Below are 130,832 nucleotides of genomic sequence, written 5' to 3' on the forward strand. Positions count from 1 at the left end.
TAATTCCGGGTTTGTTTATATATGCTAAACTCGCCGCTACACCATTTATTTATGTGTCGATTATTGATAGGAGCACTTTGTGCGACGTTCTTAACATGTTTTTACCTCCATTTGTACTTTACTAGCCCTTATTATTGTAGTATTGAGTCATTGAGTCGAATTAGGAGTCTAGGGTGGCGTTAGTTTTATTTTGGTACTAAAACGGGTGTATAATGCAGAAATTGTCGAGAGTACATAGAGTAGTATTCCTTATCAAACTAGGAAACCTAGTTGGGTTAGGATTTTTATTATTCGACATTTCTGTAACATTTGTGATTTATATTTATTATTTTCTTTCTTTATTTCAGAATTAAATGAGAGATAATGGCTTGGAAATTAAGGAAAGAAAGATGAGAAGAAGGAAACAAAAGGAGAAAAAGGAAAGAAGAAATTTAGTTTCTGAATGGGATGAAACTATTTGGTTTTATGTTTTGATTGTATAAACTCAGACTTATTTGGTTTTATATATGAAGAGCATAAATTCAGACTTATTTGGTTTTATGTTTTGATTGTATAAACTCATGAAAGATGTATGAATCCGTGTATAATAGCTATGGGCAGTAGTATTTTTGAAATTAATTTAGGTTTTATTTTGATTAATTCCTTGAACTTGTGCATCTAAATCAATCTTTGAGGAAGCCACGGGCATGGCTCTTCTTGGGTTGCGATTTCATTCACCAAAGTAGTATTTGATCGAGTTATGCGCTTCGTGTCTCAATTATTGCTACTTATATAGGGCTGTGATAGTTCTAGGAATTTGCATGTTTAAACATGATGAGTGACGCCATGCATGTTTATATGTCTCCAATTCGACTTAATGTGTTTATGTGCTTCTTTGTGTTTAACTAATACGCTTCGTGAAGTTAGACTCTTTTTAGCATATGTTTAGGATTGAACGCTTCGTTGATTCTAAATAATTATGAAGTCTTAACGATTAGATGAACCGCTTCGGGCTCTAATTAGAATTGGAATTAAGATGAACTTGGATTGATTCGAAATATACTTGCTGCTCTTAGTTGTTTTGTGCGTGTCTTACATGTTCATGAGTAGATTTCGTGTTTGGTAATGTGATGAGTGGTAGATCAATTGTATATAAGTAATTTAAGATTTATTTTAAGTATTAGTTTTATAATCAATTTCAAAACCCCCAATAACATGATAAGTTTTGAGGCCCTTTTAATTCCCCGGACTGAACGATCCCTGCTTATTCTATACTAACGATGATATTTTACAGGGTATTTTATAGACGTTCTAAACGAACGCTCTATCATTTTGGCGCCGTTGCCTGGGAATTGATTAATTCTCAATGCTTTGAAGTGTTTATTTTGTGCTATATTGTGAATTGTATAATTGTATTTTAGTTATTATGTATATGTGAACAGTAATCGTAAATAGTATGTCTGTGAATAGTAACCCGAAAATATTAAAAAAAATTGAATTCGTAAATCTTGTATTTGTGATAGAGTTTGTGTTTGTTAAGAAGTTGTTATTTGTTTCCTTGTTGTAGTAGTATGCATATAGGATACTTGTTATACTTAGTTAAATTTTTATGGAAGCTAAATATTTATTTATGTTTAGTTTATTGTAAGGTATAAAGCAAACGGAATAGGTAAAGTCTATTTTGTTAATATTAGTTTTAACCCTCCATTTGTACCTTGCTAAGGTCACTTGAGGTTGAAGGCGGCTTTTATTAACACTTTGCGAGCAGTCTAACACACAAATTTATTCTGAGCTGAGTAAGGGGCATGCTATTTTCATTATCCTGGTTCAAGGTTTACAAAATTGGATCTCAGAGGCCCATAGACTGACATACATCTCGGTGATGGAGTCGATAGAGAGCTTGCTCTCCGTGGTTACCAACAAATGAGTCATGCCTTGTAACTATCTTTGAATCTAGCTATCCAGCCTTCTGAAACAAAGGAATGAGTTTGCGTCTAGACGATATACTTAGGCCGCACGTCCACCTTGCTTTATAACTTAGAAAATAACTTTGTATAAATAAGTATATAACTTCAAAAGAAAATGATACCCTAATTTTTAAGGTATATCGGATAAAGCAAGACCCTACTTGGGATTGTTTCAATCCATTGCACAGTTAGCTCCTCTGCTCCACGTACCTTAAATATTAGGATGTTGTGAATAAAAACAATTAGATTTTAGGATATTCATACACATTTGTTGTAAAACAAAAATTGTCCTTAACGTTTATATTTGTATTTCATTTATACAATTATTAACATGTCTTTTATTTCGTTTTATATATACTTGATCACTAACATTTTTTGTGTGTCTTTATATAGCTTAGTTGTTAATTATGGATCTTAAGAAAGAGTTGAAGAATTCAATTGTTAACAATTGATTGAAGCTCTCAATGACTTGGGAAGGACGACAAGTGTTGCAAGAAGCGGAGTTCTACCACACTCTAACTTTTGATTCATGATTTGCAATTAATTCAACTCATACTAACTTTAGCTTAATCATTAACACTTTACTAACTTATTCTTTGAGATCTCATCTCCACTTTTCTAATTATCTTTCTCTTGATGCGATGTAGTTTAATAGTGGATGAACATGCAGCGAGTTTTGATAGTCATAGCAAAGAGGCACGAATTTGGAGGTGTACAACTCCAAGTAGTGTCGCCTGCAACTTGAAAAGAAGTGAAGAGTCTAAGCCAAAGGACTATAAACTCAAGCGCTGCATGGGAGGCAACCCATTTCAATCGTAGCTGTGGAGGAGTCGTCTACGAGAGTTTGCATTTTCTTATCCCTTCACTCTTATGGTTGACTTGTATATGTGTTGATGTGTGATCTTATTCTATACTTATGAATTACATTCTGATTATTGAGTTTACATTGAGGACAATGTAATTTTCTAAGTGTGGGGTAGGGTTGCATGATCATTGTTTACTGATTTTTGTTTTGATTTCATGATATAAACGAAAAAGAAAGAAAAAAATCGAAAAAATGTTTGAAAAATCGAAACAAATGTGTGTTGTTTTGAGTCTTAGGTGCCCCTAAAGTCTAGGATGATTATATCTCTAAAATGCATAGATGATGGTTTTGCATTTCATGAGAATTGAATTGTAAGTTTCATTGATAATGTGAAATTGGTATGAACATGTGAGATTTTGATTGAATGTAATATGACATACATGTTTGGTTAGTTTAAGTCCATAACAACCTGTGAGTTTTTGAGCCTATATATGCTTTCTTCTTGAGTGATAAGATGAAATTTTGTGGTTGTCATATGAACCTCATTATTCTTTCCATATTCAATGACTATGTGCCATAGCTTTTAATGGACTCTAGAATTTACTAGAACTCATCTTTTGTGATTATTGAAACTTTTAAGTCATAAAATGCTCTGATTTTAAAAGGGATTTATAGATCATTTCTAGGAATACCACCACTTTAGCTAAACAGCCATGTATCCCTATATGTGCCATGTTTGGGACCCCTTAGTTGAACCTCATTTGAGCATACATTGAGCCTTTCTTCATCACCTATGTTATCTCCATGCTTAGTGTAGTACCTTTACATTGTCCTATAGACTTGGCAGAAGTATTTTTGAGATGATGTTGTGATGATGCACGAAATAAGTGTGGGGTGGAAGACATGAAAAAAAATGAGAATAAGCTTTTAAGCAAATGCCGAAAGAAAAAAAAATAATTGAAAAAGGAAAAAAATGCGTGTATAGAATTCGCAATACAAGAAAAAGGAAAGAAAAGATGTTGTCTTCCATTTGTGATTTGGAGTTGAGTTGTAATTGAAGGTCTAAAAATGTGTATTTGACCTTTCTCCATGTTCACTTTGTGGCAGAAATGATAATTGGGCCCAACTTGTTATATTTGGCCCTTGATGGTGTGTGGTGTCATAAGGATGGTGATTATTCTGCTAAGTCTACATAATTACCTTTGTGATTCCTTGATATTCCATGCCTTTAGCTAAGTCTAAACATTCACATTGTACAATGATCCTAATGATTCTTAAAATGAGCAAATCTTGGTTTGTGGAGATGATCACAAGAGTTGAGCATATGGTTTTGGTCCATTTGTGCACTTAGTTTTTAAATGAGGTTTTCCTAATGTTTTCACACAGTGCTTTCATTTGTTGAAATATGCAAGCTATTTGATCATTTATTATCATTTCTCTTGCATATACTTGTGTGTGAATCATAACCATGAATCTGAGGGAAAATAAGAGAGTATGCCTTGTGAGGAGGATTGAATTGCCTAAACATGTTATGTGCTTATTGTCTCACTTCTGACTTATTCATACTATGAAGCATGTTTATGAAACTTGGAATCTATATGTTTACATTCAAATGCTAAAACTTGAAAGCTATGTATTTTGAGATTCAGAGATAATCACTCAGGGACAATAGTGTTTTGTGTACTTTTGTTTTGTTTTGCTAAGGGTCTAGCAAAACCCAAGTGTGGGGTAATTGATAGGAGCACTTTGTGCGACGTTCTTAACATGTTTTTACCTCCATTTGTACTTTACAAGCCCTTATTATTGTAGTATTGAGTCATTGAGTCGAATTAGGAGTCTAGGGTGGCGTTACTTGCATTTTGGTGCTAAAACGAGTGTAAAATGCAGAAATTATCGAGAGTACATAGAGTAGTATTCCTTATCAAACTAGGAAACCTAGTTGGGTTAGGATTTTTATTATTCGACATTTCTGTAACATTTATGATTTATATTTATTATTTTCTTTCTTTATTTCAAAATTAAATGAGAGATAATGGCTTGGAAATTAAGGAAAGAAAGATGAGAAGAAGGAAACAAAAGGAGAAAAAGGAAAGAAGAAATTTAGTTTCTGAATGGGATGAAAAGGAAGAAGTATGCAGCCTCAAATGAGGGAATGTTCATCCGGCAATTAAAAGGAAAGACGAAGAAAAGAAGGAAAAAAAAGAAAAAAAAAAGAAATAGAGGATCAGCCCATCAAAAACCCTAGCAGCCCCTCTCTTCTCATTCCTTTATAAAAGGCACAGCCTCCCTCACAATTCACCATCACCATTCTCTCATAAACACAGCCGAATTGCTGCCCAAAAATACCCAGAAAATTCGAGCCAAAATCTTCATCCATCTCCATCTTTGCCGTGTCATCCTCTTGTCTCTTCCACCACCGAATTCATCTTCCTCCATCCTTCAGGTTTCTAATGTGTAATTCATCCATGGCTTGTAATTTTTATTTAGGTTTTCTGCAATTTTCGAATTTATTGTATGAATTCTTGAATGTTATTTTCGGTTTTATATATGAAGAGCATAAATTCAGACTTATTTGGTTTTATGTTTTGATTGTATAAACTCATGAAAGATGTATGAATCCGTGTATAATAGCTATGGGCAGTAGTATTTTTGAAATTAATTTAGGTTTTATTTTGATTAATTCCTTGAACTTGTGCATCTAAATCAATGCTTGAGGAAGCCACGGGCATGGCTCTTCTTGGGTTGCGATTTCATTCACCAAAGTAGTATTTGATCGAGTTATGCGCTTCGTGTCTCAATTATTGCTACTTATATAGGGCTGTGATAGTTCTAGGAATTTGCATGTTTAAACATGATGAGTGACGCCATGCATGTTTATATGTCTCCAATTCGACTTAATGTGTTTATGTGCTTCTTTGTGTTTAACTAATACGCTTCTTGAAGTTAGACTCTTTTTAGCATATGTTTAGGATTGAACGCTTCGTTGATTCTAAATAATTATGAAGTCTTAACGATTAGATGAACGGCTTCGGGCTCTAATTAGAATTGGAATTAAGATGAACTTGGATTGATTCGAAATATACTTGCTGCCTCTTAGTTGTTTTGTACGTGTCTTACATGTTCATGAGTAGATTTCGTGTTTGGTAATGTGATGAGTGGTAGATCAATTGTATATAAGTAATTTAAGATTTATTTTAAGTATTAGTTTTATAATCAATTTCAAAACCCCCAATAACATGATAAGTTTTGAGACCCTTTTGATTCCCCGGACTGAACGATCCCTGCTTATTCTATACTAACGATGATGTTTTACAGGGTATTTTATTGACGTTCTAACCGAACGCTCTATCAATTATTTTCTGTTCATAGAGCTTATTATCATGTTTTGTTTTCTTCGAGATGTAGGCCTGATGTTGAGGACGGGGAGAAGTTGTTCAGGAGACGGCAGAGTCAGTCTAATTGTGCGTATCAATCTTTGCTTTTGAATTACGCGAAATAATGTTGTGATAAAAGCTTCCCAAGTTGGTGACAAGCCCATGTTTTCAATGGAAGAGTCTGATAAGCATAAACGAGTTGGTGGCGATGGGTTTTTACGTGTTTTGTTTTGGCGATTTCACAATTTCCGCATGCTACTTGGAAGTGACTTGCTTCTGTTCAGTAATGAAAAATATGTTGTTGTTAGCCTGCATCTAGGGGACGTTTCACGAGAGGTGAAAGTGGACTACTCATTACTTTTTTTTTCTCCTATAACTTGGCAGACTGACTTAGTTTTGGTTTCTTTGTTTATGTACATCTTGTGACAGGTTAAACCTATAACTTGGCTGGAAGCCTGGCTAGACAATGTCATGGCTAGTGTGCCGAAGATGGCCATCTGTTATCATGAAAACGGTGTGGTCCATAGTTACGAACTTCTGAAAACAGATAATATATTTCTACTGAAAGGAATATCTGATGATGGCACTCCTGCTTTTCATCCTTATGTGGTACAGCAAAATGGCCTTGCTGTTTTAAGGTTCCTTCAAGAAAATTGCAAGCAAGATCCTGGAGCTTATTGGGTAAGGATGTGATCTAATCTCTCTGACATTGGTATTTGCTTATTGGTTCATTTTCATGACATCATATATCCTTTCTGTAATTTTTCAGCTGTATAAAAGTGCTGGGGAAAATGACATTCAACTTTTCGATCTTTCTGATATTCCAAAGAACCATTCTTCTAATGATTGTGATGATAGCTCATGCTCTATGCCTGCTCTAATGCATAGACAGAGAAGTGATTCCTTGTAGTCATTGGGGACTCTCTTGTATCGAAGTGCTCATAGGCTTTCACTTTCAATGGTGCAAAAGGCATGTTTATTGTATTTGCTACATACCTCAGAGTATTGCTGAACCTATATCCACTAAACTTGCCGCAATACACCATGTTTCTGAAGCTAGCTATTAAATCTCGGATGATGCGGTAACTTCATAATATCGCTGAACCAAATTTGACGGGCCAGGATGGTGAAACTCAAGTTGAAAGTAGTAGGGCAGCTTCTTCTGATCTTTCTGTTTGTGCATGTGGTGATGCCGACTGTTCAGTGTTACATGTAGGTGTTATAATCGAGTTGAATAATGTTGGCTCAGTGTAACGTTAAGGGGTCTTAGCCTTGGAAAATCACTAAATATAAGACTCATATTAGACCCAAGTCTTATTAAACCAAAATCAAAACCCCGTATAATAAATTGTTGGAGATGGAAAGTCCTATCTTAGGACCAAAACCAAAATTCAATACCATTGTTGGAGTTGTCCTTGCAAGAGCTCAAACTTTAAAAGCAACATTTAGACAATAATACTTTTGAATTTTTGATATAACTAAAATTAGAGTTTTTTTTAAGACTAGGAGTCTTTTAATGCCTAAAGCGTGAATTGTCTCAATCAAACTTATGGAATTTTTTTTGATGTACGTGCTAGTGCGGCTGCTTTCAAACCTTCATTAATAAAACCGTTGAATACAAGGGGAGATGTGATGCCTATAACCTTAATTGCAAAGATCTGAAATAATATAAAAGTCCCTACAAATAAGTACCCAACAAATTGTTGTTTTGTGATCTTGAGGAACTTATTGTAACCACTTGTTTTCATCATTTTTCACAAAGGTCTAAGATAGAGTGATCACTGAAAGTGTCTCTCCTTCACCCAAAACTACATACTTTAAGTGTTGTAGTAGTGCTTTTCCCACTAGTTTTTGTGTTTGTTGAATGAAAGGCACAAGTTTATCTCTGCGCAGAAGTAAATTCCCAAATTGGTACTGATAGGAGCACTTTGTGCGACTTCTTAACATGTTTTTACCTCCATTTTGTACTTTACTTAGTCCTTATTATTGTAGTGTTGAGTCATTGAGTCGAGTTAGGAGTCTTTGGTGGCGTTAGTTGCTTTTGGTGCTAAAACGGGTGTAAAATGCAGAAATTGTCGAGAGTACATAGAGTAGTATTCCTTACCAAACTAGGAAACCTAGTTGGGTTATGATTTTTATTATTCGACATTTCTGTAACATTTGTGATTTATATTTATTATTTTCTTTCTTTATTTCAGAATTAAATGAGAGATAATGGCTTGGAAACTAAGGAAAGAAAGAGGAGAAAAAGGAAACAAAAGGAGAAAAAGGAAAGAAGTAATTTAGTTTATGAATGGGATGAAAAGGAAGAAGTATGCAGCCTCAAAGGAGGGAAGGTTCATCCGGCAATTAAAAGGAAAGAAGAAGAAAAGAAGGAAACAAAAGAAAAAAATAATAGAGGATCAGCCCATCAAAAACCCTAGCAGCCCCTCCTCTCCTCCTTCCTCTATAAAAGGCACAGCCTCCCTCACAATTCATCATCTCCATTCTCTCACAAACAAAGCCGAATTACTGCTCAAAAATATCCAGAAAATTCAAGCCAAAAACATTCATCCATCATCACCAAGCCGTGCTCATCTTCCTCCTCCACCAATTCGAATTCATCCTTGCTTCATCCTAGAAGGCTTCTAATGTGTGATTCATCCATGACTTTTAATCTTTCTTTTTATTTTCTGTAAATTTCAAATTCATTGTATGGGATCATTGGATGTTATTTTCGGTTTCATATATGAAGAACATAAATTCAGACTTATTTGGTTTTATGTTTTGACTGTATAAACTCATGAAAGATGTATGAATCCGTGTATAGCATCTAGGGACAGTAGGATTTTCGAAATTAATTTAGGTTTTATTTTGATTAATTCCTTGAACTTGTGCATCTAAATCAAGCTTGAGGAAGCCATGGCCATGGCTCTTCTTGGGTTGCGATTTCATTCACCAAAGTAGTATTTGATCGAGTTATGCGCTTCGTGTCTCAACTATTGCTACTTATATAGGGCTGTGATAGTTCTAGGAATTTGCATGTTTAAACATGATGAGTGACGCCATGCATGTTTATATGTCTCTAATTTGACTTAATGTGTTTATGTGCTTCTTTGTGTTTAACTAATACGCTTCGTGAAGTTAGACTCTTTTTAGCATATGTTTAGGATTGAACGCTTCGTTGATTCTAAATAATTATGAAGGCTTAACGATTAGATGAACCGCTTCAGGCTCTAATTAGAATTGGAACTAAGATGAACTTGGATTGATTCGAAATATACTTGCTGCCTCTTAGTTGTTTTGTGCGTGTCTTACATGTTCATGAGTAGAATTCGTGTTTTGGTTATGTGATGAATGGTTGATCAATTGTATATAAGTAATTTAGGATTTATTTTAAGTTGTAGTTTTAGAATCCAAATCAAATCCCTCAATAACATGATAAGTGTTGAGGCCCTTTTGATTCCCCGGACTGAACGATCCCTGCTTATTCTATACTAACGATGATGTTTTTCAGGGTATTTTATAAATGTTCTAACAAAACGCTCTATCAGGTACCACTTTCTTTGTTCCAAAACTTATGCAACATTAAGAATTTTCTCCAACTTTGGCGGCAAAATCTATTCCATATTGTGTCAAGCACACTTCAGAGACGTCCTTGATTGAATTTAAACAAATTTCTTACAAGTATTAAGTGTAAGACTAAAACTAGAGAATCACTTAGTTATCCTTAAGTAACTAGAAATCATCCAATGCCGAGTCAATTACAACATGGATCAGGACAAGTGTCTTCCTAGATGTTTAATACAAAAGTGTATTTACTATTGAATTTGGAATCCATTGTTATAATAATAAGAATGTCCAAACCTCTAATGCATTAGGAATAATTATTACAATTCTAATTCGATGACGAATAGCCGTTATGGGTGGTATCTTTATAACTAAAACTAGTATAAATAGAGGTTTGGGGTCCCTGCTATCACCATAATTCAAAAGCAATTACTCTGCCCATTCAAAAGCTTAAGTTTGGTGATTAGCAAAAGACAACAACCTCGATTCATTATCAACAACAATGTCAATATCAATGGATGTCAATGGTATGATTCTGCAACTCTGGTAATCTATATAAAGAGCATGACATATGTATTTTTTGTTTACACTAGGAGAAATTAATCAACCATAAAACATTTACCATCATGGATCATAAGAACGTCGATTAGCTTCAAAGATCTTGTACTGCACTGACATATCAACAACTTTCATTGATAAACTTTCATCTTTCACTCTAATCATTGTACCAATAAAAATCATAAAACCACGTCTTAAAATAATAGGCACCTCATCACTTCAAAAAGCATTTGGCTCAGTTTTTAAAATAAAAAGTTTTACAGGCAATATGAATTATGAGCTTTCCCTATTACATCTTCCACAATTCCATTTGGTCGCTTGACTAAATTGATTGCAAATCACCAAACCTTAATTGCAAAAACAAGTAGTACATCATCAAATTGACGCTAGGTTTCATGTCCTTTAACAAAACCTCAAAGTACTGATCACCAATAGCGCTAAGGTATTGTGAATCTTTCAGAGTCCTTTATCTTGGAGAAAGTCCCCTTTCAAATATGGCACTAACATCTTCCAACAACAAGACCTTTAGTGGTTTTTAAATTTTCTCTTATTAGTGCATAACTTCGTCAAAAACTTTGCATAAGCTGAAATTTGTTTAATTACATCCAGCAAGGCCAGTGTTTAATTTATTATTGATTCAATTCATCACAGTAGCATATGTTTTTTCTTGAATCACAGTAATATTAAACCAAATGTTATATAAAAAAAAACCTAAAACTGCCTAACTTTCCTCCGATCCCTTCTTTCTTTGCACCTCCCTCAATCCCTCTTAATTCTTCTTTTCAATTTTTACTCTCAAACTGTCATACTCTCTCTCTCAATCTCTCTCCTCGCCATAATCGCCAATTCGACTGTCATCTCTCTCCCTTTTTCATTTCCTCTCAAGCACAACCTTATTCTTATATTCTAAGGTATGTTTTCAGGTTATTATACCTCCTCATTGTTCATCACTTCATCGATATTGTAGTTATAGAACATAACAGGTTCAAACATGGGATGAAAAACCTGAAAAACTAATATTTATCATAGTAGAATTTTGTGGCTAAGTTAAATTTGGATCCAAACTAAGTTGGTAGGGTCTGAGCAGCTCTTGAGTCTTGACTGCTTGAAGAACCTTAACCAGCTAGAACCGAAAGTTTTAAGCTCAGATTATTTCACTAAAATTTTGATCTGGACAAAATGGAGCCCAACCCCATTTAGTAGAGGTAGAAACTAGAAATATAGGAATGTAAATTATTCTAAAATGGTCTCGGACCACTCTGGTCCAATCCTGTCGGCGACAGGTGTCAGCAAGTCATTAGTCCTAACCATAATGGACGCAAGTTTGCTTAAACGGCTGGCAATGGGAGATGCTTGGTCGCAGCTAGGGTTGACGGTGATCAAGCTACAATCCTTGCCTAGGGTTTCACAAGATAGGTTTTGGGCTTGGGATTTGGAGCACGGATCTAAACCCAATATTATTTTCGTTTAGTTTAGTAGGCCGCCTATTACTATGCTTGTATCAATCATACAATAGACATTTTTTTTCTTCGATTTGAGCTTATTACCAAAGAATAGTCATCTATTGCATGCTAGTGTTGAGTTTCGACTCGTACATCTTGTCTGATGCTTTGACATAGTGAAGAATATGCACTGGCTATTCAGGCCACAAAAATATCTATAAAACCTATTGGTTTCTCATCAAAACCACGTGTAGTAAGATCTATTAGGTAATTAATAGTTGTACTCATTTGAAAATTGGGTAATTGGTCTCAAATATATGTCGTACGGTTTAATTTTTCACTCTCTTAGTCGGAATTTATTGTCCACACTTTAATAAGTGGCCAACCGTAACCCGCGTGTAGCTACGTCCTTGGTCATATTAGTTTTTATAAATTAGAAAAAAGTAAATATTTTTATATATTCTTCGAAAAAGATGGAAAATAGCATAACATGTCTAATAATACTCAAGGCCACTTATTATATACCTCAATAGATTCAAGCTCTTATATCAATTTTTGTAAACGTATAATATATATCGTCTTTAGAATTTAAGAAATTGAGATAATAACTATAGTTTTTTTTAATAATGGGCTAGCTGGCACGATTAACCTTAAGCATTCATTAATGAAAATGTCAAATAGAATGAGGGACGTGAAGCCAATATCCCTAATTACTAAGGCCTGATATAATATCAGAAATTCCTACAAACAACTACTCGAGCAAATAGTACTACTCTAATGACTATCTATTTGCATTTTCACAATGGTAACACAATGGAAAGATCAGTAGATGTGTACACAAAATATATAATACATATTCTAATGTCCAATAATGCGCGCAGTATGAACTATAGTTAGATGGGCATGAATTTTCATTACTCAACTTATTCCCTTTTCAAACAAAAATGAGCCTAATGAACTATGTTTATAGCAAACTTAAAGATATAAGAATAAACCAAACTAAAATAACATTGAGCAATAGATTTGAAACACTTATATTAAATAAGATTAGAACAAACGAACGCAAGGACATTAACATAAATTAAAAGGGACCAACATGCCCCATTAGCAACTAAAACAAACAAGAACATAAAGCATAATATGACAAAATTAAAATTAAATAACTTGGTAATCTCATAGAGATCATCCACAACAGACATCATGTTTAAAATGGCCGATAAAAGGAGAAACATGAAGCAACATAAGAATTGACCACACCAAGGCTAAATAAACTCCCTTGAGGAAAAGACTCATTAAGAGCTGCATCCAGCGGTAAAAAAATGTTTAATTGCACTTGTAGCCTCCATTGCAGCGTTGTGCTGCATCACCTCAACTTTCCTTTGATGTAGCACATGAGACTGGTGAGCCACAATGCCACGAAGCATTTTCAAGTCTTTCTCAAAAGATTTGAGTTGTTCCTCGTTCATCATTTCTAAGGCTTTTTGGTATTGCTCCCTAGCATGGTTGATCATTTCACTCTTGTGAAGCATCTCAGCACGCGACCTGCAGTTCAAAAGCTCTTCATCTACAGTAGTATACTCTGCATTCAGATCCTCAAGTTTCATGTTCTGAAAAGTCTCCAAATATTGCTCTGTGACGTATGTGTTAGCAGGGGCGTCACGATTCCTTGAAAGATATCGGTTTGCAATGGTCTCCACAAAAGGGTGTCCAAAAGAGAATATCTTATTTCCGGGCGATGTTATGAGTACAACCATCTCAACACGTGTGAGTGTGCAAAGCTCACTTGACTTTTTAAAAATTCCAAATTTTCTTTTGGAGAAAGTAACTTGCCGGTTACTTTCATTTTGAATTCTTACCAATTGAACCTTCTGGCGACCTCTATTGACTCTAGCTGCCATTGCAACAACTAAATGAAAGAGCAAGATGAAAGAGTAAGATGTATCGAACAAATGCTTTTTTGTTATGTTGTTTGTTTGGTTTAGGTGAGGTATTTATAGTGTAAGGTTGGAATAAAAATATAATATTGTGGATGTTCTTAAACTAGTTCATAAAAACTAAGCATTTCTAATATACATTGTATAAAGAATTAATATGACAATTTTCATTCATAGCCATATATTATGATTTCTTAGGAAATTTCCAAGAAGCTGTAAGATGTACATGTCCTAATTTACTCATATTATTTTTTGACAATATTGAATATTTTTCCAAATAATGCAAAATAGTATCAAGTATGAGAACAAAGATAAATTTGAAAAATTTTAATTTTTTAAAACACATTTGTAACTGATTAACATATTTAATATTTAAATATTATCTAATTAAATGATAATTATAATTACAACTTGGGCTGCTTATATGACATCACATGTATAATTAATATGGTAGTGAATGAATTATTTGGATATTGAATGTAAACATTATCCTTTAGACAATTTGTTTCCCACCCAAAAGATTTGACTTGCTTCTTTAGGTAGTAATCTCGGTCCTCCCATTTAACCTTGTTGCAATATGTAATTAAAGTATTTAAAATCTAATATCTATTTGAATTAAATTTTGATTGAGGTATGGTAGTTTCACAAGTGGAAACTTATAAGTAGCTTAGACTTTAAAGTAATATTTGGACAATAACACTTTTGGTACAATACAAATTAGGGTTCTCGTTTTTTTGTTCCTTTTGAGATTGGCGCTCATACAATGTCAAAGCATATTCTCTATTAGTGACATATGAAAGTTTTTATTATTAATAGTATTTAGTTGATTTAAATGATTCACATACCACCGCTTATTCTTGCCCATTTTTCTCATCTATAAATACAATCTTACTTATAATGATTAAAACAACAGAAGTACGAAAAATTAAATATCATTTCAAGACCACGTGTGGTGAGACCTATTATGTAATCAGTTTTTCGAGTCTATAATCATGTCATGTATAGGTTCATGACAAGTTAAAGATCACCTGGTACAATGCAATCTATGGCAAGTAACTCTCATTATAGAATGAGCACAAATAAACCTACAACTACTCGAGGATAAAACAAGCATTCCAATAAAACCCCTATAGAAGATATTACACATCGCCTTGACACCTTAATTGGTGTACGTCACATAATATCTAGAGTAACACAGAATCATTTATCAGTTGAACATATAGTTGTGGTTGGAGAAAAGCTATACAACCGTCCATTTGCTTGTAGTCCGTAGAGCACTAGAATGGATGCAAAATCGTAGATTGGGTTAAAAAAAACCCTTAACTTGGGTGAAAACCCCCTAAATCTGAAAATAGCTATAGAAGATAAGGCCAAACGCCTTAACCCACTGATGGCCCAGCCAACTTGACAAAGGGTGGCCCACCTAGGCCTAACAAGGCCTCATAACTAAATCTGGTACCCCACCGGAGTTCGACGTCGCCGCACCTCCGCCTCTTCCTTCCATCGTCGGTCGACCACAACTACTCCATCAAGTTCTAACATTGTGATCAGCCTACCAAAAGAAGCACACGCAATTGCCGCCACAATCTTGCTAACCCTCCACGACTGATATCCCACTCCGATGCACTACCAAATACTACTGTCACTCCACCTTGCTAGAACCCATATACTAGCTAATCACCCAAACCTAGACTTGTCGGGAAGTTCATCGACATCCCGTTCAGCTAGCCACCCAAACCTAGATTGTCCGGGCAGTTCATCAACATCCTGTTCGGCAGCCCGACTCAGACGGTTTCGTCGAGTTCGGATAACCCATCTAGACCAAGAGCCGCTGCCGGACGAGAAGATTTGTAGTGAACCGCATCGGAAGGTGAGGTTGAGAGGGTAGAGTTTTTTTTCCTCATATTTGCTTAGTTATTTCAAACATTTCATGTTTAACTACAACATGTTTTCATGTTATAAAAGAAGCAACAAAACTTCTGCCATCCCATATAATATGACTTGAAGAGTAATCAATGTTCAAACTTAACGTTGCTGAGCTTTACCAAGCTTTAACATCAAGTTTTGTTGGAGGTAGTTGTACTTTTATTTATAACTTAACCCTTATTAATTATGATAAAACTTAAAGCATGTGAAAGCCTCTCTATATATATGTTGCTTCAAAACAGCACAATCACATAATCTAATGCATCACACATTAATTCAAATAGTTAGTTACAATCCAAGGACTATATGATAAGATATGAAGTTAGGAGTGACTTGAGCTAATTAATACCTTGATCAAAACACGCTTCATAAAAATAAATTACTTTTTTTTAACGCAAAAGTCATATATTAAGAATCGTAAAATGTACGAAACAACATAAACACATTCCGTCATCGTTCTACGATAGAATTTGACATATACGAAATAACTAAGACTCTAGACAAACTAGAACCTAACTAAATCTATGATGAATCTCTTAGGACACCCACAGACCATCGTCACTACTCTCTGAGCCCCACCTTCTCTTTGATGTTCGCTGGAAACAAGCAGTTTCTTGGCCTGACTAGCACGACCACTGCCGTCGTAAAACCCACAAATCTCCCTTAACCCAACTATTGAAGCAAAGTAGAGAGCCATTTTGGTTGCATCACTTAAGTATGATTATGTGTATTTGTGTGTGAAACTATCTATTTCCAAGTATAGGAGGTCAAGTTTTAGTAAGGGAAAATGTAGAGTATCATACCCAAGGGATTTGGGGAAACTCAACTCTAACTAGATTTCCGTAAGAAAAACAAGAAAAACATGCATTCTAACTTTTTACAAGTTCAAAACCTTAGCCATTTGGAAGCTAAGAGCCATCGAGATAGTATTAACAAGTGGTAGTGAATCGGCTAGGTTGATTTTAGAATTAAGCTAAGCAAACTAATTTTTGCACAAAAATAACAAAGGAATGAAAATGTAGAGATATAATCAAAAGAGTAGACTTAGGCATTGTACCTAGCCTTACTCATGTACAAATGTAACTCATCATTAATGCATAAAAATGTTTGACAAACTTCCCCCTAGTGCTTTGGTGAAGCTACCAAGAAACCAACTAATCATGCAATTTAACAAAGTCTTTTGGAGCCAAATTAAATCACACAACCTTAGTCCCAATTACATTACCTTATAATACAAGTGGGTTATGTACCACAAACATAACACCCCCTTAGAGTAATTACACTCATGGCACAAGCATTAAGTTCAAGGTAAAAAATTCAAGCAACTTAATATTTCCCGTAAGAAACACTAAGCCACCACCTAAAAGCTACATATGCTCATGGATTCAAGAAGTTGTCAAGTTCAAGTTCCAATTCATTAATTACCTAAATATGTTTCTAGGTGATAAAACTAGCAACACATTTAGTAAGCATTTTAAGTGTAGAAGCCTATAGATTCAACATGCATCAACATCAATTAAGAGTAAAATGAATTCATTAGCACATGAGTTTGATTAGGGCTAGCCTAGTCTCAAATCCAACCACTAACTCAAAGTATGGTATTAATGGGTCTAACAACGGAAGAACTCCATGAACACCATACTTTATCCACACAATCTAGGAACAAAGAACAAGGGTTGAGGATGATTATGAGTAGATGATGAAGAGAGTGAAGTGAGTATGGCTTTGGTAAAACCCCCACACTATCACAACTCTTTACTTCAACCCAAATCTATGAAACAAGTTTGTGATTGATCAAAGCTATAAAGGATCTTTGGGTTTTGGTGAAAACTCAAGACACTTTACACTTCTCTCTACGCAACTTGATATCTATGACTTAGGCCTAAGAAAACTATGTTAAAACTATGAAAAATATGAAGTTTTAATGGAGTTTTAGTGTGGTAAAAGAAGTTGCACGAATTTAGGAAGAATGAAGGTATTTAAAGGCCTTAGAGTCACAAATCAAGGGTGAAGATGTAAGGGGATGAAAGGCTAGATATGGTGAACAAATGTGGAAGCACAAATTGTGGATGTTGTTCTTAAAATGGTCCAATTCATTTATCTTCTTCTATTTTGAATTTAAATTTAAATTTAAATCCCCAATTCATGGAGCACAAATTGTGGATCTTGTTCTTGAAATTATCCCCTTCATTTGTCTTCTTCTATTTTGAATTTGAATTAAAAATCCACAATTCATGATTCACCAATGCTCCATTGACTTATTGACTTCAGCCACCACCATTTCTAGCAACCATCTTCTCACACTTAGACTTTGTTTGTCCTCAAGCAAATAAAAACTAAAGTAACACAACCAAACTAAATGGGTCACTTTCTTCCATCTTGAATTCAACTAATTTCCTTTAAAGAACCATGATATCAATTGAGCATGATGAGAAACTAAAATTTTGAAATGTGAGGCTAATAAATGGATTTGGAAGGTCATGCTCAAGAAAGTATATATATGCATATGTCATGTGTGTCACCTTAAAATTATTCATATACGATTAACTTGGACTAAATTTGCCTAACCATCAAACTCACATGGATACACTTATTTTCACTCAAGTGTTTTTGGTTAGTGTTTACACTAAAAAATAATTCAATGGACACGCTTTCCATAGGCTTGCTCTTCAATCTTTTATCCACAAGATCATTACATGAGTTCTCTCGGATAACAAGGTCTTTTATTTTGGCTATAATAGGGCTTAAGATGGGAGCTTAAGAAATAAAAGGAAAGATATCACGAATTCTAAGCCTCCTAATAAGCAATTCTCTTGTTGAGATATCATAATACACTCTCACAACTCTATGTGTTTTGTAACTTCCTCATTCCACAAACTCAACTTCAACTACACTACTAAATTATTCTCCTCACTCTTTTTTGGATTTTCCTTTTCTTTTTTTCTCATTTTTTTCAAACTCTATTTTTTTTACAACAATGTTTTTTTCACTAGCACTAATTTTCAGTGACTCTAGTCCATATTTGATTTTGAGTGATTCTTTTGATATTGTGAACATGTTTCTAGAGTCACCATTTTTCTTTTTCTTGGCTACACACAAGACTAATCTACCCCACCTCACACTTATTCTTTTGAAATACCTTAAACTCATTTACAAGCACCAAACTAACAATAGGACTCACATTGCTTACCACTTGGCTTAGAGAGGATAGAGAAAAGTGTTGAAGTTTAAAAATGGTAGACATTTATGGTGGTAAAGAAATGAAAAGGCTAACACAAAACTACATAGGCTCAAATTGGCTTACTAATGGATTTTTTTTTTGAAAGGATAAAAGCTATTTGGCCTTAGTGGATACTTAATGCCTTGATTTTCCCCAATAACAACTCATGCCTTGATAAAAAAAATTCTCGAAAGATTTAAAGCAAGTTCTAGATTGCAAGCACAATGAATTGATCACACAATGAAACAACTAGTGCATTTTAAAAACTTTTATGCACTCTCATCGGCTCAAAATCTCACATAGGCATAGATCGTGTCAACATATATAGTCATCATTTTTCACACATGAATGCACTTAAAATGATACAGGTAATATGACTCTAAACACATGTGAGCACAAAATGTCAAATCCTCCTATTAACAAAACATTGATTTTTAATCGCTAAACATGCTCAAAATCAATCTATCCAAATATGATGATTGTTTTGTTATTGGCACCAAACAAGTAAACCACAAACAAACTTGTTTTTGCATTTTTCAAAATATCTCAATTTTTATAGAATTTTGTTATTCTATAAAGTAAACATAAAAAAATCATAAGGAATGAAATTACTTAGCCTTACACCTCACACTTAATTTACACATTGTCCTCAATGTGCCGTGAACAATAGTGAAACAAATATAAGGTATAAACTATGTTTATTAACTACCACATGCTAGTCAACACAAGCTAATCAACACAATTGTCTAGCAAGCACATCACACTTAAAACATCATATAGTCTTTAATGTGGTATGAAGTTATTAAGATCCTATCAATGTTTTAGGGAGCATGCATCAGTAGGGACACAACTAGCATTCAAAACAACTAACTAATAAAGCAAGAGAGAGAAGGTAGTCACCTCACACTTAAACTTTGGATAATTCTTTCAATAAAAGCTAAATCTTTTGTGTTTTATCCATTGGTCAAGGATGAAATGACTATCGAAACTCTCAATGCCATAATTTATTAACATGGAAACACAAACACAACTAATCATGCTTAGAAAAATGAGAGTGAAAGATAAGAAAATGTAAACTCTTTGAAGATCACATGTAACTCCATAGTGTAAATTGTTGATTGTGAAAACCCACAAAGCCCCGTTGGGCCTTGCCATCCCTTAGCTCCATCTTATTGTGCTAACCCTTGGAGTCCGCCAAAACGGGTTTAAGTTTAAGGATATTAACAAGGTCCATAATGCTTCCTCAAATGGTGAGAGGGTGCTCGAAGTACTTCACCTCCGCATAAGCATTTTTTGGTGCACCCTTTAGGTAAGGCTTTACTCGATGACCATTAACCTTAAAGGTAGATCCATCTATTAAGTTCTTCAATGTGACCGCCACATGACTAAATACTTCAACAAGCTCAAATGGCCCAATCCACTTTGATCTTAGCTTGCCGGGAAACAACTTTAATTTGGAGTTGAAAAGAAGTACAAGTTTCCCAACCTCCAAGTGCTTGGTCTTGATCCTTTGGTCATGGAATGCTTTAGTTTCTCTTTATAAATCTTTGAATTCTCGTAGGAATCCATCCGAAGCTTCTCTAGCTCACAAATCTCTAATTTTCGCTCATCACTACACTTTTCTATGTCAAAATTGAGGGTCTTCAATACCCAATAAGCCTTATGCTCCAACTCAACCAGCAAATGACAAATCTTTCTATAAACAAGGCGATATGAAGACATTATGATAGGTGTTTTGAATGCGGTTCAGTAAGCCCATAGAGCATCATCAAGCTTCATTGCCCAATTTTTTTCTAGTTATAGACACCACCTTTTCAAGGATGCTTTTTATCTCCCGGTTAGATATTTCAACTTGGCCACTTGTTTGGGGGTGGTATGGTGTCGCGACTTTGTGCTTAACCCCATACTTCTTCAATAAGGCCGCAAATGACTTGTTCATAAAATGGGAGCCTCCATCACTAATTATTGCTCTAGGTGTACCAAATCTTGTGAAGATGTGCTCTTTAAGGAACTTGAGCACAACCTTATGGTCATTTGCCTTGGTGGCCACGGCCTCAACCCATTTGCTTACATAAACAACTCCCATAAGGATATAGAGATAACCATATGAACTTGGGAAGGGTCCCATAAAGTCTATGCCCAATACATCAAATATCTCCACTTCAAGCATATAGTTCAAAGACATTTGGTCTCTTGAAGAAATATTGCATACCCTTTGACAACAATCACAAGAGCTCACATAAAAATGGGCATCTTTAAATAATGAAGGCCACCAAAACCCATAATTAAGTACTTTTTGGGTCGTTTTCTTTCCTCCATGATGAGCGCCACATGCTTGATCATGGCAAAAAGATAAGACACTTTGTATCTCTTCCTCCGGAATAGACCTCCTCACCAATTGATCCTTGCATTACTTGAATAAGTATGGATCATCCCAAAACTAGTGTATTTATTCTTTAATGAGTCTCCTCCTTGCATGGAAATTAAAGGTCTTAGGAAAATATTTTTCTCCACTTGCCAAGAAGTTAACCAAATGTGCGAACCATGGTAGCTTCTTCTCAACAATGGAAAACAACCTCTCATCCGGTAATTATTCATTCAAAGGCACCCCATTATCTTCACTTTGATGAGTAAGTCGAGAGAGATGATCCACTACCAAGTAAACCTTGAAGAAGTAAGATCCACCTCAAAAGTCTTGGCTTAGTATCACTCTTAGACAATACATACTTGAGTTCGGAATGATCCGTGTGGATAATGACTTTAAACCCCAATAGATAGCTTCAGAACTTTTCTAAGGCAAATACCACCGCCAATAACTCTTTCTCGGTGGTAGTATAGTTTACTTGGACATCATTCAAGTTCTTGCTTGCATAGTAGATGGCATGCAAGAGTTTCTCCTTACGTTGTTCCAACACTGCTCCCAAGGCGTAATCATTTGCATCACACATAATTTCAAATGAGAAAGTACAATCCGGTGAGCAAATAATAGGAGCATTGGTAAGCAACTCATTTATCCTCTCAAATGTCTTCAAACATGCTTCATCAGATAGAAATGGATTCTCCTTGGCCAATAGATCACAAAGAGGCTTCACTATCTTGGAGAAATCTTCTATAAACCTTCGGTAAAAACCGGCATGCCTAAGAAAGCTTCTTACACCTTTTACATTCACGGGAGGGGGCCACTTCTCAATGATTTCAACATTTGCTTTATCTACTTCAATCCCTTTAGATGATATTTTGTGGCCAAGAACAATCCCTTCTTGCACCATGAGGTCACATTTCTCCCAATTAAGCACTAGATTTGTCTCTTCACACCTCTTAAGGACAAGGGAGAGATGATCAAGACATTTTTCAAATGAGTTCCCATACACAGAAAAGTCATCTATGAAGACTTCTACAAACTCAAGCAACTCGGCAAGAATGAACATGACACATCATTGGAAGGTAGACACACCGTTGGAAAGTGGCGGGTGCATTATATAATCCGAAAGGCATTCTCCGGTAAGCAAAAGTTTCATATGTGCATGTGAAAGTTGTTTTCTCTTGATCTTCGGGGGCAATTGGGACTTGATTATATCAACTATAAACATCAAGGAAACAATAGAATGCTTGTCCCGCAAGCCTTTCCAACATTTGATCAATGAAAAGGAGTGGAAGTGATCCTTCCTTGTTGCAGCATTCAACTTGCGGTAGTCGACACAAACCCTCCATGTGTTTGCAATTCTTTTTGGAACCATCTCACCTTTGTCATTCTTCACCACCGTCATTCCTCCCTTCTTAGGCACCACTTGTATTGGAGACACCCATTTTGAATTGGAGATAGAATATATGATTGCATTATCAAGGAGCTTAATAATCTCATTCTTCACCACCTCTAACATGTTGTGGTTCAATCTTCTTTGAGCTTCCCTTCTTGGTTTTGCTTCATCCTCCATGTAAATATGGTGCATGCAAAGAGTGCGACTCAACCCCTTGATATCACTAATCTTCCATCCAAAAGCACCCTTATGCCTCTTAAGAACATCAAGAAGTAAGGTATCTTCCTCATGTGACAAGCTTGAAGAGATAATGAGGGGCAAAGTGCGGGGCAAAGTGCGGGAATCATCAATATAATTGATAGTGGCATGCACCTCACAAGCCTCATATCTTGAATAGTAACCATCATCTTTTGTGGGCAAAGGCAAAAGCAAACCAAGTGTCAAGGTGATCCCCGGCTTCCAAAGTTTCATCCTCACAAAAATCCATCCCAAAGTGTGCTAGTGGCGACTCAAATGCATCATTTGATGAATTCTCATGAAAAGTGTGCTCCACCAAGTCATCAATCTTGTCCTCCACTTCAATAGAATAAACTTTTTGCAACCTCATGGGCTTCTTTAATTCATCAAAGATCTTGAACCCAATTGTGGTGTCATACACGGTCATGGTGAGCAAACACAATTTCACATCAATCTTTGTCCCCGCTGTGGTCATAAAAGCTCTACCAAAGATAATATGGAGATCATCTTGGTAAACATCCTCCATGTCAAGAATAACGAAATTGGCCGGTATGATCAACTCGTCAACTTGCACTAACACATCTTCCACAACTCCTCTTGGATACCTCACACTTCCATCGGCTAGTTGGAGAGAAATTTGTATAGGTTTGATGTCGCTCAACCCAAGATCTTTGTAGACACCATAGGGCATTAAATTTATGCTAGCCCCCAAATCTATGAGTGCCTTCTCAAATGGTCTCTCACCAATATTACAAGAAATAGTAAAGGAACCCGGATCTTTGAGCTTGGGCGGTAACCTCCTTTGAAGTACGGCACTAATTCTCTCATTCAAACACACCTTGTCATAATTCTTTAATGTACTCTTATACCACTTATGAGTGCATAAGTTCTAGAGAAATTTAGCATAAGTAGCAATGGTCTTGATTGCATCAAGAAGAGGAATATTGACCTCCACCTTCTTGAACACTAAACACTCTATGAACTTCTTCTCTTTCTTACTTAAAGTCTTCTCTTGGTATACCGCTTGTGGAAGTGAAAGTGACACATCTTCTTGCATTTCTTCCACACTAGACTTAGACCCACTTGCTCCCATATTGTCACTTTTGGTCTTCGACTTGCCTTGGCTCTTCAAATACTCATCACTGTACTTTTGGTGCATCCACTTCCTCATCATCATCATTAAGAGAAACCTTGTTGTCATATACCTTTCCCCTTCTCAAAGTTGTTATGGCATTGGCTTGGTTGATTCGTGGATTCTTCTCGGTCATGGAAGGAAATTCTCATTGGTTCCTTTCTCTCATCTCATTAGCCAATTGCCTCATTTTCACTTCAAGCTTATGCAATCCTTGAGTAGTGGAGGCCACATCATTTCGAACACTTTGAATAAGCTCATTTTGATTTGCCAAAACTTTGGCAAACATCTCTTAAGGGTTGATTTAGGAGCATCCACTTGTGGAAGAGGCGACACTTGAGTATTAGAAGCTTGAAAATGAGGTCTTGCTTGATAAGGTGGCTTAAAATAAGTATTTCCACCATAACTTCCATTAGTCCCACCCTTGTTTCCTTGGAAGCCTTGGCTCTCACTAGCACCTCCATAGTTGCCACTCCCTTGATTGTTGGTTCCTACCACATGAGAAATTAGGATAGTTTTTCTAGCCGGGATTGTAAGTGTTGGAGTAAGGGTCATTCTTCGGTCTTAAATATGTCATTTGCTTACATTCTTCAATGATCTCGGGAAAACAATCTCCATCAGGGCAAGATAGAGTGTCATGATTCACTTCTTTACAAATTAAACACACTCGTGGCCCTTGAACCTCATTAACTTACTCACGGCCTCCTTGCTTGCCTTGCTTCAAAAGCATATCAAACTTCTTGTTAAGACTTTCTTCCAACCTCTTAAACTCTTGATGCACATCCAAGCTTGATGCCTTCATTTCATACATGCCACCGGTTTTCGGTTGAGTTGCTTCCCTTAGAGATAAAGGTGAAGAAGAAGGCTTGCGACCTTGCGGGTTATTATCCCACAATTGAGACCACTCTACAAGCTCCTCTAATACTCGATGGGCTTCATTCGCCATGAAGTCCATGAAATCACCATTGCTTGCATTATCAACCTTCCTTCGAGTCTCCGATGTCAAGCTTTTATAAAATAGGCTCATAAGCATATCTTGAGATTGGCCATGATTAGGGCAACCAAGATCAAGATCCTTAAACTTCTCACATGTCTCATGAAATAGCTCATCTTGCTCCTCCTTAAAGGTCATCAACTCGGTTCTTCTTGCATTAGCCTTTTGAGGAGGGAAGTACTTCATAATAAACTTTTTTGCATGTCTTCCCAAGAACAAATGCTATTGGAGGATAACTTGTTCAACCACATCTTCGTATTTTCCTTCAAGGAGCAAGGAAACAACCGGAGCTTGAGCGCTTCTTTCGTCATGCCATTGAGTTTGATATTTGCGCATGCATCCTCAAACTCACTTAAGTGGTGATAGGGATCAGTATTCAGCAACCCACAGAATGTTGGTAGGGTTTGAAGAAAACTAGGATTGATCTCAAAAGATGATGCACATGAAGGAAGTACTATGCATCTTGAGTGTGTAGAAATTGTAGGCAAGACACAATATCATATATGCATTTGCTCTCTCAACTCATCACTTGATTCACCATTCGCCATGACTATCTTGTATATTCTCGGACCAAGATTAAGATTCAATTTTCGTGCCTCTTTGTCAAGATTGAACAACTTCTCAAAGGTAGGTAGGTCATTAACTACTAATTCCGGACATTCCAAATTCTCGCTTGAATCACTTGTGTCTTCCCCAAACAAACTAGTAGATGAAGAAGTCTTGAACTTTTGTGCAATCCCAATGGGAGTCTCTTGATCGTTGGGCTCTAGAACCGTTTGTAAACCCTTTTCAAACTTAGGAGATAAGGACATGAACACCTAAGGAACAAATTAAAGATCAAGTAAGTAAATAACAATAAAAAAATGAAAGATATATACAAGAATTTAAAATTGCAACAATAATTGTTTAGATTTTTTCTGTTTTTTTTTTAAGAATTTACCAAGGTACTTGTAAACAATTTCTAGAAAATTAGAAACCAATCAAAACTTGTAGTGAGATAAGCAAAAAGGATAAGGATTTTCCAGGTTGGTGTAATTCCAACTCAAGTGTAACGAAATTAGCGTAATTCCAATCTAAGTTTGGCGTAGTTCCAAACAAAGTGCATTTTGACGTAGTTCCAAAATAGTTTGGCGTAGTTCTAAACAATGCACTAATTAGCTTAACACTCTTCTTTTCTGTAACTATTTTCGAATTATGACCAGATAAGCGTAGGCGCCACTTTGGTAGGCGAGGCCACTTAGTACACGGCACACTGACCGAGATAAAATCCCTATCCACTTACCTAGACATCATAATCCTACTTAGGTGCGCCTATTTGGAAGAGCGATAAACAAAAACGTTACAAATCCGAATCTGATTCACTTAGTAAAATGGAAGAGAAATTTCATCCTTAGGTGTTGTTTACCACTCAACTTTTCGATGAAGAGTAATTAAACTCAACGGTACAAGGATAAAGCCCCTAATCCAATTTACTTTGAAATTTACAAGTTTCAATCAACTTCTAATTCTAAAAAAAAAAAAAGTGAGTACCTTATATTTAAAGTTTCAAATTTTAACCAACTACAATGTGAGCTTGCACAAGTAATAAGTAAATAATAATTAGGCAAGATTATTTTTCCATTTTAAACATGCTTGCAATTTATCTTCTTCTGACCACAATTACCATTCCACTTATCCAAAGTACGTGTGTCAACATCAAAAATAAAGTAAATATTTACACAAATTAAACACACAAAAAAAAGTAAACTAAAAACAAAATTGGTTCTCTAGTCCCACAGTGTTACAACCTTAGAGCCTGATAGGCTGGGCATGGCATGAGCATTGGGCCGTGCCTCAGAATGTAATTAAACACTTGTGTTGTGTGTGTGTGTGGCTTGTATGCTCATTGTCGCTTGTTAGATAGTTTCCGCTGTGCAATAGACAATAGAGTGAGAGAAGTGGGTAGGCTGGTTAGGTAGTGTAGGCTGCTTGACGCCATCACATAGGGAAAAAGTTTTGGTATCAACTGTGCCCGTGTGACAATTTGGTATCAGAGCCAGGTTGACAAAACTTGTGCTCTATACTCTCCACAATGGCCGGAGGAAATACCTTGACGGATCGTGTGGTGAAACTCGAAGATCTCATTGGTGACTCACAAGTAGAAGGTGCAGCGTCCCTTTACGATGCACAAATATGGAACAGACCATGCAAAAGATGGATGCGGATTTCAAGCGGTTCATCACAGAGGTGGACGGCAAGCTATCTTCTCTTTTGGAGGATGTAGCAAACCTTGCGGATGGAGTGAAGGACGTGACGGAGTTACAAAACGAAATTTCAGTCCTTAAAAAGGCCCTCAGCAATGAAAGCCTTACTGTCCCGAAGGTGAAGGTGCCGGAACCGAAAGCTTTCCATGGAGTTCGTAATGCCAAGGAGTTGGAGAACTTCCTATGGGACATGGAGCAGTACTTTATTGCTGCCCATATCCCCATCCATGAGCAGGTTTCCATTACTAGCATGTATCTTGCCGGAGATGCCAAACTATGGTGGAGGACTCGAACGCAAGATGATATGAATGTGGGCAGACCAAGAATCGAAGAGTGGAATAACTTGAAGAAGGAGTTGAAGGTTCAGTTCCTTCCTTGCAATGCCGCATGGATTGCAAGAGAATCTCTCAAGAAGCTAAGACACACAAGCTCGGTTCATGAGTATGTCAAGGAGTTCAGTTCCTTGATGTTGGACATCTCCAACATGTCAGAAGAAGACAATCTGTTCAATTTCATGTCGGGATTGCAACCTTGGGCGCAAACGGAGTTGCGAAGACAAGGGGTAAAAGACTTACCAAGTGCAATGGCAGCGGCGGACAGCTTGGTGGATCTAAACTTAGATCATCATCCTGCAACAAACAATGGCAAGGATGCCACTTCGAAAGGATCGAAGAAGTTTGAAGCAAAGGAGAAGGGTAAAGCTAATAGTTCAAAGAATCAGTCCCAAGACAGAAACAAGTGGAGTTCGGGTTGCTTTATATGTGCCGGTCCTCATTTAGCACGACATTGTCCTAAGAATGAGCAGTTGAATGCATTGGTTGCCGAAGAATCAAGCAGCGATGCAGCGGAGAAAGCTCTCCTTAGTCCTATGCAATTGTTAAACGCTTTGACAATTGTGGAGTCAAAGAAGGAATCAATGTACATGCCAATCAAAGTTGATGGTGAAGAGGTGCTAGGAACGTTGGACAGTGGAGCAACAATTAACTTTGTCGATGTCGAAGTAGCTAGAGAGCTGGGATTAGAGATGAGTCAGAACTCAAGCATGGTAAAGGCTGTGGACTCGGAGGCCAAATCAGTCGAAGGTACCACGACGGTATGCATGAAGATTGCAGTTTGGGAGGGCGAGTACAGTTTGCTTGCAGCAGCTTTAGATGATTATGATTTGATCCTTAATATGGAGTTCTTCCGAATGGCGAAAGTAGGGACGGTTTCTTACTTGGGTGGGATTTTCTTTGTGAATGAGAAGTTCCCATGCTTTGTAGAAGCAAAAGATGCGGATCAACTGCTGTACCGCATGGAAAATCAACTTGTTCGGGATGCTCGTCAGTCAAAAGCAAGAGTGAAGAAAGGGGAAACAAGGCCGGATGCAACCTTGATGGAGATCAAGCCGGAGAAGATTCTTATAGTACCCGAGAATGTGGTGCTTCCTCTTAGCTATGTGAAAGACTACAAGATGAAGTTGGAAGCTAGTGCAAGAAGACCTCATGCACAAGCATTTCATGGAGCGGTGCCATTGGAGAAAGCGAAGCAGCGGAGACACTATGGTGTGTTGCAAGAAGCAGGTCCGAGGAGACTTTCCAAAGTTCGCTATGGCGCTGAGTTGTTGCAAATGAAGCAACAAGGTTTGAGTGATCATGACAATTAGCCATCGTCGAAGATGATACTCAAGATGTTCTTGAATGATAGAGAGCATAGACTCTTTGAAGGAATCAAGGAGCGGACCAACACTGAAGATCTCATCACATATGACAAGCAGTTCGTTGGAGACGGCATAGTGAAGGGATGTTGGCGAAATGACTGGTTGCACGGAGCAAAGAGCAGCAAGTTGTACATTCCTAAGGACAAGGGATGTTTAGAAGGAAAAGATTATCCTTCATTGGCGAAGCATTGTATAGCAAAGCGGGTGTTAGCCAAGGATGCAAGTTCGAGCAAAGGGCTTAGCATTGATCAAGAGCCGGAGTTCTTGAAGTTAGAGGCAGATGTGTTGCAATCTTTGCCTAGTATGGAGAAAGAAGTTGGTGGCATAGAGTCATCGATTGAAAGCTATGTTGTGTGTAGAGGCTTGGTTCTACAAGATCAGAGTTTGGGGGAGGTCAAAATAGATTTCTTGATGGAGCACAAGGGAAGCAACAAAGCAAAGGTCGGAAGGTTGATGGACAAGCACTTGGAGGTCCTACCGACGACGAGGACGTCGTCAATCTTTGGTGGGGGAGGTTTGTTACAACCTTAGAGCCTGATAGGCTGGGCATGGCATGAGCCTTGGGCCGTGCCTCAGCGAGGCTCACGCATGTAAGGAATGCATGCAAGAAGCAAGGCAGATCAGTAGCGGATGTATTAGCCTCGCTAGCACAGTGATTGGCTGCGTATTAGCCTCACTAGCAGGAGCCTTACAAGCACGGAGTCAAATGCCAAGCAATGCAAAGGATGCGGAGTTATTAGCCTCGACAGATGCAGGCATATTAGCCTCTCCAGCATGCAAGGTAGATGCGGAGACAAGTGCAAGGGCTGGGCTGGAGATTAGCCTCGCTAGCAGATGCGGGCAGATTAGCCTCGCTAGAAGACCTGTAGGCTGGATATTAGCCTCGCCAGCAAGGAAGTGGGCAGATCTGACAAGGCAGGGAGATTAGCCTCGCCAGCAGACCTCGGCAAGCACTGGGCAGGTAGTTGGCTGGATGTTAGCCTCGCTAGCACGGAGCAGGCAGACCTATAGGCTAGAGATTAGCCTCGCTAGGACTGATCAAGGTGAGGATGCAAGACAGCAGCACGCAGGAAAGGGTATGGTGGCAGGCAGGCACAGGCAGCAAGCAAGCAAGCATGCGCGCGCGCAGCGTGCATGCAGGTCGACTGCAGAGGCTGCGACACTTGGCGTGCAAGGGCATGCATGATTCATACACGGCAGTAACTGAGCAGTTCCCAGGCAGTGGCAGTTACCAAGCATGCAGTGGGCAGTTATCAAGCAGCCATGGAAGTTACCAAGTAGTGGGCAGTTATCCAAGGCAGTTACCAAAGCAGTGGGCAGTTATCCAAGTTAGTGGGTGGTTACTCATGCAAGGTGGTGACTCAAGCTTGAAGATAGGACAGCAGTTACTCATGCAAGGTAGGGGAAATCAGTGGGCTGTGTCAAGGGAGTTACAAGGCTTGCTTGGCAAGCATGCAGGCTGCCACATCACCCTAGAGCGGTTAGGGGTGTCAACCGCCATGCACAAATGCAGTGCAACATAACCTAGGCCAATGGGGTAGTCATTGGTAGACCGAGAAGGTGAATCACAATCGAGAGACTGTGAGAACACAAGCAAGGAGAGAACAATTGTAAGGGTGAGGGAAACACAATAGAGAGCTAGGCAGATAAGGCATGTCGGAATTGTGAAGGCTGTAAGCCTCATTGTATCCTCATTGTACCCTTAGGTTGAGTGATTAGTGTAGGCGCAGTTAGTGAGTTGCTAGGCAGATTGGGTTTGGGTAGACTAAGGCTGAAAGCACTCTTTGTACTCGTTGTAATCTTCTTGATCCTTGAATGAGTTAAAGGTTGGGAGCGGACTCCCTAAACACTTGTGTTGTGTGTGTGCGTGTGGCTTGTATGCTCATTGTCGCTTGTTAGATAGTTTCCGCTGTGCAATAGACAATAGAGTGAGAAGTGGGTAGGCTGGTTAGGTAATGTAGGCTGCTTAACGCCATCACATAGGGAAAAAGTTTAGGTATCGACTGTGCCGGTGTGACACACGGCAACTTAATAGGAATTAAGTTTTATCTCAATCCCCGGCAACAAAAACTTGTTGGTTGCATCACTTAAGTATGATTATGTGTATTTGTGTGTGAGAAGCTACATACTCCCAAGTATATGACGTCAAGTTTTAGTAAGGGAAAGTGTAGAGTATCGTACCCAAGGGATTGGGGGGAAACTCAACTCTAACTAGATTTCCGCAAGAAAAACTAGAAAAACATGCATTCTAACTTTTTACAAGTTCACAACTTTAGCCATTTGGAAGCTAAGAGTCATGGAGATGGTATCAACAAGTGGTAGTGAATCAGCTTGGTTGATTTTAGAATTAAGCTAAGCAAACTAATTCTTTCACAAAAACAACTAAGGAATGGAAATGTAGAGATATAATCAAAAGAGTAGAGACTTAGGCATTGTACCTAGCCTTACTCATGCATAATGTAACTCAAGATTAATGCATAAAAATGTTTGACAAACTTCCCCCTAGTGCTTTGGTGAAGTTACCAAGAAACCAACTAATCATGCAATTTAACAAAGTCTTTTGGAGCCAAATTAAATCACACAACCTTAGTCTCAATTATATTACTTTATATATTCAACCTGCATCAACATCAATTAAGAGTAAAATGAATTCATTAGCACATGAGTTTGACTAGGGCTAGTCTAGCCTCAAATCCAACTACTCACAACCCATTAAATACACAAAACCCTTGAAAATGAAATACATCAAAAGAAAAGTAGAGTAAAGAGAGAAGAGATTACCAAGGGTTTGGTACAAATGATATTAACCGTACCTCTAAAGGTTCACTACCCATAAAGATGTAATGAGAAATAAAGTGCTTCTAAGTATGATATTAATGGGTTCTAACAAAGGAAGAACTCCATGAACACCATAATTTATCCACACAATCTAGGAACAAAGAATAAGGGTGAGGATGATTATGAGTAGAAGATGAAGAGAGTGAAGTGAGTATGGCTTTGGTAAAATCCTCACACTATCACAACTCTTTACTCCAACTCAAATATATGAAACAAGTTTGTGATTGATCAAAGGTGTAAAGGATCTTTGGTTTTTGGTGAAAACTCAAAATACTTTACACTTCTCTCGACACAACTTGATATCTATGACTTAGGCATAAGAAAACTATGTTAAAGCTATGGAAAAGATGAAGTTTTCATGGAATTTTAGTGTGGTACATGAGGTTGCACAAATTTGGGAACAATGAGGGTATTTAAAAGCATTAGGGTCACAAATAAAGGCGGAGATGTAAGGGGATGAAAGGCTAGATATGGTGGACAAATGTGGAAGCACAAATTGAGGATCTTTTTCTTGAAATGGTCCCCTTAATTTGTGTTCTTCTATATTGAATTTCAATTTAAATTTAAATCCCTAATTCATGGAGCACAAATTATGGATCTTGTTCTTGAAATGGTTCCCTTCATTTGTCTTCTTCTATTTTGAATTTGAATTGTAAATTAAAATCCAAAAGTCATGATTCACCAATGCTCCATTGACTTATTGACTTTAGCCACCACCATTTTTGGCAACCACCTTCTCATCGCCGGAGTAACCAGCATTTTCCGGCGTTCACTATTGTTTTCTTATGAAATCTCCACATTTGCTCTTTTTAGCTTGAAACTTTCACCCGAATCCAGAATGTGCGCTAAATCCACTCCTTTTGACGTGTTTCTGATCATTTGCACATTTTCCTAGCCTGAGTAGGAAATATGATAAGAAATAGTTAAATATACAAAAAATAAAGCATAAGAATAAGAATAAGACAAACATTACTAGATTAATATTAACCTAACAAGCCACTACTTGTACCATCCGCACATGGCGCAGCACAATCACCACCAGTGAGAAATTAAGTTGAGTTATCAGAATCTGCATCCCATATATGTATCGTTCCACAAAACTCCACCCACGAAAAAGGATCGCTTAAGAACAATCCCAGGATGGACAAGCCATTAGAAATCCAAAAAAGCTTTGTGCCCACACCAGCAAAGGAAGAGAGCGACCTCGACTTGGGCGAAAGGTAGGCAACACGATAGGAAGGAATCTTAATGGAAGCTTGGGTGCTCGGCAGGCCAAACCCTAGATCTACTGATCTAGGGTTTGTCGCTGCAAAAAGAAAGAGCAGAGAGCGGCTCTCATCTCTCACCTTCCTCGTTCATATGGTTTAATAATTAGTTGAGAATTGGATTTATTACTAATAAATTACTCAGACATCATGTAAGCTTGCTAAAATCCTTCATGAAATACTAATAAAACACAACATGACCAAGGAAAGAACGCACCCACCCCTTTTACTGTTGTTGGTGGAGGAAGATTGGTTGGCCATTTTATCTTCCTTTTATTTCTTTTAACTCTCTCTCTCTCTCTCTCTCTCTCTCTCTCTCTCTCTCTCTCTCTCTCTCTCTCTCTCTCTTTTCATTTTCTTCTTCTCTGTTCGACAACACAGTGAAAGAGAGAACACCTTCGTCTTTTCCACCGAACACCACCATCTCCCTTCTCAGCCTCTCTCCGCCGACGTCCGGCCATGGATCCAACATGCAAACCCACCACTATATTCACCTTTCTTTCCTCTTCAATTCTATAACCATCAATCCTCCTCACAGTTCAATTCCTAATCAAATTGAGAATTGAACAGTAGCCGAGCTTCCATGAAATCTGGTCTGAAAATTGGAGCTCCAACAAGCTTCTCCGACTTATGTTGTAAGCTTGAATTATGTCTTTGGAAACCCAACTTGGTTTTCTATTCCAATTTCTAAGAATCCAGACTAATCTTTTCTTCCTCTTTTCTGTTACATCGCCACCACGTCGCCGCTGACCTTCATCGTCGTCGTTCTTCCTCTTTGGCGAGATCGAGCTGCTCCAACAACCTATTCCTTTATCCTTCGTAATAAATCCTTATATGTTTGATTCCCAAAGTTAGTTCTTCTTTGATTTTGTTGAAATCAAATCCTAATTCATTATTCCCTATTCACCTCTTCTTTGAAACCCTTGTGCCGATGGCATCTCCTTGCTTTCCAGTCAACGAAATGATGATGGAGAGATTTTTGGTGAACTTCTGGGAAATTGTCTGAGCTTTGGGAGAAGATTGAATCAAGTTGCTCGATAGCGTACTCGGTGGAGCACGTTCCCAGCTCTTATGCGTTTCTACAAATCAATTAAGATAACAAATGTTAAACAGCGACAAGCGTGGCCCGTGGACCAACTGTACCGATACTGTCTTAACTTAGCCACCCCACATGTGTTAGGTTTTGATCACAAAAGACCTTGGTACAATTAGATATTATCCACTCACTTATAATCTCTATTTTATTTGTCACTTTTTAGATGTGAGATCTCTCCTCTCCAACACGCCCCCTCACGTGCAACCTAATTTTTAGGTCTACACGTGACCGATTAACATCCCACATACTGGGACGAAATAAACTAAGGTCCATTAACCAACGACACTTGGTGACCATCCAATCGGAAACCCTCGGATGACGTGATGATGACACTCATCTTGGGCCCATGACAAAGTGACACCTAACTCGGGCGCAAGACAGATTAGAGGCGCAACTGGAGAGGGACCCGCTCTGATACCATGTTAAACAGTGACAAACGTGGCCCGTGGACCAACTGTACCGATAATGTCCCAACTTAGCCATCTCACATGTGTTAGGTTTTAATCACAAAATGCCTCGATACAATTGGGTATTATCCACCCACTTATAATCTCTATTATATTTGTCACTTCTTAGATATGAGATCTCTCCTCATAAACAACAAACTCAGTTCCTTAGCTTCTGTGTTGTTGAATATGACTTGTTATATCAATTCTCTACTTGTGGATGCATTGCTTTTTGATTTGGAATCAATTTGAGTTGAGTTTTTGCGACAGGAAACATGTCGGAGTTGAAAGGGTGAAAACCTCGGTGTTTTACTTTTACAATGTTACTCTTTGACCCTGAAAGAGTTGAGAGTTACCTTTTTTACTATTTTACTTTTACTGTTTAACCATAAGTTATATTTTACTAGGTTTTTACGATCTTACTTTCAACTAAGGTAACTTAGTGAAAACGTTATTTTAACTTGGCGACGAGTTATGATTTCCGTCCAGTTCAGAAATCGAGAACTCTTATAACGTAGATATGTGTCAGCAATCAAATAAATCGTCAATATAGTCCTATGCATCTTTAATAACCTTAAAGCACGCTTAGTATCGTTCAATAAATAAAGTTAGACTATTTTCGGGTTACCCGACACCACAAAAAATAATTCACTTAGCCACGCCAAATTACCACGGCGCGGATTTGTCGTCACCGTTGGTCTGATTTTTGCGACGGCATCGACCCCATCGCTAATTTTTCGACGGAATGCCAAGTCGATGCAAAAAATTGTGAAACTAGCGACGGTAATATTTTGAGGTGGTACACTTAATAATATCTTGGTCAACTGAATTTATAATCAAACTTTTATAAGAGTGAACCCTATCTACGAGTTATTTAAGCGCTTACGAATTGAGAAAATAAAATATGAGGAATGAGATATTAGCACTTTAGAGATTAGGGATCTTAGTTTCTTAAGTTGACCATCTCGATCGAGACCAATACGATAATGAAAACGAGTCGATTTTCTACCATAGTCATATTTTCATATAATGATAACATCTAACGGTTGAATTTTAAAAATTATGTTTCAAATATGTTGTTCATTTAGAGAGGTACTATATGCATCAAACAATTTATAGAACACTAGTAGATGTATCACAATTTGGTTTGATCAAAATTTTGAAAATAGATAATTGATAAATTTGATATTACACATGGATTTAGTATGTATTAGTAAGTGACGTCAAGAAAAATGAACTCAAGTAGACTTTCTCTTTATCTCGGTCAAAGGAAAATTAGGTTGTAGTTGTATAAGGAGAACTCTATTACAAGAACATCAATGTTATGAAGTTTTTACACTCTTTCATAAACCTCATCTCTTTAAGCGTATGTGAATTTTTAGCAAATTATTCGGTATTCCGAGCTCATTATTATGAATTTTGGAAGTTTGTATGATATAAATTAATAAATGAATTTTGGAAGTTTTTATATAATTAGTTAGCGACGTCAATTCCTTTCCATCGCTAATTTCTCTAAAATTTAAACGAGCGCCATTATTTAATTTCAATCTCCACTGCTATAACGGCGTTATTTTGGTGTAAATAGTTTCACCCAAAAATTAAAATTCTGAAAATACCCCTTATTAAAGACAAAATAGCAATATATTGACAAGTGTTAATCACGTAAATAACAAAACAATTTGGAATAAAGAAATATGAATAGTATAGAGGCGTGCAAGGAGTGTTTCACTCCCTCAATGCTACCCACGTTCAATTAACTACCCATTGCAGTTTGAGTGGGATTGTTCTACAAAAAGGCAATCCATTGTTAATAACCAACCAGCCACAACAAGAGGGGGTTTTACTCCTTCATCTCTTTCACTTTAGGAAAATCTTTCTCCATCGATGCCGAATGTGTATGAATCCATCGCCTCTATTTCTCTCTCAGAGATGGAAGTAGTTTTGCATTAGAGAAAGCTACGGTGGAGATATGAGGCATATGACTACTGGAAGATCAAGCTTGCCCTTTAACAATTCCTTCATGCCTTTGTGGCTTAATGAATCTCTTAAAAAAAATTTACCAATAAAGGTAATGTTATTGTTTTTGCATGTGTAGAAATATTGCTTAGTTATTCAACGTCTTTAGAATTAATTAATATATGTCTTCAAGATTTGAAAAAATAATGCACACACGAAGGATTAATTGAGAAAGTTAGCACTCTGTCAGCGAATTTCTCTCGCCTACACTTGAAAAAAAAAATTAAAGTCCATGTTGGAACAGAAACCTTATCCTCAAACTTGAATTTCTCTCTATCGTTCTCTGGTTCTTTGGTTATAGAAAATCCCAAACACTAAATCCCTACTCCAACTCTCTTCGAGTTTGATGAGGAAGGAGTTCGACGAGGTGAATTCCCTCTCTATCTCTGTCTCTCACATTTGCTTTCAAATATTTTCACTTAGAAATCGATTGGGTTTTCAATTGGGTTTCTACTCCAGAATGAGGTTGTTTTTGTAGTCTGCTGATAGATCCAAGGAAGACCTAGTTAGCCCGCCATCACATGAAGGCCGTCTCCCGCCGCCTCCGTCACTACGGTTCGTTCTTCACTCAAAACCATACGTGTCTTTGAACTGTTTTCTTTGATTTTTGGGCTGGGGCACGACGATATGCACTACGATTTTGATATCAAGGAGGCTCTGAATCGGCTACCCAGGTAGATTTCGACGCCCACAACCAGCGTCTCAAGCATGCCATGGACCTCTTCATGAAACACGAGTACCTCCCTGAAGATCTTTAGGTATTCATTACGGTTTCATGCTCATTTGAATTTTTGAATCCATAAAGCTGTGAAATTTGATATGGATTATGATTGTGTGATTCGAATGATTGAAAGATTGTGCTTTTGTAATTATATAGTGCGAGTTGAATGTGAGTTAGAATGGTTTAATTATGAAATAAAGTTTTTATAAATTGGAGGTTGAAGGGTTCGTGGTTCTAATGCTTATTAGAGCAGTTGTGGTAGATTACACTAGGGTGCTAACTGTTGCATGTTGTTAATCGGAGTGTATCATTTGGAAGCCTAAGGGTCTGTGTTTATAATGCTTAATAGTGTGTAAGATAAGTGGTAGGATACTCGGTTAGGGGGTGAAGTATAACGTTCAGCACAATTGGCCTTATTTTGAATCCATGTTCTTGTCTTTGAGGAATACATGGGATTTTGAAAAGGCACACGCCTACTTTCCTTTAGCCACAACCAAGTCTTCCTACATACATAACACATTATAAAGATAGGCTTGTTGGCCTTTTATTTGGTAGGGATAAAATAAGTTAAAATGATGGGACTTCTAAATATATATATCCACATGTATTGCATGAGCTCTTATATATGTATGAATACATATCTATATATGTGTTACAATAGCTTGTTATGATTTCACAATATAGATAGGAAGTTAATAAATTCAAAAGGTGGACATGAATCTTTGGTTATTAATTGTTGTATGACCTGCTGGATTGTATTGTGCAATATGTGATATGTAAATGTTTCTCTATATATTCAAAGATGTTGACTGTTTTTTTGGATAACTGGAATCTACTTATTTAAAAGCTTTAGAATGCTCATCTTCTGCCACAAAGGTGTTGCTTAGCATTATCTTCATATATATGAACTTATTTTGCTTCTGCTTGTACTATTGAACCTTTTAGACTTATTACTTACATTTGGCTGAGCAAAAAACTCTTGTTTTCAAATAACGCATCAAAAAACGACCTCGTTAGGTAAGAACCATGATTCTGCTTTGAGATACAGAATCTGATAAATTGATAAGGAATGTTATCGATATTTTTCCTGCGTATTAGGTACTGAATTTGATTAAGAGGGTGAACTGCAACTAAGGAAATTTATCCCCGGTCGAAAGAGAAAATTTGGTAAGGACCTTTTGTAGTTCTTATAATGTGTTTTAGTTCAATGTTTTCTTTTATGTGTTCTGTTTTTTTTTTCTCTTTTGCTAAATTTCGATATTGGGTTTTTGGTATAGGATTGATCGATCTTTATGTGCACAATTATCCGGTGAAGAAGAACATCCACTTCACTGCTGCGATTTTCAGGAGAGAGACTGATGTGTAGTCTGAGACTCCTGTGGGTTAGTGTTTTCGACCTAATGAGTTGATTTGGACTAGTACTCTTGGTCATTTCCTTGTTTTGAGACTATAGTCGGTTGTGACTTGTGACACGGTGTGTTCCATATGTTTTGAGTTCAGGAAAGGAGAGAGATTGAACAACTGCCACATCAACAACGTCAACATCCAAGCGCCTGAAGATCTACCAAGAGTGCCTACTGCAGTACCATTACCAATTACATCTGGATCAAGAAGAATAGCGAAAACTAGCCTAGTGTAAAAGAACTTTTATTACAGTACAACAGAATGGCATTTACAATAAACATCCAAGTGTAGTTCATGAATCCTGACTAAAATTATTTTGTTTTTTTTTTGTCAAACTATTATCCAAAATAAAAAACAAATGGCATTTATTATTTGTGTAATTTTTTTATTCTAATTAATAATTTAGCGATAACAATTTTACCGTTGCCAGCCAGGTTTTCTATTTATTTTATAAATAAAATTTAGCAATGACAAGTCTAATGTGGCACATTGCCATTGCAAATTCTTGCGACGGTAAGGCTTTTTCATTAGTAGATCTTTTAGCGACGGTGAAAAACCATGGCGTTGAGCAATTGCATCGCCAATTTTAGGGACGGACGATTTGTTGACGCAACGCCGACGCCATTGATCTTTTGCGACGACAAATTGACTTTTGGTGACAAGCGGTCGCCGTGGCGAGCTTAATTATTTTTTGTAGTGCGAGAATTAGTCGATAAAAGGTCAAACATGGTCAACTTTTGACTTTCTTGGTCAAACTATAAAGAAAGATCGAGTCTACTTATGCACATTATCAGAATTCATGTTTGACTCTTCATTATACATGGATTAAGAGATTAAAGAGCAATGATCATTCAACAATTGGAGCAGCAACATTATTTTGGAGCTAGAGCTTCCCGTTTTGGATTTGGGAATTCTGCACTTCTTTCCAAGTAGGGGAGCTAACCATCCTATGTGTATTTGACCGAGCATTGTTTGTAGTTCAATTTGCCTTACCCTACATTTGAAGCTCCACAAACTATTTTAGCATGATTATTCCTAAAACAATATGCCTCAACATAATACCTTATTTGACCATATATGAAATGGCTTTTCTCCTAGTTAAGCATAAGGTTAGTTTCTTAATATCTTTTGAGCACTTGAAAAATAATGAAGCAAACAATCATTAAATAACAAACAAAAAAGAGAAAAAATATATATACTTGAATACCATCGCTCCACCATGTCAGAAAAAAGACTCACCAAGCACTATTAGAAGGGATGGTGCATTACACAACCAAAAAAGCATTTGGTGGTATGAAAAAGTACTAAAATGACTTGTAGATGTAGTCCTCTCTAGGCCATCAAGATTAATTAGAATTTGGTCGTATATTGAGTAGAAATCAAAGAAACAGTATTAGCTATGACCTGCCAAATACTCAAGTATTTGATCTCTATAAGGTAATGGGAAGTGATCTTTGCGTGTAGGTGCTAACTCATCTTCATCAATTTTCATAACAGCTTTTCCTGACTTCTTAGGTAACACCTGAATTAAACTTACTCATTCACTATCAGAAACTCGATAAAGCTTCAAATTTAAGCACACATAACTTCTTTCATGTGTGGATTCAAACACCTTTGTGCATTAGATGTTGGTTTCACATTGTCATTAAGAGGAATTTGGTGCATACACAATGTTTGACTTATAACTTTAATATCTACAACGGTCCATCGAATTGTTGTTATGTGACCTTCAGGAACTTGTAACCACTTATTTTCATCTTTTTTCAAAAAGTCTAAAATAGTGATCACTGAAAGTGTCTCTCATTCACCCAAAACTACATACTTTAAGTGTTGTAGTAGTGCTTTGCCCACTAGTTTTTGTGTTTGTTGAATGGAAGGCACAAATTTATCTCTGCACATAAGTAAATGCCCAAATTGGTACCACTTTCTTTATTCCAAAACTGATGCAACATTAAGAATTTTCTCCAACTCATCAACCTCCTTTTTGGCGGCAAAATCCATTCCAGATTGTGTATGTCAAGCACACTTCAAAGACGTCCTTGATTGAATTTAAACAGATTTCTTACAAGTACTAAGTGTAAGATTAAAACAAGACAATCTCATAGTTATCCTTGAGTAACTAGAAATCATCCAATCACCACTTCTAGACTCACATGCTGGTGAAATCTTTTAGGCACATGGCATATAAGACTTCTCAATTTAAAACCCTATCGATTGTAGTAAGAATAAGTATGGATCGTTCTAGTCGGGGATTGAGGGTAGAATCTATATTAGCTAAGCATAAAGAATACATATATACAAGTAATTACAATTTACAAGGATTTAGAGATTGTGAACTAACAAACTACTCTTAAACTAACATATATACAATAGATCGATCAAACTAGAACCCAAGATAGATAATAGGATGAATGAAAGAGATGTAGAGATGACGTTAACTACTACTAACATGTCTAATCCTACCTATTCCAATTAGATATCATGTTTGTGATACATATGCATAACATCCTATTCATTCAAGACGAAAGTGCACACTCAATTAAGGGACACTCAACTCTTTTAAGTCACTTCCTTATATAAAGAAACATATCCTCTAATGACCACATTCTTCTATCAATCATGCATAGACCAGATGAATCGCGACTTTACTAACCTAAACATAACCAATACATAAAGAATTTTGAAGTTAGACCGAATACAACAGAACTCAAAATATATCTAGTCACATAACACTGTTTTACATAATGTTTCTTAAAAAAAAAAAAAGACGGGTAGAAATCGGCTTGGTGTGGTTTGTCAGGAAGAGAGAGAGAGAGAGAGAAGAGAGAGATAGGAGAGACCGAGAGAGAGAGAGAGTTAACGGTACAATGCAAGAATGGCTCAGTACAGACAGTCAGGGATGGAGAGGTTCTCGCAACGTGGCAACGGCGTCGCTGAAGCACCACCAGATCACGTCTCTGTAGGGATCCGAACTCCTCTTCACAAACCGGGTCGGACTCGCCGATCGGGTCGATCCCAAATTAGAATCTCCACCTGTGCTCCTCTCCTCCTCCTCCTCTCCTTACTCCTCCTCCTTACTCTTCTCGCTTACTTCTACCTCTCCTTCTCCACCACAACAGGTACTCTCTCTCTCTCTCTCTCTCTCTAGCTTTACTGCATTACAGTTTTCCAACTTAGAATCCAGAAAATTTGGACTTGTCTGATCTGCCGTAGGTATATAGTGATCGCAGTGATTAGACAACAGTAAACTGATCCGGCTCCGAGTTTTCGCTGTTCTAATTTCCTTTTTCGATTTCGCTCTATGTTTCAGAATCAGATGTTGTTACTTAATTTGATAGTTAGTTAGTTTCTGCTCAAGGAAGAGGAATCTTGTTTTCGGCATCAAGTGTTTGGTGTTTTTGTGTCTATGCAGGTGAAGAAATAAATGCTAGTGGTGCTCAGGAAGATGATTCGAGAAATGATTCGGACTTTCTCACAAACGTGACACGCACCGAGACTTCTAAGATCCTTAGGTTCGGGAAGGGTTCGGTAATGCACGGTCGGGATTCGAGGGATTGGGATAAGGATGATAGGAGGAGGGATGATGACTATAATGAGGATGATACCGTAGGTCGGAATGCTGAATCATCTACTCATAAGACTGATGTTCCCGTCCAAGTTAAGAACAGTGACAAGAAGTCGGGGAATGGTGAGTTTGGTAGGAGTTCCAAGAAGAAAGCTGGACTGTACAATGAAGCCGGGCGCAACGAGTTGAAAATTTATGAAGCAGAGTATGAGGCGTCTTTGAAGAGCAAACAGCAATCTAATGATGAATATTTGGAAAAGGGACGTGATGTAATTGATGCCGATGATGAGTATGATGATGGGATTGATTCTCAAGAAACTCAGATGGAAGAGGATGATGATACTACACATCAAAACAGTGACCATTTTGGTGAAGAAAATTTGAATGATCAAGGTAGTAGAGACTCCATTGATCTTCCTGATTCTGGAATCAATTATAAAAATGTTTCTAAGAAGGTTGAGAAAGTCCCCAATAATTACTCTGCCCAGTTCTCTCGGAACCTTGATGAAGTTGAAACAAATTCTAAACATGCTGGCAGTCGTACTTCCAAAAGGTCGCGCTCAGATTCAAAAAAGAAAGCAAAACGCCGCAAGTTTTCTGGTAAGATATCCTTTATCCATTAGATTGGTGTAAATGTGCGTAAACCATCTGTTGACTGTCTCTATTTTTCTCTATCTTCCCATTCATCTGTCTTTGACTTAGTTTGCAAAAGTGAAATTTAGCTTCACTTCTGTTTCAAGATCTTTAGATCCTTTTGAAATACTGTCTGTTTCTGTTTGCAAGTCATTTTCTACACACAAGAAATATTAAAGGATAGAATATAAAGGCTACAACAGACAAAGGTGATTCATTTTGCAAGTTTGTAAACACTGTCGTTTCTGTATATCCGTAATATTTGGTGAGTGAACCCTCAGCAGTCCCATTCTTTCCCTACTTTTTAGTTCTATTACTTGGGGAAAAGATTAAACAAAAAATTAAAAGGACGAAGGCTCTGAATACCCCTCTACTTTTGATACTTCCATGTTCTTGAAGAGTTCCCAACCAGTCATGACCATAGGGATGAACAACTTAATTAATTTTAAAGGACCTTATGTGATGAATTACTAAAAAAAAAGCCTTTCTAAGTATGCCTGATTAAAGAACTACAACTTAGTGCCAAAAATCAACATACACTAGGAAACAACGGGAAGATCCAAATATGGCTCAGCAATGAGTGAATGCGTGCTAGAATGTTGCCTATGTATATTGAGGACTTCTGTTGTAATGTCATAGTATTTTAGGTGATGGTGATATCCGTTTCAGCATCTCTTCTGAAGGAACAAACTTTAGGTGTGGTGTTTGCAGCTTAAATTACATGTATAAATCTTAGAGATAGTCTGCAAAAGTAAATGATTTTTAGTAGACCATCACTGGCTGGAGAAATTTATTTAATTGTCTGGTCTGGCTTGGGTTTGAATGATATTCACTTTGAAAATCTGCAGGTTCTTGTGTGATGAAGCTCTTAAATTCTACTGCACAGATAATAGAGCCTTTAGAAAGTAGAAAGTTTGCAAGATTTTCCCTGCAGTATACTGATATAGAAGCCAAGCCTGAAGGACAAGAGAAATGGGAACCTAGATTTGCGGGGCATCAAAATTTGCAAGAACAGGAAGATTCGTTTTTGGCACGCGATCAAAAAATTAATTGTGGCTTTGTCAAAGGTCCTAAAGGATCTCCAAGCACTGGATTTGACTTGGCAGAAGATGATGCAAATTATATGAGCAGTTGCCACATTGCTGTTATCTCATGTATCTTTGGGAATTCAGATCGCTTGAGAATGCCTTATGGTAAAATGGTAAGGAAATCTTCTTTCACGTGAAAAAGCATATTGAAATATTATTTGAACCATTTTATGTTTCTTATTAGATAAAAGTTGTTTTGATTGTCAAGTTTCAAACATCTGTTTACACTGGTGATACCATTCTATCATGTTTGGATGGGTCATTGATGTAGGATAAGTAGAGGAAAACCTGAAGAACAAAATTGTCTCGTACATTCCAGGGTTGCATGAGCAACTTACAAGAGGAGAAAATTAAAATAAAATACATAAAAACATGACTTATGCATTTGTTAAGAATTATCCAACCATTGGACTTACTTTTTGGCTTATAAAATTCAAGTTAATTTAACGCCCAAAGTCCATCAATATATGTTTTTTTTTTCTGAAGTACAACATATACTTTTATATTTACAGAAATGGCTCTTTTGTCCTGCAAAGGTCTGGAGCTTTTAACATTATGAAACTACTGGTGAATAATCATTGTGATATGGGAATGAAAGGCTGTAGGGTCTTTTAGCTACTCAACTGCCACTTTTGCTAACATGTGGGAAGTAAGACAAGTATATTTTTGCATGAATTTTGGGTACCTCTTAGTTACCGTTTTTGTAATTACTTTTGGAACAGGACAGAAGTTGAATCACAATTGTTTTATAGGTGCTTTACTTGATCATGTTGATTTTTGTTAATTAGAACACCTAAGCTAAAACTAATAGGTTAGGGTTGGGGATGCCTAAGATCTTATTGGGAAAATCAGAAAATGCATATTAGACCACAATTTCTATTACCACCTTAAAACCATATGAGGTGCATTTACACATTGGTCTAGATTATGTGGTCCCTCTAGCATCTCCAATATTTTTTTTCAAATCAACGCCCACATCATTATTCTCAAATACTACTAGAATATTGATGGGGACATCACATCAAACCTTTTAATTGTGAACAGAGAAATAATTGGAAAGAGAGAGCACCTAATCATTACCTCCCCATGGGGCTTGATTAAATTCTTTGGAAGGGAAAGCTGAGGCTGATTCTAATAGTCTCTAACCTTTGTGTCCTATCAAGTTTCTGCGTCGTGTCTTTTCTAATTGCTGTTTCAGTTTAGGAGTTTGAAGTTTTCCTTAATTAGGTCTTCCTGTTTCAGTTTCAGAATTTTAAGAGTCCCAATGGGTCTTTACTTCAAGTTTGAGTGCAAGTGCCGAATGGCTGGTCATGTTTCATTGAATAAAAATGATCAGATTTTCTAGGAAGTCCCAAAAAATTGTATACTGCTGAGGAAGGCTACTACTTGTCTATGTCAGGTAGCCCAAAAAATAAATTAAATGGTGATTAAATTGATGTTTACGTAATTTCAGGTTTCTCGTTTATCAAGGAAGAATGTGTGCTTTGTTATGTTCATCGATGAGCTTACTCTGCGCACCCTTTCTTCAGAAGGGCAAACACTAGATACAATAGGTTTTATTGGTTTGTGGAAGATTGTTGTGGTGAAGAACCTACCATATACCGATATGCGGAGAGTGGGAAAGATACCAAAGCTTTTGCCTCATAGGCTTTTTCCTTCTGCAAGGTGAGAATAAGAACAGTAACAAGTACTGATTGTGGCTTTCTAGGTAGCATAGTCTAGAGTCTGAAGGAATGCTTACTTTGCATGAATTTTTTTTTCAATTGATTTCTATATATTATGTATGCTAAAAATGTTATCTGCATACATTTTATGCATTTGTATTTATGTGCCTATATACAAGAGCATTGTGAAGGATATTTGGGGTTCAGTTTGAATGACTGTTTTGGTTGGAAGGTTTATAATTGCAAAGCTAGTGTACAAATTTAGAGAACATGGTAGAGAGTTCAAGAAAAATGTCATTACTCACCGTATTCAGATTTTGTTATTGAGTATAACTTCTTGTAGTAGGATATATGTGGGTTCTTACCATGATAGCTTTTTAAAGAAGGAGAGAACTTACAGATGACCTGGACAATTAAGCTACCAAACCTTAAAGTTTCTCTAGAGCTACACCCACATAATTTTTAAATTTTTCTTACATAACTTTCACTGTACTCCAAATTCTGCTCAAGCAAAGTGGCTCAAGCACTTAGAATCCTCCATCCCTTTGTATACTGCTCATTACAGATACAAAGTGAAGTACAGAGTTTGAATACTTGAGCTTAATTCATTATGTCAAACGTGAGTTCTGTAGCTGACTATGGAATAACAAAAGGAATCTCGAAATTAAGTTTGAGTTGCTGTACAATGGTGGTAAGTAGCAACTAAAGGCTAAAGCAGATCGCAGATTAATAGAATTCGAGTTAACAACAGTTGCTTAGGTAGTTGGTAGATATGGATTATTTATAATGTAAGAACATTTACTTCGTCTTGATCTTATTGTTTTATCCCTGTTTAATCTTATAGAGTACCAGCTAGATGCATTTATGAGTTATAGTGCCATGGTTTGTTTGAATCACAGTTTTTGTGTTCTCCACAGAAGTATATTAATATAATAGGACTTGTCTATTTGTTTGATTGATTTCCTAAATTACTGCTTGATACTTCAGGTATTCAATATGGTTGGACAGCAAGCTGCGTCTTCAACTTGACCCCTTACTCATATTGGAATACTTTTTGTGGCGAAAAGGTCATGAGTATGCAATTTCGAATCACTATGATCGGCACTGTGTATGGGAAGAGGTTGCGCAGAATAAAAAATTGAACAAGTATAATCATACCATCATAGATGAACAGTTTGCATTCTACCAGGCTGATGGCCTCACAAGATTTAATGCATTGGATCCAAATAAGCTTCTCCCCAGCAGTATGAACTCTTTTTTGGACAAAGCAGTAGGAATATTTTCAATATATATTGTGGATGCAATGCACTTTTACCATTCTGATGTATATTTTTTCTCACATCTGCAGATGTACCAGAAGGTTCTTTTATCATCCGGGCACACACTCCAATGTCAAATCTGTTTTCCTGTCTTTGGTTTAATGAGGTTGAGCGGTTTACTCCTCGGGATCAGCTAAGTTTTGCCTATACATACCAGAAATTAAGAAGGATGAACCCTGAAAAACCATTTCGTCTCAATATGTTCAAGGTGAGGATCTCTGTAGAATCATTCTCACAGAAAAATGAATGGGAACTACGTGAATAAATCAGACTCAAGTAAAAACTGACTGTAGCAATTTTCGCTCCTCAACAAAAAATAAAAAAATGGTTGGTTCCTTATGGATAAGGACATTTAATCTTCACAGGCTGCTGTGGTGATTGATTAAACGTTATGAAAAAAGTTGTGTAGACTTGACGCGGTTTGTAACATAGAATGTTTCTTTATGCATAATGATCCCAGATACATATATGAATACTGTTTTGAAACAAGAATATATTATAGACCGAAATTCAATATGTTTTCTTTGATTCCCAATGTTGCAGGACTGTGAGAGAAGAGCCATAGCTAAGTTGTTTCGACACAGGTCAGAAGAGAAGAAGGTTACTAAGCAAAGTGCCACGGTGTAGAATGTCTTCAAGATTTTCCTTTTCGGTGAGATCTATTCTATGGCTGCTGTTTGGCCAGTGTAGCAGATTGCTGACCTTCTATGTGCCACACATGAGGATTTTGTAGTCATAAGTCTGTTACTGGGGTAGAAGTAAACCATTGCTGCAATTGCTTCGACCACTGAGCCCTACATACGTAGAGGAGATCCTTAACGCTGTTGTATTCATCCCATTTTTTCATTCATTGCCCTTCAGGATGCAAGTGAAGTAGCTGATACACCTTAGGACAACGACCACTATATCTCAATCATAGTTTTATTTTGCCTTTTGTTCAAAATTGGTCCTTATTTTCTTTTTCCCTTCTCGTACACTGGAAAAGGATATTGGAGTTATGTTGTTTTTGTAACTGAGTCATTCTAGGATGTACTATATATTCAGACAAAGGGGAAAAAGCATGTACTGTATAAAAATTCTCAGTAACTGGTATTGTACAATTTTAGCTGATACCATATGATCATTGTTTTCTCCATTTTTACATTCGCTTACTTGGCTGCATTACTTATTCTGAAACAGAAAATATAGTATGTGTGTCAAACGATATGCAAATATACAACTTATGATGACAGGGTGAGGCAGATGTGATCACTGTCTTGCAGGTTTCTTGAGGTTGTGATGATGAGAATTATGGAGGAAGAACAGCCTTTTCAGTACTTTGACCATCAGAACCACACCTGGGCTTGTAATGGTGCTACTAGTTGCGGCAGCATTAGATCTGGGGAAATTTAAAGCACCAAGACCTACACAGCCCAACTGCAGCATGTCGCCGGAGATATTGTAATCCGATGAAGTTGACCTTACCGGATACAATTCCTCGTTGAAATCCTCCCATAGCATGTCCATTTTCTCCTCCTGGTCTTGAACACGAGTACCAACTATTATCTGATCATCATCAGCCCCCACGATGCATGCATGGCTCTGCCTCTGCCTCTGCTTACAATTCTTCGCCGGAGTAGAGTGATCATCTTCATCATCAGGGCGATAATCTGTGCAGGGAGATGGTCTCCAGAAAGGAGGGAAATCAATGCTTCTAGTACTACTGCTTTTGTGCACTGTGGGGAAGCTGAAATCTTCTGTGGCCATGAAAACAAGAACACTGAAATAACACACACAAAGATTAACTAGTTATGAAGACAAGGATTAATACATATATATGGAAGTGGAGTTGGCTTGGGTTTTATTGGGTGGTACCGGTTGTTGACTCACAAGGTTGTTCCTCAAGTTTTAGTTCAACTGCTTCTGCAGGTGACTTGTTAATTTTTTGTTATATTTTCTTTCATTTAGGCTTGACAAGACTCAGGTTACGTAATCATGGTTGAATTTTCAAAGTACCACTAGTGGACCTTATTCACTTGATCTAGTATGATTATTTTCTGATCCAATCGTTTTTGATGACTTGGCAGTTTTCACTCTGTTTCTTGTGTACCGGAAGATGTTGTGTACGGGAAATGATTGTTGGGCTCAATATTCTTTGATGGCCGATCTCAATATTAGGTGTTATGTAATATGTTGGTATTCATATTTTTATAATTAATAAATACCAACGGTTATACGATTAAATCAGAGATAGATGAGAAGTTAATGGAATAATTTGTGTCTACCTACTTCTTTCTATTTACTATTTTATCTTTATATTATATTTATAAAAATACCCTTTCAATATTTAAGACAATTTTAAACTAACTTAAAAATTACTCAGTAGTATAGACAACATTTGAATTACCTAAAAACTCACTTTTCATATTTCTTATATAAATTATGACATAAGCCCAAGTCCAAAAAAATAAGTTGACAAAGCGGATTAAGTAATTCATGTGAAAATGTCTAAAATATTCTTAATTTCGTGAAAATTATTAACTGCCGCTCTCAGATTTAACAAGTTTCTCTCTCCTCTTTTGTAGTTTAGTCTGGTAAATTTAAGTTTTTCTGTCAAACCACTGGTAATTTGGAGGTGAGCTAATATATAAACTTGTTTCTTATGTCATGAGCTTTTATTTAAGTACCATATTGCATATGTTTTGGTTCTTATTTGTTCTATCAAATTAAGTAGTAAGTTATTTGTAAACTAAATTGTTGTCCGGTATTTTTGAGTAGTTTGTTATAAACTAATATATGGTATAAGGATCGTTATGTAATTTCACGTCTGTTTTAGTTGAAAAATGTGTTTAAATTATTAATAGTATAAATTATGATTTGGCAAGATATATTATGCAGAAGTAAACACAAGAAATACAGCGATTACTATAGGAATTTTTCTTTTCTTATACCTTTCTCCTTTGCAGTGTGGTGCTTGTTTCCAATGGCTGCTCATTTTACTTCCATTTCGTTTTGTCTTTAAGCTTTCTCTAAGCCCTCACGACGAACCGGTGAATTTAGGTGACCTCAAAAAAAAAAACCGTTGAATTTTTTTTTCTTTTGATCATTTTGAAGTTTTGTTTGTCAAATTATTTGAAATTATTCTTAGAAGAAAATATTTTATGTAATTTTGTTTAATATGAAGTGTGAGATGGACATAATTCTCTCTGTGTACATTTATTTATGAGGATAACATAAGAAAGGTGGCGTCTGTTATTGATTTGGAGAATTTTAACCCTTCACTTTATAATAGCAGAGATCGTGTGGAATATGTTGTGCGAGATCCGGCAAGTCAAAGACATGGATCAACTAACTCGTTAAACAGAAAGGAAGGCCCTTAGCACAATGGAGCAAAAGACTTGGACAGATTGGTGGTTATTGTTCTAGTTCGATCAAGTATGGCACTAAAATTATCATAGATTATTTTCCTCTATTCTTTTTTTTTATATTGTGTTTACTTGGGAGTAGTGGCGTAGCCAGAAATTTTATTAAGAGAGGGTCAAACTTATATATATAGTAACGATTTTGCAAATTAAATGACCCAACTGCATGTGTAGCCCAGTAGCCATGTAGGTACACATTAGTTGTTATTGCCGAAATATTAGTAAAAAATAAGATATTAAAAAGAATAGGAAATACACTATAGTATGTATGAGATAAACCAAATAAAGGAGAGAACGACAATGATGAGAAAATTCTATAGACATTGATTTGCTTCAATCTTATAATCTAGTCGAAAGTGAATAAATTTATAATCACATTAGAGGAGGCAAAATGAATCAAATGGTTTATATTGCTCTTAGATCAAAGTAAAAATCCAAGGCATAACATAATTGTCAAGCTAGTGAAGAGGGTCAATTGACCCCTATGGTGTCCTGTAGCTACGCCTATGTTTGGGAGGTTCTATTTGCACACTTAAATTGTTATATAAACCTCCTAATTTTTGATAATTTTAAAAATCCTAATTTACCCTTTATAATTTTAAAAAAATGAAAATGACTAGATGATAAATCCTTTAATGAAAATATTCACACAAAGAGAGTGGCAAACAGATAGATTAAAATTATGGTAAGGGGTCTTTCAAAAACATGGATCGTACGAGAAACAGATCGATCTATAAAAGCATAATACAAAAGTTGCAAGCTTGATCTAATCATGGCTGGAATCCTATGAAAGTTTCAAAATTTTGGTTTCAATGATTTGTGAACCATTGCAATTGGTAATGTAATTTTAATTTATAACTTATTATTAATTTGATTTTTAAAGCATTTACCTTCTCATATACTTTTAATAATTCTATAAACGACGATGATAACAATATAACGACAAAAGGAAAAATATAAGATGTAGATAGTGATGATAATGAATAAAACTTGAAGTTTTATAAAAAAATTCATAAAAGTATATTTAGCAATAAAAGAGGTACGACTAGAAGCCGCATTTCCTGTAAAACAAAAGACACCGGTTCAATTTGATATATATCAGAAACACAGCACTGGTCCTACACAATTTCATTTTTATTGACCCAATCATTTTGGTATTACTTGATTAATCGATGAATCTCTAATGGAAGTTGCAGTTTGGACTTTGGACGTGGTTGTGTCAAGTCTTTCCGTCATGGAGTAACACCATACGCGTTTCTCTAATGTTTTAGTCAAGCATGGGTTCCACTCTGAAAATGAAATTTGAAAGAAAGAAAATGCAGAGCAAGCACCACTCTGGTTTTAGTCTAATCTTTGTCCTCAGTCTCCCCCAGTACAGCAGTCCCAGTCAACTCCCCTCCTCATACGCCCAAACTCTTCTTCTTCTCTGCCACAAATTTCCACCACCTTCTCTTCTTCTCTTTCTTCTATGCCTCCTAGACTCTTACTACTGCACCAACCTGAAAACACATAACATAACCAATGTTTCATTCTCATTCACAGCTCACAATGGCAAGGTACTCTTGTTTCTTCCACTTCTTGTTGTTTTGTTATTCTCTTATTATTCCTGTGGCCTTGTCTGAACTATCCTCAACCCAAAAAACCACCATGATCAATATCTCCAAGAGTCTAAACAGTTCAGGTAGCAGTGTTCCATGGAACATCAACACTGAGCCAAACCCATGTCTATGGAAAGGAGTCGAGTGCGATCCACCCACCAACTCATCCGTAATCCATATTACCCTGTCCAAGTTTTCTCTTTCTTCCTCAGATTTCCTCCCAGTTCTATGCCAGCTTGGGTCTTTGCAGATTGTTGATGTGTCGGAAAACCGTCTGAGCACAATCCCATCTGGGTTTCTCACAGCTTGTGGGAACATAGATGGACTGAAGCTACTCAATTTCAGTTTCAACAATCTGGCCGGTTCTTTACCTGACTTTACTGGTTTTGTTGGGTTGGAGTCGTTGGATCTTTCTCATAATAAGATGAGTGGAGCCATTGAATCAGACTTGGGTGGATTGGTTAGGCTTAGAAGCTTTAACCTTGGCTTCAACCATTTCAGTGGGACTATCCCTACTCAACTTGGGAAATCCATGCTCTTGGAGGAGCTTGTGCTTTCTGCCAATACATTTCAAGGGAGAATTCCAAGTGAAATTCTGGGCTACGGTAATTTGACTCGGATTGATTTCAGCGCAAATAATCTTTCTGGTTCAGTTCCTGAGAATTTTGGAGTGCTGTCCAAGTTAGAGTTTCTGATACTATCTTCCAATAGCTTGAGTGGCAAAATCCCACAAAGCCTTTCTAATATTACAAGCCTCAGGCGGTTTGCAGCGAATTCTAACAAGTTTGGAGGAGCAGTTCCTGGTGGGATTACAAAACATCTCCAGAATTTGGACCTGAGCTACAACAGCTTAAGTGGGATGCTTCCATCAGACCTTTTGTCTCCATCGAATTTAAATTTAGAGACCGTGGATTTGTCTAATAACTTGTTGCAGGGATCAATACCCACGCCTCTGTCTCCGAATCTGGTTCGGTTGAGATTGGGAAACAATTCACTTGTTGGGATGATACCTTCTGCAACACTCCAGAACTTGGTATACTTGGAACTGGAAAACAACAAGCTGAATGGACCCATACCTCCTGAACTGGGTTCTTGCAGAAAATTGGCACTGTTGAACTTGGCTCAGAATGGACTAATTGGGGCTTTGCCGCCGCAGTTGGGGAACCTCACTGAGCTACAAGTGTTGAAGCTTCAATCTAACAATCTTGGTGGAGAAATCCCAACTCAGATTACTAGACTACCGAACCTATCTGTTCTGAATATTAGCTGGAATGCTCTGAGTGGTTCAATACCAACAGAAGTTTCAAAGTTGCAGAAGCTTATCAACATGAACTTACAAGGCAACAATCTCAGTGGTTCCATCCCAAACACTATTGCCACCATGAGTTATCTGTTGGAACTCCAACTTGGTCACAATTTCTTGAGTGGTGACATTCCGAGGATGCCAACATCTTTGCAGATTACTCTGAATCTCAGCAGCAACCGTTTTGAAGGACCAATTCCTACCCATCTTTCCAGTCTAACTGGATTAGAAATTTTGGATCTATCTAACAACAAGTTCTCAGGTCAGATACCCTCATTTTTTACTAATCAATTGGCAGCATTGACACAGTTGATACTATCTAACAATCAGCTTTCTGGAGTTATTCCAAGCTTCAATTCTCGGGTCATAGTCAACACAACTGGAAATTCGGGTTTGATCAATGCAACAACACCCTCAATAGCAAAGAAACGAAATTCAAAGGCATTGCCAATTGCTCTTGCAGTTGTAGCTGCTGTTGTTGCTATTGTAGCCATTGCCATACTTGCTATATCACTATCACGGCACAGTTACAGGGTTAATGATGAACAAGTCGACTCAGGGGAAGATCTTCCTCGTCCTGAGGTCCTCCAAGATAGTCTCTTAACTGCCAACGCAATTCACAGATCAAGTATCGATTTCACTACAGCCATGGAAGTAGTATCTGACCCCTCAAACATTGAGCTGAAAACTAGGTTTTCAACTTACTACAAAGCCACCATGCCGTCCGGATCAAGTTATTTTGTCAAGAAACTGAACTGGACTGACAAGATATTCCAACTGGGAAGCCACGACAGATTCGAGAACGATTTACAGATATTTGGAAAACTGACCAACTCCAATGTCATGACTCCTCTGGCCTATGTTACAACTGCTGACAGTGCTTATCTGCTCTATGAGTTTGCTCCAAAAGGCACCCTTTTTTATGCTCTTCATTGTAGCTCAGACAATGCCATGGATTGGGCAAGTAGATACAGTTCTGCAGTTGGAATAGCTCAGGGTCTTGCTTTTCTTCATGGATGCACCTCAGGTCCAATACTCCTCCTAGACCTGTCAAGCCGAAGCATTTTTCTCAAGTCACTCAAAGAGCCTCTTATTGGAGATGCCGAGCTCTGCAAAGTGATTGACCCCTCAAAGAGCACTGGAAGCGTTTCTACTGTTGCTGGTTCTGTTGGTTATATTCCTCCAGGTTAGTATCTTTATTGCAAGTGATAAATTTCATTTCTCATTCATTTCCCAGTGAAACTTTATTTTATTCGTATATTTCTTTAGTTTGGTGGATTTAGGGAATGGTTTTTTTATCGTCTTTGAACTTATCTTGGGTTTTGGTGGCAGAGTATGCATACACTATGAGGGTAACTGTGGCCGGCAACATCTACAGCTTTGGGGTAATTCTGCTTGAATTGCTGACAGGAAAGCCTGCAGTTAGTGAAGGGATTGAGTTGGCCAATTGGGTACTGCGTAACTCAGGGCAGCATGATAAGCTTCTTGATTCTACAATCAGCAGAACCTCAAGTGCCATCAGAAGCCAGATGCTAACTGTACTGAAAGTTGCTCTAGGTTGTGTTACTGCATCACCAGAAGCAAGGCCAAGAATGAAGAGCGTTCTTAGGATGCTTCTGAATGCAAGATAAAGTATCAAGGCACAACTTGAAGTACATATATTAAGTAGTTTTACGTATACAAATAAAATTAAGGGTTTTGTGTGTTCCTCCAGGTAGTAAGTAGTAGGGTGTGAGTGATTCTTCTGAAGGATGTAGAAGCTATAGGAAGTGATGTATATTTAATAACCTAAAAAACCTATGTGCTAAATATTAATGAACTCCATCAAATGAAAAGCAAAAAACACTGCTACAGAGGTATTGATATACTGGAATGGGTGTGGTTCCACTGAAAAGTTTTAAGCGCAGATGTTAAAATACTTCACTTACAAATTTCATTTAGTCTTCTCAATTACTGATACATGTTGCGAAATCAACAACTAATCTCATGCTATAGCGAACTATGAAGAAAATTTGTTTGAAATTGTATGCAACAACCTTGTGGAGAACTAAATCTAACACTCAACAAGCTTTTATCCTCATACTATCACTATTCTTGATAGAATGGAACCCTTCCCGCCAAAGATAAATGATTAAAAATCAGAGAAACATAACCCACAGGAAAACATTGGGGAAATTCCAGGATACAGAGAAAGCCAAGAGGGCACGGTATGGTGACAAAACATGCTGGGCCTAGAAGGTAAGATCTTTGGGGTCCTCAATAATTTTTGCCAAGGTTTGCAAGAACGAAGCAAGATCAGCACCATAAATTACACGATGATCAGCTGTAACATTTACCTGCAAATAAAATGTGTCCCATGATAAGCATTTCTGATGTGTTTTTTATGCAGTAGACCAATTAAAAGTAGAGCAATAAGGTCTCTTACCTGCATTTGATTCTGCATACCAATTCCACCATCCTTGGATGCTACAACAGTAGGCTGAGATCCTCCAACTGCCATAATTGCTCCCTGTGGTGAATGAAACCAGAAATGAAAACGATTAATATGCATCAGCATATCATATACAAAAAATTCAAGCAAAGATGAAGCAGTAGATGCTTACAGTTCCGGGTGGCAGAATGGCATCAAACCGGTCAACGCCAAACATCCCAAGATTAGAAAGAGTGAAAGTACCTATAGAAAGACAAACAGTAGATGAGAAAAGACAGACAGACTTTCATGGCACTACTATGATTGGTAGGTAGTCTATCAAAGTGATCATGGCTGCTAAATGCTGATATAAGAGAAAACCATTGATGGAACTTCATCAAAAACTGCAGTATGACAGAGAGACTCTAGTGGCACTATGATTAGGTGGCAATCTATCAAAGATATCATGGTGCTAAACTCTGATAAAAGAGAAAGTATTGATGCAACTTCATAAAAACAGCAGGATTAATAGTTTTAATTTTAGCAGTGTGGAATTCAGAAGCCTTGCTACTTTATCTAGATAATTAGTATATCATAATAATCTCCAGAATAAGTTAAGAAGTAAGACAAGGCATAAGACCATGTCAGTACGAGAAACCCGGAATTTTGCAAAACTAGAGAGGAAGTGTAGTCAACCTAAGTCAATTTCTCTAGGCACAATAAAAATTAAATGATAGAAACTTGGGATACTGTCACCCAATCAGATGACAGAAACAGCAAACTTTTCAACTGCATTTAAGCATTTAAAACAATATTAATAAACACAATTGGTCAGGGGTACACGCTGGATCAATTGAACTCTGGCACAAGAATTGGAAAATTTAAAGAGAGGTTTTGAGTTGTCCGATATTTTTTATTTTCAAACGTATTATCCATAAAAGAAACAGTTTAAATCAAAGAATCAAAGAATTCAAGCGCTGTTCTGAACTTCTGATTATTAAAGCGATAGAAACATGAGGCTCTTGTTTCGACATAGTTCCTAGGGGTAAACAACTTGAAGACGCATAATGATTAACAGTGATTCCGCTGACTATTCAGGATTGATTTTTTTGTTCCTGCTCAATCAACCATGTACTACTTGAAAAGTTCGGAAATAATCCTGAGAAGCCGCTAACCCATTAAAAGATTTATTGACAAATTTTTAATTCACATGTGGTTTATGCATAGAAATCCAATGTCAGTACATTGAAAATCACTTATTTATAAATTTCCCATTCAATATCTTCAAATAAATGGTATATGTATGCAGTCTCAGCTTGACATATTTCATGGTCTATCAAGTTTTTCAGAATCTAACAGTACCTGTATTGTATTCATGAGGTTGCAGCTGCTTGGCCCTGGCCTTATCAACCAACTCCTTCCACTTTCTTGACAATGTATATATGTCAGCCTAACACATAAATCAAGAGTAAACAGTTAGTTAAGGCAAACCGGAAACATAGGCCAAAACAAGAGAAGCCACTATTCAAGGCACAAACCTTGTGCGCATCCTGAAGCACTGGCGTTATCAACCCACCATCGATTGCCACCGCAACTGCTATGTTAATGCTGCTGTTATATGTAAAACCATTACCATCTCTACAGGCAGAGTTGACAACAGGATGTTGAACCAATGCAAGCGCTGTCGCCTTTGCCAGCAATGCTGTCATGGTAACTCCCTTGGACTTGATCTGGAAAAACGGAATACAGAAAATGTGAAACAAAATCAACCGAAATCATGGGCTCTCCGAACTTGAATAATTTCAAGTCGAAAATGCAAAATGCTTATCAGAACATGTTGTAGACGTACCTTTTTGTAGAGGGCATCAAGAGCATTAGTGGTGATAGTGTATCCAACTCTGAAGGTCGGCACTGACAGACTCTCAATCATGTTCCTACTCACAGCACCCTGCATCGTCGTAAAAGGCACCACCGTCCCCAACTCAATCCCTGCCGGCAAAGGCGCTGTGGCGGCCGGGGTCTGAGCCTGAGCCTGAGCTGCAGCAGCACAAGCTTCAACATCCTTGGCCACAATCCTCCCCATTGGCCCAGTTCCCACTACTCCAGCCAATTCAACCTCCAGCTCCTTGGCCAGCTTCTTCGCGTATGGCGACGCCACGATTCTCCTCCCTCCCTCCGAAGCCGCCGCCGCCAACTTAGGAGCCGCATTTTCCGGAGTTGTGATCGAAACCGGCGGCGGTGGAGAAGGAGGAGGAGGAGGAGAGGAGGAGGAACTGGCCTTGGCCTTGGCCTCGGCGATCTCGTCCTGCGTCTCGGCCAAGAGAGCAATAGCGGAGCCGACGGGGGCTATGCCGCCCTCCTCGACCATGATGGAGGCCAGGTAGCCGTCGTAGAAAGTCTCGACGTCCATGTCGGCCTTGTCGGACTCGACGACGACGACGCTCTCGCCCTTGGAGAGCTTGTCGCCCTCGGACTTGACCCAGGAGACGATCTTGCCCTCGGTCATGGTGGAGCTGAGGGCGGGCATGAAGATTTCTCGGATCTTGGCGTGGACTTGGGAGCAGCTGCGGCGGCCGGAGGAGGAGGAGAGGGACGGAGTGGGGCGGCGGGAGAGGGTGTGGGAGGGGGGGAGGAAGGAGGTGTTGAGGAGATGGGCCATGGCGAGAAATGGAACAATGAGAGTGAGAGAGAGAGAGCAGATGGGTTTTGGAGGGTGTTAAGCTGGGGTGTGTGTCCTCCTCCTCGACTGCATCGAAAATGAAGGCGGAGGTTCCAACTACACTGAACTACTACTACTCTCTACCTTACCGCTCCATATGCATGAACACGTATCATATAACAGAGTTCAACTTACTGTAATTACATTCAGGCCTCGTTTGGTTCGTAGGAAAGAAAGTAATTCTTTAATATTTCCCATGAGAAGGGAAAGAGAAGTCAAAATCTCCGAAAGACATTGTCGTGTTTGGTAACAGAAGATTTCTTCCACTTAAGGCTTTTGTTTATTTGATCATGTCGTTCGGGCTTTGCAGCATTCCATGCCACATTTGAAAGGTTTATAGTGTCTATTTGTGTAATGGTATGAATTAGAGTCAATTTGTGTACATATAGCAAAGCAACTTATAAATGCACATCAAAAGCAAAGAATAGAAATGATTTGAAAATCGATGTATATTTTTATGGTTTTTTAATCAAATATAACAACTCATATTCCATAACAAGTTTGTTGTGAGTAGCACTAACAAAATCTCACATCTTTACTAACCGGAAGCCTTTTTTTAGTGTCAACAACTTCACCTAATTTTTTAAACTCCCCAAAATGCCCATTATCTGAGATAAAGTAGACGGAGAAAAAATATATTTACTAGAGCTAATAATGTAAATAAAAAGAAGAAAACATAACAGTTAGAAAAAATATATATATGGAGATGTGGAGAGCAGAGAGATGACTTCACGGACACGTTCAATTGTAACTGCCTTTATTTCAAACCGAGTAGAACACACGTGCGGTAGCCTAGTTCAAAGATAGATTCATGGCACTTGACAATTGATACTATTTTATGTTGGGATCTTATAATAGAAAACATTTATGGGTGGATAAATACAGAGGCGTAACCAGGGGTAAGCGGGGGCCACTCCCCCACTCAAATTTTATGTTTTTTTCCTACATAGTTAACCCCAAAACCCAATTCTTGATAATTGATTAGTTCAACATTCCAACTTCCCCACTTATTTTGTAGTATAAGAAAAACATTTTATACGCTGATCTAATCTTGTTCACGAAAAAAATTCAAAACCTTATAATTTTTTTCTCTTTTTTATGTTGGACTCTTCTGTTTTAGTATATACTAGTTTAATTATTGGATTCAAGACTTGTTATTAGATAAATTTTCTGTTTTTATTTAAATTTGTAATTGTGAGATGGAGAAATTTTACAAATGAACATCACGCAAGATATCATCTCTTTTTATACAGAATGAAAGAGCTTAATTTAAAAAAAGATCAAAACAGAGGTGTGTAGAGATTAATGAAAAAAACTTTTTTCTGATGACAAATATCGACATATCTAATTTAAGGATAATAGAGTAAAAAAATTTTTTTTTGCAAATAAGAGTAATTTTTTGCCCCTACTCATATATGTTCCTAGTTCCGCCACTAGATAAATACCCTGCTTTTTGGAAGGCCTAAGGGCACGTTTGTTACCCTAGATTAGCTGGATTGGACCATAGAGTGAAAGAAGTTAGTCTGAAATCCATGTTTGGGAAAACACGAGACTAGCTTTAATGAGATTAAAGAATCCGCGCATCTCCAATTTTCGAAATTATGGAGAGGTGTCGAATTCGGGCTGAACTGTCGAAGCCCTAATTTCTTCTCGCCTCCTCTCATCAACGCCTAGATCACTCTGCTCACCAGGTTCTCTCTCTCTCTCTCTCTCTCTCTCTCTCTCTCTCTCTCTCTCTCTCTCTCTCTCTCTCTCTCATTTGGACCATTATCTCTAGATTGATTCATCTATGTTTCTTGGCAATGCCCCGAGTTCCGGTGGTCCTTTATCTCGTGCATCGTTGTCTGATCCAGTTGCTCACTACCATCGCTAACTCGTCTCCAATTAGTTCTTAATCCTTATCTTCGATTGGAAATGTTTGATCTGGTTATGATTTGGTTTCTGATTAGAAATGTTTGATCTGGTTATGATTTGGTTTCTTCTTATTTTCAAGTTGTTTTCTTTACTAAGTTTTGGTTGATATGAGAATCATTGAATGTGTAGCAACTAATAGGAGATTTGGCTTAGCAGACACAGTTTCTCATGTATTTTCAGTTTGGAGTATTAGATGTAATGTATTATGTATACGTACGTCTAAACTGAATTAGAATGAACAATGCAGAATTTGGATTCTTGATTCTTACTCAGATCCTCTCGGTTGGAGTAAGCAATGCGGGAGTGTGGCAAAACTCTTTGATGACATAGGTGGGACTGTGAAGGATTTGGATGGCCTTTTCTCTAAAATTATTTCACCAGGAAAAGGTATTTTTCAGTGCCTTACTGGGGTTCCGCGAACTTTTTCAGAGTTTTTGGTATTGTTAGATTTGCAAAAACAAAAAAGGTTTAGCACGTGATTCTGGTTTTTCTTGGAGTTTATGCATGCATGATTTGTTAGACAAGGAAAAGATCGATTTTGTGTTTCAACAGACTCGGTAAGTAGCATATGTAAATATGAATGTATGTTTCTCTCCATTTAAGTTCTCAATTTAACTTTGCTTGGAAAGTTACATGTCAATGCATAGAAATGTCTTTGTAGGATTGATGGGTATTAATTAGTTCTACTCACTATTGCTAGGTTATCCTATACTGGCAATGTGTCTAGAATCCCAAGAGATGTTTAAGCTTTATATAAATAGATTGGATTTAGAGCGATTTCCCAATGTTTTGCTGAATATTTTATGCTGGCAAGTAGCTGTTTTCAACAAAACATTCAGGCCAAACTCAATGGAAAACTATGCCTTCCTCTTTGGCTGTGGTTGGGATTTATGTTTACTTCTGTTTTCTGTTACTCTAACCCACTATTTTCTTTTGTTAATTTCAAGTAAATGAAATGTTAAGATATGCATCATTGTCATCTGTTTCTAGGCTTATAAGCAGTTTTCGTTGCTGCGATATATATATATATATATATTTAAATTTTATCTTGTTCTTTTCTATATGATGTTGATTTTTATCTTGTTAATCCTTAGAATTTTCAGTGTTTCTCATAGAATTTTCTGCCGTATCTTTACATTGTAACTTGTAACTTTGTATTTTTGTAACCTTCTAACAAAAAGTGTAAAGCCCATAATACTTCCTGAATGATCTCCATAATACTTGCGTCTGGTATGAATCGCTTAAGCCTTGTGTATATTGATTGAAATTTATGTGTTTACTTATATTACACATTTCCTGAAACCTGAATCAGTTTTATTTGACGATTGCAGATCAGATCTCAAGCATCTTTGAGATCTCCCCCAAAAGATATGTTGATAAAATGCTTGTTAATGTTGATGATGCTGCTGCAAGGGTTGATTTTCGATACACCTAGTTTCTGATTGTACACCTTTTGAGGGAGTTGCCGCCTTAACACATGTTGGACAAACCACCTTTACTAGTTAAACTCATTTTGTATTGTTAGCTAAGCATTCATGTCTTTATACTTGCTTGACATGTAAAATGCTAATTGAGAATTCAACTTCTAATGGTGGACTTGTATGTGTAAACTATTACTCTATTTTTATTTTGGTAGCTTATGTATATATGAACTTGTGGCTTACTTATATATGAACTTGTGACTTACTTATAATCATCAAGGCCATTTTAATTGAGAGATTGTTGGCTTGCTTACTTGTGGATATCACATATTAGGAAGGTGAAGAATGTGAGAAAGTTGTTCCATTATAAGCCAATTGTTACAAGAAATATGCAAATCCAGAAGTAATATTGCTTATATGAACATGTGTTATTAATGAAAAATTATGTTATTATTGAATAAAACTTGTTATAATAAAAAAAAATTCAGTAACAAAACTTTATTTAGTCTGGTGGTTCGTCAATCATGAGACTAGGCTATTCTGCTAGTTATGTTCGTTAGTGCGAGACTACACCAAACATGAATTATAAATTATTATATCCTAATCCGAGTCAACACAGTCCGGAATTAAGCAGATTAATTAGAAGGTCCAGGATAACAAATATGCTGTAAGTGACCTCCATTCTACTTTAGAGGCGGGCTCACTTAAAATCTCCCCAAGAGGGAGAGTCTACGACATGACATATGTGCCAGAACTCACGAAATCTCACATATAAAGATAATTTCATGACACTTGACAAATACTACTAATTTATGTCGGAAGTAAGAGAAAAAAGTTTATGGGTGGATATTGGATAAGTACCCTGTTGTTAGTAGAAACATGAAAATGGTTCCAAATGGTACAAGTTTTAGTTCCCACCCGCCTTCATATCACACCCTTTCTTCCGGCTATTCCAGTTTCCCGCAAAATAACCTGTACTATCCCTGGACCAGTGGCGTCATCTGGTTCCTCTTCTCCTTCTTCTTCTACTTCCCGCAGTTGTGGGCTTAGGTATGATAAAACTGATGGACAAGTAGTATCCCCAAAGAAGAAGAAGAAGAGAAGGAGGGTGTTCTTTCTGGATGTTAATCCTCTGTGTTATGTTGGAAGTAAACCCAGCTTACACTCGTTTGCCAACTGGGTCTCCTTGTTCTTCAACCAAGTTAGCCTCTCTGATCCTGTTATTGCTGTAAGCCCCTTCCTCCTGTTGCTCTCTGTGTGTCACTGAACTACTTAGTTGCAAGAGTTTTTGTTCAGTCTATTATCTGTTACACTGTGGCAGGTTGTTGATGGTGAAAGAGGAAGCGAGCACCGCCGGCAGTTGCTACCCTCTTATAAAACACACAGGTGGAAGTTGTTGAGACAATTTTCAAAGGGTCATGTTGGAAGGTCACACGAAGTCATCACTGCTGTTTTTACAAAATGCAATGTTCCTGTGAGTTAATCTTCTTTTCTTTTATTCTCGTCTCTCAGCATGATTTCTAGACCTATGATGTATTGTTGTTCTAGAAAACATAAGGAGAATTGATGTGTTGCTGTCCTACATATTTACTTATTTAAAGAAGTTGAAAGAACTATACGATCTTCTCTTACTCTTTCCAACACCTGTTTCAAAAATTCAGTATCTGCTAAGATTTAGAGATAATGGGCATACAGCAACTTGTGGAATTTATGGCAAGAGGAAGATCAATTCTAATGCCAATGTGCATTCACAGAATGCCGATATAAATTTTGAATTCGATAAGTTTCAATTGGATTTAAGTTCTCTAATTAATTTTCTCTCTTTTGAAAAAAATAAAAAATAAAACAAAATAATATTAAATTCTGCTCCACACAGAAGTCTGCTGACTCTGCTCTATATCAAAACTATGGTATCCTTCTAACATAACATATCACTCACCTCTTCATTGTATTACATCCTTTTTTAACAAAGGACGCATATCAAATTATGTATATATCCTAGCTTCAAAATTAATAATCAGATGAGAGTTGATGCAGGTCATAAAAATAGATGGCCACGAAGCTGATGATGTTATAGCTACTCTTGTGGAACAAGTTCTACAAATAGGATATCAAGTGGTGATTGCATCTCCTGATAAAGATTTTAAGCAATTGCTTTCAGAAGATGTTCAGATTGTTATGCCCCTTGATGATTTAGAGCGCTGGTCTTTTTACACCCTTAAGCACTACATGGCTCAGTATAATTGTGATCCGTGCTGTGATCTGAGCCTCCGTAAGTCTAAGATGTAATATGGCCGTAATACTTCTACGTATTAGTATTATTTTCATAAATGGGCTTTTTTTTTATCGTGAATGCTATAATTGTTTATATACAGTAAAGACGTTTTAGGCCTTGTCAATGAAAATTCTCTCCACAGATGTTTTTGGTGTCTGTGTGTCTCTGATACATTAGATTCCTGATTGGCATAGCTTTTATGAAGTGATCGAAAAATAATGTCATTAATTAATCTGGAGTGTCATGGAGACGCATTGGGACAGTACGATATTTGTACTAGAATGGATCATAATATGGAGAGTAACTGTGCAGCAATGTTTTGCTCAATATTTTAGTCATGTGTGCACTAAAAGCACAAAAATGTATAGATAAGAAAAACCAACAATACAGTTCACAGTTTTATCTGTAGGAAAAGTGACTATTCATTTCTGGACAGTTTTTCTTCGATTGTTATTCATCAGATTTTTTAATGTGTTATTCCAGCTCCAGAAGTGGTTTTCTGGGATGGATTTTGATCTGATGAACCAAGTGAATTTTCTCTGTTCAGTTAATATAAATTTACTGCCAACTTTTGTCTAGGCTGCATTATGGGAGATCAGGCTGATGGTGTTCCTGGGATCCAACATCTGGCTCCTGGGTTTGGACAGAAGACTGCCCTGAAGCTCTTGAAAAAACATGGCTCATTGGAAACGTTACTGAATGTAGCGTCAGTAAGAACTGTTGGTAGACAGTATGCACAAGATGCTCTTACAAAGTATGCTGATTACCTACGAAGGAACTATGAGATTCTTTCCCTTAGAAGGTAATGCGTGTGATTTTAGTTTGATGTTTGTTAAACTTCCCAGTGAAAATTCATGCAGGTTCATTATATTGTTAGTGTTCCTTTTTTATATTTTATTTTTAACTTTTTTATCAATTAGAGTAACTTCTATTAATATCTGAGTTCTACAGGGATGTCAATGTTCAACTTAACGAGGAGTGGCTTGTTCCAAGAGACACAAGCAACGATTCAGAAACTTTCTCCAACTTCTATAAATTCTTGGAAGAAACCAAGAAGTTCAGTTATCAAAATAAATCTTTTTCAAATGATCAAGTTGATAGCTAATATTTGGTCAGCAGTGCAATGAACATGGATTGCCAGACCTAAGCATGGTAAACCACCTTTCCTTGATTAATTTATTTTTCCTGGAAATGTCTTTAACAGAATCCTTCATATACTCAGCTTTAATAAGATAGTAACCACTTCAGTCATTTTATAGTAATTTACTTTTCCCACATCATTATGATGCTGTCTCACACATACTCTTATCTTTGATTGGTTTTTCTTGCATGTATTTATATTTAACATGGTCTTGTTAATACTCGATAGATATGATTTTCAAAAATCCAATGTAATTGAGCAGCTTATTGATTCAGCATGTAAGAGCGTTAATTATTTTGTACAGGTTCCTGTTGCCATCAAGATTACAGCAAAAAACAAATTCCGTTCAGTATAAACCAAATTTTCTCTATCGATTTCGTGAAATGATCTTATGCAGAATGAGTGATGTTTCTGTAATTTCTGATACCCATCCTCTTGCTTTGGTATCTCAGGTTTTCTTTTGCGGTGAGGAATAGAAACTCTATAGTGATGATAGCTTGCGCAAGATGCTAGAAGGGTTTCATTTTGACTCAAAAATTAGAAACTCTACATTGAGTAATATGAAAAATCTACCAAATAGAGTAAATGTTTTACTGGTTTTGAATTCTATAAATCACCTAGTATTGCCATAGGCGAGCACAGGGTGTAAAGAGATGGATTGCTGTGCGACTCAGCCTGTGATGTACTCTTAGGTCTTGCTCTTTTCCATGCCTCGTCTGCTAACTGTTCCTTGTTTTTATTTGTCTTTGAGATGGATTACTTGTGGACTTGTTAAAATCACCAATACTAACAGCATGCTTGTAATGTGAATTAGGAAAAAGCATTAAAAAAATATATCATAGGACAAGCTCTGGAGGTTGACTCAGGAAAGCATACTAGTAACAAGAAATTAAGAGGGGAATCTTATTGGCAACAATGCTTGAGCATTGAGTATAACATAGACTGCTAAATTGGCTAACAAAGCACCAGAAGTCTAGATGGAATGAATGCCTGAGAGAATTTCTAGTTGTGTTGACTTAAGCTGCCTGTGTTTCCTATTTGTGCTTCATCTACTACCCGGATACTCAGTGTCTCGAAAATGAAACTGCTAAAAGTGTTATGTACCCTGCCATCGACGAACCAAAAATAGGTGTTCTAACAACCACAGACCACAATTCAGAACACGTTGTCTGTAATACCCTTTCAACCAGGTGCAAGGCCTACAGCATTCATCAAAACCTGCTCAATTAATTATTGTTAATAGCCCGGTACTCTGAAATGACACGACGGATGCACACATCTTAGCCACCAAAACTGCCCATTAGCATCCTCATTATTCTCCTTGTCTGATCAGGAGAAGTTTTGCAGTAACCTGTAAGAAATGCATGGAAGGACTGAAGGAGTGGAGCAAACAAGAACCCAAAAGGTCTCAAGATCACACCCATAATAGCAGACACATGGCAGGCAGAGATCCCAAAATTGAAAATACATGTTTGAAAAAAAATAATATATATATATATATATATATATATATATAAGAGGTATGACAATCTACCTGATGGCTAAAATATTATTACCTTATGAGGATAAAAAATAGCGCTGATATGAATATAAAGTAACAAATAATTTAAGCTAGGTGCCTCGCATGGGTATTTACACCCTTGAGAGAGGCAACTTCGCAAACTGAATAGTCTCCCAAATTTTGGTAATCCTCTCCTCCGCAAGAGATCCTTTAAAGACTTAAAAGGCTCATGAATTGTATTGCAATTACCTCTTGCAATGAAAAAGCCGGATTTCTTGTAATGTTATTATCACACGATACTAGTTCTCCAAACCCCTGGCGGTTCAGCATGTTTTGAATAAGAAAACAAGTATTGGAGAATTTGATCGATTTGAAGACTGATACTCACAGCAGACCCATTTCTCAACGGACAATTTCGAAACAAAGTGCCGTACATCCTGCATTTCTTCCCTGAATAGCATAAGCAGAAGCAGAAGATAAATTAATAGCATATAATTAGGGGGTATTTCATTTTACACCCATTTTTAGAATTTTCTTTTAAAATAAACCCACCTATCATTTAATTCTAATTTTCTTTCAAATATTTTCAATTAAGTTTATAAATTGTCTTTCATTTTAACAAGAAATACATAGGTTGTCACTATTTAAATATGATTAGTTTACTATAAAATTAAAGTCTCTTTTAAAGTACTTAATTATAGATTGCTTGTGATTTCCTTTACCTCATTATTATTGCTAAAATTATAGAAATTTTGTTTACAATTTTAATTCAAATTAAGGTAGATGATGAATGCAATACTTATGTTTTGGTACTTTAAATTATCTTTCTTAAAGGTAAACTTTTTATGTTGAAACTTGAAAATTTTTAGGTTGATATTTGCAACACTAATTTTTCTGTATTCATTTATCTATTTATAACCTGACATAAAGGTAGAAGTTAACATTATTAACCTAGTTAATAGGTACGAGACAACCTAGTTAATATGTATCTCTTTTAATTTCAACCTAAGGATTGGAAGCGTTTGTTTACAAACTTTACTTCAAAAAAAAAGTAATGACATAGGGAATTTTATAAATTTTAATATACCTCTTTATTAGATTTGTAATGTATATATATACCTATGATTCTCGTTCTAAAAAATAGTATTATATCTCTTACAGTGGATTTATGTTATAATATACCTAACATGAAGAACATAAAATGTCATTCAAGAATAAAGATGTGTACGTATCTTACGATAAAAATTTCTCATATAATCTTTGTTTCACTAGCTCTTATTTCTTAAAAACAAGAATTGTGTAAAACTTTACAAAATTGAATTGATTGATGGAAGAACAACAAAAGCTATGAAAAATTTTCAAAACTAAATAGCTCAGTGATGAGTGTATATATAGATTGAAGTTATAATATAAATTTAAAACAATGAAATAATTATGGATGAAAGACCTAAGATTAAGGAAATAATCTAGTCTGACTTTTTAAATCAAATATTTATAAAAGGAATAAATATTGATAATAAAAAATTTTGGGTATAGATTGAAAGAAAAATTGGGTGTGGATATGTTTTAAAGAGGGAGCTGTTCCGGGAGAATTACTATTCTACCCTTGTGTGTGTCTTAGCCTAATAGGTTTCCTGTTAGGAGATAGATTAGCATCTCCGTAATAGATTAGGACTCCGAATCCTACGGGATTGTGGTTTTGTAATGCCTATATATAGGCCCCCATATCATTCAATAATACACAATTATTTCACCCTGAAACACGTTATCAGCACGTTGCCCTAAAACCCTGAACTTTTAGAGCCATAGAAATTTTTTCTCTTCTCCACCGCCGGCCACCGTCGTCTCCGGCCTCCGGCATCTCCTCGTCGGCGCTCCTCATCGGCGCAGCCCCTGCTCGCCGTTGTTGCAGCCCCCCCCCGCTGCCCCGCATCCCTGCACGCAGCCAGCCTTGCTGCCCCTGCAACTTTTGCCTTGCTGCCCTGCACGCAGCCCCCGCATCACAGCCCCTGCAGGCCCTGCTCGCTGCCCACGCAGCCCTGCACGCTGCCCCTGCAGGCCCCCTGCAGCCCTGCACGCAGCCCTGCACGCAGCCCCGCGCGCAGCCCCTGCATGCTGCCCCTGCAGCCCGGCGTGCAGCCCTTGTATGCTGCCCCCGCAGCCCCTGCATGTTGCCCCTGCAGCCCCTGCATGCTGCCCCCGCAGCCCCGCGCGCAGCCCCTGCATGCTGCCCCTGCAGCCCCCCCCCGCAGCCCCGCACGCAGCCCCTGCATGCTGCCCCTGCAGCCCCGCGCGCAGCCCCTGCATGCTACCCCCGCAGCCCCGCACGCTGCCCTGCCCTGCAGCCCCCGCATCGCAGCCGCATGCAGCCCCGCACGCAGATTCTGCCCTGCGGCCCCTGCTGCCCTGCAGCCCCTGCGACCCCCCCTGCTGCCCCTGCACGCAGCCTCTGCAGCCCCGCAGGGTATCCTCCGCATTCGCTCCGCAAAAACATCTTTATGCCCCGAAAAACCCCGCATCAGAGGATTCAAAATTGCTCATCCCGCATATATACGCAATGAACGCGAACTGCACAAGCAAACTCTTCGCTCAAGAGAAGCTACTCCCGTCTTCTCTACCCTTTTGGGCCTTTAAACTATTTCTCTTTTTTCCTTTTTCTTTTCCTATTGCTTATTAAATCATTTATTTGCACGTTTTCGTTTTCTAACTATGTTTCGCGTGCTTGCATAGGAAAAGTGATTACTCGTCGTACTATGGTGATGACATTCATGCCGAGATGGACGATACTTTTGCCATCTACATATGATTCCGATCGTATCCTCCCAAGATTTTTATGTCATCGGACGAAGATCGAAAAAGGAATTCAACAAGCAACTTCATGCATGACGATCGATTTGCAGAGCAATTTACTTATATGCGGTGTATTTGCCAGACCAACAAGTATGTTTTTCTTAAAGTTGCTGCTTTTGAAGATATATATATATAAATTATCGGGCGCTATTAGCCTTTTTCATGTCTTCTTTTCCGGCCTTTCTTATAACGCCGATGAGACCAAAGAGGGATATGATTCCCCTCTTAGTCGACGTTTTTCGTGTGACGGTCCTGGGGGTGTCACGTTATTATTTAAAAAGGAAGATATCGATTTCGTGTGGTCGCCTGAGTGCACCGCTGTTTTGGGTGCGATCATGAGAATCGCCGATATGCATCGATTATTTTGTGACCATATACATCACAACCCTTCTAATTCCGGTTACATACTTGAATAGTTTCGATTATTCGAAACCTATACAACCCTCGTTTCTTATGGATGCGTCGCCATCGCGACTGTTATTTGAATGTTTGAGTTTCTTAAACGCATGTCTATAAACGATAATCTCAAGGTCTACGTACTCATTTATTTGAGTTGATTCATTACTCTGATGCAGCACTATTTACTGACAAAAAGATCCCAAAAATAACGAATTCTATGGGACACACTTAAAAGTGATTTAATGAACGTCTATGACGACGTATTACCAGAGTTGACCTTGAAACATGCTCCACATCCGAGAAACACATGTCATTTATTGGCACCTGTATCTATTTCTCGAGGGAATTTTGGAGATGGAAACGTAACATTCTTCCATTCTCAAGTAAGCCCATTTTTGAGCCTCAGGCTAAGGCTCCGCCCAATCAGATATGCAAGATTTTGTTGCTACAGACTTTTGATTAGTCAATCTATTTTGACTATGTCTTCTGCTTACTATTTTTCAAGTATGACGTTGGCATTGCCATGATTATTGCTCGACTTTAGCTTAAGTCGTCTATTGGAATTGGAAGCTTGTTTGTGTTGTATTAAATATTGGCGTATTCTATAAAATTTCTCGTCTTTCTTGGACTCGTGAGAATTTTATTTGCCTTGGCTTAGCATGCATGGTCAACGTTTGCAACTCACGTGGTTTTTAAATTGGCCGCTTTTGAGTTACATGGGACCCCAATAGCACTACATTGTGATTTTGGACTTTGAAATTTGGAAAACGGACATCGGAACGTCAAAATTGACGTCGTTTTTCCCGGTTACTGTTCCGGCGTTTCCGGAACGTTTTTTGACGTTTTACCGGCGTATTCGCCGCCTTCCGGCCATATTCTGGCGTTTCCGGCACCGCCATCCGGTTCCGGACGGCGTTCCCTGTCGGACCTGAAGTTATGGCCTCCATACCGGCCAGGTCAGGCCACTGCCGGCCGAATTTCCGGCAATCGGTGCCGCCGGCTTCCGACGAGTTTTTCCGACGTTTTTTTTTCGTCGTTTCTCGTCATTTTCCAGCATATCTCAGCAGTTCTTGCTGCCATGTTTTCCTAGTCCAAAATTCACCCGGTTTTGAGTTAATTTGACATGGTTTTCCGGTTAATTTTCCGGTTTTCTCCAAGTCGTTTCATAGCTCAAATGATTTTATTATTATTGGTGACCACCCGCACCAATTGGATGGTTTTTACCACCCAAATTGTTTGGTATTCAACTGCTCCAATACCATGTTTTTCCAACTCTTGAGTTGAAGAATGTAGTTCTATTGCCATGTTATACATTCGATGGGATTGCCATTTGTTTCAATCCCCTCTCTTACAATATCCAATATTCTACGGCGTATTGTGTAGAGAAGTTCACCGCGTCGTTGACTCTCTTAATCTTCATTTTGAGAATGTCCCGCCGTGAAATCGAGTGTCTTGCTAATTGCGTAACCACCCACACTGTCCTACGGCGCAGGTAGTTGTTTTACGGATCTCGTGCGGAGATTGTGTTCTATATCTTCGTGCCTTGCTAAGTTTTAAAGGCCATACATGCCAATGATGGATTTTCATCTTGATATTTGTGTTAAGAATGGAGAGGAATAAATCTGTCAGATTTCATTGACAGTATCTTTTTCAAGCTTCGACAGTAGCTTTGTTAGCCTGCAGACATCGTTTTGCTTGCCTGCAGCAGTATCTTTATGTAACTCAAGATTCTTTGAATCATGGGTTCGGTTTTACTGTCTTCTCGGTTTTGACATGATCGTTTTTTTGGTCATTTTGAACAAGATATGATGATTCGAGTTCTTTGAAATTCACATTATCATCTATTTTTCATGTTCACGAAGCGATTGGAGGACCACCTCACCCATGCTCCAGACGGTGAGGCCGAGCCTGCCTATTTCGGCGGCTCCATGGCATTAAGGCCGTCGGTGGCGGCATCCCCTCCTTCACAGGAGCTTGTGATGACTCCCGTGTCTTCTAATGCCTCCATGACAATCTCTGATACCAATCGCTCATTTTGCAAAGCTTGTTCTTTTGCTAGATTTCAAGGAAGTCCTTATTTGCTAAGGCTCCAACCGAGAACATTCCATTCTTACAAAGTATTTAAGGTGACATTAGTGGACCCTATCCAACCGAATACGGACATTTTTCGGTATTTTTTTGGTATAGGTTAAGAGCATCGACGCGTTGGTGACACGTCGCTTTGCTTTCCACAAGGAATGCTGCATTTGCTAAGTTTTTAGCTATGATCATCATACTAAGGGCTCACCACCCTTCCCATCCTCTCAAATCTATTTGATTGGATACCGTTGGAGAGTTCACCTCCACGACTTTGATGATTTCGTTTTGCATATCTACTGGGATCGTCGTTGAACATAGTATTCCTCATGTTCATTCACTGCACGATCTAGCAGAGCTCGGACTTGGTTATGGGTACTAACCTGCCGATTTTTGCATGGAGATATGTAATGATGTTGCATGCAGCGACACTTATTCGTTTTAGACCCACAACTTGCCAAGCGTTTAGTGCGTACCAGATGGTTACTGGATACGATCCCAACGTTCTTTTCCTTAAACGCCTATTTGGTTAAAGTTGTTTATGTGCCTCTATTGTAGTTATCTCAATGGGTCTACTTGAAACGATTAAGTATTCTGGTTGGTTATGATTTATCAATCACCAACACTTGTCCGCTATTTCCAATCTACAACCGTTGATCTCTATCCTGCGATATTAGCAGACGGTCACTTTGATTAGACATACTTCCCGTCGTTAGGGGGAGATATGGAATGCTCCCATTCTGGTTTTAACGCCAGGAATTGACGTGGTGTGGCACTATGTCTCATTACGATCCCGCACTATTCAAAGTGAGCAAATGTGCAACGCATTATCGACCTCCAGAAAGTCAAAGATTCGATGCTCAATGACTTTACCGATATTGCGAAAGTGACGAGATCGCACATAAATGCTGTGATGTGCCGGTAAGGTTGGAACTCTCAGAATATGAGAGAATTTCATATGACCTGGTCCTAGCACCGTTGGCACCATCTCTGACAGTGGGAAGGAAGCCGGCGATGGCACCATCGTACGCTGTGGTGTTGTCGGAGCCCGTGGCATTGCACCACAAAACAAGAGCGGCAAACGCAAAGATAGACTAGTAAGGGTCATAGCTTCGGTCTTGGCTCCTGCCTAGATGAGGGGGAGACCATTATTCTCTAGAATCAAATCTAGAAAGAAGCGAAGTGCGTAGGCACAAGTATTTCGCTCATCATCAAGAGATATCCTCTAAACATGTGTATCAACTAAGTTTCTGTGGGATGCTACAAACTCATTTTGTTGATGTTAGAGAAGAATAGAACTCTCACGAATTGATCGTATACAGCGCGCGCGTCTGTTTAATGTATTGATCTCCCATGATTGATGATGTATTCGCTTATGCTCTTATTCCGTTGTAAATATGGGTGGGCTCAGTTCGGGCCAGGTTAAAAATTTGGTGAAACCGACCCAAAGCCCGAAATTTTCGGTTCGGGCCGGTTCGGGTTTTTCGACAGGCAAAACCGGTCCAAACCCGACTAAATCGGTTCAGGTCGGTTTTCGGGTTTTTTCGGGCCCAAAATGTTACATGATGTTGGCCTGCTGGGTGCTACACAAAATTACAAACACCTGTGTTTTTCATAAAGATATTACACATTCAACAATTACAAATAACATTTGCATATCACTTTGATCCGAGATAGGTAAAGTAGAGTGTACTTGAAGATGTAAACATCATAGCAAACTAGCTATGGCACCTTTCTTATGATCAGGGCATTTTCTGTTATCTCTTGGCATGGTTTGCTGCTTGGAGCAAAGTCCTGCAATGTCTGGTGGTAATATACTAACATTGTGCCATAGCTAGTTACACATAAAGATATTACACATTCAACAATTACAAAGAGTTCAACTGATTCAACACATTCAACAATTCAACAGTTCAACTAATTCAAATGATACAAATTAAAAGAGTTCAACTAATTTAACATTTAGAATAAAGATAAGTTCATGAAAACCTGAAAATAATGAAAATTGACAAGATAAGATCCATTGCGGCACTGCTGGTCTCAGTGATCAATACTTGCAGAATTCCAGCCTTGCAGGTTGCAAACTTGCAGTTCATTTCCAAACTTCTAATTTCCAAAATGAACCAACAACAATCGTACCAATTAGCATACAATAGTCAGCAATTTAGCATACAATAGGTCAGTAGCAATTTAGCATTACAAACAAGCAACAATCATACAATTTATACCTTATTTCGCTTTCTTGCTTCTTTCCCCTCCCTTCTTTGAACCCTTTTTTTCTTCCTTAGAACTAATGTCACGATTAGGTGCTTTTGATGTCGAGACTTTAGATGATTTGGAGGTAGAAGGGGCATCCAACTGAATGAGCTGATCCACAGGCTTTTTAGCTTCTTCCTTAGCTTGTTCTACAAATTGTGAAAAGAAGAACCAAAATTAAACTTAAAAAGTATATATAGTGAAGATGAAACTGAATTGAAGTAGCTAAACATTACCTTCCTCAATATCTTCATAAAATTCCATATCCTCAACTGTTGGAACATATTGAATGTTGTGAATACTCTCAGACATAATCCAATTTTGATAGCAAATTAATGCCTCCACTGTTTTGGGAGTTAATGAACTCCGAAATGGATCAATGACCCTTCTTCCTGTGCTAAAAGAAGACTCGCTTGCTACTGTGCTCACTTGTATTGCTAAGACATCCTTGGCAAGTGAAGCAAGGTTTGGATACTTGTCACCATTCACCTTCCACCATTCTAAAATGTCAAACTTTTCAGGGTTTAGAGGCTTCTCAATCGGATCCAATAGATATCTATCCACTTCATGGCCTACAGTGGCATCTTCAGAGTCTTCCAACTCTCTCTCCCAATCCTCTTCCATGTCTTTTATGATTCCAGTAGGCTCTACAGTCCTCTGATTTGTTTTGGACTTGTAATATTGGTTGCTAAGACTGTTGTCCCCGCTTCGAGTTGTTGATGTTTTAGATTTGGAAGATGCTGCAGCGTTCATTGAGCTATATATGTCACAAAGCTGATGTAGAAGCTCCTTCAGCTCAGTAGATTTGGATTTAATAACCCCATAGTTCATCTTCAACCATTTACTGCATATAGACTCAAAGTTTCGCAGCTTGTACCTAGGGTTGAGCACTAAGGCAACTAACAGAAGCTGATTGCAATCTTCCAAGGTAGAAAAGTACTTCTCATACTTCTTTTTCATATTTTTAGCCATCTCAGCTAAAATATTTGCAGTCTCCGAACCAGTGTCCATATCCATTCCTTCTTCAGGGAACAATCCATCAATCTCAGCCTTAATTGCAACAATGTCATGAAAAGCTTTCCAAGAGGTAGGTTTAGTTGAGGCACTGATTCTCATTGTCACATCGTAGAAGATCTTCAAAAACTTCACAAATGTTGCAGCTTTCTCCCAATCATGTTTTACTGGTGGTCCTGCCCTTTTCTTCCTCTCAATCCTCTGTTTCTTCTTTGGGTTACTTGCCTCATCAATCAAACACACTTCTTGCAATCCAAGCAGTACCTCTTCATCCATATCAAGGTCTTCATCCTCCTCAAAGTATCCCTTATACTTGAGTCCTTCTTCTCTCGCCAACCTATCAAATGCCTTTTGCAGTTCTAATCCAGAAGCTAACATTAGATAGGTGGAATTCCACCTTGTAGACACATCGAGGATTGCAACCTTCTTACTTTCAACATTTTCCTTCTTCATACACATCTTGAATTGATCAAGCCTTTGGCTACTGCTCCGAATATATCTTATTGCATTTCTAATCGAAGCAACCGAATCCCCCATCATTTGAAGCCCTGATTTAACAATGAGATTCAAATATGTGCTAGACAACGAATATGTAGAAAACGGCCACCTAGAATAGGTTCCTTCTCCCACCCTAACATTCTGTCCCTAATGTAGTCAATTGCAACCTTGTTGGCACTAGCATTGTCAACTGATATTGTCAAGACTCTCTCCACTCCCCATTCAAGCAAACAGTCCTCCAACAACACAGCCATGGTGGTTCGGAATCACCTTGAAGCTGAGAATTCTCTTCTGCATATTCCAATTCAAATCAACAAAGTGAGCAGTCACAACCATGTAGTTGATATTCTGAACCGATGTCCACGTATCAGTTGTTAAACACAAGCAATGACCTTTCATCTCTCTCTTCAGCTTCTTCTTTTCAGCTTCATACATCTTTAAAAATTGCTTCACAATCACCCTCCTAGAAGGAACATCCCAATCAGGCACAGCGTACCTGCAAAATTATTCAAAAGCACAATGATTCAAAACAGAAAACATGTAAACAACAACCTATAAATTAAAACATTCAACTGAAGCCATAATTGAAATGTAACAAATGTACCTGCAAAAGTATCTAAAGCCATCCTTCTCAATGAAGTTGAAAGGCAATTCATCCATGACAATCATCTTCACAGCTGCCTCCCTACATCCTTGGTCACTCCACTTAACCATTGTCAACTCTTTAGTGCCACTACACCCCGTAGATGTAAGTTTTTGTTGCCCATCTTTCAACTTAATCCTCCCTGGATATTTCTTGCACACATCCTTAATATGCCTACCCATACTGCTGGTTCCATTCCCATAAGAATCACAAGCAAACTCAGTGCCACACCAATTGCACTTAGCCTTCTCAATTTCATCAATTTTAACCCTTTTACCATCTTTCATCCCATACACAGGCTTCTGAATTTTTTCAAAGTGTCCCCACACCCATGATCTCCCAGCTGGTTGTTTGACTTCAATGACTTGTGCTTCTGCTTCACCAAGTTCAGCACCTTCACCAGCTGCATCAGCTTTTTTCTTCCTGCTATGCTTTCTTGTTTTAGGTTGAGCAATAGAACCATCAATGGCCTTCAAGTTTGAATCTGCAGAATCAGAGTGATTGGAGTTGTCGGATCGGTTAGAGTTACTTGACAATGAAATCTCAGCCTCTAGTGATGCCATGAAGCTCGACAGGTCTGCAAATTGCAACATTGAATCAAATAAGATATATATTACAGAAATTATCAATCACAATCACTGATCAAACAACTTATTCAAATAAGATATATACTGCAACAACATTGAAATGATTGAATCATCAATCATTGATCAAACAACTTACTCAATTACAAAAATAAATAGGAACAAAATATGAACAGAAATACTCAATCCAATATGAACAAATATACTCATCACTTTGAATCGAAATACTCAACCCAATATGAAGTTATGAACAGATATACCCAATATGAACAACTTATTCAATTACAGAACCCGCATACGAATGAGCAATAAGAATGAGCAATAAGAGTTCCGAACATATTTAGAGCCTTCAAAATTAAGAATTCCGAACATGAACTCAACTCTAAACAAATCGAAATTGGAAGAGGGAAAGAAGAACTGAAGATAAGATCGCACTTACCCAGTTACCCAATGAGTCTTGAGTTTTGTGATTGAAACTTTGAAAGAGATTGAAAGAGGGACTGAGAGGCGGAGAGGGACTGAGAGTCAGAGAGTTTGAGAGAGGCCGAGAGTTTGAGAGAGGCTGAGAGTTTGGTCTTTAGGATTTTAGGTATTTTTTAAAATTTCCGATCGGTTCGGGCTTTCGAGCCGTAGAAAAACAAGAACCGAGACCGACCCGTTATTTGGAAATCGGTTCGGTCTCTGTTCGGTTCGGGTTTCGTCATCTCTGAGACCGGCCCGTTCGGTCTTTTTCGGTCCGATCGGTTCGGGCTTTCGGGTTTTTGGGCCGAAACGCCCACCCCTAGTTGTAAAGCATCAACGATGAGCAACTTGACCGAAGTGGAAAGAATCAATACAGGCTGAACTATACTTGTTATGTTGGTCGTTGTTCATAAGTGTAATGAGAAAGATGAAGTCATGCGATATACGCAGGACTTATGGCGCAAAGATTGTCTCATTATCCTAGTATTGAGTACGATGAGTTATATTCTCTCGTTATGGACATAATTGCTTTCCGCTACTTGATCAGTAGTAGTGTCCATGAAAACTGATTTGCAGCATATGATAGTGGTCATAGAATATCTGTAAAGGGATCTTGACGCAGATATGAGAGTGCCCGAGGGACTTTAAATGCATCCAAACCATGGAGAGCTTATGTAATCAGATTGCGACGTTCGAGAGAACGTAGTACAATCGGTTGCAAGAACTCATACCCATATGTGTTCATATGAAGCTAATTCTTGGTTCTCTATTCCGTCTAAGTATAGATGATGAAGAGATTCAATGAGCTATACATTCATACATGTTAGTGTTGTTGGGACACTATTGCTTTCATTATGACGTGATTAACTATGCGCCTATGCATTGTCATTGGACTTGTATTGCTTCTTTGACATGGGTTTAGTTCTACACTTAGTGAACCAACACAAATCCTATCCACACCAACGCCGCCAGCAGCTCCAGCAACATCAACGTACGCCTTGGTGTAGCAGTCGACACTGGTAGCGTAGAGGATGCGTACGGTTCCGTCTTGAACCAAAATCAGTCCTTCATTGGTTCATTCCCCCATTCTTTTCGCGAAAGACACATTAAATGTGACAAATCAGAATCTGTCCAGTTTCGTAGGTCAACTTCAACGAGACCTACAAGACAGCTCGCTCGATGAAATATGGTGACGTTGGTACCGTTGGAAAGGCCTATGTGTCTAATTTCCATGGACATCAACCATTCGTTCATAGCTATCATATTGAGTGAGTTATGGACGTTTTAGCAAAGTAGGACAGTTCTGTCCGGAAATTTGCAAGTCAGTCAACTTCGACAGAGCATTGTGAACTGCTCCGATCGGATGAGGTTGTGAACCTTATGTCACTGGAAAGACACGGGTGTCTACCTTTCAGAACATTTTACGGTTCACTGATACCTATTTTGACGAAGAAGTTATGGCCGTTTAAGTGAATGAAGGTCATTCTACCCGAGAATCTGATTTTCATTGCAAACTCTTGTTTTGAGTTGTTATGCAATCTTGTTTCCTAAGATCTAAGTTTGGCTAAGTATAGCATGTATGATCTAAGGATGTGTGGCTAGATTAATGATTAATCATTGGCCCAAGACTACGTTTGAGAAGCATGTAATGAACGTTGTATACGTTGTTTTTTGTACTCCATGATTATGGCACTAATCAGGGGGAGTTGTTTCGTAGAGTTCAGGGGCAGTCTACCTCACATGATGCTATCAAATGTAGACGGTGCGTTGTGCTCTTTTTCCCTTCGATCAAGCTTTTGTTTTTACCCAAGAGGTTTTTATTTTGCTTGACAAGGTTTTTACCGAGGCAACGATGTGTGCACCATGCAACCTAGGCATGCGACACAAGGGAGAGTGTTCCGGGAGAATTACTATTTTACCCTTGTGTGTGTCTTAGCCTAATAGGTTTCCTGTTAGGAGATAGATTAGCATCTCCGTAATAGATTAGGACTCCGAATCCTACGGGATTGTGGTTTTGTAATGCCTATATATAGGCCCCCATATCATACAATAATACACAATTATTTCACCCTGAAACAGGAGCTTCAATATTGGGCTTATATCTAATTTTCTCTATAATTAGTTGTGCTCCAAATATTAGGTAACATAGACCAAGGAAGAGTGGAATACTAATATACCATATATTAAAACCATCGAATATTGTATTATAGTCTGTCTACCACATGTTGGAAAAAAAAAAAAGACGAAAGCATAAAAAGGATTTATTCTACAAAACTCTAAACCTGTCAGTTCACACCAACATGAATCATTTCCATCATCATGCAAGTATAACTACTATTTCAAGAACAAATGAATCAATCCCAGCTCACAGGAGAATAAAAGTTTCGTCTTGTGGAGCAAAGGTACTCCTAAACTTTTAGATAGGCATATTATTTGCCTCCTATAAACTTCGACACACCTCAAAGTTCAATTCTCTATAAGATTAGTCATAGTGCTGCAAAAGAAATAGATGCAAAATTAGAAACTAAAACCTAAACAAACATACCTCACTCCTCTAAGCAAGTGATTTTGAAGACATATTTTAATGTTTTATTTACATAATCAAAGAATAAATAATATATGTAAACCCTTTCAAAAAAAATATAGTTATATATTTTGTTGAGATATAATCCCACATTGGAAATATGGGGCCTTGCTGATGGATTTATAAAAGTTTGTGCCACTCCATCAATTGCCAATTGGTTTTAGATGTGAACCTCAAATCACTTTATCATGATATCAGAGCAGGTTACCCACATGTTTGTGTTCTCTCTTTTCCTCTCTCCCCTCTGCCACACAGACTCCATGTCACCTAAAATAGTTGTCCACGTGTATGGCTTCAAGATTTGCTACACGTGCTGGGGCGTATTGAGATATAATCCCACATTGAAAATATGAGGCCTTGTTGACGGGTTTATAAGAATTTGAACCACTTCATCTATTGCCAATTGGTTTTGGATGTAAACCACATATCACTTTATCATATATATATAGTCCGTCTCTGCTACAGACGTTCGGACGGTCCGCACCGTGCGGATTCGGTGATTCCGACCACTATCGACGCACAACGACGGCGCCGATAAGCACAACTGCACTCCTCTCCTCCCAGCGCTCCTATCTGTACCGGCCGGAGCTGTAGTGTCGGCTCACGGCGGCCGGAATCTAGAAATTTTAAGTTTCTGAGCACAATATGAAGATTTCGAGATTTCGGCCGCTGTAAGATGGCGCTGCAGCTCCGACTAGCACAGACAGGAGCACCGAGAGGAGGGGAGTGCGGTTGTGCTGGTCGGCGTCGTTTCTGTGATTGGAGCACTTTGTACGACGTTCTTAACATGTTTTTACCTCCATTTGTACTTTGCTTAACCCTTATTGTTGTATTATCGAGTCATTAAGTCATAGTAGGAGTCTTCGGCGGTATTGGATGCATTTTTGGGCTTAAATGAGTTGAAAACACAGAATTTGTCTAGAGTCCTAGTTTGAGTAAGAATCCTTGTAGGACTAGAAAACCTAGTTGGATTAGGAGTCTTTATCGTTCTACGTTTTGGTTTCATTGACGATATTTTGAGAGTCCTATTTGCACTAGGAATCCTTATAAGACGAGGAAACGTATCATTTGGGAGAGTCCTATTTGAATTGAAACTCTTATTGCGAAAGTTTCATAAATGAACTTTCTTGTTCTAGTAACTTACTTGTTCTACTAAGTCATTTTTCCAAAATAGAAATTTTCCTAATCTAGTTGAGCTCATCTATTACATGTGTCTTTTTAAGACAACAATTATCTAGATTAGGACAAGATTATCAAATGAATTATCTCTTACTTACTATTTTCTTTTTTTATTTTCAAATTGGATTTAAGAGATAATTCTTGAGAAATTAAAGGATGAGACCGTGCATTTGGAGAACAAAGAGGAGTCCTATGCCGTGTGGGATAAGAAGAAAAGGCACGGCAAAGCTTGAAGAAGAAGATTACTCACTGTATGAGGAAAATAAGGAGGCCGTGCACTACATGAAGAGATAACTCACGGCTTGAGAGATATATTGAAACAAGGAGATGCCGTCCAAATCCAAGGAGAAAGAGTCCTATGCCGAGCCAATTATTTAGAAATTAAAGGAGATAATTCAAAGAATTAAAGAAGAGATCAGGCCGTGTATAAGGAAGACTCACATGACAACATAGAGAGAAAAGAAAGGAGTCATAGCCCTGTGGAATGCTTGAGTTTTTAGGAGTCCATTGTCGTGCCTTCATTCAGCAAAGATAAAGGAGCTGTGCCTAGTATTCAGCTCATGGATAAGAAGAGTCATGCCGTGTATACATGAGGAAAAGGAGATAATGACTGAAATTACAAGGAAATAGGAGAGCCATTCGATCCAATCATTCAAGGAAGATCCTACCCGTGCAATCTACATGATCCAGCCCATGCCGTGCAGCTCTCCTCCCCTCCTTCCTCTATATATATAGCACGGCATACCTCTCACAAAATCATCACATCTCATTCACAAAGCTAGGTCGAACCTCTGTCAAAATACATTCAGAAAATTCAAGCCACAAGCATCATCCATCACCACCACAAATTGTGTCATCTTATTCCTTCTTCCATAATTGAATTCATTCATCCTTGCCGAATCCTTCAAGGTTTTGTAAAGTGTGATTCATCCATGGCTTGTATTTTACTCTTTGGTTTTATGATTTTTGAGATTTCTATATTTGGATTATTGAATGTATTTTTCAGTTTTATATATGAAAAATATATTTTCAGACTTGTTTGGTTTTATGTTTTGATTGTATAAACTTATGTTTATGTATGGATGTTGTGTGTAATAATTAGGGGCAATAGGGTTTTCTATTTCTATTTAGGTTTTATTTTGATTAATTCTTTGAATTTGTACATCTAAATCAATGCTTGAGGGTTGCGATTTCATTCACCAAAGTAGTCTTTGATCGAGTTATGCGCTTCGTGTCTCAATTATTCTTACTCATATAGGGATGTGATAGTTCTTGGAATTTGCATGCTTAAACACGATGAGTGACGCCATGCATGTTTATATGTCTCCAATTCGACTTAATGTGCTTATGTGTTTTTTTGTGTTTAACTAATACGCTCCGTGAAATTAAACTCTTTTAGCATATGTTTAGGATTGAACGCTTCGTTGATTCTAAATAATTATGAAGCCTTAACGATTAGATGAACCGCTTCGGGCTCTAATTAGAATTAGAATTAAAATGAACTTGGATTGATTCGAAATGTACTTAATGCCTATTAGTTGTTTTGTGCGTGTCATATATGGTTCATGAGTAGATTTCGTGTTTTGTTATGTGATGAGTAGTAGATCAATTGTATAACATCCACATCTGAGAATGTCTGTATATATATATATTGAGCCGATTGCAAATAGATGCAAAAAACTGATAAAAGAGATGCCTTGCACACACACACACACACATGTAAGTATTGTGCTCCCACAGTCAATTTATAACAATCTAAAAGTATTGCTAAGGACCTATAGTATATTCATAAGAAACAAGCCAAGTCTTGCAATATCGAAGGGATTTAAGAAGAAGATTACTTAAGCACTGAAAGTTTCTCAGAAGCTTAGAAACAATGACCCAAGTACAGAGGTGAGGACAACATGTAAAAAGTAACTCAGAGTAGAAGTATTACCATCCACCAGGATGCCCAACATAAACCACTAAGCTTATAAGCCCTCCCGGCAGCAGGATATCTTTTGCAACTTCCAGTGCTTTCAGTGTTGGTCCTGATTCAGTGATTATTGTCTTGTCACCGCCAGGAAGATAGCCTAGGTTGAAAGCAACAAGCCTAATGACACAACCAAGTTCTGCTTCAGTTGGAAGTAAGCTTATCTCTATGGAATGCAGTAGAATGTTCTAAATAGCTTTTTGTTTTTCTTGGAATAAAATGAAAAATGTTCAACAATAATGCTGTGCTACATTGCAATATAGAAAGATTATAAAAGTAGAAACATCAAACGGATATTATGCATAGATGTGAGAGATAGAGAGGGAGATCACTCTAAACTGTTATCCCGAGATATAAAAATTTAATGCCTATTCATAATATAGCATTGAATACAGCTACATATCCACAGATGAACATAGAATAACAACCAACGCCAAACAAAAGTTTGATTACCTCATTTTAGGCAGTTTAACCTGTTGAGACGGTGAATAGAATGATCTTTTTTTTCTCTGTGTCCACTCTATGAAAATAAATGTTTAAATCTCATTCAACAGTAAACATAAAGATCTGAAACATATAAGGGGGTAAATCCTGCCATGGAATAAGCAAATATTACATAAAATTCAGAGAACCAGTTATCAGAATGAAAAGATACATCACAAAATATGCCTGCAAAATATAGTAATTTATGGATTGGACTTTGGGCTTTCTTAATGTACCGTTTTTCTGTTGTTTCCCACTCACATTACTTGCAGAATAGTTGATGCTAAATAACAACGAAGGCAAACTTGCAGCAAAATGAAATTTATGTATTTTCCTACTGAAAATGAGGTTTTGCAACTCATACAGACTCTAAACACAAAACAATTGAACAAAATAAAAATCCACAAACTTGAGTTTGTTGTAATAATCAATGATATATTGCATATATAATTTAATAAGCTGAATTATAAATAATTATAAATCAGAAATGAAGAACACGAAAGAAATTCAACAAAAAATACCGAACGATTTGTGATGGATGAACTAGTCGAGACGTGTGTGATACCACACTGTCCTTAAGACGTTTACGCCTCCTCTACCGGTGCAAGGATGCTTGGCGCTTGTCTCCCAGGATATAACGACTAAACAATTCTAGAAAGTTGCACTACTAACTAGAACCCTCAACGAACTCGAAAGGTACCTCTATCTATCACCAGTGAAAGAACTAAGAACTTTGAGAGTGGGAGAGAAATGTGTTTCGAATGGGATGATCTTACAATGAAAGGATGGTGGCTATTTATACTGTGAGGATTTGCAATCAGCAATTAATAAGATGGCTGTTATAGAAATCAAAAAATCATAACATATATGAGTTACATATGTTACAAACATTGATTTCAATTCTGTTATAATTCTCCATAACACACAATAACTCAGTTGTTACAAAAGAAGAATTTGAAAAGTCAAGAGAATTTGAAAAGTCAAAACCGAATTTTCGGAAATGCAAAAAGAATCTGCGTTCCGACCCTCAATTCGGTGTTGCATTCGTGTCCGCAGGTCGCACGGGCATACACGAGTTTCCCTTGCGACCTAGGATTTGCACCCCCCCCCTGCGCGTGCGCGAGAGGGTATAAGGGGGCTTACACACTTTACAATCCATACACAATGGATTCTATATAAAGTCTTTTCAACACTTCTCTTTTCCAATGTGGGACAAATACCATTCCCTCATTCTAAGTAGCCATCTTTGAGTGACAATTTCTTATTCACCCACAAACCAAATTACACAAACAAACATATGATCTTGTAGCCCTCATTATGGAGAACTCAAATCTATGTTCATCTTTGATTAATTATAAGTTTAACTTAATTTAATTAATCAATTAAAATTTGGTTTTAAATGGTTTTTCCAACCATTTTCCAACAATTCCCCACATGAATGAAATTGGCCACCAAAGACTCGATAGAAATTGGTGATAGATTTCTACGGTTGAAACCTGCATAGGATAGGTAGGTTTGACCCTTTGAACCTTCCCTTATAAAAGTATGCTTACTTTACTAACTAAATAGTAGACGCGATGTCTTTGAACTATTCGTCATTTGTGTAAATGATAACATACTTTACACAGGAGTCTCCCTGGTACACTTCGGTTCTCATTTTTGTGCCCATTTTGGCCATGAAACACACGCCTGGTTCTGCAAGTAGTTTGATAAGAGTTATGCCCTCATTAACTCCCCTAGAAGCGGCCCCACTTCTCTATTGCATAGGTGATCTCTTAATTAAGAGTAACCCGCATTACTCTGCTCGATTTCTCGACGCATAAGAATCATTAAAAGTTTTAACTTAACCTCATCTTTCACGGGTATCACTGGTTTTTATCATAGGAATGGACTTGGGGAACTCCCCACAGTGATTCGAACTAATCTCTCCAGTTTGGTTTTCCCTTTTGAACCTAGATCTTGGGATCTCCAGTCAGCTAGGTTGGGTATCCACTGTAGTGATTTTTAATTTCCAATGGGCTTTAGTCCCATTCCCTTCGATGATTTTTCAACTAACTCTCTGTTTAACCCTTTAGTTAAAGGATCAGCAATATTATCCTTAGACTTTACATAGTCTATAGAGATAACTCCAGTTGAGAGTAGTTGTCTAATGGTATTATGTCTTCGACGAATGTGTCTAGACTTACCATTATACATCTTACTCTGTGCCCTGCTAATTGCAGATTGACTATCACAATGTATACCAATCGCAGGCACAGGTTTTGTCCATCTAGGAATGTCCTCTATGAACTGGCGTAGCCATTCTGCTTCCTCCCCACATTTGTCTAGTGCTACAAACTCAGACTCCATTGTGGATCTAGTTATAACTGTTTGTTTTGAGGACTTCCAGGACACGGCTGCACCTCCGAGCGTAAATACATATCCGCTAGTAGACTTTGAGTCTTTCATGTCAGATATCCAGTTCGCATCAGTGAACCCTCCTATAATAGCTGGGTATGATGTGTAGTGCAACCCGTAGGTACGAGTATACCTTAGGTATTTGAGTACTCTTCCAATCGCTTGCCAATGCATAGCTCCATGATTACTCGTGTACCTACTTAGCTTATGAACCGCATAAGCTAGATCTGGTCTTGTACAACTTGTTAAGTACATTAGACTCCCAATTATTCTTGAGTACTCTAATTGAAAAACACTTTCACCTTTATTCTTGGACAAATGTAGATTCAAATCTACAGGAGTTCTGACAATTCCAGAACCTTCCTTGTCAAATTTCCCAAGAATATTGTCCACATAGTGTGTTTGACTCAACACTAGCCCTTCTGATGTTCTCGTAATTTTAATTCCTAAAATGACATCAGCAAGTCCCAAGTCTTTCATGTCAAACTTAGAATTCAACATGTCTTTAGTAGACTTGATCATCTTATCGTTTGCTCCCAACGATAAGCATATCATCCACATACAGACATAAAATGATATATCCATTTTCAGTGTCTTTGATATATACACACTTATCACCTTCATTTATTCTAAATCCACTGGTGATCATGGCATTATCAAATTTCGCATGCCATTGTTTTGGTGCTTGTTTTAAGCCATATAATGACTTAACCAATCTGCACACCTTCTTACTCTGAGAAGGAGCAGAAAACCTTCTGGCTGTTCCATGTAGATTTCTTCTTCTACATCTCCATTTAGGAAAACCGTCTTTACATCCATTTGGTGTACTTCAAGTTTGTGCAACGCTGCACTTGCAAGTACCATCCGTATGGATGTTATTCTCGTCACAGGAGAATAAGTGTCAAAATAAACCAAACCCTCATTTTGCCTATAGCTTTTAATAACAAGTTTAGCCTTGTACTTGTCTATTGACCCATCAACTTTTAATTTCGTTTTGAAAATCCACTTGGAAGTCAAAGGCTTACATCCAGGTGGCAAATCCACTAATTCCCAAGTGTGATTTTGCATGATGGAGTCAATCTCACTTTTGATTGCTTCTTTCCATAGAGGACCATCAATAGAGCTAACTGCCTCTTTCAAGGTACGGGGATTACCTTCAACTTTATATGACAAGAAGTCAGATCCATAGGACTTTGCGGTCCTTGCCCTTTTACTTCGTCTAGGTTCAACCTCAGACTCAGATTCGGACTTCGACTCAGATTCTTGATCCTGAGCATCATCAGTTTCGGCTCGGTTGTCTTCACGTGCCCGTTTAGAAGAATTAAATTCCTCTCTAGACTTCCGTGGAAATACATTTTCAAAGAAAGATGCATTTCTCGATTCCATTATCGTATCCTTATGAATTTCAGGAATATTCGAATCGTGGGCTAGGAATCGATAAGCCGAACTGTTATGTGCATATCCAATAAAGATGCAATCCCTGTTTTAGGCCAATTCTTCACCTTTTTAGGTTTAGGAATTTTCACTTTTGCCAAACATCCCCATACTTTTAAGTATTTATAGGATGGTTCCCTTTCCATAACTCATATGGAGTTTTCTCTTCTTTCCTTTTGGGCACCTTATTTAAAAGGTAATTTGCCGTGAGAATCGCGTCTCCCCACATGTTGGGTGGCATCCCAAAACTGAGTAGCATAACATTCATCATATCCTTTAGAGTATGATTTTTGTGTTTTGCTACACCATTTGATTGTGGTGAGTATGGAGCAGTCCTTTGATGTATAATCCCATTCTGAGCACAAGTCTCAGCAAATGGCGATTTATACTCACCCCCTCGGTCACTTCTTAGTGCCTTAATTTTCTTGTTGAGTTGGTTCTCAACCTTATTTTTATAGAGAATGCACTTCTCTATGGCCTCACTTTTGCAATTTAGCAAATACACATAGCAATATTTCGTGCTATCATCTATGAAGGTAATAAAGTATTTATTATTCCCTCTAGATACCGTTGATTTTAAATCACACACATCTGTATGAATCAGATCAAGGGGTTTATTGTTTCTTTCAACACTTTGGAAGATGATCTAATCAGTTTTGTCTATACACAAGTTCACATTTGTGCATGTTAATTGACATATATTATATTCTTCACTACCATAAATTAGGAAGACTCATATAGGTGTAATAACTAGTTTTTGACAATAAACAATCCACCACCCATGGCTCTATGTCAATTTCAGACAAAACACATTTGTCAACACGGAGTTTTATACTCATAAAACCCTTAAGAACATACATCAATTTATTCGATAATTTCAGTTCTGTTCTACAAATCAATCCAAAAACTTGGCTTGGTCATACCATAGCTCTAAGTCATTTAGTCCCCAGTCATAATCACTGATTTTTTCCATGCTATCATCTGATATCATACAACAGAGGTTCATGTCTGCAACCTCCTGAGTGACGGCTTCAATCAGGTTTGCCTCTCTCTTTTTGTTCCTCTTTGGTTTGTTGCAGTCCACAGACTTGTGACCAGTCTTGTCACAGTTGTAGCACTTGCCTTCAAACCTTGGCTTCTTGGAGATGCCTCCTTTCGGCCCCAGTTTGGACCCATGATACTTGCATTTCTTGTTTTTTGGAACCTTGACCATGTTCCATCATGTTTGCCTTGGCAGAGACATCATTGATCCATGTTTTATTTTCGGATCCTCGGTTGTCTTCCTCAATGCGAAGTCTAACCTCTAGATCCTCCATGGTCATTTCCTTTCGCTTGTGCTTCAAATAATTCTTGAAGTCTTTCCAAGCAGGTGGTAACTTTTCAATAGCACATGCCACTTGAAAACTTTCACCTAGTTGCATTCCTTCAGCGTGAATCTCATGCAGGATTAGCTGAATCTCAGAGAATTGACTCATTACAGTTTTGGAATCCACCATTTTATAATCAAGGAAGCGGCCCACAATAAACTTCTTGGCGCCGGCATCCTCGGTTTTATATTTTTTCTCCAAGGATCCCCATAGCTCCTTTGCCGTTCCCATGCTAATGTACACATTGTACAATGAGTCGGCCAGACCATTCATGATATAATTTCTACATAAGTAGTCCGAATTATTCCATGCATTCACAACAGCAATCTTTGCTTGATCGCCATGGTCATCTTCCTTTAACTCAGGAGCATTCTCCGTCAAAAATCTTGCAAGATTCAGAGTGGTCAGATAAAACATCATCTTTTGTTGCCACCTCTTGAAATGCAAACCATTGAACTTCTCAGGTTTTTCCCCATGGGATACTGAGACAGGTACAACGGGAGCAGTAGGCACAGTTGGCACCAAAGGTCCCTTGCCATTTCCAGAATTTTCTCCGTTAGTCATTTTTTAGAAACTGAAACACACACACAAGGTGTAAGTTTGCTTGAAAAAATTCAGATAAATATCGAATACAAATTATATAAGCAAAATCAAAATAAACGTCTTAAGATTGTTGTAATAATCAATGATATATTGCATATATAATTTAATAAGCTGAATTATAAATAATTATAAATCAGAAATGAAGAACACGAAAGAAATTCAACAAAAAATACCAAACGATTTGTGATGGATGAACTAGTCGAGACGTGTGTGATACCACACTGTCCTTAAGACGTTTACGCCTCCTCTACCGGTGCAAGGATGCTTGTCTCCCAGGATATAACGACTAAACAATTCTAGAAAGTTGCACTACTAACTAGAACCCTCAACGAACTCGAAAGGTACCTCTATCTATCACCAGAGAAAGAACTAAGAACTTTGAGAGTGGGAGAGAAATGTGTTTCGAATGTGTTTCGGAAATGCAAAAAGAATCTGCGTTCCGACCCTCAATTCGGTGTTGCATTCGTGTCCGCAGGTCGCACGGGCATACACGAGTTTCCCTTGCGACCTAGGATTTGCACCCCCCCCTGCGCGTGCGCGAGAGGGTATAAGGGGGCTTACACACTTTACAATCCATACACAATGGATTCTATATAAAGTCTTTTCAACACTTCTCTTTTCCAATGTGGGACAAATACCATTCCCTCATTCTAAGTAGCCATCTTTGAGTGACAATTTCTTATTCACCCACAAACCAAATTACACAAACAAACATATGATCTTGTAGCCCTCATTATGGAGAACTCAAATCTATGTTCATCTTTGATTAATTATAAGTTTAACTTAATTTAATTAATCAATTAAAATTTGGTTTTAAATGGTTTTTCCAACCATTTTCCAACAGAGTTAAAATGACCGGGTACGCACCTAACACAGGTATCCCGTGGAAGAACTTCACGCATTGTACTGTGACATCTGGAGAAGAACTTAACAAGTTCTTTCTGCACAAAAACTCGAAATTATAAAGCGATTGCAGATTAAAAAGAAAAGATACTACATGATTTATGTTATGTGGGGCTACGTAAAGAAATGCTCAACCAGTAAAGATTAATAAAAAGAAATATAATCCCTTTCAAAAATAACAAAATATAATAAACAAAATCATTTAAGTAAATAATAGATAGTGCTAAGCTTATGAACATATAAATTTCATGGAATAGGATTTCTCAGGTTTGGACGTCCGAACAGGTTTTCCGTTGTTTCTCCACATCTGGATGTCGGCGACGCCGTTTCTTCGCACAAGAGTGACACCACACTCTCCTAGATGCTGTTGTGATTAAGAAGAAGGCGAAAGAGATCGTGATCGGAGGTCTGTGTAGCAACCTCACTCAGAACTTCACCACCGATCATGGTGGACCTCCAATCCCAATCTCTTTCGCCTTCTTCATCGCAACAACGTCTAGGAGGGTGTGGTGTCGCCGGCTTCTGGATGGTGGAGAAACGGCGGAAATCCGGACGGAAAATCCGTCCGAACGTCCAGCTGAGAAGCACTCTCTATATATATATCGAGAGAGAGAGAGAGAGAGAGAGAGAGAGAGAGACAGAGGAAATCCCCAAATATATGAAAGCAAATAATTTCATCACAAATTGGGCATAAAAAACGGAAATCCCGATCCCGTCCCAATCTCATCCCGAAATACATAGGGACGGGACGGGACGAAGGTCTAAAAACGTTCATCCCGTCCCGATCCCGTCCCGTTTCATAATGGTGGGATGAGACGTGGGACGAATAATTTCTATCCCGCTTCGTCCCGTCCCGTCCCACCTTTAATGAAAACTTAAAAATTCTTATATATTTGTATGAAAATGAAACTAATTTATGTTCTTAATAATCTAAAATTCTATCAACTCAAATAATAATGGTAAATTATGATATTTTGAACATAATATGCATTTTTTTTGTTAAAATTTCATTATTAAATATTACTTTGTTAATGAAAAAGTAAAAATATAGGTTTTTATTTAACTTCATAGGAAGGTGAGATTTATCCCGTCCCGTCCCGATCCCGTCCCGTCCCAACCGGGATTAATCCCGAGTGGGATGCATTCTTAAAAACCCTCGTCCCGTCCCAATCCCGTCCCGATTCAAAAGAGTGGGACGGGACGTGGGATGAGCCCCGTCCCGTCCCATCCCGTCCCGTGCCCACCCCTAGTCGAACATTTTCTGAATCTATAACAGCAATTTCACATGCTTAAGTATTTCATAGTTAAAAGATGTCTTGGCATAGGCAGCATCTAATGCCCATCCTAGAGAAATTCAGACACTGCTATGATCTTATAACATATATAGGGTCGTCTTTACTGGCTCAATGATATTTGCAGGATCTATTGGAGAGAGTAGCAATTTTCTTTACTATTTGGTCTGAATGCACAACTTTAGCAAATTTGTGAATTACTCCAATAGAATCTACCGATAATAATAAGAGAGTGAAGCCAATATAGCATGCAAGGCCACAGCATTTTGTCAATGGCTATAGAATGGATGACAGCAAATTTATTCTCCACTTTTCCAAGGTATACAATGTTAATAGTCATGTGATCACTCATGGTAAGCGCACTAACCTTATCGGCAGCAGGACTGAATGAAGAGAAACCTTTCCTTTTACTGATGGGTTCAAATCCAACCTATCTACCCTTTCATTCAATACAAAATTTGGTCAATAAAATAAGTTCTCAAGTCTCATGTTATGACTTCTCAATGCTCAAACTTTCACTTTAGCTATATAAAAGACAAAACTATAATATCATGAATTACAACTGCCCCAACTTTGTATTTCAATTTTCAAATGAAAAAAGACAACGGTACCTCTTTTAGACTGACCGACTCTTCCAGCAAAGAAGAAGTTTTCTGTAAAGCAACTTCCTGAATGTCCATTCCATAAACTGAGCCCTTGCTCAATTCATCACCTACCATCCTGAGCATTGCTAAGGTATCATGGCCATTGCCAAAAGTGGCATCAATTACCGTATCTCCTTTTTGGACCACACGTTTCCAAACCCTGTTAAACGATGGGAAAGTACATTTTGAATCTCTAAACAATGATCGAGTAATAACCCTAGTTTTTTTTCAAAACAATATTTGGTTTGATTAAATTCTATAAGCTGTGAAATTTAATTACAATGAATTGAATTGGTTTCGACTTTACGAAACGGAAAGGAAACGTTATCGGAACGTTTAATTAGAAAAACGTTACGTTTCCGCAACGAATATATCGACTTTTATTCTGTCGCTCGGTTGTGATAACTTCCTTCACCAAAGTTGTAGAGCTCGTCGATACGAGTTCGTGGACGCTGCACGCGTTCGAATCGGAAGTCGTACGTAAAAGTTATTAACGATAGAAGTAGTTTTCCGATTTTAGAAATCGGTATAAATAGAACATTTTAGGGATTAGGGTTTCCATTTCTGGAAACCCTTCACCCGCCCCCATTTTCCTCTCTCTCCTCTCGCGACTCTCTCTCCCCGATCGCTCTCCCTCCCTCCATCGAGCTTCGCCTGCAACCTCACCGACCGGCCGCCGTGGTGCACACCGCCTAGCCCAGAGGCATCACCCACTCCTCCGCAGTCGACCCCGAGCTTGCGGCGCTCCGTCTCGCCGCCGAGAGCCCTCTCTCACCTCGAGCCTCCCTCTGCCTCGCACCCCGATCGTCGCCTCCAAGCTGCTGTGTCCCTCATCACCGTTCCCTGGAGCACCGTGTGATCTCCGCAGCAACCCTCGAGCGCGCCGCTGCTCGAATCGACGTCGCCGGCTTCTCACGCATCACCGATGACAAATCGAGCTTCCGCCGTTCCATTTAGGTAAAAATTGATGTAATTGAATTGTTGTGTGCGATTGTTTGATGTTTGGGATTGATTTGGGAGAATTTTGGATTGAATTGTGGAAAAATCGGAGGAGGATGGAGGAGAGGGTTACCACCGCCTAGAGGCGGCGCGTGCGGGTGCGGGTTAGTTTAGGAGGGGTCTGAGATCGTGGGAAGGAAGAGGAGGAGGAGGGGAAGAGTTTTGGGGCGGAGGTGGCGTGATACGCTCCGGTTCCAGAGTAGGCGCGTGGGCCCCACGCGCGGTCGCCGGCGAGTGGCGCGTGTACCCACGCGCTGCCACGTGCGGCGGCGCGTGAACAGTGTTTCCGAAAGGGTAATTTTATAATTTATTTTTACGTACGGTAAACGTAAAAAGGTGATTTACGTACGGTAAATATAAATTTATTTACGTACGGTAAATGTAAATGTAAATTACTTTTAGTAAAGGTAAAAAGTAATTTTGGAATGGTAATTCAGTAATTATTTTTTAATGAGACAGTACGTACATTTGAATAGTATTTATACGTATAGAAATACGTAAACATTATGTACTCATACAGGGATACGTATTGGATGTGTATTTGTACAGTAATACATGAATAGTAAATACGTGAATAGTACACAGTAAATAGTACTCAGTGAACAGTAAATTCGTAAAACCGAAAATTGCTGAACAGTAACCGATTATTACTATTTCGGCATTTAAAGGTTTACGAAACGTTTCTAAATTTTTTTTTTATCTTTTCAAGGTGATCGATAAATCAAGGAAATGAATTATCTTCGGAAATTGTGGAATTACGCTCGAGTCGATAAGGTGAGTAAAATCTCACATATTTATGAATCTACCATTGCGGTGAATTCAAGATTTTTACAAGAGTTTTAAATATTGAAATACGACATGTATATGATATAGTGGAATATATATATTTGTATAAATGGTAAATAAGTACTTATATATATAGTTTGCTATATAATATACTGTTATGATTTTATTGTGATGATGTCATTTCGATGACAAGATATTATCGAGCATGTGATTTTGATTTGTACAATATGATGTTAGATTATTGTACGTGAATTTTAACATGGAGATTGTTAAAATGTTGATTTGTCTTCGGACTTGATTTTTGTACAATATAATGTGAGATTATTGTACGTGTTGGCAAGTCGGAACCTAGCCTTTGGCCGGGCGAAAGTTACGATACAGTTAGAGCTCTAGTCTGTCTGCCGGAGTACTGCATGTGAGGTAACGGGTGGTTATCGGCTCATGAGTACTCAGATTGTTTTGGATGTTGGGTAGTGGGTGGTTACCCAATATTGGCGGGGTACTACGTGAGGGGTAACGGATGTGTACCAGCGCTCATTAGTACCCGTATTATAAATGTTTTTGGATAACCATAAGGGTTGCCTGATTTCTCATGAGTACTCTCATTTCATTTTTTTCTTTGGACAACCAGATGGGCCGTCCATTGACTGATGAGGGTATTTATATTTGTTGATTTGTGATTTTTCGTATATATTGATATGCGAATTATATTGTCATTTTACTCATACGAGCTATAAGCTTACCGGGTTTGTGTTTACAATCCCGGTGCACCAATTCGATGATGTAGTGGATAATCCTGCAGGTGTTGATTAGTAGAGATTGAGTGACGACTCCTGAGACTCGAAGTCGTTCGTATCCTGCTTGTGGTGAGGTTTCCAGCGTGAATTTGTGTGTAAGAATTGGTGTGGATTTATTTGTGAGTTTTTTGAGAGATTGTGAGGATTATTACATTTCCATCTTATGTAATGTTGAATTATAAATTTGGGTTGTAATAATTGGTTTTCTGAGTTGTATTGAGTACTCAGTAATGATCCGCTGTGCATTTTAAATGATTTCGATTTCATTGAAATTGTTTAGTGTTTAAAGACTTTGAAATTTTGAGTTTTTAAGGTTGAAATTTTATGGTCGTTACAGATCGCATGAAGTAAGAGGCAAAATAAATAGATGAAAACCTACGGACTAAGAAATTTCACGTTTGCTGAACCTGAACTGAACACGAACCCAGTTGAGAGCTTCATCAAGAATATACCCTAAGCATAACTATTTTGAGCAAAAACTACAAGAATTTCCACAGAAAAACCAAGTCTATGCAGCATGTCTTCAATCATAGTGTGAAACCCAAAATGACGGCTTGGGGGTTTCCATTCTTCTTTGGTTCTTCATAATCTTTTCATGTTTTTGGAAACTACAAGCAGGAGTGAGTTCATGGTAGGCTCAAAGCCTCAAACTTATCAGACTAACGAAGCTGTAAACACAAACATGATCAAAATGCAGAACTGTTATAGGAAATTAGTCAATGATTTCTTACGAGTGAGCAACTTATGTGGCCCTCTTCTTGCCCGAGATAAAGCTCAACAATTCATCATCCAATCCTGAATCACGGTCTTGTTTCTCATGAAAATGTCAAAGATGACAACTCGAGCAAGATTATTCACTATCTAATTTGTTTTTCTTTGCAACAAGAAGTACATCATTTGAAAGAATAAAACCATTTCTCCTTTGCAATACTTTTGTATTCATATCTAAATAAACCAGCAACTGAATCTTCTAAGTTGTATTAACACAATTCGGGACGAGAACCACGACTCACATTATTAGGTTATTTGATTTCTGAGAATAAGAAAGACCAGAACAAGTACTAGACAAGATCAAGTGTCGGGCAACTTAAAGCTTGTGTTGGAAGACAAATAAACAAAGGGCATTGCAATTTCCGAGAATCCTAAGTCATAGCTGAATGTGCAGCATGGTTGAAGACAAGAGAAGACAATAGGGAAGAAAGAGCAGTACCAGAGAGAGGAGAGTGTTTGGGCAGAGAAACAGAAACCAGGTCGTCGTTGGAATATGAAGCGTTCAATTGAAAGTTTCGGGAACTTTGTGGGAGACGTTTGAGCTTGAAGTGAGGGAGCGCTCATGCCCATGGTAGCCTCACTGCCACCGCCAACATATATATACATGCTGTAGCAACTTCGACGGATTACTAGTCTTCACCTTGGATATTTGATGTGGTCGTGTCACAACCACATTAATCTAAAAACCGTATCAGTTGTAGACTTGTAGTATGAGCGAGTAAACCAGGCTCTAATTATATTAACAATAAGATTCAGAATCAGTAAATCAGTGGCCAGACCAAGTTAATATACATACTCTATATGCTTACACACGGCCGTTTCAAACTTTTCGGCGAAAATTAAAATGCAGCCATCTAAGCTTTACTCTATGAAAAAAGAACTTTAACAAACGGACAATATAAATTCAAATATTGATTACATAACATCAAAATACCATTAGATATCCTTACAAAAGATGCTAAATGGTTAAAGTAATTATTTTTGTATGCTTCATTGAAAACTTTCGCATAGTCAGCATCACCTATGCTCATTTGAAAATCCATCTCCTTGTCTTCTTAGCAGTAAAATCATCAATCAGTTTATCACAATTGAATTTCCCAAAATAATCATTCTCAATCGAAATCAAAACAAGTTAATTTAATCGTTCTTGTGACATAGTTGATCGCAAATAAGACTTTAATAGCTTTAACTTGGAAAAACTTTTCTCAGCTGAAGCAACAATAACATGAACAGTTAACAATATTCGATATGCAAGTCTAACCACTGGGCAAGTATTCCTCTCTTGTAAGAAATTCAATATATCACAAGCTGTCATCCTTACTCTAAGTAATATTTCCCTCAAAATTTTCAGCGCTCTGAACAAGTCTTCCCCATCAATACATGAACTCTCTCCATGTATCAAAACATCCTCAAGATGAATTCAAGCAGCTCTTTAATCAATATTATCTAAGGAATTCAAAGTTTCTGAAGTAAATAAAAATCCAAAGATATCATCATATAATTAATATTGTTCAAACGTTCTCTGCAATGATCCCTTAGCTTGGTCCACAAGGTATAAGAAGTAATGCACTCTAAAATATTCTTCACCAAAAGATGATGGTAATGGCTCACCGGCTCTTTCATCAAAAAAGTTTTTACTATGAATTATAAGCTTTTCCGGAAAAACTTAAGCAACAATTAAGGTAGCAGCAATTTTCTCACTGGTAATGATTGCATCATTGAAGCCATAGTCTCTAAATCTATCTAGCCACGCAATTAGACCTTTTACCTCACCTAGGAACACTTATTTGCATGTCATCAGATTGTAGCATTTTTCTAACCTTACTAAAAGCAAACAAGATTTCATACCAGATCACCATGCTTAGCAAGAACTCAAAGCCACCTAGCTCATTAGTGGCAATTGATTTTGCACCACTTTTTATTTTGAAATCCTTGTCAGCCTCAGCCAGTTGAAGTAATGCTTCTTTTATTTCAATAGCATTGAATCGTAGAAGCTTCACTCTCTCAATACGACTCTCTCAACGCGTGGTGGATAATGATTTGAGAGTGAACCTTCTAACATTGTCTTTTAGGAACTGCCATCTCTTTGTAGAACCTGCAAATAAGATATAAACACATTATAAATCTCTTAAAAAACAACTGATTTTCTATATGAAAACTTTGCTATATCATAAAGAGTTAAGTTAGACAAACCTGCAAATAAGGTATAGAGGCGTTGTAACACTCCAAAAAAATCAACTGCTTTTCTACAAGAATTTGCCACATCACAAAGGGTTAGGTTCATACAATGACAACCACACGGAGTGTATAAATCTCTAGAATTGATATCTAGCAACTTTTTTTGCACCCCTTGGTGTTTTCCTTTCATGTTTGACCCATTATTATACCGTTGTCCTCTCACATTATTGATATCAAGATCTAGTGATTGTATCACAGCTAGTAACTCTTCAAATAGCGATTGACCAGAAGTGTCATGAACATTTAAGAATTCTAAAAAGAACTCTTCAATTTGTATTGGACTTTTTGAAACATTGACACATCTAAGTGTCAATGACATTTGCTCTTGATGACTAATATCTGGTGTGCAATCAAGAATCACGGAGAAATATTCAGCATCTTTGATTGTCTTTATAATTTTAGCATTGATCTCAACATCTATCATTTACAACAACTCATTCTGAATGTTGTGTCCAAGATAATGATGATGAATTTCAGCATTAGTAATTCGCCGACAATGCTCCTCCATTACTTTATCAAATTCTGCCCTCATTTCAACTAGGCCAAAAAAGAGACCATTATCAGGTTGATAAAGCCTCTCATTAGTTCCACGAAAAACTAAGTTATATTTAGCGAGAAATTTCACAATTGCAATTATTCTTTTCAATACATTCCTCCAATGTTCTTTCTCTTTTCTAATCTGGTCTTGATAAGCTTTATAAATAGTTTCATGCCTTTGTAATCTAATACGCAAATTAGTCAAAGTATTTGCAGTAATGAGATGATCAACACTCATTTCATGCTCTTTAAGTCTTCTACAAAGATGACTCCAATCATTGTACCCATCATTTGCTAGCTGGCCCCGCATTGGCCCTCTTTTAAACAACTTGCAACAAAAACAAAAAATCTTATCAAGTTCCTTTAAGTACACAAGTCACTCTTTATCATACTTCTCTCCATTCCCTAAATACCGAGAGTAGAATCTTGAACTAAAACGTCTATTGAACTTGTTTGGCAGGCCACTCTCTATGGAAAGATCTCTAAGAGGACCATTTTCTACTAATAAATTTACTAGCTTTTTATCCAAGGCATCCCAAACTCTGTTCATTAACCAAAGATCCACCTAGACCTTTTGATGAATGTATCAATACGGGACAAAGACTTAACTAACTTGACTTCTTTTTTCTTCTTCATGCGTCTTGCATAGCCACATAAATCTTTTCTTTTAGGAAGCATGTTTCTAAATTCAACTATTCAAGAACTCAGTTTGAACAAGAAAACCCGATTCACTCATAGCCGTTGCTCTTCCCAAGTTCCAATTGACTCAATTCTCAAAACGTTTGATCACCAGACCACCACAACCTTACAAATTGAAATTCCAAATGCAAACAATTAATAACCAGTACTCATGAAAATATGATCAATCTGTAAGTACAATCGAGTGGATCAGCCTATCTTACCTGAATCGATAAGTGGTGATGGTTGACTTGTAGTGGATGAGATTTGAGATCAGATGGTTAGTGCGGCGAATTGAGAAAGATAAGAAAGAAAAGAAGAAGAGGAACCGAGGTCTAAGAAAGCAATAAAAAAAGCGGAAGGGAGGGCTGAGAGGCCCTATTATTTAATTTTTATTCAATAGAAAACGGGAGAACTAAAAAAATTTACGACCATGTGCAATCGAGCTCTTTGCACGTGTGTAGAGCCAGCTCTGTGCTTACAAAACTATTAAAGTTGATACCTTAACTTCAATTTTCCTATTAACATGATGTACGACGTTTGATTTGTATCACGTAGTAGTCAAAAAGATGACATGGCAAATTTGTGCATAAGTTTAAGGGGCAAAAATGACATTTATTCTTATTGACAACATAATAGTAGTTTTCACACCTCGAGACCATTTCCAAGACTGAAATGTAACAATATTCGTTGTAGCCCTGAGTTAATAAGCAACCAACATGTCAAACACCTACGTGTCGACCACCTAGTGACTCGAAACTACAAATCTTTGAATAAAATATGAACAAACCAAAAAAAAAGAAATGAGGAACAATTGAAATATAGACCCAAACAATTACAAATGTGGAACGTGGCAAAGAGACTCAAACAATCAAAGAAATGACATGTATAAGTCTCAAAGTCAAACACGGGCAAAAGGATGACTAGTAACAAAGTCAAAATGCAAGAATCACCAGAGTACGCCAAATGCATCAACTAAATCCAACTCGGAGATCAGAAAATCGAGACATTGTGAAGTGAGATCCTCGGGAATGGAAAGCAACCAACGAGCCTTGAATGCTATCAAGCTGCTAGCCTCCAAACCAATGCCACTAGATACCTGCAAAAGAAGGGGTGAGCACTCGTCTTCGCTAACCCGTTTTGGGGCCGATACCCTACCAAGGTAGGGTTTGAAAACGAAAGAAAATAGGAGATGGGCGCAATGCTCAAGTGTAAAAATATGTAATGAGCGCTCCAGTAGAAGGTGAGTAAAATGTGGTAAAGGTACAACCAAAACAATGTTGGGTTATTGATAGGCAAAAAGATATCCATATGAGAAGAAGGGGCTAATACCACGGTCGGAGAATATAATAAAGAAAACTACAAGGATATCGACATCCCTAGTGATTGGTGCTTCAACTCACCTTCGGATGAATCAAGTGTCAAGTACTACCTAATCATAAGTCACAATACTGGACTTCAAGACAATGGTACCACTCACGATGAAATATACGGTGTCGGATATCAACACAACAAAATTACTGTAAATAAACATAGTCGGTGTCAGATATCAAGACAACGGAATCTCCGATAATACAGTATGGTGTTGGACATTAGGACAATGGAATCACCAATACTAAATAAGATACGGTGCCAGATATCAGGACAACAAAATCACCGTTAATAATATACAGTCGATTTCAAATATCAGGACAATAAAATCACCATAGATAACGTATAGTCAGTGTCGGACATCAAGACAGTAGAATCACCAATATACTATATAGATAAATATAGTACATGGATAAATATAGTATCTAATCCCTAGTGATAGGTACCACGGTTCACCCGAGTACTAATTACTAGTTAATTATGAGTAACGGTATGGGAAATCAAGACAATGTGTACCACTCATAAATAAATATAAAATTAATAACTACATTATCTAGTCTCGAATGGAGGGCTCGAGACGTAGACTGAATTCACCGTAGAATGGTAAAGTGATCCTGAATTTGTCACCAAATACACAAGCTTCAACATGTTTATGAACATCAAAGTAACGAGAGTAGAGATGTGACTAGTGAATCTCAAGTTGAGGATGATGTGGATGAACTCATGAAGATCTTGACATGGTGGTGATGGAGATCCTCAAATGATGTTAGACTCCTCTTCTTCCTCCTTGCTTGATGAAGTGATGAAACTTGGTGTTTTTAGAATGAGATGGGTAGATGGAAATGTTCTCTTCCTCTCTTTCTCTTGGTTGGTGGTGGAAATTGTGTGTTTTGAGATGGTGGTGATGGAGGTTTTTATAGAGGAGAATGGTGGTGGAAAAAATAGAGAAAAGTGAGAGATAATGGTGTAGTGAGTGGGGTGGTTGGTTATGGAAGAAGTGGGTGATAAAGGAAGAAGTGTGTGATCATGGAAGGAATGGGGTGATCATGGAAGGAATGAGGTGATCATGGAGGAAGTGGGTGATCATGAAAGGAAGTGGGTGATAATGGAAGAAGTGGGTGATAAAGAAGGAAGTGGGTGATCATGGAAGGAAGTGGGTGATTATGGAGTAAGTGAATGATCATGGAAGAAGTGAGTGATAAAGAATGAAGTGGGTAGATGACTAGGTAATGATGGACCTATAGATGATAATTACACCCAAAATCAAATCAGTTTTTTACATAATATAGGTGTGGATTTTTGGACAATGAGGAGCCATGATTTTGTGAGAAATAGAGAAAAATTGTGTAATTAAATCTCAACTCAAAAGATGGGATCTAATTATCATAGAGCAATGTATTACTCCTCCCTTGCTCCTTCATAAAATTAGCCGGAAATGCATGGCACCACCAAAAGTGGTGGTGCTCCGCCATAATAGTACCGTTGAAAGTGGTGGTGCTCGGAAAATTGCCGGAATTTCACATTTTTTTCTTTTTGTCAAGATATTCTACAAAACATGGAAATGAATCAGTCTAAATTAAATGACAATTATGATCCAACAATTACCTTGAGAAACTGGAAATACGCAAATAGAGGCTACTGCACTCCTCGGCTCTAACATGAGCTGCTACCCAGAAGATTCCAAGTCCTTCTCCAGGGTCATCTCGTTAACCGTGGAATAGGGAAAAAGGTTGTCGGAGTCGTCGATGTTGCGACAGACCAGAATATAGAAGAAGAAGGAGAAGAAAGGATTAGAATCTGGGTTTTCAAAAAATTGAAGGATATAGGTATAGGTCCTAAATCAAAGAGGGAAGAAGAGATTACCATGAAGTGAGCAGTTGAGTCACTACAGCTCTCAAAATTGCTGATTGGAGACGAACGAAGGTGGAGTAGTGGCGGCGACGACATGACAGAGAAAAAAGGAATTCGTATTAGACTTTGATTAGATAAATTTGAGATAAAATCGAATTGGGTTTAAAGGGTAAAGGCTTGGCTTGCCAAGAGGGGTCGGAGAAGCTTGTCGGAGCTCTAGTTTTCAATTCGGAAACCCTGGAAGCTCGGTATTGCTACAGATCCCGATTGAACTGTGAATTAGGCTGAGTTGATGATCGATGGACATGGCTGTGTAGAAAATGGAGCAAGGAAGAAGAAGGTGGGACTGCATGTTTGAATCTTTGTTGGACAGTGGACTGAAATGACGGTGAAGGTGAGCTCGGTGGTTTGGTGGAGGAAGAGAGAGTAATGCTCTATGCGTTATCGAATTGAGAGAGAGAGAGAGAGAGAGAGAGAGAGAAAGAGAGAGAGAGAAAGAGAGAGAGTGACAGTTAACAGAAATAAAGTGGAGGAAATGGGCCAAGGAATGGGCTCGGGTTTTGGTTCAAGAGAGAAAGGTTTGGGCTTTCTTAAGCCTTGACCTAATCGCCCAAATTTGGTATTGGAACTTGATCCAACGGCTCCAATTAGGCCTGGGAACGGTTCTAAAAGACTGATTTTTTTCTTATAACCGGAACCAGAATCGAAAAAAAATGGTCTGCATTTAGCACAATTTTCTTCTGGAACCAGAATCGAATTGAATTGCAAATATCGGGTCGATTTTTGGGTTTTTACGGTTCCCAAAGTTTACTGTAATATATATTTATTTCCAAGCCTTAATAATAAACCATATAAAATTTCAACTTCAAAATGCAAATACAGAATGTCAACAACCTCTTTAGTACAATTACCCAATAATCAACAATTAACATACTCAATTATTTCAAAAAGAATTAAGAGAGAGAGAGAGAGAGAGAGAGAGAGATACTGCAAACCTAGGATAATTTGGATTTTAAGGAGTAGAAAAATAGTAGAGGAACTCAGGACATCAGGCAAAGCGAATAAAGTTTTTTTAGTTTATATAATGATTAGTATGAGTCTAAGAAGTAAAGAAAAGAAAGTGATGACGGATGCGGCAACGATAAATGTTTCTTTTAGGGGTTTTTCTTATATAGTTGTGAATACTCGGTTCTAACGGTTCCAAATTCATTTTCAAAAATTGGAACCGGAATCAAATCGAATCGGTTGTTTCGGTGCGGTTCCTCTAAGGTTAGTAATTTATATATTTTTGGAATCAAATCGAATCGACAATTTCGGTGTGGTTTTGACGGTTCTAAACAGTTCTCGGGTCTAAAGTCCCAGTGTCACATCCCAGAGGGAAAATGACCGTATTGAAATGGTAAAATAGAAAGTTAACAAGCAAACAAACGAATGTCGAAAGGAAACAAGCTGACTTACATTTTCAACACAAAAGAATATTTACTAAAATATACGTGAGCTATAAACCAAGGTTTTAAACAACGGAACTAGAAGTGGGTGTCACCAGCCCATAACTAAAAACAATACAAGCAACCCAAGATAAATAAGAATGGTGACAGAAATGAAATCACAATCTCGGATTAAGATGTTCAATGTACAAACATCGATAAATAATAATATACAAATGACTAGTTTGAACATAATGGATTCAAATGAAATGTACTCCTAACTTCTCGTATCCTAAGTCCCGAAATAAGTCGAAAAACTTGTAAGGAATCTAAAGTATGAGTGAGCTTCGTCCTCGCTCATCTAGTAGGGGCCAGCCCACCAATGTGATTTAAAAGTAAGGTTGGCTAAGTATTATGAAAACTTAAAACATTTAGATATGAGCATGCTTTTTAAATCATTTAAAGAGAAACATGCTAAGTTTATTAATCACGGGAAAACAATGCAAAACATGTATGATGACCATCAATAATATCAAGTCAGTGGTGACCGATCCTAACAACTAGGAGGTGAAAGAGTCATCTCTTAAGTCGAGGCCGACTGCCTTTGTTGAAACAACAAAGGAGTGGGAGTGTCCATTTAATTGAATGCCCTAAATAATACTGTAAGGTATAGATCCAATAATAAGTAGGGCATTGCCCCTCCAAAGGTTTACGGTTTTCGACACCGAGGGGTTACCAGTTTACCGGGCCCCATACACTCTCAGGTCTACTCACTAACAATCTATCTGCCTATCCTCAAATTTTAGCATTTCTAAAATCATATATGCATTTCCAACAATAAACATCACCGAGGCATAGACAATGAATTTTGACAGGCACAAGATACACAAAGGAGGTTAGCTCACCCTACCTGGAATATGCGAAGCCAATGCTCAATCCATGATCATGCTTCCGCTCAACTATAGCCTTTTTCAAGCATCCAAATCTCGGAATAATCGATCAATGAGCGACTGTTTATATAAAAATGATTTAAATGTTACTACACGAACGAAATAGGAGGTTTGACTCCTTATTCCTGGTTTGACCAAAGTGATGGTCAAATATCGATTATAGCTAACTATGCTACCCATATATCGACATATTTCTTTGAGTACTATCGAGTACTTGTATCTATTACCTTAGTCACACTCATACAAATACTTAACAAAATTAATATGTCGACAATATAAGGTAGTGTAATTTATGACTTAGGTTTTTGAGTCATATTAGCTATAAATCGATTTCTCTAAAATTACTAAGGAGACTCAAAATAGATCTCCAAATTTGACAAATACGTAATTGGAGAAGGACGGGAGATCTACTCAAAGGGCCTTAGCCAATAAGTCGTATTCTTGTCAGAAAAATTGAACAATGTCGCCGGAATTCTCCTTCTCTTTCTCTGCTCAAATTCAAGGCTGCATGAAAATTCATGTTTCTAAATTGGAAATCAAGGGAGGTAAAGACCCAAAGAACATGGGAATTACCTTTAGAATTTCCAGAAAATTGAAGTTGACGTTGGAAGCTTCGAATCTCCTCTGATCTTCAATTTCACTGTCTAAATTAGCCTGCTGCCTTCCTTGGCTCCTTGGATTGAAATGAGAACACACAATTTCAACATTATACTCCAAAGATCGAAATGAGGAGATTAGAGTCTTGGAATCAAGTGAATTACCTTCTACACGTTTGTGAAGGTAAAAATGGATGATGGCACTGTTGTGTTCTTCTCAGTAAATGATGATCAAGCCTTCTAATCCTTCTCTAGTCCTCTCCTAATTCAATACCGCCGCCGGAGCTAGCCGGAAAGTCCGGGTCGGGTCACCTCTTCATTGATGGGTCGTCGGGTCTGAAAGGGAGAGAAACGAGATGGAGAAGAAAAGCTTTCAGCATGGGTTTGGTCTTTGACCAAAGTCTGACCATGCTTTCCCTTTTTAAATAAAGGAATTGAGGGCTGAGATCTGAAGAGAACTAAAGAATCAAGGTCGAAGATTAAAACCCTGATCAAATTTTTAAATGAGGAATAGAGGGATTATGAAAGAATGGTGATGGGGATTTTTGGGTCAAACAGTGGAAGAGGCCTAAGGCCACGATTTTTCCACTGGAAAAAACTCTGATTAACAGGAATATATTTTTCCAAAATTAGAAGACTTTGAAAAATCATAACAAGTAGCTCGAAGCTCAAAAAAATATTCCAGAAGTACCGGTGAACTCGTAACGACATGAACTTAATTTTCGTAGCTAGAAATTGAAGAGTTAATGAAAGTAAAAAATCATCGTAGGAATAAATGATGTATTACTTTAGAATTTTACCATTCATTACTAACTTTGTCGTAACCTTCAAAGTTAGTACAGTAAAATTCTCGGGACTCACACCCAGCCCTAGTTTCGATTGATCGATGTTAGATCAACGGTCATAGTTAATTTGCGTAAAACAAATTTAAGTAAATTATTCTTCAAACACATGAAAATAATTTGTAAAATCAAGAAAATAAATTAGAACGTCGGAAACGCTCATGACGATGAGTAGTTTAATATCAATGTATTAAACTACGTTATTCGACATTTATTTCAAATATCGATTAATTAGTCTTTATGTGTCGGTTAAACGAGATTAAAAAATCGCGGGTATTACAGGTTATATCTCTTTTTCTTCTCCAAGATAAATCGCGACTTCACCAATTCATCACCATTGCTCCTTCAAGCCCAGGAGTTGGTCGGCCATTAGGATTATGCATGTATGACAGCTTATGACATGACCCGCCCCAAAATTTACCATAATATCGAGGCATATCGTGCATAGTCTCTCCTAAAAGTAGCCAATCCTACCTGCACAAAAACGACACTCCAAATATCTCAATCCAACCTCAACACTTAGAGCCACCATGCTCCACAAACTTTCCAACTCCACAACCACAACCACAATTCATGATATGAGCACTTTGTGCTACGTTCTTAATATGTTTTTACTTCCATTTGTACTTTGCTTAGCCCTTATTGTTGTAATATTGAGTCATTGAATCACAATAGGAGTCTTGGACGGTTATGGATGTGTATTTGTGCTTAAACGAGTTAAAAACGAAGAATTGGTCTAGAGTCCTAGTTTGAGTAGGAATCCTTATAGGACTAGGAAACCTAATTGGATTAGGAGTCTTCATCTTTCACGTTTTAATCGCATTACGCGATATCTTGAGAGTTCTGTTTGCATTAGGAATCCTTGCTAGACTAGGAAACGTACCATTTTGGAAAGTCCTACTTGAACTCAAACTCTTATTACGAAACTTTCCTAAATGAACTTTCTTGTTCTAGTAACTTACTGGTTCTAGTAAGTTTCCTTTTTGCAAGTTAGAAACTTTCCTAATCTAGTTGAGCTCATCTATTACATGTGTCTTTTTAAGACAACAAATGTCTAGATTAAGACATAATTTTCGAAAGAATTATCTCTTACTTATGTTTTTCTTTTCTTATTTTCAGATTTGAAGAGATAATTCAAGGAATTTAAAGAGAAGCCGTGCAAGGGAAAAGGAGTCTAATTCGTGATTAATTCTTGAGCTTGTGAAAGAAGCTATGCCGTGCCTTATACTTTCAGCCTTGGAGAAGAAGTCTTTGCCGTGCCTAGCAATCAGCCCATGAGAAGGAGAGTCCAGCCCATGCCGTGTAACCCTAGAAGAAATAGGAGATAAGAGCTTCTTCTACAAGGAAAGCAAGGGCAGCCATTCAATCCATTGAAACAAAATAATCACAGCCGTGCATCCTTCATGGATCAGCCCATCAAAACCCTAGCAGCCTCTCATTTCCTCCTTCCTCTATAAAAGGCACGGCCTCCTTCATATAATACCATCTCCATTCTTTCACAATGCTAGCCGAATTGCTGCCCAAACACATACAGAAAATTCAAGCTACAAATCTTCATCCATCACCACCAAATCGTGCTCATCTTCCTCCTATTCCAATTTGAATTCATCCTTGCTTCATCCTTCAAGGTTTCTAATGTGTGATTCATCCATGGCTTGTAAATTTTCTTTTGGTTTTCTGCAAATTTTGAATTCATTGTATGAATCATTGGATGTTATTTTCGATTTCATATATGAAGAACATAAATTCAGACTTCTTTGGTTTTATGTTTTGATTGCATGAACTCATGAAATATGTGTGCATGCCGTGTGTAGCATCTATGGGTAGTAGGTTTTCGATTTCTTTTTAGGTTTTATTTCAATTTATTCCTTAAATTTGTACATCTAAATCAATACTTGAGGAAGCCAAGGCCATGGTTCTCTTAAGGTTGCGATCTAATTCACCAAAGTGTTCTTTGATTGAATATGCGCTTCGTGTTTCAATTCTTGATACTTGTTTAGGGTTGTGATAATTCTAGGAATTTGCATGTTTAATCAAGATGAGTGACGCCATGCTTACTTACATGTCTCCAATTCGACTTAATGTTCTTATGTGCTACTTTGTTGTTTAACTAGTACGCTTCGTTATGTTGAACTCTTGTTAGCATATGTTTAGGATTGAATGCTTCGTTGATTCTAAATAATTAAGAAGTCTTAATAATTAGATGAACCGCTTCGGACTCTAATTAGAATTGGAATTGAAATGGACTTAGAAAGAATCGAAATAATTCGCTGCCTATATGTTGTTCTATACGTGTTATACATGTTTCTTGAGTAGAATTCGTGTTTTGGTTATGTGATGAATGGTTGATCAATTGTATATAAGTAATTTAGGATTTACTTTAAGTTGTAGTTTTAGAATCCAAATCAAAATCCCCCAATAACATGATAAGTGTTGAGGCCCTTTTGATTCCCCGGACTGAACGATCAATGCTTATTCTATACTAACGATGATGTTTTTCAGTGTATTTTATAGACGTTCTAACAAAATGATCTATCAATTCATAAATATAATTCAAAATGTATGACAGAGTAGGCAATGTTCGTTACCTAATCTCATTGGACCCCTAGAGCTCGTAGCTAATCTTATACCACAACCGCCCAACCCGCAATAAGACAACAATGGTCACTAATCAACGTAAAATAATATAAAATATACTAGCCCCGCTAGTGATACGCCCCAAACCTTTTTAACCGTATAGTGTCATTAAGTGTAGATACTCTAAATATTGACTTTTTGATGCGTAAGTTTTTGGGGGAAACTTCCTTCACGGAAGTTGTCAAGTTCGTCGATACGAGTTTGTGGACATGCAGTACGCCCAAATTAAGTTGTATGAAAAAGCTATGAATCAAAAAGGGTATGGGATATTTTTGGGAAATAGTATAAATAGGGGGTAAAAATATGAAAAAGGGGGAAAAATCAGAAAATATCGGGTCGGGTAATGTTCCATCGAGAGAAAACCCAAAAATCTTCCGACCCCCGACCGATCTCCACCGTCCGGCCACTGATCGGCTTTCCACCGGTCCCGTTCGAACCGCCTCGCCATTCCCCGTTGATCTATACCGAAATCACGGGACGCCGACCACCGTGCGGAGAGCTGCGATGATCGAAAACCCTAGTGTAGTTGGCGCCTCCGTCTCCAACGACTTCGAAGCTCGGGGTTGCTCCTATCCGACCTAAATCCTTCCTCTGGTCCTGATTCCATGTCGTTTATAGTCCAAATCGATCTGCAAATTGGAGTTTCGAAATTCAGCCCCTCGGTCGGCATCTCAGCATTTTCGGCCATTTTCCAGCCGATCTAGGCTTGTGTGCAGGTATGAAACTTGTTTATCTTAATGTGATCTACAACTTTGATGTTGGTGTCGAGTTGATTTGGTGTGGTTGGAGAGGGTGGCCCCTGAGGCCCACCCGCAGCCACTGTGGCGGCGCGTGAGGTAGTAATTGGAGCAAGGGGTGGCTTTGTTAGGATGTAGTCGTTGATACGAACCCAACGAAGTATAATTTGTCAAATTTGATTATCGTTTGAGCCGTGTGGATATTTTAGGTTTAAGGTTACGAATTCGTGATTGTTTATGAATAATTACGGATAATTGATTTTGGTGTGATATTGGGTTATTATTATATTGATGTTAGGTTATTTGATTTGGGTTATATGTCTTATTTGAGATTTTAGAGTGGTTGACGATATATTCGAGAATGAGATTCCCAGGAATTGAACTACGAATGACTGGTTTGGGTGCTGCCACACAAATATTCTAGATTAGAATTTGATTTATTATTGGTTTAAAATCGGATTTGTATTGCGTAAATAGGTTAATTTTGGGTCGGGGTGTTTCATTTGGTATCAGAGCATGATCCTCTGCCCGATGGGCCACTTAGAGGTGAGAGACAATACGTTTTCAGGAAAATTTTGGTCTCTAAAATCTTAGATATTTATGGATTCATGCATGCATGTTTATTGAAATATTATTCCTTTGGAAGTTTATATTTTTGGTCATCGTATGAGATTATCGATCTAGATTATCGTTGGTAGATTTGTTGATGCTTTAGGAATTGTGGTTATTTAATGTTGGTTGCTATATGATTATATCGTTGGATGATTGGTATGATGTTAATTACTTATGTCTGAATTAGTGTTAGGATCGTGAGACTAATTGTCATGTAAAGGTATGTGGATAAACGTCGAGTGTTGTGTGTTCATCCGGGTTGTGGTTTTAGTTATCTCAATTAGTAATATTGATATACGTTTACGAGTGAGACTCATGGTGCAGTTTCAGACTTGTTGATAGAGTTGTTGTGGTATATTTTGAGACGCTAGAAGAGAGAGGATGAACTAGTGATCTATGCAGACGGGAGAACCGGTAGGGAGGGGAAGAAATCGGCAGAACCGGAAGAGAGGGGATGAACCGGCAGAATCAGAAAAGAGGGGATGAACTGGGGGAAACCGGAAGAGAGGGGATGAACCGGCAGAACCAGAAGAAAGGAGATGAACCGGCAGAACCGAGAGAGAGGGGATGAACTCGTAATGCAATGTGAGTACAAAATCGGAAGAGAGGGTATGAACCGGAAGCGGTGTTGATATAACCGAGTCGCTAGAAGAGAGGGGATGTACTAGCAGACTCCCGATAGAGATTGAGAAAGGAGAGGACTAGTGACTTTCCAGTGTCAGTTGGTCTCATGTTTGCTTTCCGAGTGGACGTTGTTTTAAATATAAATTTACATGGTTTGGTGTTTGTAAGATGTTGTATGTTTGTTATTGACCAGGGGTTGGGCGGTTACGGTATAAGATGAGCTGAAAGCTCCAGGGTCGATCGATGTTATGTGTCCTAATGCCTCATAGACGACGTCTTTATGAATTGTATAGGTTGTGATTTATTATTGTTGATGCCTGAATTTGTTTTAAATGATGTAGATGCCATTTTGACTGGTGGAGCAGATGGCTCCAGGTGTTGATGTGGAATTGTTATTATTAGAAGTGTCGTTTTTGTGCATGTATGGTTAGCTACTTTCAGGGGAAACTATGCCGAAATTTTGGTATGTCTTCTTTGATAGTGTTCCCTGCCCGACTCGCCCTAGATGTTAGGCTATTTTAGGTAATCTCTTTTTGACAGTGGTCCTATTTGTTGAATGTTCTGCTTCACAGTATTGAATCGATGCGACACCATCGATTATTTAGAGTTGAGTTACGAGTGGAGAACTCTTGAAAGAAATATTTGGAGTATCGAGTAACAAGGGTAGTACGCATTTTGATATGTGGTATAATATCTGTATTTTGTAACATCCTTGGTCAGGTTAATAGTGTGGTTGGACCATTTATTGACCTGGGTATGTCCTGGAAGGTCATGATTTTCATGGATGAGGGTCGTTCACAAGGAATGAAGTATTGAGTTAGTATGTTCCGGTGATACTTGGTGAACGATATGTTAAGGGTAATGATTTTATCTATTTGGCATTTAAGATACGTCCCTTCGAGAAGTGGGCATAAACCTTTTGTTTTACGTAAATTTCGAGGGCAAAATTATTTTTCTTTAGGAGGGGAGAATTGATACGCCCGAACCTTTTTTATTTGTATACTGTCGTTAAGTGTAAAGACTATAAATATTGACTTTTTTATACGTACGTTTTTGGGGAAACTTCATTCACATAAGTTGTCGGGTTCGTCGATACAAGTTCGTGGACACGTGGCATGCCCAAATCGAAATTCATATGAAAAATATATGAATCAAAAATGGTATGGGGTATTTTTGGGAAATAATATAAATAGGGGTGAAAATCTGAAAAAGGGGGGAAATCAGAAAACATCGGGTCGGATACTGTTCACCCGAGAGAAAACCCAGAAATCTTCCAACGGGCCGATCTCCGCCGTCGGGTCACCGATCGACGTGCCACCGGTCCCGTTCGAACCGCCTCGCCATTCCCCGTCGATCTGTACCGAAATCATGGGACGCCAACCACTATGCAGAGAGCTGCGACGACCGAAATCATGGGACTCCGACATTCGTGAACAGTACCGACCTAACTTTCTGATTGTTATCCCCATTTTTCTATTTAATTCCTATATTTATACTATTTTCCAAAAATGTCCAAATACATTTTTTGATTCATAACTTTTTCATATGATCTCCGATTTAGGCGTGCCACGTGTCCACGAATTTGTATCGACGAGCCCTACAACTTTCGTGAATGAAGTTTTTCTGAAAAACTTATGCATTAAAAAGTCAACTTTTAGAGTCGCTACACTTAGTACGACTCTCAACATGGGAAGAAGGCAAAATGATTCGGGTTGCAACAGCTTAACGGTCAAAGGAATTTTATGACAGTTTTGGATTCTTGGAATGAATGAAATTATTAATGGTTGAGTGAAATGTCATATGCTTTCAAACTGGGTTAAGTTGTTGGTTTTCTGGGTTTAAGGATTTATGGTTTTTGAGGTTTAAAATTAAGGGTTTTCTGTGTATAGAGATCTGACAACTTTCCATCCAACCTAGCTGTGTTCCAAGGCTTATTAAGATCTGGAATCAACTTCAATATCGTCACATCTACCCACCCTTACACTCGAATCAAACCCTTACACTCACATCTACCCACTAGGTCGTTCTGACCCAAACCACAACCTCTCCTGATCCATCTGAACCTCACCTCCCAACTCCCTACCCATGTTATTTCCTCCTTCATGTCAAAACCATGTTAGCAAAACTTATGAAAATTGGAGGTGAGCATCACGCGGTATGAAATTGAAATTAGAATATCACAATGGTAGTTTTGTAAGGACATGTATCAACTTGGTTTTTCCATTGAAGTTGAGGCATTGATGCTTGTTTTGCCTCTTACCTAACAAGGTTAACATGATTATTTTCTCGTTCACGTCACAGCCACGCTAACTAAATGTTGGCTATCGTCTCCATGATTTAGTTATGTATGAGGTTGACATTTGTTAATATCACATCCTTTATGGGGCTAAAACATCGGAGTTACTCGCCTTGCACTTAGGTCCCAGAGCCCTATTCCATTACTTTGAGTCCAATTAGGCCCAAAGGCTCGCTACATGCATTATTAGTCTTGTAAAGGTTGTTTGGTAATTTTAGTCACCACACTCTTTTTCTCCTCTAAGTAGACATCTCCACTCTACAAATTGGTAAGCCTCTATTCTCCACTTTTTACTTCTACGTACTCTACATCATCATGTAACTGACATAGGCATTGGAGGGTTGAAGGCCAGCCATCCCGGTCTACTCCCTTAATGCCGTTTTTCTCATGATTGTCGGAGATGGTGTGCTTTCCCGTGATACTCAAGATTCTAGCTATGTCGGAATCCGAGAGCATCATATATCGGCGCTAGAAGGATCTAATCTCAGTGGCTACACCCACAGCTCTCTGCGAGCAACTCTACCATTTTTCTGGAAATTTTTCTTTTCCACCCAATTTCTCATACTTTTCTGGGTTTCACCCTCTGCGGGTAGCGGAAACTCAAAGTTTGTTGATTTTCTACTTCAGCGGTTTTGATTTGTAGAGGCTTTAAGAGAGAGCAAGTAGATTTGAGGTTTTCTCTATCCTCCACCACTTTTCTACAATCAATTTCTTAGTTACACCACGCCATCACAAGCTCCACGACCAAAGCACCATCAGAAACTCAGGGGCCAACTCCTTTGGATACCCAAAATGCAGCTATGAAAATCCAGGGGTCTCCCATCACTTCTAGCTCCACTCTTCGCCAGCACTATGAGTTACAAGTTCACGCGTAGCGGATTAGAGAAATGCATAGCTCTGCCTAACAGTCCAATGCGCCAAACCTCACAACCTCCTAGCGCCAACTCAAAGCCAACACTAGGGGATTGACCAGCACCATCACCGGTGGCATGACAAAGAACCACAACATCCAACTTACAACCAATAAGCTACTAGTTTCTTCAAATTGAAAAGAAAATGCCGGACAGAAAAAATAGATCTCACCCGGAGCTCTCACAGGCTGTCCGCTTCATCTCCCGGCTGGAAATGTCTTAACCCGGCTGACCGGCCCATCACCTATCCGGCTGCACTCCATACTATTAGAACCCCGCATCCGCCTCTTTTTCTTGGCCTGGAAGCAACTCTATCCCAGCCGAATGCTCTTTCACCTTACTATAACTGCCCTAGCCGAATACTCCACCTAGCTACAACTGCCTCGATCGGATGCCCCGTACCCCGGGCTGCTCCTTCACCCGACCACTCTCTCCTAGCCGGATGCTCTGTGCCCAGACTGCTCCCTCAACTAGCCTGGATGAGCGCCTCAACTCTCATCCGACTACTCTCAGCGAGAAGTGGTAAGCTCATGGCTGGCTATCAAGGGCCAAGCTCGTCACACTGCTGGTGATGAATCTGAAGATATGAAAAAGTTACTCAAGTCTCATTCCCCGAAGAGGTTCTGATAAGAGCACTTTATGCGACGTTCTTAACATGTTTTTACCTCCATTTGTACTTTACTAGCCCTTATTATTGTAGTATTGAGTCATTGAGTCGAGTTAGGAGTCTAGGGTGGCGTTAGTTGCATTTTGGTGATAAAACGGGTGTAAAACGCAGAAATTGTCGAGAGTATTATAGAGTAGTATTCCTTGTCGAACTAGGAAACCTAGTTGGGTTAGGATTTTTATTATTTGACATTTTCTGTAACATTTGTGATTTATATTTATTATTTTCTTTCCTTATTTTCAGAATTAAATGTGAGATAATGACTTGGAAATTAAGGAAAGAAAGAGGAAGAAGGAAACAAAAGAAGAAAAAGGAAGGAGAGAACTAAGAGATAATTCTGAATAATGCATGTGGCCTAGAAGAAGGGAGAATGCATGTGACCAACAAAGATGATCATCATTCAATCGAGAAGCAAAGAAAAAAAGAAAAAGGAAATAGTGAATTAGCCCATTACCATGCAGCCCCTCTCACCTATTCCTTTATAAATAGCATGTCATTTCTACACATTGATATCACCTCTCAATCATAAAGCTAAGCCAAACCTCCGCCAAAATACATTCAGGAAATTCAAGCCAGAAACACCATCCATCACCACCACAAACCGTGTTCATCCCTTCCATCCTCCATAATCGAATTTATCATCCTTGCCGAATCCTTCAAGGTTTCTAAAGTGTGATTCATCCATGGCTTGTATTTTACTCTTTTGTTTTATGATTTTTGCGATTTCTATGTGTGGGTTATTGAATGTATTTTTTGGTTTTATATATGAAGAACATAATTTCAGACTTGTTTGGTTTTATGTTTTAATTGTATAAATTATGTTTATATATGGATGTCGTGTATAATGATGATTAGGAGCAGTAGGGTTTTCGATTTATATTTAGGTTTTATTTTGATTAATTCTTTGAACTTGTGCATCTAAATCAATGCTTGAGGAAGCCACGGCCATGGCTCTTCTTGGGTTGCGATTTCATTCACCAAAGTAGTCTTTGACCGAGTTATGCACTTCGTGTCTCAATTATTGCTACTTATATAGGGCTTTGATAGTTCTTGGAATTTGCATGCTTAAACATGATGAGTGACGCCATGCATGTTTATATGTCTCCAATTTGACTTAATGTGTTTATGTGCTTTTTTGTGTTTAACTAATACGCTTCGTGAAGTTAGACTCTTTTTAGCATATGTTTAGGATTGAACGGTTCGTTGATTCTAAATAATTATGAAGTCTTAACGATTAGATGAACCGCTTCGGGCTCTAATTAGAATTGGAATTAAGATGAACTTGGATTGATTCGAAATATACTTGCTGCCTCTTAGTTGTTTTGTGCGTGTCTTACATGTTCATGAGTAGATTTCGTGTTTGGTAATGTGATGAGTGGTAAATCAATTGTATATAAGTAATTTATGATTTATTTTCAGTAGTAATTTTATAATTAATCTCAAATCCCCCAATAACATGATAAGTTTTGAGTCCCCTTTGATTCCCCGGACTGAACGATCCATACTTATTCTATATTAACGATGATATTTTACAGAGTTTATTATAGACGTTCCAAGTAACGATCTATCAAGTTCTTTGAAGAAAATTGGAATTGGAAGAAGGATGGCAAAATCCAAACTGATATTGAATACAATCCTGTTAATTTTCAATCGAGAGACTCAATCTGATTATTGACTCAATAGTGGTCCACCTAAAGTTTCTTGCTGATGTCCTCACTTTCTACATGAATGCATTGGAGAAGTTATTTCACCCCGTGTTAAATGAAACGCAGACGTTCAAATGAAACGGCTGTAGAGGAATAAGAATTATATTGGTCATGACAAACTTGGGCCTGGACTAACACTGACTGTTTTAGGCCCAAATCCTAGTACTAGTCAAAGAAAGCGTTCCTATATGACCTAACACTCTCCATCAGTAGCATCGCCATTTCACTACCTCCGCCAAAAGCATGCAAAAATGAGCGGACACATTCTATGCTTGTTGTTACTCTATTCAATGACTCTAGGCCGCCACCACATACATAATACGGCTACATATGTCATGATTACTATGAGCTTTATGGGTACGTTTTTTCTTACCAGCACACATGTATTTCTCTGATGAGATACAACTACCACCGGGAGCCTTTTTATATGAACAATAAGAGTTTTGTCAGGGCTCAATGACCGACATGGAATCCCGTACATTAACTCTATTATTTCTATTATACTTATGATGTCTTCAGCGGCTTCCCATACGTTTTTTTCTTACACTATTAATTGAGTTATTGCCATGAAAACACCATGACATATGTGCCACATCATTCTTAAACATGCTTGCTATGTGTGTACATACATGGTTAACACTAAGCGGTGATGCCTCTCGGCTAACACCTAAAATGTTACACCAAATAGCTACTCTCATGTTGATTTCCTACGACATATCTCCATGCATACTCTTTATGACTACTATTCATCATTCTTAAATGATTATTGATTGCCCTTATTGGTTATTGTACGCTTACGGGTCATGGTTACACCTCTCGTTTATATTTTCCCACCATGTCCCGGACGAATAGCCATATTAGCGGATGCCCCGACTACTCTAGAAAGCCTCTGGGCCTAGCACTGGGATCTCGGATACATCGCCAATTCACGGATGCCCCGACTGCTCTAGCTAGCCTCCGGGCCTAGGCTCAGGGAGACCATACCATATGGCTACACACCTATGTTGATCCCTTACGGCTTGTCTCTATGTGTACTCCTCCTGACTACTTTTCATGCTTAATTATATAATTGTCTTTGTTGGTATTTTTACATACTTACTTGACTTACTCTCTTTTATAGTCACTCTCTCTACGGGCAGTTCGTTTATGTGGTTGCTCCCCACAGTTTACTCTCCACCAGCCCTAGCACCCATAGTTTACTCTCCACCGGTCCTAACACCCACAACTTACTCTCCACAGGTTTTAACACCCACGGTTTATTCTCCAAAGGATTCCGACACCCAAATATACTCCAAATGCGGTGTCCTGACACCATTTAAAACCAACTATGGCAAGTGTGCACACTCCCCGGTACGGTTTCTATTTCCAGCCACCCGGGTGAGTACTTATACTCCCCGTCCCGGCTTCTACCCCTCCACCCGAGCGGGTGCATGCACACCACCATGACCCTGAGACCGGGGAACTCCTGCATCCTACCCACCGCGTATACTCATCACACATCACCATATGATCCCCTTGGATCATGCACACATCGCCATATCATCCCCCGGATCATGGCCACACATTATATACGCCGCCACATGTTCCACCGGATCATAATCACATGTTGCCATATGACCCCCCGGAGTATGGCCACACATTGTATACGCCACCACATGTTCCCCAGAATTGTAACATTCGTCTCTATGTCTTTACTTTGGTCCTCCCCTAGGACTATACGTATATCCTCATACGATCTCTCTGGGACCTCGCATCATTGCACATGATTTTGTCCACCCGGTCACTCCCCTCTCTTGCATTGGGACTGGTAGTGCCGCCGTTAGTGCTCTGGCACTCGTTTAGGCTCGCACTCCCGATGTTTCCTTGTTGATAAATTCCCCACCCAAGAGAGTCTCTTGACCGGGAACTTTGGGGACTTGTTAACATCACGCCCTTTATGGGGCTAAAACATCGGAGTTACTCGCCTTGCACTTAGCTCCCGAAGCCCTACTCCATTACTTTGAGTCCAATTAAGCCCTCATGTAAGGGCAGTTTGGTAATTTCAATCACCACCTCATTTCTCCTATAAATAGACATTTCCACTCCACAAATTGGTAAGCCTCTATTCTCCACTTTACTCCTATGTACTCTACATCATCATGTAGCTGACTTAGGCATCAAAGGTTAAAGGCCGGCCAACCCAGTCTTCTCTCTTAACGGCATTTTGCTCATGATTTTCAGGATTGTCGGAGATGGTGTTTTTCCCGCGATAATCAAAATTCTAGTCCCGCCGGAATCCCAAAGAATTATAAACAACATTCATCATTGGTTGACAAATATACCTTTTTGTTAGTAAGCTTATCCAGTTGATCGGCGATTTTCCAACTAACATTTTCTTAAGCTTTCGTTTGGACTTTTTGTTCCGCCCATACCTATGTCAAACGTTCCCTTGTTTCTCTGAATTTTTCTCCTTACAGTTTTGCCATTTCAATTGCTTGATCCCCGATTTGAAATTGTGAGTTCGGATTCATTTTGAATTTTTTTTTAATTTTGAAAAAAATGGTGAACATGACATCCTTAAGACTTCGGGTCCGGGTCTAGTTCGGTGCGTCCACATGTACCCGTATGGTATGTAATTAGACGTTGCAGCGTGCACACAAGTGTAGTCCATACTCTCGGCATCCCACAATTTACGATTGTGTCTTTGTTTTCTTTAATTAATACATATTAATTTATTTTGTTGGTGTCAAATAAATTAGGTGTTATTTGGCACAATTTGTCTCTAAGCTTCCTCTGTTGGGGTTGTGTGTTTTACTTTGTTTTTTCTTCTCGAAGCATCCTGGTAACTTACCAAGTAAAACCGCCACCGGGCATCCCAAGTCCATATCATATACCAAAGTCAACTTTTGCAATCTGGGCAAACGGGTCTTCTCGCGATCAATCAAATCATAGGCGACAAATGGACGGCCTGATTCACATGGTTGACGGGCATAGCTGGGACCCGAAACTCACCCCTCCTCTCCCTTTTCTTCTCTCGTAACAGAGATTTCTCCTCTCCAGTTTGGCTTCCTCAACTATGAGTCTCTAACACCAGACCAGAGCCGCCATCTTCAATCTGGTAACTTTTCTTTTTCCCTGTTCTAGACTTCTTAGCCTTCTCTCTGTTCATTGCTCCAACTTGTCTTTCAGATTCTGATTGATTATGCTGTTTTTTTTTCTTACATAGCTTTTTTTTGTGTAGACTATAGAATCTTATCCCTTTTTTTTTCCTTGTTTCACTGATATTGATTCTGAGTTGCCAATTAGGACTTGATATTTTTTGTGGGATTTTGGGTTCCTTAGTACATGATTTACAGATGAAATGACTGATTTTACCTACTTAGCTCTACTCAGAAAGATTCAAGCTTTATGCTGTACAATAATAGAAACAAAAAATCCGGATGCTAGCCATATTGAACTCAGAGTTTTGGGATCTTCTATGATTTGATCCCTGATTTTTATTGAGAATTAAACATACAATGAGTTTAAATTCGATATTGTTTCCTGCATACAACTTATTGTTCTTATGGTCAATTTACTGATCCAACTACTTTTTAGTTCAGCTGTTGTTTGCAATGAACTGTGATCGAATTTTCTGTCATCCCGTATTAATTTTGGTTGGGTGTTTAATTGTTTTCGGCTCAGCTGTATAAGCTAGCAAAGTTTGAGTAATGGATCGTCAAGATAAGGTTTGTGCAGACATCTGGGCAAAGGATTTAAGAAATAAGACTTGCTTGGATCGGCCACCTTTTACTGATTTCAGTGCACAGCAGCATCAGAACAAGTGGGAAGATCCCTCTATTTTGGATTATGGTATTAGGATTGAACCATCCTTCCAGAAACTCAGCCAGCCGTCGGAGGATCAAACTTCACTTACTTGCAACTTAAACACTGAGAAAGCAATTGCAGGCGGAGAAGATGTACAGATGAATGACGTCCTCCATTCCAGTAAGATTCAGGAATGGGATCCGAGTACAATGTTAACCAATCTTTCCTTTATGGAACAGAAGATCCATCAGCTCCAGGATTTAGTGCATTTGATTGTTGGCCGGAGAGGACAAGTTCTAGGACGACCTGATGAGCTGGTGGCTCAACAACAGCAGCTCATAACGGCTGATCTTACTTCAATCATAGCTCAGTTGATCTCTACGGCAGGTAGTCTTCTTCCATCCGTCAAGCAGACCCTTTCCTCTGCAACATCTTCTGTGAGACAGTTTGGCCAGCCTGGTGGTGCATTTGTTTCTGCTGGAGCAGGAACTGAAGCTACTGTTAATTTGCAAGTTAATAGCGGAAGCAAGTTAAGTGAGCAACCCAACCAAATTGACTCAATCAGTAACTATGGGGCTGAGCTAAACTACACCATTGAAGAACATGAATCAAAAGATGAAGAGGATGCTGATGAAGGCGAGAACCTTCCACCGGGTACTTATGAAATCTTACAGCTAGAGAAAGAAGAAATTCTTGCACCACATACTCATTTCTGTGCTATATGCGGAAAGGGATTCAAGAGGGATGCAAACTTAAGGATGCACATGAGAGGTCATGGAGACGAGTACAAAACCGCGGCTGCACTAGCAAAGCCTAACAAAGATTCTAGTTCCAAGCCAACACTCATCAAAAGGTATTCATGCCCTTATGCTGGTTGCAAGCGGAACAAGGATCACAAGAAGTTTCAGCCTTTGAAGACCATTTTATGTGTAAAAAATCACTACAAGAGAACCCACTGTGACAAAAGTTACACTTGCAGCAGATGCCACACCAAGAAATTCTCCGTTATTGCAGATCTCAAAACTCATGAGAAGCATTGTGGTAAGGACAAGTGGCTTTGTTCTTGTGGCACAACCTTCTCCAGGAAAGACAAGCTTTTTGGACATATTGCACTGTTCCAAGGCCACACTCCTGCCATTCCCCTTGACGAAACAAAAACAGCTGTTGGGGCATCTGAACATAGGGAAGATAGTGAAGCACCAAACAGAGTTAGTGAAGCACCAAACAGAGTCGATAGCATCAACTTCAATTTTGGCTCCACTGTTCCAAGTGGTGGTGGTCTAGTTCAGAATCTTATGGATGTGAAAGAAAGTGTTGACGATCCTGCCAGTTATTTCTCGCCGTTGAATTTTGAGACATGTAATTTTGATGGCCTTCATGAGTTCCCTCGACCCCCATTTGAAGATTCCGAGAGTTCATTCTCATTTCTCATGCCAACGTCCTGTAATTACACTCACAAAACTGGGGGTGAGTCAAATTCCAAGCATGTTGAGTGACTCTGTTGACTGCTTGGACCAGGAGTATCATTCTCTGTAACGATTTAGGTGATCCCCATGTATTGTGATTTCTTGAACGTGAAATAAATTATCTATTGATTCTCTGTAACACCCAAATGGGACTCTTGTTATCCATCTACTTTTCTTTCTTTCGTTTATTTGGGAGGATTGGAACACAATGACATCACTGGAAGCAACTCGGACCAAACAATGCGAACATCATCAGAACTCATTTTTGTATAACCTGTTGCACCTCACTAGTGCTGTAATTTGAGCGCACAAATTACATAAAAAGGCGATGAATCTCATTCTATGCACGAATTTCATTTTATCTAAGCTTCAAACATATATTGCATCATGTCTATAAGAATGTAGAATATGCCATTCATGCTCATATCAATTGCATTGTCAAGTGCAATAGAAGCAACAGATTAATCAGCAAAGCAGTCAAGCTATTGCAATACAGGCTAAAGAGTGTTAGCTGATCTAACGGATCTGCCCATAATGAGAATTGTGGAGCAAAATGAGCTTCAGACCTTTGGCACCTCCTTCTCCCTTTGGCACCTTCTTCAGTTGGCAGCGATTATACTTCTCTGCTAAAACAACATCAGCTAAGTAGGACCAAGTACGCCCATGAGGACAGCTACCAGCCCACATAAACCTATCAGAAGACGGGCTCACTAGACTCTCATGGAATTCTTGAGCTGTCTCACAAATCAAACCCTGAGACAAAAACAGGCAGATATGTTTAAGACCAGAAGTATCTGAAACAAGGAAAATGGATTAAGGTGTAATATTTAATTACCTCTGCCATGGCTTTGATCTTCACTGTGATATCATTACTTAGAAGGACAAGATGTCCCTCATTACTCCTCTTCCTATGTGAAAGAGCACAATCAAGTATGTGATCTTCTGCTGTTGGCGATGCAAGTCCCATAGAGCTCCAACGTCTTAAGTAGGAAAATGAGCTTGTTGTTCCAGAAGTAGGTTCCCGACTGTTTTCACTAAAAAGAGACTGTGGAGAAGCAGGAGGGGTTGGAGCGGTCAGTCTTCCATCTTCCTGTGAGCTCTGAACATGGATCCACCAGTTTGTTTTTACCAAACACTCTTCAATCCATTCCAGAACCAAACAAGCCTCTGTTTTCTTTCTGAACAGGCTGCCACACTGTTTCAAGCAATCCAGTTCCCGTATAACTGATTGAGAAAAAAAGAAAGTTGCTATCATTAGGATTGGTTGTACAAAAATGCCATATTTATGCAATGTCAATAATATATGTGAACCACTTCAAAGTTCCTTACCCATTTTTGGAATGATCAGATGAGTGCCCTTGAGACCTTGTAGAAATTGCAATGCTTTCCTTGATTCCTTGTCAAGGAGAGTATTAGTGTCTGCAACCATAGTCCAGCCCCTCTTTCCTTCTCCAAGTAATTTATTCTGCAAGTTCAATTTTGAGTGATAGGTTCATACTTGATAAAGCTAGTTAGAGCTGCAGGAAAACATTAACATTCAGTGTTAGTCAACTTACAGAGAGTGGATTCTTGACCTTCTCCGTTGTTTGACTACAAGCAAGAAATGTGCAGCTTTTAGCAGCCATATCGGAGACTGAAGCTTCTGATGTTCTGTTCTTGCCAGCAGGATTTTTTAGTGACTGGAATGGCCTTCTGTTTGTGCCTAATTTAGTGAGCATCAACTTCTTTTCCAGCCTTTCTTGATTCCTGGTAGTAGCTTCTACTGATTGTCTTTCTTGGAGATCCTTCACTTTCTGGTTCTTTTTTCCTGGGGATAGAAGCAGATCTTCTCCAGGAATATTGGAGATCGAGTTTCTCTTCGACGAAGATGATCCGAGGGAGTAGGAATTAATTCGTTCTAGCTTCCCCTTCTTTTTCAAGGACCTCAATTGAAGAGTATTTGTTGTTAAATTTTCCTTGTCAGGCGTAAAGAGTTCAGCCTCCTGTTGAGTATCATCAAACTTAATTTCTACCTCATTCTTTTTTTTCAAAGACCTTAAAAGAAGAGTATTTGGTGTCAGATTCTCCTTGTCTGGGGTGAATATTTCCACCTCCATTTCATTATCATCAACAATTCCTGCCTCAACAGTTGTTCTTTCTCTGCTTGTCTCTGTTTGAATCCGAACAGCACTAGCAGGTTTCCCTCTTCTAGCCCAAATGCTTTCTCCAAAGATTGACTTATCTTCACATGTCAAGGGAGGGCTTTCACAGAATTCTGATTCAGGCTGTCCTCCTGCAGCGTAGATAGATTGTGGAGTCTCATTCTCTTTATCAATTATTAAATCTGAGAGAACCCCATCTGTTGAAAATGAGCAGGCAGAATTTGTGACTTGAGGCACAGAGGGGATGGTTTTGATGTTCCTCTTTTCATGGTGGTTTCTGGGTGACACATTTCTTTTTTCAGTTTCTCCACACCTTTCATCAATAAGACATCTGATTTCATTAGTAATCTCAATATCCAGGTTAACCAGCACGATTGGTTTATGTACCGGGTTTTGCTCTTCATCTGAATGATTGTTGATCTCCCCAAGGACTTCACCGACCAGCAAGGATGAGTTCTCCATCAGAAAAGGTCCATCTGAAAGACACAAATCACTATCAGTCTGGTGGTCAGTTCTTTCAGATACTTGCGCAGAAGGATAGGCTCCCTCTACCTTGTCATCAGAATATTCAAGAGGTTCAGAAGATAGACACAATCGATCAGTCTCTCCCAGATCTTTTGTTATAAAGCGTTTCCTATCCAGATTAATCAACAAGTCTGATTTTGATTCTAAGGCCAGATTTTCTTCTACTTGTTGATGTTTGGTCTCTGCAAGGACTTCTCCAATCAGCAAGGATGAATTCTCTTTCATAAAATGTCCAGCTGAAAGACTAGAGATATTACTCTGTCCCTGATCTTCGTCCAACACTTGACCAATGAAAGAAGCTTCTTCCCCTTCTTTTTCATCGAAATAAGAAAGCTCTGTGCTGTTATTTAGTTCGGAACCTCCCGAGACACAATTAAGTTGCTGGTACTGGTTTACATTTGAATTAGAAGTAGAGTCATCAAGAGGAAAAAACAGGTTCATCGGTTCAGTTCCAAAGGCCCAGAAGCTTGAGAGTTCATTCTCTTGGCTAACAACTTTTGACAAGTTCTCGCCACCATGATCACTCTGGTCTTCTTCTTCTTCTTCAGGCGTTGGAGGAGCTGACAGCCTCTCCTTCCTCCCAATAAATCCCGAACTATCACCACAGACTAGAGATTCTACAACCTCAGAAATAGTTTCAGTAGATTCAATTTCTGCGTTATCAATTGGCATTATATCCACAACCTGTAACACATACAAGATGAAAAGACAATCCTCGTAATCATTTCAACAAACACCTTACAATCTATGTTTATACTTGACAGCGGCCTCCACCAAGCAAACCACACCTACTCAATTCAGCATGACAAATACATATACAATAAAGAAAAACATATGAAAGAAACCATCAAGAAACTGATTACCTGGTCCATTTCAGGAGTCTCATATATTTGCTTCTCTTGGCAATCATCTTTTAATCCTTGTTCAGACGCTGAAGGCGGAATTGATCCAATATTTTCATCAGAGAACAAAGACTCCATACCCTCAAAATTCATATCAGAACAATCAGATTCGGCCTTGAAATTCACAACCTGCAACAAATATCGAATTGGAGCATAAGATTGTCACGGACATTTCAACAAACACCTTATCTGCATCGTAACAAATTGAATCGAGAAATTAAAAATACTCACAGTGAGTGGATCATAGGCGTGGCTCAGAGGAAGCCAGTGAAGCCTATAGAGGCGGCTAGAAGCGCCAACCCTGAGCGTGTCTCCTTGCCGCAGCTCAGCTCGAACCCCCGGCTCAATCCTCTTCTCCGAGATCCAAGTCCCGTGCACTGCAATCAAGATCAGAGCTGAGTCCGAGTTCAACTCGGTGTCAAAGTCAAAACCCTAGGGGGGAGGGGAAGGGAGATACCTGAAGATAAGTCGGTGAGGAAGAGCTTGTGGGAGGAAGGAATGGAGAGGATTTGGAGGTGGAATCGGCTGACGCTGGGGTGAGTCAGGACGATGTGGCAGTCGGGGTGGCGACCGACGATCAAGATTTCTTCATGGACGGCGGCGATGGGTTGAGAGTGCGGCGGTGGCGAGGGTTTGTTGACGAGGAAGATGTTCTTGAGAATCGCGCCGTTCTTGAGGACTGTGAACACTGGGATTCTCGGCTCTTCTTTTCCGGCCACTGGTTTCGCTTTCTCGTCGCCCATGGTTGGCTTTGCTTTGCTTCTCTTTGAGAGAGAGAGAGAGAGAGAGAGAGAGAGAGAGAGAGAGAGAGCAAGGTTGTGGTTGTGGTGGTGGGATTTTATTTCGAAATGGCGACCGTTGCGATTTTCTGGGATTTTATTTCCGCTCTTTTTGAAAACATTATGAAAAATTAAAATAAAAGAAAGAGATGTTTTATTCAGAATATCGAACATATGATACAATGATTTACTCTAATTTAGGTCTTTCAAGCTATATGTGAATATACACGCTGTGTACTGAAGATATCCTTTAATTTTATTCATTATTTTCATTTATTCTTTTCGTCTAATTTTTTTTCCATGCACGCTTAACTTCTAAAAACATCTCTAACAACTCATTTTAAATTTTTTATTATAGACGATGAAAACACCCATCTCTACAAAAATGACCCCAATTCCTCTATTCTATTATATAAATTTAAATGCAAATGTGTATAATTAAATTTAATCTCATAATGTCGTAATTTATACGAAAACCAGAGAAAAAATGATAAATCATTTCTTATTTTTTGTTATTTTCTTATCAGTTCGATTACTCGACATCAATATTAACCATGTAAGCATCGTTAATAGTATAAAACAAGAGGATATCGTCACAAACCGAGGATCCAAACTAGGGGATGAATCACATAACCACATAACAATGAATTCACAAAAGGTTTATAAATTTTGATAGATTCAGTTTAGAGGCAGAAAATAAAACCTAAACTAATATATATATGTAATCAACCAATCTTTACGCAAGGAATCACTGAACAAGTTATACACGATCAATGAAAACAAATCCTAATCTCATCTAAGACCATGCCGAGAACATCATTAAGTGACTAAGGTTCGATCATGCAAGTGGGAGCCTTCAGGGTTATCCTAAACACATAGACACATTGTGCACATTCAAACATGACTTCGGTCCTTACTTGAAATCTAATCCAATTAAACCTAACATGCATACTTCAGGCAGTAAGTACAGAATAATCGAATTCAGATGAACAAGTCATTAATCAAACAATCTAAATATCATGTAATACTTCGGACAAACAGAATACAAAACAATCTTGAAATCATTAAAGAGAACTCACGGCATGAACATAGAATCATAGACTAAAAATCGAAATCATTCATCTAAATATAACATAATAATTGTTTACAACTTCATAGACAAAATCATAAAAAATTAAAACAGATTCAGACCTAGGCCCAAATTAGCCACCATCAAAGGATCTAAGGGTAGTCACCAACCAGCCCAACCCAAAAGCTGAGTCGGATCTTGACACCAACCCGTCGCCCGCCACCAATGCCAGTCACCATATGTAGCAATCCGGCGACCTTAACAAACACAGAGGATGCACCACCTTCACACTTTGCATACCAAAGCCACGGAAAGGAACCATACCCAAATCAAGCATCCCTTCACCGCCGCACACCGCACACCCTTCGCCGTACACCGCCAATCCAGGACTCCCCACCATCAACAAAATCAACCTGACACACTTTGACCCGATGCCGGAGCAAAACAACCGCGCCAAAACAAATTTCCATCAACTTTCAGATCGCATGGTGAAGCAACCGCTACCCTTGATCCGCCACCAACAATCCATTTGGCAGCAACACAACAAGCAAAGTAAAGCACTCGATGTCGTCATCACCAGACAAGATTAAAAAGTCACGATGATAGGAGCACAAAGTGTGATGTTCTTAATGTATATATGCCCTATTCTTATGCTTTGTTACTTCTTATTTAGTTGTTTTAGGTTCATATTTGTCATTTCTATGTTCTAAGGAGAGCTATTTCGAATTTTGAATGAATTGATGATGAAATTGTGCTAAGTATTAGAACTCCTTATTGAGCTAGGATTCCTTACTCGACTATGACTCTACTTTCCTATTTTCATTCTTTCCTATTCCTTAATCGTCGATTTCTTTTCAGGAAAGACAAATCATATTTGGAAAGGAAGAAGAGATGTCGAGATGCATTCCTAGTGAGACAAGCAAATCATGTTCGAGTTGAAGAAGGAGAAGAAGAGGCCGGCCTAGCTACCCCTAGTTGGACCAAGGATGATGCCGTGCAGCCCTTAAGTGATCTCCATATTGGACTTGGTTTCCTACATCAAGTTGGATATGGAGTACATGAATCAAATCCATAACAAAGAGGATTTCAGTTTCCCAATTGGTTTCTATCCCCTTATGGGACGGAAAGAAGGCTTCCTAAACCCCTATATATAGAGGCTCGGCCTCCCCATATTTTGATCATCAACCTTACACACAAACACAAGCCATAGCTCTGCCGAATTCATCCCTCACCCTTCCAAGAAATCCTAAAACCCGATTCCATCATTCCCCACAAATCTATAGCCTTCAAGCACGATTGAGAAGAGGTTCCATGTCCCTAGAAGTCTTGGCTATACCTTGTAGGATCGATTGATTGATAAAGTGTAACCATGATTCTCTCTATGTCTATTTCGGTTTTTGGTTTTTCTTGTTCTTGGATGAGTTGCGATTTGTGTAGTGTAATCTTGTTTCGATTTTGTCTATGAAATAGTTACTTGATTCAATTTATATAAGGTTGCGATTTTAGGTTTTTGTTCTATGATTTTGGTTTATGCCGTGCCTTGTTCTTGAGTGATTTCGATATCTTTATGTTATGTATACGCTTGTAGCATGATATGTAGGTTGTTGGATTTATGACTTATGCTATGGACATGTTTATCTTTTCTATATGATTTTCGAAATTGCATGATTGGGGGTGAAGTAGGTGACATACTTAATGAATTCAATATGGGTGTCTTCGGAGTTGTATGGTAGGATAAGCATGTTAGATTTCGATTAAGACCGCGTGGGAAGAATCGAATGTGTTAAGTGTCTATGTGTTTAGGTTACTGCTTAGGACCCTAATTGCATGATCCAACCTTAGTTATTCATGATAGTGTCTCGGCATGATTCTTAAAGGAGGACTAGAATCTGATTTTCGTTAGCTTTATATGAGTTGTTTGGTGATTGTTTATGTGTTGGTTGGTTGATCACATGTATATATTAGTTTAGGTTTTATTTACTGTTTTTATGATTCAATCCGAAACTTATATCTCAAACCTTAAAATCTTTATGAATTCGTGTTAATTAATGTGATCCTAAGCCCTGGCTGGATCCCCGGTTTGTGAACGATACCCTATTTCTTTTTGAGTCAAAGGTGCAACAAGCTATTTAGTCCATGGAACGTGGAGACTTGGAGTTATTATATCTTGAGGTGTTTCCCTTCACTCTAGTTGACAAAGCAAGAGAATGGTTGCACTCTATTCCTGAAAATTCCATCCGATCATGGGATGAGCTTAAAGAAACATTCCTCAAGGAGTTCTTGCTCACGGCAAGAAGAGCAAGGATGAGAGAAATGATTCAAGCATGCAGACAAGAAGATGATGAGCCCTACCACAAGTACTTAAAGAGATTTCAAGAAGTAGTAGCACCATTAGACCATGACATGAACCAACATGTGTTGACTAGTACTTTCTACCAAGGTCTGTTAAGGGATTATCAAGAGTATATTGATTCGTTTTCACCAAGAGGCTTCATGAACCTTGAGGTAGGAGATAGGATCATGCATATTGAAGTACTTGGAGAAATAAGGGATAGTTTGGTTTCGACGTCATGCTCTAGGGTGAGTGGTACTTCTCGGTTCAAGGGTGTGGAGTTAGATGGAAGGAGAGCTAGGGAGTATGGGAACACTAGAGACCATTTGAAGCCTCTAGTTGGCATGAAGAGGAAAGGTAGACCGGCTAGAGTTAAGACTACGCCCACAAGAGCGGAGCACCACCGAGACAAGATGATCAATGAAATGCAACAATCGATTTTAGAATTGGCAAAATCGCATAGGGAGCTAAAAGAACTTGTGGAGGACATTCGTGCTAGCTCTAAGGAAAAGAGCAAGGAACTTACAATTGAAGAGGTGGAGTCCTACAACCGTGTCAATGAGGATGAGGAAGAGGAAGAAGAAGAAGATCCGAGTTTGAAGGAAGAAGTTGATTCGAGCTATAAGAGCAGTGATTCGGACTCGAGTGAAGATGAGGAAGATAATGGCGACATCATGATCATATCTTCAGATGATGAGGAGGATGACCATGTCGTATTCTTCTAGTGGATGAAGATGAAGAAGTCTAGGCTATAGACTCTAAACTTAAGCCAATGAAGGAGCCGTCAACGAGTGTTTGCATTTTCTTATCCCTTATCTCTTTTTAATTTTCGTTGCTTATCATATTGTACATTGAAGGCAATGTAAGTTTTAAGTGTGGGGTAGGGTATACATCATTCGTTGAATTCTAGTGTTTGATGCCTATGTGTTTCGATTTGTTGTTTTGTTTTTCGATTTTTAGTATCATTTCTTGAAATTTTTCGATTTTTAACTTGTTTTGTTTTTGTTTTGAGTCCTAGGTATGCCTTTAACTGTCTAGGATGAGTTGATCTTTGAATTTATGGTTGATAGATGATCATGATATTGAAATGAAATTCATTGTTATTTGATGGTTAATCGATGTGTAGATTTTGTTCGAACATGTAGTAGATGAGGATTTTGAAACTTAGGTACAGAATGAGCATGTTCTTTACTTGTTTGAATTCATGTAACCTATGTGAGATTCGAGCCATATATTGTGCCTTTCTTTGGAGAGTTTATTCTATCGGTTCTTGGCTTTATAACCTCATTACATCTATTTTGATCAATTCATATGTCATAGAATTGCAATGAACTAGAGAATGCTAGAACTTACTTTGTGAAACTTTCGAAGCTTTATGTCATAATATACTCTGATTTTGAAAAGGATTGTTGGATCTTTTTAGGATTTCCACCACTTAAGCCAAAAAGCCGTATATCCCTATTTGAGCCCTGCTTGGGACACCTTAGTGTTAACCCCTTTGAGCCTACGTTGAGCCTTTTCTTTCATTACCAACATGTTATATCCTTGCTTAGTATAGTTATATCTCTACCTTGTCTTTAAGGCTTGGCAGAGTCGATTTTGGG

At 38.2% G+C, this 130,832-nt stretch overlaps 11 protein-coding genes and 1 long non-coding RNA gene across 13 annotated transcripts; 7 read left to right on the top strand and 5 right to left on the bottom strand.

The window, feature by feature from the left end:
- The first annotated feature begins 6,242 nt into the window (after window positions 1-6,242).
- LOC126784699 (uncharacterized) lies at window positions 6,243-7,174 on the top strand. Its single transcript, XM_050510183.1, has 3 exons — window positions 6,243-6,461; window positions 6,555-6,806; window positions 6,895-7,174. Exons 1-3 carry the CDS (start codon window positions 6,288-6,290, stop codon window positions 7,033-7,035), a joined length of 567 nt encoding a protein of 188 aa, XP_050366140.1. The 5' UTR covers window positions 6,243-6,287; the 3' UTR covers window positions 7,036-7,174.
- Window positions 7,175-12,966: 5,792 nt separating this feature from the next.
- Window positions 12,967-16,231, bottom strand: LOC126783936 (agamous-like MADS-box protein AGL62). Its single transcript, XM_050509464.1, has 2 exons — window positions 16,114-16,231; window positions 12,967-13,580 (listed from the first exon to the last, which is right to left on the bottom strand). The coding sequence occupies exons 1-2, from the start codon at window positions 16,229-16,231 to the stop codon at window positions 12,967-12,969; spliced, it is 732 nt and encodes a 243-aa protein (XP_050365421.1).
- A 10,816-nt stretch (window positions 16,232-27,047) lies between these two features.
- LOC126783937 (uncharacterized) lies at window positions 27,048-28,763 on the top strand. The gene has a single exon (XM_050509466.1). The coding sequence runs from the start codon at window positions 27,048-27,050 to the stop codon at window positions 28,761-28,763; it is 1,716 nt and encodes a 571-aa protein (XP_050365423.1).
- Window positions 28,764-36,721: 7,958 nt separating this feature from the next.
- LOC126783275 (uncharacterized) lies at window positions 36,722-38,952 on the top strand. 2 transcript variants are annotated; one of them, XR_007670855.1, is made up of 5 exons: window positions 36,722-36,845; window positions 36,938-37,236; window positions 38,298-38,366; window positions 38,477-38,581; window positions 38,700-38,952. It is a non-coding gene; the product is annotated as an uncharacterized LOC126783275 (long non-coding RNA). The 2 variants fall into 2 exon arrangements; XR_007670854.1 differs by having other exon boundaries at window positions 36,728-37,236.
- Window positions 38,953-41,442: 2,490 nt separating this feature from the next.
- Window positions 41,443-47,972, top strand: LOC126782217 (uncharacterized). The gene is made up of 7 exons (XM_050507427.1): window positions 41,443-41,722; window positions 42,016-42,768; window positions 43,650-44,002; window positions 45,343-45,554; window positions 46,541-46,797; window positions 46,902-47,080; window positions 47,416-47,972. Exons 1-7 carry the CDS (start codon window positions 41,479-41,481, stop codon window positions 47,497-47,499), a joined length of 2,082 nt encoding a protein of 693 aa, XP_050363384.1. The 5' UTR covers window positions 41,443-41,478; the 3' UTR covers window positions 47,500-47,972.
- On the bottom strand, window positions 47,949-48,762 carry LOC126782218 (uncharacterized). The gene is made up of 2 exons (XM_050507428.1): window positions 48,742-48,762; window positions 47,949-48,631 (listed from the first exon to the last, which is right to left on the bottom strand). Exon 2 carries the CDS (start codon window positions 48,616-48,618, stop codon window positions 48,121-48,123), a length of 498 nt encoding a protein of 165 aa, XP_050363385.1. The 5' UTR covers window positions 48,619-48,631; window positions 48,742-48,762; the 3' UTR covers window positions 47,949-48,120.
- A 2,895-nt stretch (window positions 48,763-51,657) lies between these two features.
- LOC126782733 (leucine-rich repeat receptor-like tyrosine-protein kinase PXC3) lies at window positions 51,658-55,041 on the top strand. The gene is made up of 2 exons (XM_050508041.1): window positions 51,658-54,360; window positions 54,507-55,041. The coding sequence occupies exons 1-2, from the start codon at window positions 51,795-51,797 to the stop codon at window positions 54,803-54,805; spliced, it is 2,865 nt and encodes a 954-aa protein (XP_050363998.1). The 5' UTR covers window positions 51,658-51,794; the 3' UTR covers window positions 54,806-55,041.
- A 43-nt stretch (window positions 55,042-55,084) lies between these two features.
- On the bottom strand, window positions 55,085-58,381 carry LOC126782734 (dihydrolipoyllysine-residue acetyltransferase component 5 of pyruvate dehydrogenase complex, chloroplastic). The gene is made up of 6 exons (XM_050508042.1): window positions 57,434-58,381; window positions 57,123-57,314; window positions 56,947-57,034; window positions 55,778-55,848; window positions 55,600-55,683; window positions 55,085-55,510 (listed from the first exon to the last, which is right to left on the bottom strand). Exons 1-6 carry the CDS (start codon window positions 58,241-58,243, stop codon window positions 55,406-55,408), a joined length of 1,350 nt encoding a protein of 449 aa, XP_050363999.1. The 5' UTR covers window positions 58,244-58,381; the 3' UTR covers window positions 55,085-55,405.
- A 4,152-nt stretch (window positions 58,382-62,533) lies between these two features.
- On the top strand, window positions 62,534-65,206 carry LOC126783938 (uncharacterized). Its single transcript, XM_050509467.1, has 5 exons — window positions 62,534-62,866; window positions 62,960-63,112; window positions 63,676-63,910; window positions 64,493-64,715; window positions 64,865-65,206. Exons 1-5 carry the CDS (start codon window positions 62,534-62,536, stop codon window positions 65,016-65,018), a joined length of 1,098 nt encoding a protein of 365 aa, XP_050365424.1. The 3' UTR covers window positions 65,019-65,206.
- A 1,672-nt stretch (window positions 65,207-66,878) lies between these two features.
- LOC126783939 (uncharacterized) lies at window positions 66,879-98,210 on the bottom strand. Its single transcript, XM_050509468.1, is given in 9 exon segments — window positions 66,879-67,005; window positions 83,037-83,192; window positions 90,224-90,297; window positions 92,163-92,355; window positions 95,509-95,572; window positions 95,988-96,090; window positions 97,609-97,643; window positions 97,742-97,794; window positions 97,936-98,210. Coding segments are annotated over 9 exon segments (1,080 nt in total).
- A 21,041-nt stretch (window positions 98,211-119,251) lies between these two features.
- On the top strand, window positions 119,252-121,612 carry LOC126782872 (protein SENSITIVE TO PROTON RHIZOTOXICITY 1). Its single transcript, XM_050508210.1, has 2 exons — window positions 119,252-119,325; window positions 119,892-121,612. The coding sequence occupies exon 2, from the start codon at window positions 119,918-119,920 to the stop codon at window positions 121,508-121,510; it is 1,593 nt and encodes a 530-aa protein (XP_050364167.1). The 5' UTR covers window positions 119,252-119,325; window positions 119,892-119,917; the 3' UTR covers window positions 121,511-121,612.
- Window positions 121,613-121,661: 49 nt separating this feature from the next.
- On the bottom strand, window positions 121,662-125,829 carry LOC126782871 (FHA domain-containing protein PS1). Its single transcript, XM_050508209.1, has 7 exons — window positions 125,506-125,829; window positions 125,280-125,425; window positions 125,010-125,177; window positions 123,037-124,830; window positions 122,810-122,945; window positions 122,316-122,704; window positions 121,662-122,233 (listed from the first exon to the last, which is right to left on the bottom strand). Exons 1-7 carry the CDS (start codon window positions 125,789-125,791, stop codon window positions 121,997-121,999), a joined length of 3,156 nt encoding a protein of 1,051 aa, XP_050364166.1. The 5' UTR covers window positions 125,792-125,829; the 3' UTR covers window positions 121,662-121,996.
- Window positions 125,830-130,832: the final 5,003 nt, after the last annotated feature.

This window comes from Argentina anserina, chromosome 2 (assembly GCF_933775445.1).
Source record: "Argentina anserina chromosome 2, drPotAnse1.1, whole genome shotgun sequence".
NCBI lineage: Eukaryota > Viridiplantae > Streptophyta > Magnoliopsida > Rosales > Rosaceae > Argentina > Argentina anserina.

Coding starts and splice junctions, on each gene's coding strand:
- LOC126784699 (XM_050510183.1), top strand. CDS start 6,288: ATGTTTTCAATGGAAGAGTCTGATAAGCATAAACGAGTTGGTGGCGAT. Junction 6,462..6,554: donor TAGGGGACGTTTCACGAGAG/GTGAAAGTGGAC, acceptor ATCTTGTGACAG/GTTAAACCTATAACTTGGCT. Junction 6,807..6,894: donor AAGATCCTGGAGCTTATTGG/GTAAGGATGTGA, acceptor GTAATTTTTCAG/CTGTATAAAAGTGCTGGGGA.
- LOC126783936 (XM_050509464.1), bottom strand. CDS start 16,231: ATGGCTCTCTACTTTGCTTCAATAGTTGGGTTAAGGGAGATTTGTGGG. Junction 13,581..16,113: donor CAGCGAACATCAAAGAGAAG/GTGGGGCTCAGA, acceptor TCTTTCATTTAG/TTGTTGCAATGGCAGCTAGA.
- LOC126783937 (XM_050509466.1), top strand. CDS start 27,048: ATGGAACAGACCATGCAAAAGATGGATGCGGATTTCAAGCGGTTCATC.
- LOC126782217 (XM_050507427.1), top strand. CDS start 41,479: ATGGCTCAGTACAGACAGTCAGGGATGGAGAGGTTCTCGCAACGTGGC. Junction 45,555..46,540: donor AGGCTTTTTCCTTCTGCAAG/GTGAGAATAAGA, acceptor TTGATACTTCAG/GTATTCAATATGGTTGGACA. Junction 46,798..46,901: donor AAATAAGCTTCTCCCCAGCA/GTATGAACTCTT, acceptor TCACATCTGCAG/ATGTACCAGAAGGTTCTTTT.
- LOC126782218 (XM_050507428.1), bottom strand. CDS start 48,618: ATGGCCACAGAAGATTTCAGCTTCCCCACAGTGCACAAAAGCAGTAGT.
- LOC126782733 (XM_050508041.1), top strand. CDS start 51,795: ATGTTTCATTCTCATTCACAGCTCACAATGGCAAGGTACTCTTGTTTC. Junction 54,361..54,506: donor TGTTGGTTATATTCCTCCAG/GTTAGTATCTTT, acceptor TTTTGGTGGCAG/AGTATGCATACACTATGAGG.
- LOC126782734 (XM_050508042.1), bottom strand. CDS start 58,243: ATGGCCCATCTCCTCAACACCTCCTTCCTCCCCCCCTCCCACACCCTC. Junction 55,684..55,777: donor CCATTCTGCCACCCGGAACT/GTAAGCATCTAC, acceptor CATTCACCACAG/GGAGCAATTATGGCAGTTGG. Junction 55,511..55,599: donor GTATGCAGAATCAAATGCAG/GTAAGAGACCTT, acceptor TTTTATTTGCAG/GTAAATGTTACAGCTGATCA.
- LOC126783938 (XM_050509467.1), top strand. CDS start 62,534: ATGGTACAAGTTTTAGTTCCCACCCGCCTTCATATCACACCCTTTCTT. Junction 63,911..64,492: donor GTGCTGTGATCTGAGCCTCC/GTAAGTCTAAGA, acceptor ACTTTTGTCTAG/GCTGCATTATGGGAGATCAG. Junction 64,716..64,864: donor GAGATTCTTTCCCTTAGAAG/GTAATGCGTGTG, acceptor TGAGTTCTACAG/GGATGTCAATGTTCAACTTA.
- LOC126782872 (XM_050508210.1), top strand. CDS start 119,918: ATGGATCGTCAAGATAAGGTTTGTGCAGACATCTGGGCAAAGGATTTA.
- LOC126782871 (XM_050508209.1), bottom strand. CDS start 125,791: ATGGGCGACGAGAAAGCGAAACCAGTGGCCGGAAAAGAAGAGCCGAGA. Junction 124,831..125,009: donor AGACTCCTGAAATGGACCAG/GTAATCAGTTTC, acceptor TATGTGTTACAG/GTTGTGGATATAATGCCAAT. Junction 122,946..123,036: donor AGGTCAAGAATCCACTCTCT/GTAAGTTGACTA, acceptor TTGAACTTGCAG/AATAAATTACTTGGAGAAGG.